This window comes from Amblyomma mixtum, chromosome 4 (genome assembly GCF_055824585.1).
Source record: "Amblyomma mixtum isolate Tamu chromosome 4, ASM5582458v1, whole genome shotgun sequence".
Taxonomy (NCBI): domain Eukaryota; kingdom Metazoa; phylum Arthropoda; class Arachnida; order Ixodida; family Ixodidae; genus Amblyomma; species Amblyomma mixtum.
The window spans coordinates 96,233,829-96,356,293 of NC_143015.1; the positions used below are offsets into that span (position 1 = coordinate 96,233,829).

General features: G+C 49.0%; 2 protein-coding genes, 1 non-coding gene and 1 pseudogene across 4 annotated transcripts; 1 reads left to right on the forward strand and 3 right to left on the reverse strand.

Moving 5' to 3' along the window:
• Window positions 1–12,822: 12,822 nt before the first annotated feature.
• LOC149347510 (U1 spliceosomal RNA) lies at window positions 12,823–12,974 on the reverse strand (annotated as a pseudogene).
• Window positions 12,975–19,249: 6,275 nt separating this feature from the next.
• LOC149347511 (etoposide-induced protein 2.4 homolog) lies at window positions 19,250–19,885 on the reverse strand. Its single transcript, XM_089541594.1, has one exon. The coding sequence runs from the start codon at window positions 19,883–19,885 to the stop codon at window positions 19,250–19,252; it is 636 nt and encodes a 211-aa protein (XP_089397720.1).
• Window positions 19,886–40,590: 20,705 nt separating this feature from the next.
• Window positions 40,591–71,163, forward strand: LOC149347512 (uncharacterized). 2 transcript variants are annotated; one of them, XM_089585595.1, is made up of 10 exons: window positions 40,591–40,773; window positions 42,274–42,431; window positions 43,953–44,036; window positions 46,461–46,577; window positions 49,743–49,823; window positions 56,037–56,119; window positions 57,151–57,267; window positions 64,569–64,825; window positions 68,472–68,631; window positions 70,953–71,163. In XM_089585595.1, exons 1-10 carry the CDS (start codon window positions 40,642–40,644, stop codon window positions 71,078–71,080), a joined length of 1,317 nt encoding a protein of 438 aa, XP_089441721.1. In that variant the 5' UTR covers window positions 40,591–40,641; the 3' UTR covers window positions 71,081–71,163. The 2 variants fall into 2 exon arrangements, with proteins under 2 accessions (XP_089441721.1, XP_089441722.1); XM_089585596.1 differs by lacking the exon at window positions 40,591–40,773 and adding an exon at window positions 41,129–41,243.
• A 43,182-nt stretch (window positions 71,164–114,345) lies between these two features.
• LOC149347513 (U1 spliceosomal RNA) lies at window positions 114,346–114,508 on the reverse strand. The gene has a single exon (XR_016282588.1). It is a non-coding gene; the product is annotated as a U1 spliceosomal RNA (small nuclear RNA).
• Window positions 114,509–122,465: the final 7,957 nt, after the last annotated feature.

The following is a 122,465-nucleotide window of genomic DNA, read 5'->3' on the forward strand; positions in this document are numbered from 1 at the left end:
TTATGCCATGCGAATGCCCCTTGTTCTTCTTCTTCTTCTCCACATGAAAATGGCACATACCCACGCGCGGGGATAGGCCAAGGTACGTACGCCCGCTGCTTCTTCCTTTAGACCTCTTCTTTCTCTCTTTAGTTAGAAGCGCAGGAAGAATCGGTCGTGCAGCACAAGATAATTTGGGGGAAACCATTACAAAGCGAATTTATATTTAAAAAACAAGCAGATCAGGAAGACCAGGCAAAGAAGGCAAACACACCGGACTACAGCTCTGAAGACCTAGAGAACGTTTTAGTCATCAAGAGCGCATATTCAGGCGAGATTGACAAAAATTAATCCATTATTTCCCAACCCCGTTCCCTCCATTATTTCAATGCCAACCGCAAAACTCCGCTCCATACAATAAAGTTTATGTCGTAGGGCGCCACCAAGACATGTTATAAAGCGCATTAAAAATAAAAAAAAAACAAATTCCCTGCCCGCCGCCACCAAGACAGTGCTCTCTCTGTCCTCTCCTTAGCCCGTTGTGCTTTAGGCGGTGCGGGCCGGGCACTATTATTCTTATTTCTTTTAATTGCCCACACTAATTTTTGTCCTCTCCCTGTCCTTTTATTCCCGCTAGCCGCAGCTTAGGTGCTTCAAGTTTCGATGGCAGATGCCGCAGCTAGCAACATCTGTTCCTTCCATTGCTTTTTTTTATTGCGAAAGCAATATTGCTAGCACTTTTCTGTCGTCGGCGGAGGTCGTTCCTTCGCTGTCACGTGCCACGACCACGTGACAGCGTGACGTCACGACCAGAGGAGAGCAGGGGCCCCAGCTCGTCTCTTCGGCCGTAGTTTACGCCGTTCCCTACCTCAAGCTAGGGCTGGCGGAACAGAACAAAATAGATGGGATCATAAGGCAGGCATATAAAGCAGCATTGGGGCTGCCCCACTGCACTCCTACGGAAAGACTTCTTAAACTGGGGATCTACAACACCACCACGGAACTATGCGAGGCACATATATTTGCGCAATTAAGGAGGCTAGCGACCTCACCCCCGGGGAGAAAGATCCTGAGCAACCTAGGATTACATGATAGAATTCCGGAAAGAAACGCGCAGGCAAAATTACAGACCAAAGTTAGAAAATTACTCACTATTAAACCACTTCCAAAAAACATGCACCCTTCTTTTCACGAAGGCAGGAGGAGAGCCAGAGCAAAGGCCCTTGAAGCCAAGCTCGAAGGCTCGGAATACACAACCTATGTAGACGCGGCGGAATACGAAGGAGGCGACTCCTTTGTGGTCGTCGCCGTGAACGACTCGGGTGAAACATTAACGGCCGGTTCGGTCAAAACAAAAAACTCGGGGACAGTGGAGGACGCGGCTATCGCCATGGCAATGGCCAGCACCAAAGCAGTCACCATAATTAGCGACTCCAAGGTGGCTATCAACAATTTTGCGCGGGGTATGATCTCCCAGGAGGCAGAACGAATCCTAAGAGATAAAGACTGGGACCAAAGAGAGGTGGAACTAATATGGGTGCCGGCACACTCGGGGAACAGGGGAAACGAGTTGGCTCACAGTATAGCTCGAGGTTATGTCAGCCGAGCAGTGAGCCGGGTTGAGTCCCCAAATTTCACGAGAGATGCATTCATATCATTTCACGAATACACCAATCAGTTTAAACTGGAAAGGAGGATCTATCCGCCACCAGACAAAAAGCTCGACAAAAGCCAGGAGGTAGCGTGGCGTCGGCTCCAGACGCGAGCCTTCTTTAGCCCGTCGAGACTAGCACACATGTATCCAACACAATATAACGCTACTTGCAAACATTGCGGCGAGATAGCCGGATATGACCACATTTTATGGAGCTGCAAAAAGGCGCCGCCACCGGCGGACCTACTACCAGTCTCTTCTCTAGAGCGGTGGGAGGCTATACTGGCCAGCTCAGACCCGTTGACGCAAGTCCGGGCCACTGAGTGGGCTCACAAGGTCGCCAAGAGCCATGGGCTCGAAGCCACCTAGTATAATGCCCACTAGGGCTCAGTGCTGACAATAAACGTTTTCCAATCCAATCCAATCGGCCGCAGTCGTTCCTTCGCTCGGCGCGGCGGCTACCACGTGACGGCCTCCTCGGCCCGCCGCGTGAGGGCGCTCGCTAGGAGAGGATAAATTAGGAGAGGATAAATTAGGAGGGTAAAAATTAAACGATGAACAAATAGCGCTAATATCAGCCGAAATAGAAGAAGTAATCGAGAAACGCCCCATGGAAAAGTGTTATTATAATCAGTTAGAACTGCTCATCGCTACAAAAATGAAACAAGTGAAAGGAGTAAACCGCTGAAGAGGAAAGAGGAAGCCACGAACCTGGTGGAATATGGAAATTAAGGAGGCCATCGAACAACGACGGGTGGCTTCAAGGGAACATAGAGAAGCAAAGAAGGCGCAGTTATCTGAAGAGGAAATAGTCGAAAAATGGGAATCTTATCGACAAAAGAAACAGCAAGTTCAGGTCCTAGTCCAGGCTAAAATGAAGCAGTCCTCTGATAAATGGCTGGCTGAAGTTCGCGAGGCAAATAAAGGGGGGCCAAGAAAATTCTGGAATCATATAAGCTGGTTGGGAAAAACAAATAAAAGAATGCAGGAACCGATTATAGATGCTGAGGGAAAATGTTTAGAGGGAGACGATGCTGTGAACTACATTACGTCATTTAACGCTGCGTCTTTTAGCAACGACAATGGAGTAATCCCCCCAAGTGAGGCGGCAACACAGGACAGCACAATAGAGAACAGCTTACTAGTCTTAACTGGGAAAAGGCGGAAGCGAATATTCCTAAAACCACATCAGCAGGGATAGACGAAATTCCAATTAAGCTGATTAATGAACTTGGCCCAAGAAGCAAGGAAGCGCTGATAAAAGCATTGGAGACAGTCATAACAAATCAGCCAATTCCGCACAGCTGGAGACAGAGTAAAATTAATTTGATTTATAAAGGGAAAGGAGATAAGATGAACATAAAATCCTACCGTCCGATTACGATAACGTCTTTTATGTACAGGCTGGCAATGCAGGCGGTGAAATTAAAAATGCAGGCATGGGTAGAAGGTAATCGGATACTCGGAGAACTTCAGAATGGGTTCAGAAGGGGTAGGCGTTTAGATGATAGCCTGTTCGTGCTTACCCAATGCATAGAAATAGCTAAGGCGGAAACAGACCTCTGTTTTTAGCCTTTCTGGACATAAGCGGTGCATACGATAACGTGAACAGGGAACTCCTGTGGAGCATATTGAAAGATTTAGGTATCGGTCATGAGGTAATTTATTTTCTACAGGAAATCTACCGAGATAATGAAGTTGAAATTACATGGGAAGGAAAAAAAAGTACCACAACTGTGGGGGTGCACAAAGGATTAAGGCAAGGTTGTCTTCTATCACCGCTGCTGTTCATTATTTACGTGATAAATATGGAAAGAAGGCTAGAAGAAAGTAATCTAGGTTATAATCTGTCGTACATATTAGGCGGAAATGTAGTTGAGCAGCGACTCCCGGGTTTAATGTATGCGGACGAAATTGTACTGTTAGCAGATAGCCAGGAAGATTTACAAACTTCGGTCAATTGCTGTGGAGACGAAGGAGACGCTCTAGGATTCAGTTTTAGCGCAACTAAATCAGGTGTGATGTTTTTTAACGATACAACTGACCACGAAATATCCAAAGTGGCCGAATACAAATACCCCGGGATATGGCTAAACGAAGGGCAGATATACACGGAAAGCCGCAGTCGCCTCCGCTGCACAACTTTCCTTGAAGACCAGTGCCGACATCACCCTTCAGGCCAGGCCAGCCCAAAGCCTTGTGTTTCTACAGACTCATTCTCCTCTCACCGCCCACCTCCTACTCTCTGTCACGCATCTTCAGCTTCATGGTAAGCCTGTCACCATCAAAACTTACACCCCCCATCCTCCCATCTCATGCCTCGGCGTCATCCATAACGTCGGGGGCCACTTCACTCCTGATGACCTCATGCATGACCTGGAATCTTTCAAAACAGATATTTTCGCTGCTCGCATGATGGGATCCACTCAATCAGTGCTCATAACGTTCGCTGGTACCATCATCCCCCACTTTGTTTATTTCAAACGCGTTGCCTTCCGGTGCCGTCCTCATATACCTAAGCCTCCCACCTGCACCCGTTGTCTCACTCTAGGCCATCGCGCCCACCAATGCCCCCATCACAGCGTTCCGGCCAAGTGCCGTCGCTGTGCTGCTCCTCTACCCGCTGACCCTTCCGCTCATGTGTGTGCCCAGCCCTGCTGCTTTCATTGCCAGGTGAACACCCACCCCTCCCTCGACCCCACTTGCCCCTTCATCCTTGCTAAGCAACGCGAGTGTGCTAAAGCTGTATACCTCCGACGCCTAGCTTTGCGCCGGGCCACTCAACCCACCACCCCTTCCTCCTCCCCCGCCTCCTCCTCCTCCTCTAATCATGAATCTCCATCATCTCCGATCACGTCACCACCAGGTTCCTATGCCGCCATAGTTAAAGGATCCTCGGTGCCAGCGTCCCTCTCTTCCACTACACCACCCTCTCCATCCTTGACTGACGAGAACCGCTCCTTCGACCTCCGGCTCGCAATGCTGGAACGCCAGCAGCGAGAGCAGCAGCGCATTTCCCACGATCTACAACAGCAGATACATGCCTTGACTCAAACCCTGCAGGCAACCACCTCCTCTCTTACCTCCCAGCTTAGCAAGCTAAATGAGCACCATGCCTCGTTCACCACTCCTTCCTCCAGCGCCCAGGTCGCCCCTTTGGCTGACCTTGTAGAAACCACCACACAGGCACATCACACTCGCTTGGTTCAGCTGTAAACTTCGGTTCTCCAGATCCTTACCACCCTCCAAGCACAATCAAAGCAATTGGAATCCTTCGCATCTATGCTCCAATCCGTCCATGAGTCACTGCCCCCGGCAAAAAAGAAGGAACGCGTACCATCGCGTTCCTCTCCACTATCATAATGGCGTTTGGCGAGGACCTCGAGATTGTGCAGTGGAACTGCCGAAATCTTTGCCGCAATAAGACCCCCCTCCACCAGTATCTACTCACCCGCCCCTCCCTACCTCATTTTCTCCTTCTCCAGGAGACCCGGACGGCCTGCAATGTCCCAGGCTACCGCGCCTACCATGCTACTACGGCCACACCACTTGCGTCTATTTATGTACGCAGTGACGTGCTCGTAGAGCAAATTGACATCCCCTCCACCCTCCTTAAATATTTAGTTGGTGTGGTTTATTACCACCCTTCTTCCCGCATCTCACTCGTCCTTTTGTCTTTTTACAACCCCCCTGTCACTTCCTCTTTATTCTCTGCTCTGGGCAAATTCCTTCACTCACTTTCTTCTACCTCCCATCTCCTCTTTGGTGGTGACTTTAATGCCCCTCACACACTCTGGGGCTACCCACAAACCCTCAAACCCGGCCGCCTCCTCCATTGTCTGGCCCAGGAACGCCACCTCACCCTTCTTAATACTCCTGGCTCTCCTACTCGAGCGGGCACTGCCTCACAACGCCCTACGACACCCGACCTTACTTTCTCTCGGGGTTCACTTTCCTTTCACTGGCAGGTGACAGCCGAAACTCTTCTAAGTGACCACTTTCTCATCCATATCACCACCTCTCTCTCCCACATCCCTCGCTGTCATCCGATTATTCACACTGATTGGCATGCTTTTCGCACTAATCTCGCCTCCGACTCCTTTCAATCCTACGACGACTGGACGTCGCGCATCTCTGCAGCGCTCACGTCCAGTAGCCGTCGCGTTCGCTCTCGTTACCCAATCCAAGACCCAGATCCTCACCTTCTCCGTTTATGGCGTCGCCGTAAACGTCTTCAACGCTCCTTTCGCTCCCAACCACACAATGCCCAACTTTCCTCCCGGATCACTGCTTTGCGGGCCGAGATCGTCGCCCACTGCGCCTCCCTCGAGCACTCTCGTTGGAGTGCTCTTTGTGATGGCCTTGATTCTGCATTGCACTCGCGATCCGCATGGTCTCTCTTTAAATCCCTCCTTGGCACTAAGCCGGCCCTTGCTCCCACTCTAGCTAAAGCCCTCACTCAGGGGACCCCCTCCGAAGTTTTTGATCAACTCGCCTCTCTCTACCTCCCGCCCCCTCTGGCACCCTCCTACCCGGTGTACTCGGGTGGACCTAACCCCGCTCTGGACCAATGCTTCACTCTCCGGGAGCTCGAATCTGCTCTGGCTGCTAATTCTACACGCTCGGCTCCCGGTGAGGATGCCATTACATACACCACACTTCGCAACCTTCCTGACTGCGCCAAAGAATTCCTCCTTCAAACCTACAATGATGCCTGGGAGAGCGGCTGCTTGCCGAGCTCCTGGACATCCTCCCTTATTTCTATGATTCCAAAACCGGGCAAACCTCCCTCTCTCTCTAACCTCCGCCCAATCTCCCTGACGTCGTGCGTTGGTAAGACCCTTGAGCGAATGGCTCTGACTCGCCTCTCTGATTTTCGTGAGGCACGGGAGTTCTTCCCCCATTCTCTCATTGGCTTCCGACGCCGCGTCTGTGCACAGGACATGTTTCTGATTCTCCAGCAAACGTTCCTGTCCCCTACACCTACTCAAATTTACGCACTTGTGACCGTCGATGTTCGCAAGGCCTTTGACGGTGTTTGCCACGATCACATCCTTTCTCAACTCGCCTCTTTGGATTGTGGCTCCCGCATGTACTCCTATATCCGCTCATTCCTCTGTAAACGTGTGCCTCGCTTTCGATTAGATACCCACTTGTCTAACCCACACCACCTCACCCGTGGCACTCCTCAAGGTGCTGTTCTCTCTCCTACCCTTTTCAATCTCGCTATGGCCCCTCTCGCCTCCCAGCTAGCTGAAATTCCCGACCTTCATCATATATTTTACGCCGATGACATCACTCTCTGGTGTTCATCTGGCTCTCCCGGTCACGTACAGGACACCCTGCAACGTGGCCTAGATCTCATCGACTCCTTTCTCACCACCGCTGGCCTCTCTCCTCCTCCTGAGAAATCCGAGCTTCTCCTTCTCAACCATTCCTCCTACCAGCGCTCACACAACCACTTCGTCTCTCTCCACCTTTCTGGCTCTCCCATTCCTGTCGTCACACAGTGCAAAGTTCTTGGCTTCCCTTTGCATGCGGCTAAGAATGTGCAATCCCTTCACCGCGCTGTCACCACCTGCCACTCTGTAACTCACCTCCTGCGGCGCGTGGTCACTCGACGCTCAGGTCTCCACGAGGCTCACGCGTGCCGAGTTGCCCACGCGCTGGCCCTCAACAAGGTCTTGTACTTTGCACCCTACGCTTCCTTCACTCAGACTCAACGCTCTCGAGACTGCCCTTGTGGGCCTCTACAAGGCAGCTCTCAACCTCCCTATCACTACCTCTACCACTAAGCTCTTTGCCACAGGCCTCTCCCATCCTCTTCGTTCTCTTCTCAGTCTCCATCGTGACTCGCAGCTTGCCCGGCTTTCCCTTACCCGTCAGGGTCAGTGGTTATTGACTCAAGCGGGTATCTCGCCCATTCCAATCTCCCCGTTTACCTCTCCTATTCCCACCCCCGCCCCCAATCTTCGTATCCTTCCCCTCCCGACCAACATGTCCCCCGTCCTGCACGCCGGACGTCGCCATGCGGCCGCACAGCACCATTCCCCTCTCTTTGATACCCAGGGTGTAGCTTACACGGATGCCTCCTTCGTGGCTCCTCGAGGTTCCTGCGGCTACGCCCTGTACCATCCACACCTCCCTGCTCCTGAAACCCACACCAGCGGGCCGTATCTACACCCTCCAGACGCATTGTCCCTCGAGGTCCTCGCCATTGCGCATGCCCTCCAGTCATTTTCCCTCCTTCCCTCTCTCCAAGAGTAAACAGTCTATTCGGACTCACAAGCCGCTATACACCACATACAGAAACGCACCCTGACCCCTTCTCTCCAACAGGAGGTCGAACGAGCGGTCTCCGCACTGCAGCCTTCCATCGTTTTCCTGCGCTGGGTCCCTGGGCATTCAGGGATTGACGGCAATGAGCTGGCCCATCAGCTCGCCCGCGACACACTTTTCCGGGCACCGTTGATCCCCTGGCCCAAGCCCTCGGAGGACGGTGGGAGACTCACCCTTCGCCGCACCATAAAAGAGGTCTACCTTGAGCTCCGCCTCGACAAACGCCTTTACCCTCCCCGTCATCCATCACTCACGGTGCCGGAGTCTCGCCTTCTTCGGCACATTCAGATGAATGCAGTTATCACCCCGTCCCGCCTCTTCCTCTATCGCTATCGATCGGACCCTTCCTGTCCCAACTGCCCCTGTATCAATGCGGACCTGGCCCATTGCCTCTTCTATTGCCCGGCTGCTCAGCAGTCGGGTTCCTTCCCCCCACCCTCTCTATCCATCACCACCTGGCTCGACTGGCTTGGCGCTGAAGGGGAAGAAGAACAGCGGCTTCTGGTCGCCCAGGCGGTCGAAATGCTCGGCCTGTAAATTATGGTCGATTAAAAGTCTTTATTACTACTACTACTACACGGAAAAGCACGAACAGGCTCTAGGGCAAAAGGACGAAGAGACGCTGGGATCATGAAACATAGGGCATTATGGGGGTACAACAAATATGAAGTACTAAGAGGTATTTGGAAAGGAATAATGGTGCCGGGACTTACTTTCGGCAATGCGGTTCTGTGCTTAAGGGCAGAAGTTCAGTCGAGATTAGATGTAAATCAGAGAGCTGTTGGAAGATTAGCACTAGGTGCCCACGGCAAAACCACAAACGAGACAGTACAAGGGGATATGGGCTGGGCATCGTTCGAAGCACGGGAAGCTAAGAGTAAAATACTATATGAAGAACGCCTCAGGAAATTGGACGATAACAGGTGGGCAGCTAAGGTATTTAAATATTTGTACAGAAAGAGCGTTGACTCACAGTGGCGGAAAAGAACTAGAAAACTAACCAGTAAGTATGCCGGTCATGAGGACGGAGTAAAAAAAGAGCATTACACGACAGGTTAAAAACGCGGAAGTTAATAATTGGACGAATTCAATGGGAAAGAAACATAGTGTAGAGCTAGATCGATACTGGAAAAGGCAGATCAGGAAATAATTTTGCTATGCTAACTCAAGAGGCAGTGCCCTACTTTTTGAAGCTAGGTCAGGGTGTCTTAGAACGCGCAGCTACAAAAGAAATTTAACGAAGAAGATGACACATGTGCCGTGTGTGGTAGATCTGTGGGAACAATTGAACACCTCATAATCAAATGTGATGGTATCCATCCGGATGTCGATGCAGGCGCAGTCACTCTTCCTGAGGCCCTAGGGTTTAAAGATAACAATGGTCATGTAAACAAATCTGCAGTGGAAGTTAGCAAAAAGCGATTGGAGGATTGGTGGCTGAAAAGCAGAGATGTGGCATAAAGTTAGAATTGTAGGAAACTGTAGGTAAAGATGATGGCGATTCTTAATGAGAATTGCCAACACAGTGAACAAAAAAAAAATGAAGAAAGAAAAGCTGAGCATGGTGGCAACTGACACCACCCCGTTTCAAAAGGGGGCGATCCTATCCATCCATCCATTAAACGGGGCGCCGCAGGCGCGCTCCGCTTATTCATGTCTGAGGAGTTGTACAAGGCGTCGCTGGAGCGACGTGCTGCGCTCAAACGCCGGCGCCGTGCCGAGGAGACTGATGAAGAAAGGCAAGAGCGGTTGGCTAAGCAACGCGCCTATGCCGCAGAATGGCGAGCCCGGCGGCGTTCTGCAAGTTCTCTTTCTTTCAGTCGCAACAACAAGGCATCGCGCCGAACGGGTGGTGGCGTTCCTCCCTTCCTTTACGGTGCGGTTCGGGTGTCCACCGAGATGACAGAGAAGTACTGCGCCATTTCCTTTCCTCAAAAAGCCGGTAGCCACGCGTGACCTGCAGACGCGACGCACTGTGTTCCTTCAGTTGTAGGCGCTGCGCGCTTTCGCAACCTACCAGGCTTAACCAAAGCTAAGCCCCCGCCAATTTTTTTTTTTCATTTTTCAAGCGCTGTCTGTAGCACCACTGCTCCTTGCTAATCATGGTACTTACTGAGAGAGAGAGAAAACTTTATTTACACAGGAATTCGGGGCACGCCCCAGGGTCCCCGCACGACCCCACTGCACTCAAGTGTTTATGTTCCGAAGGTCCTTAACACTGGCAGCACGGCCGGTGGCGATGGTCTGCACGGCCGGGTCCTCCGAGCGCAGCAGGGTCTCCCAGTCCTCCCAGGTCTTGAGGTTCTCTAGGTCCCGCGGGGGAGGGTCCGCCGGGCAGAGGGAAATGATGTGGAGGGAAGAGGCGAAGGGTTCTGGGCATAGAGTGCATGCCGGAGTGGGGAAGGAGGGATGATAATGGGCTAGGTTAAGGGGTGAAGGGAGCGTGTGTGTCTGTAGTCTGCGCCAGAGTGTTGCGTGTTTGTTATCTAGGGAGGGGTGGGGCGGGGGGTAGAGCTGGCGTAAGGCTCTGTGCGCCTGGGTCAGCTCACTGAATGAGTGCATGCGCTACTTCGTGAATCCCCGATCAGAGGCCACCTGAGCCCGGTTTAAAGAACCTAGGGCTAAAAGGTTGGCGGCCTCGTTTCCGGGATTCCCGGAGTGCGCGGGCACCCATATCAGCTCCACTTGGCGGGGCGGGGGGGCATCGGGCGAGTCCAGTATGCCAAAAGCAGGGACATGGACTCGGCCTCGAGCAAAATTTAGAATCGGAGTTTTAGAATCGCTTAAAATGTACCGGGCTTCCGTACGGGTGATAGCAAGTGCAATGGCGGCTTCCTCTGCAGCCTCTGGGGACGTGTCTGGGGGAAGAGGTAGTGTAAGGAGCGCGGAAAAAGAGGAGTCCACCACAGCTGCTGTCGCTTCATCACCCGTGCAGGCAGCGTCCACCCAAACGGCGTCCGGCTGAGGGCCGTACGCTCGATGGAGTGCCTTCGCACGGGCTCTGCGGCGCTGCTCATGGTGGGACGGGTGCATATCCCTCGGGAGCGGCCTGATGAGGAGCTCTCGGTGAAGGGATCGTGGGATGGCGAGGAGGGTTGGGTCGTTGGCCGGTATTTTGATTCCGAGGGTGTCCAGGATATACCGACCTGTGGAGGTTTGTGTGAGCCTGATGTATTGGGCCTGTCGGTGGGCCTCCACCAGTTCCCCGATCGTATTGTGGAGGCCCAGGCCTAGTAATCTGTCTGTGGGTGTGTTGAGGGGAAGGGGAAGTGCTACCTTGAATGCCTTGCGAATCAAAGCATCCAAAGCGTTTATGTCATGTTTGGATAGTTGTAAGTATGGGGTAGTGTACAGCACACGGCTGAGGACAAAGGCATGAATGAGGCGACATAGGTCGCGCTCCTTCATGCCTCTATGACGTCCCGAAACCCTGCGGATAAGGTGCGATATCGCGCCTACAACCTGCTTGAGTTTCTTGAGGGTGGTGGTGTTTTTGCCATCGTTCTGGATGTGCAGGCCCAATACACGGAGGGTTCCAACCTCAGGTACCGGGTTACCATTCAGTTCAATGGCAATGGGGGAGCGGGGGCAGCGGTGGTTCTTAGGCCGGATGAGGAAGAGTTCGGACTTCTCTGGGGAGCAAGACAGTCCGATGGTCCGTGCGTAATTTTGGGTGAGGGTGGCTGCTTCCTGTAAGGTGTTCTCTATGTCTCCGTCACTGCCGTGAGTGGTCCACAGGGTGATATCGTCGGCATAAAGAGTGTGCTTCAGGTGGGGAATAGTGGCCAATTTTCGGGCGAGGGGGATGAGGGTAATGTTAAAGAGAAAGGGGGAAAGGACGGACCCTTGAGGGGTGCCGATACTCTGAAGAGTGTAGGAGGGGGAAGACAAAGGTCCGAAGTGTATCTCAGCTGTGCGGTCAGGGAGGAATGCTTGAATGTAGGCATATTTGCGCGCACCCACATTCAAGGGGGATAGAGCAGTCATGATCGCCTGATGTTCAATGCGATCAAAAGCTTTGGAGAGATCCAAAGCTAAGAAGACTACCTTGGTGTGACCCGGAAGAAGCGGGTCGAAAATGTCGTGTGAGAGTTGCAGCATGGCGTCCTGTGCGGATAGATGGGGGCGAAATCCTACCATGCTATGCGGGTAAAGATTGTTGTCCGCCATGTGACTTGTGAGTCTCGCTAACACAACATTCTCTAGGAGCTTCCCAAGGCATGAGGTTAGCGAAATCGGGCAAAGGTTTTGAAGTTTAAGTGGTTTGTTGGGTTTAGGTATGAATATTACCTTCGCGTGGCGCCAGGACTGCGGGAGGTTACCCTCCCTCCAGCACTGGTTGAAGTATTTCGTAATGTGGGTGATCGATTGATCATCCAGATTACGGAGCATGGAGTTTGTGATTTGGTCTGCACCAGGTGCGGAGTTGGCGCGGAGAGTCAGGAGGGCCGCTCTGACTTCCGTCTCCGTGATGTCGGTGTCGAGTGTTGGATTTGCTTGTCCTGTGTAGTGCGGTAGAGGTATGGGGCCGCCTGGAGATGTGTACATGGTTTGAAGTGTGTCTAGAAGGGTGTCGGGATCGTCAATGTGTTCATGTGTGAGGCGTGTCACGTGGTACGGAACAACCTGCTGTTCCGAGGTGTCGCGTTCGACGATGCCGCTAGCGGCAATTCCAGGCTCGTGCCCAGCCTAAGCTTTAGGGGCTTCTCACACTAACGCTTACTGAACACTCCATACGACTTGCACTCATTAACATTTAAGCTAAATGTCGCGGGCATGGCTCCGGCAAGACTGTTTTGTCACTAAACGGGAAGTTTAGTAGCTGTTTCTAATTTTGGTGATTCAGTGGTTAGGGGGACGCGCGCACGCAGTCCCCCACTACCAAAAATTGCGTGCCCCATCTGCCCCTACTGAGGAAGTGGCAGGGGTCAACGCGGGCGCAGTGCAATGCGTCTCACGCTCCCCCATCCTGACCAAGGATGCCCCGGCACCAGGTAAGTATGGTGCTAATGTTGTTGTTGTTGTTGTGACTGAGAGAAGGACGAAATGAAAATTGCACGGGCCTGCTACTGGCTCGTGCCAAGCCACCACCGCTGCCACGTGCAGATAGAGGAGAGTTAAAAGATCAATCGCCAGGCCCTGCGAACCCATCTAATGCGACCGCCATATTGTTGCTGGGGAGAATTCGTAATAAATTAATTTTCTACCTAGAAACACGTAGATCAAGCTATAATTAAAAGATTTCAGCCATCACTGTTATTTTGCACTTAGAAGTCTAATTCCTGTGCGGCTTTTACCTGGACTGAAGCTGCGTAAACGCACATATAAGGCTCGATGTCCTTGTAATCTGTTAGCGACTGTGATGACACCTGTCAATAACTTTTTTCTCTTCACATCCTTTTCTGCGAAAAATCGCACCAATGGTAAAAAAAAATTAGAAGGGCACTTAAGTTTCGCCCAAAAAATAGACACGATTGCACCTTCTTTTCCTTTTGTTTTTCTCTTTCCCTTTTTTTTCTCTTTTTTCCACACACGTCGCCCGGCCTGCTCCCCCCGGGCGGTCGCCGCCAGAGCCTTTTCGAACTCAGAATTATCGATTACAAATCCCAAATTACAGACTTTTCGAAATCACAACTATCAGTTACCTATCATAAAGCGCAATTAATTACCAGGTACGAATCCAAAGTATCGATTACGATTATCGGTCATCAGTTAGCAATCACTGATCGCCGATTACTAATCACCATTACCGTCTACCAATCAACAATCATTTCACCGATCTGGGTCATCGATTACAGTCACAATTACCGATCATATTAGCGATTACCAGTTACCGTTACCAATCACTATCTAGGTTACACTTGGCAGGTGGTCGAAATTTCCGGAGCCCACCACTGCGGTGTCCCTCACAGCCTGAGTCACTTTGGGACGTTAAACACCCATAAAGCCAAAACAAGGTTACACTTCACGAGATAGTACGCCCTACATGATGATACATCTCAAACGCACGTTACTAAGTCATGCACACCTCAGAGCGTTCGCTAGGTACTCCTTAATACTCACGAACCAACGGCCCTTAGTGACCTATACGTTGCGTGCCTACCTGGTACGCAGAGGGCCTGTGTTCGATCCCTAATGCCGGCTAATATAGTCTACTGATTTACTTCTATATTCTAAAATAGCCCCATTACAGGAAGAGAGAGAAATTTTATTGGAAGAGGAATTCGGGGCACACCCCAGGGTCCCCGCACGACCCCACTGCACTCAAGTGTTTATGTTCCCAAGGTCGATAACACTGGCAGCCCGGCCGGTGGCGATGGTCTGCACGGCCGGGTCCTCCGAGCGCAGTAGCGTCTGCCAGTATTTCTCCCGCAATACGGCGCTTTATAGCCGCTATCGAACCCGCAAACATCGCCAACCTGTAGGGACGCCGGAAGGGGGAGCGCTGAGCGAGCCAGTCCCTTGATGTTTTCTTATGCAGGAGGTTTCAGGCCATGTGAACGGGCATTTGCATTTCGAAATGAAAGAATTCGAGGAAACAATTAAGCTCGCGGTCCTAAGGGTATGAGACCGTATGACACAATACCGTAATTCCCATATGTACAGAAGGTCATTCTCTACTTTACACTCATAGATCCCTTGGAAGTCGCCGTACCCTTCCTGGGGCAGTGGTGCAGTGGCTAAGCGATGCGCCACTGCCCTGTGATGGCAGGTGCTGCCACCGGTTGGGCCTTGTGTGGCCTAGGTTGATCTTCGCGAGCGACCAATCATTAATTTATCCTCCACCTGCCACGGGAGGCAGCTTTCTCACTATCCGGTGGGCAGGTTGTGACGATGTCGCAAGGTCACGTGACCTAGGTGGCCCACCTGCCTCCTAGATTGCTCCCTGGGCATCTCCTGCCATAGCCATGCTCGTGATTTTTCGCTCACAACGCCGATGCCGGATTTTCTACGCAACGGAGCCTTTAACGCTATCCGTTAAAAAGGTGCAGAAAGTGCAACGTTGGGCTCTGTTCCGCGCCCAGCAAACCCGGTTTCGGCGTTCCCGGCAACTTTTATGTCAATACATATTGCCCAAGGAGCCGCCGCAGTGGCTCAGTGGTTATGGCGCTCGGCTGCTGACCCGAAAGACGCGGGTGCGATCCCGGCCGCGGCGGTCGAATTTCGATGGCGGCGAAATTCTAAAGGCCCGTGTGCTGTGTGCTTTGGGACGTTGAACCTCCATAAACAAATTGCTCGAGGCAGCCATTTTTTTTCTGTTACATTAATTAAGCACAGAACAAAACATAGCGTTGTCGTACTGTGTGTGTGTGTGTCGTGAAATACAGCTGTAGATGCATACAGGCAATTGGACGAAATGTAAAACACATCTGTGCAAAGGCTCCTGCACCAGTTTAATTCCTCGTGTCATTTATACAGGCTATGAAGCAGATAGTTCTTCAAAGAGAAACTTTGCTAAGTTGCCAAAATTGCGAAGTCTGAAGGGCATTCATACGAACACGCGGACTGGAACTCAAGTTTTGCATTAATTAGAGCTATCGCTATAAAAAACGAATGCATGACGAAGCGCCTGGTCTAGCTCGTGTGACCGCCCAAGACATGGTGTTCATTCTTCCGTCAGCTTGAGACCGCCATGCGGTGTGAGAGGCTGGTTTATGGTTATGATTTATGTGGTTTACCGTCCCAAAGCGACTGAGGCTATGGGGGACGCCGTAGTGAAGGGCTCCGTAAATTTCCACCACCTGGGGTTCTTTCACGTGCACTGACATCGCACAGTACACGGGCCTCTAGAATTTCTCCATCTAAATTCAACCGCCGCGGCCGGGATCGAATTCCCCGCGTCTTTCGGGTCAGCAGCCGAGCACCATAACCACTGCGCCACCGCGGCGGCAGCATTGTGAGAGGTAACCAGAAGCGCTTTCGTTCGTTCAAAACCTTCCCTATATAACTGCCAATCACCTGGGTCGCATCGCAGCGAGCCGCCTTTGGTGTCGTCCCGATGTGACGAGCGCTGCCTTACGTCTTTCCGCCAGCTTCCCGGCGTAAAGAAAATAAAAAAGAAGTGCAAAACGCTGAGGCAGCGTATGAGTATCGAGCGTTAGCAATATCGAACGAATATTGCGTCATTGGTCATCTCGCTGTATACGCTACAAATTTTTCGTTATATCCGGATATCTACTTTTTTGAGGCCAACGTATACATCGGAAGAAGACAAATCGTTTGACACTACTTCGAACGTCCTACGTCAATTAGCTGGGCCGTAACGGACGTTTGAAGTTTCAAGAAGTCATCGTTTAAGGAACCAAAGGTCGTCAGTGCGAATCTCTAATACGCTACCCTTTGGTTCAACTAGTAATCTTATGTTCCGTAACGCGCTGAATCATTTGATACCACTCCGAACATTCTACGCCAATTAGGTGGTCCACAATCTGTACCAGTGGTACCAACCACTGGTCCCACTTGAACTCCTCACACACTGGAGTATTTATAGGGGATAGAAGGTATACTAGTATATGCGGGGTGCCGCGCTGTTGCTATGCGACCGATTGGGTTACGTGGTATGGTATAGTGGTATGGTGCCACTTGGTTGTCATCTATGGCACACAGTGAGGTGTGCGTGATGGTGGTGCACCACCTGTTTTTGTCAGGTGGTACGTATCCATGCACTGTTCCTATGCGCGAATGCCATTGCAGCCGCCGAATGACCTGGACCTTTGACGAATGATTATACTCGCATCACTTAAGGTCGCGTTAGTATAAAACACAAGGTCATTCGTCAAAGGTCAAGGTCATTGCGGCCGCCGAATGACCTTGACAATTGACGAATGACCTTTTGTTTTATACTAACGCGACCTTGAGTGATGCGAGTGCAAGGAAGACGATGGGCATACGCGCGAGCCGCATCGCCATCGCCTGGTGCACGCTCCTGGCTCGACTGGCTGACCTCAGATTAAACCTAACGCTCTAAAGAGTTCGCCCATTTCATGTGGTATGTCCTTAGTTAGGGTGATCACTCGCTGTAACTGCACGCACGAAGCAGTCACGAAGGCGACCGTATGGAACAGTGACGGCTGATGATGGGGCAGTGTCTGGCACTGAAATGGAAAAGGTGTTGCATCAGAGTTTTTCTGTCTGTCTGCTAAGCAGTAACGGACAGGTGAGGCGTTGTGGCCGCATTTAGGGTGGGTCTGCGAGCGCCCTTCACAGTCAATGAATAAAAACCTTTATTAGCCCAAAGACATGCTTAGTCCCCGTGCTGGTGGGGACGTGAAGGTAGGACCGCTGCCACGAGCCGGTGGATGGCGTCGGAAACCCAGATGGCCGGAGTAAACAATCTGAGAGGGTAGCTGAAAGCACAAGGAAGGTTAAGCATGAGACCACAAGGGATGAACGTCGTTAGCACTGCGGACTGCAAATTTCACTGAGCACAGGCAGAAAAGCACGCCCCTACACGGATGCCTAAACACTACCGTGTGCCAAAATGCTCCGACAATTCAAGGGCAAAACTAACAATGAAATAAGCGCTGAATTTTCAGCAAGTCGAGGAACCACTGCATAAATACCCGCAAGAAACGTCGATCAGGGGTATAATATCTAGATATATATATACACGTGGCGAGAGGGACGGCACAAGCAGTAGGGGAAGAACACCAAGAAATTAAGTAAATCAATACGCCACTACACCAATACACAGAGCAAACCGGGCCCACGCGCCATTAACAAATAGCAACACAGTGATACGTGGGCTAGGTTCAGGGTCTTATCGGTACAGGATCATTTTGTTCCATGTCATAGATTTTTGCTTTCGTCACCCCCTTTTACCGCGTGTTTGAATATCCCGTACCCTTCGTGGATGCTTTTGAGAGTAGATATTCCGTGGTTCGATCGGCGACTGAAATAAAGTTTAAGCTCAGCTCGTGTATTTCGTCGTGTTTTCGGTCATTCCTTGGCTACGAGCTGCTAGCACGACAGTTATTTGCTTACCTGAAAAGGCAAATACAAAACAAGACTAGAAAATGATTGTACTACTTGGATAAGCAGCGTACGCAACTCAACCATAACGGACTGCGTTGAAGCTTCTGAAATGCAAACTTTGGGCAAGATTATTCGACACAAGGCCGGCATAATGTATTCACGCAAAAAAAAAATTAGCACTTACCGCCTCATCATTGACCAGTACTCCAAGAGGAGATTACAGCGGATTGTTGTAGTCCGAACAAATTAGACAACGCATGAACTGATGGACGAGTTGGTTATGCATTGTATGACTGAAACAGCACAAGCCCGAAAGGCGCAGTTTCAATCATGTAAATTAGGCAACATGTGGTTAATTAAAAGCGAAAACTGTGCCTAGTCGCTTGAACAAGGCGTATGCTAAGGCGTGGCGCAACGTACCCAAAACGAGGTCGGGGAACGTCACTGGCACACAGAGCGAAAAATAACTCAAAACAAAATTGGCTGTGGCAACTCGCGCACGCACGCTAGTTGTGCGACTGGCCAGTTAAAGGCCCTCAAGCCTGCACGACCTTTTTTTCATCAGAATGGTCATACACAAGTGCTCCTAGCGGAAGAAAGCCTTCGTGCCGACCCCTCATGCACTCCGTCTGTAGAGCGGCCTACGTCGTTGTGTAACTCACTTAAAGCTGGAGAAACTAAACTAACTTGACGCCCAATCAGCGCAGATAATCGGCCCAATATTGAAAACGTATTGGCTGAAGCAAGTCCTACAAATGACCGGAGTGAAATCATCCATTCGCAATAGTGGGCTGGTTACCTGTACAGACGCCCACAGACTTAACACGAATGACGGAATGCGTGGCCTGGACTGCCGCCAGCGACATGAAGCGATAGTCATCGGGTGCGAGATAATGCTCCCGGAATGTTTGCGGTGTCTGACGGTAGGAGGTACTAACCGCGGCAGCTTAGCGGGCAATTCCTGGTTACCGCGATGAGAAAACTGAAAAGAGCGTTGCCGGGGCCGTGGAGGCCGAATCGGCGAGCAAAAAGCGCGTAAACGCCCCCGTGACGAGCGCGCTGTCCACGCGGCAATCAGGCACAAGCGGAAAAGCAGTAAAAGCGAGCTGCGCCAGCTGTCGTCAACCACCGCAAACATACCGAGAGCATTGTCTCGCACCAATGACTATCGCTTCGTGGCGCTGACGGCAGTCCAGGCCACGCGTTCCGTCATTCGTGTTAAGTCTCTGGGCGCCTGTACCTGTGCTGTTTGGGCGGTTGCGAGGCATGCACACTGACGTCCCGTATGCCATTGCTGTTCCCTTACATGAATGGGGCTCCGTAGGTGGGTGTCGCTGTGAGGCTGCTCATGAAGAGGAATGGAAAGGCGATCGAGAAGAGGACGCGTCTGATGCAGTACGAGGCTGAGAGCGACGTCACAAAGGCCAACGGCAGTCCGAAGCCCACGTAGTAGGTCCAGTGTGTTTCGATGAGGTACACTTGCGAGTGCGCTTCCCAGCCGAGACTGAACCACCTGTACTCGAACGCAGAGAAAGAGTACAGGAGGCTCAGATGCACGGTGCTGACGACGCCTCCGAGCCCACTGGGTGCAATCATGCTCAAGAAATGCGACTGAAGCAGGAATAGGGCCGGTACCGTCACGCTGAACCGAGCTTTGGCCAGCATATTGCTGAAAGTGGGCATCGTCAGGCGAGAAACGAGCGGGTCAGCGCGATGGACGATGTCGGCGAGTTTCTGGAAGGCCCAGCAGCTCATCACTTTGGTCAGCACCAACGCCGGCAGCAGCCACAGCGCCTCAGACGTATGCTCGAGCAGCGTCTTCAGCCATGGCCATTTGTCCGCCGAGCCTTGGTGACCTCTGAACAGCAAGAAGGTGGCAAGCGCCTTTGCTACTGGGAGGCAGATCCAATCGCATGCCACAGCGCACAGCACAATCATGAGGAAAACGGATATGCTCAACGGTAAGGCGTCATCATTCCAAATCGATTGCAGGACTCCCTGCCGCTGATTTTGTTGTGCAGCCGGTCGCTGCTCTGCAGGCAGTTGTTCTGGAGGCGCTTGTTCGGGAGGAAGATGCTCTTGGGGTACGTAGACGTCCACTGCCATATGTCCAGTGGCCAGAAATTCTTCATAGGATTCGAGCAGTGTATCAGGGTGGTGCAGGAGACCATCGAGAAACGACCACAAGGCATCCATCTCTGTAGAAGCCCGATCTTGCTCGAAAAGTTACTTGGTAATACAAAAGAGCTGCGGAGAGTTCTTTCCTCCGCAGCAGACTGTCCAGGAACCGGACCGGATGTGCGGATACGCTGCGAAGTTTCTGGGGTTGATCGTTTCTTCCTAGCGCGGGTGTTCACAGGCAAGCAGACACAAGCCACACGCTCACTGACAAGCGTTGAAACAAACTTGAGAGACGGTAGCGAACAGAACCGAGCACACAAGCACTATTCTAAGACACGCGCCATTTGTGCTCAGGGCATCAGCGATTGACTCTGGGTGCGCTGCCTTTTTTTATACCCGCAGCAGCTGCAATTCTCCGCTCCCTCTCCCGACTACTTTGCCTATTTTTGGTGTGTGTGTGTGTGTGTTTCTGCTGAGTCGCCCGCGATGTCATCATTTTTATGCCTCCGTGCAAAGTCAGTTGCGGCCGCGGGGCGCTCAGCCTTCAATCAGCAGCTCCAGTAGATAAAAAATTGCCGCGTAGCTACGCCAAATCTTCGTGCGTATTCGTTCGGCAATCATTTCTCTAAAATTGAAACTTGGGCACTGAGTGCCAGGGTTCTTTGCGCGTCACTGTACTGAAGTGAGGCGATAATGGGCGACTGAGTTACCAGGTGCGGCTACGCGTTAGCCTCGGTTAGTAGCATCGTTTTCCAACGTGAGTAATCTCAAAAGTGGTCTCGTCATCAAAGGGTGAGTGCGTGCACGGAACATCTGCATTTTTTTTTTCGCATCGTTTCTTCCTATCGGAAAGCAGAGTGGTGCAGCGCAGGAGCGTTCGGGGCATCACAGCGACAGTTTACGATAGCAGTTGCATATACATTCCAGAGAGCCCAACCGCCAGGGCATTTGTGCCCGTCATAGCGTTTTTTCGACCAACATATTTGGCTTATTTGAGTTTACACCCGGCGCGTAGCGCTAAAGAAATTGAATGAAAAAAATACCAGAAAACCTCCGCGCCTCATGGATAGCTTTTTAGCAGCACAAAACTTGTTATGTGGTTACTAGCTGACTCAAACTTAATGCAAGGTACGTATGGCATGGCATTGCTTGGCATGGCACGTGGCATGGCATGGGATGGGAAGCAAGGCGTGGCATGCGGGGTTTAGCATCCGCCCAGGCCACGAAAGGTCCCGAATGCTGAAAGCTCCGCATTAATTTCAACCACCTGAAGTTCCTAAAAACGTGCACTGAAATCACATCGAACGGTGTAGCAACATGGGCGGATTCCCCAGCTCAGTTCGCATTGTTTTTTTTTTAATTTCGGTGTTCCCTATAGGCACCCTGCACCCGCCAGGCACCGCCACCGTCGAGGCTGCGTTCAGCTCCCCCGCGCGGCCAGTTCCTCGTCCCTGTCAGGAAGGCTCGCCCCGCGACTGCGAAGGGGTGGCGTCTGCTAGCGGCTGCCGCTGTCGTAGAGGCGGGATTTTGACCTATTCATTCATGAGGCTGAAAAATTCTTTCGAGGAGCGAATGTCAGGAAAGCAACGAAGCTTTTTGAAGCAGGCCATGTACACAATGTGAAAGAGGTGGTGTCGTGCGACGGGAGCGAAGTAGCAGCCCGGTGCATTGCGCAGACAAGCATCACTGCGCCACCGAAAACGATCAAACTAACGCTAAGAAATAAGTCTATCTAATTCCTGTAAGCGCTGCTCTCTCTCTCTCAGTTTTTTTTTATGTAGCTATCTTCCAGTAGACAGCTTGTTGCCGTGGGCTGCAGTTGCAAGGCAGGCATCGCAGGCAAATGTCAACACGCGCTGCTGCCGTTGCTGTGTTTTTGGAGCGGCGTCAAACGCTCTCCAAAACGAGCCGCCCGCAAGCCTGGGGTGTTCCTGCATTTAAAAAGCCTTACCCTAAACTTTCAAAGACGGCCAGGCGCCATAACAATGAAGGTAATTAGGAAACTCCAGTTTTTGAGCGAACGACGCAAACCTGGCTTCATAACATTCTCTTTTTCCGCACCTTTGGTGTGCGCACTGAAAGTCATGCGAAAAACATCAAACTGTTTGATTCGGATTCTGCAAAAAAGTAGTATCCCAGCTAATTCATGCAGGATTCTTGCCGAACGCTTGTGCTCAAGAAGCGGAATTTCATTTCAAGCTTTGTTTAATTTGTACACATTTAGTACAAGTACCCTGAATCTTCGACATTTGAATATATGTTTATTGTAGCAACTTATCACCCAGTCCTTCAGATGTGGAGCAAAGATTTATCAGAAACATGTTGCCATTTCCCCTTAAAACGTGCCTTTACTGTCGAAAAAGACGCTGGACGACAAGGCGCAGTGGAAGCGAGCAAGGATTCCGCGCATAACTGGAACTAAGGTAAACAATTCTTTACTGCGCAAAATTTGGGCTTCTTCCTCGGGTGTGACCACGGGCGAGTTATGCGTGGCTTTTTGAGGCCACGTATACTGTTGACAGCCAAGTCAATGACCGGAAATCGTGGGTGCAAGAAGAGGGAAGGGTTCCCAGAGAGCCGTTAGCATTCCTCCGCGTCTGTTGAATGTGCCATGACTCAAAAACCTGTCTAGGAGGTGATGCATGAGTCAAGCAAGCGTCTTCCGCACGGGTTTGGCCATTGTTTGACCAGAAACCGCGCGCGTGTGTTGCCCGTCGCGAAGGGTGGGCCGTCTCCCAATGTCGCGTTGGAAATCCACAAAACCTTGTCCGAGGCGAATTAATATATGTATTATTGCATCCTACAACACAGCAATGTGTCCCGCTGTTGTTGTGTGCCATTTTATGCTCGGGGAGGACGCGCACAACTGCTTCACGACGGCGCGCGCAACACAGCGGGAGTGTCAGACTGCCCCCGCCTTCCTGACAGGGACGCGCGCGCCGCCGCCAGTGGCGCGCGCGTCGCGCTGGAGTTAGATGCGCAGGGAGCTGTGTCTCTGCCATTCGGCTGCTGATACTAAGGATGGGTGTCCGATTCCGGCTGCGGCAGCCGTATTTCGACGGAGGATAAATACGTAAACGACCGTGTGCTTTGCAATACCCGAAGTGAAAGTATCCTTGACGGTCTAAGCTATTCCGGACCTTTGCATTATGGCGTCCCTCACATTCCATGTGTTGCTCCTGGACGTTAAAAACTCTGTTTATAATTTACAATTCTTCAACAGTATCCAGCACTTACGGCTGGATTTGAGGGGCCGGTGGTGGCGTCCTGCTGCGGGCAAAAATACGAGAAAGGGGACTGTACCGCTGCGGGCTGTAGGTTGTGCGCAGGTACACCTCGACGAAATCTTTACCTTGTCGTGACAAGCTAAAGGCGGATATCGCCCTCAATAACGCTTGCAACGCATCCGAAGTGTACCAACTGAGGTTTCCATTTTATAGCCAATCAGTGCGTTAGCACAAACAGCAGTGCCAATTTGAGCAGACATTCAGTGTGGTGTGCTAATGCGTAAGCATTACTTGGCTCATGCGTGACGTTAACAGAAAGTGTTAATATAAAGTGTTAGCAGAAAGTGTGGAGAGAAAGTTTTTTACACATACCCGAGCTTATCTGAGCTACTCGGTAGTAACTCGGGTAAGTTCGGAGGAGCGTCGCGCCGGCTGCATTTCTCGGAAAGAGCCACATGGGTCGCACAATCCCTGCTAGGGGCTTTGAGAGGAACAGCCACCTGCCAATGCAGTGGCGCTGCGCCACTGCGCTGCTAGTTGTATATGAGGACTCGCCGCCATCTGTGAATGTAAAGTAGAGAATGACCAGTTCTGCATATATGAGCATGAACCCACCAAAGATATCCCGTCACACGCCAACCATTCCGCCTTTCGGGCCCACCGATAACTGTGGAATCCAGGATCCCATAGGACGCATTCGTGGAGGACGAAAACCCTTCCCGGAATTGGGACCGATGGCCAGACTTGGAAACATGAGTACCTGGAGGACCTTTTCGCCTGGTGCAGATAGGAACTAGGAGACTGGGAGGACCTTTGCACCTGGTGCGCACAGGATTGTGAACACTGCGAGAACTATATGCGTCTGGTGCAGATAGGAATGTTGGAGCTGCGAGGACCTCCGTGTCTGGTACACACCTGAGAACTGCGAGTACCTATAATTTAGTCATGGATAGGAACATAAGAACATCGAAATCGTTTGCCCCTCGCGCAGACAGGTAAACAGGAAGTGCGAGAACCATTGCACGAGGTCGACGGACAAACATGTTGCGAGAAAACTGTTGGAGCTGGTACGAAGACTTACGAACCTTTCTGCCTGTCTCCCAATAGAATGTTCGCCTTGATTGCACGTTCGGCAGTCGCGTGTCTTTTTCCGCAATTTGCGCAGCGGAACAGGAACCTATGGAAGTAAAAAAAAACTGACTAAACTAGGCAACGACCCGCTTGAACAGTCGGCGGGATCTAGCCGCCTGCGGGGCCTAGGCAGCGCCGGCAGCGTCACGCTGACGCTTCTGGCGCTATCGGTCCAACGCGACGCACGTAGCACGAACTTCCATCGAGACCGCAGTTCCAGAAGTTGAAGGTTCGCCTTCTACGCGTTGTAGACAGCCCCGTTCTTGCTCCTGAAACGTCTTCGTCACCGTTCCTATAGGTCTGGTTTTGCTGCCGATCGGCTTCTCGCTAAGCGATGAGCTCAACTTGGTCTTGTCGGCGCTAAGCCTCGTCCTCTGCATCACCGAATACAATGCGGCACGGTAGCTGCTGCACCATCAGTGAGAGCTGGTTTTTGCGCCGAACTACTACAACCCGGATGTGACGTATACAGAAGCCTCTCGGAATACAACCCCGCCCTACCCATCCTCCAAAACCGCCGCCTGGGACGGACTCTGTCCAGATTTCCTTCGATGACCCCAAGGCCCCCTTATGGGTCATGTACCGAGGCATCCCTTACTGAAAGCAAGAGAGCTCGATGAGCTGGAGGAGAATGAGATTGGAGGAACAAAACAAAATAATGGTCGATTTGCGTAGTTAGATGAAATGCGAATTATGTGCTATAGCAGTCCCGTTTTACCTTCGGTTCCGGTATTCAGGTCCAGTGTTCACGGACGGCAGTTGTGCGGATAGCGATAATGCGTTAATGTCCATAAATGCGGAATTGACTACCCTCTACATTCATCGATCCCTGGGAGTCTTCGTACCACTCTTGGCGCAGTGGTGCAGCGGTCCAGCGATGCGCCAATGCCCTTCTATGGCAGGTGCCGCCATCTGTGGGATTTGGGCAGCACACAATTGCTAAATGTGAATGGCCGCTGTAAGTGCTTAAGCACTAAAAACAAGGAAATGAATAGCTGCCTTGTGCGCGACATGTTAGTAGGCAGGATTAACTATCAGTACAAAACTATGGAAGACTGGAAAGAAAACAAAACTATTCGTTTGCTCCTTTGCGCGCGCCAAGACGATCATGGTGCGCTGTCGCCCTGTCGCGCTACTGCACGACGGCCTGAAAGCTGACGCGCTTTCAAGTGCGGTCGACTGCAGCGCCACCGCAGCTTTCTACAGCTCAAGGCCTCCAACGATGGAGACGATCGCGCCACTAGAAGCATTCTAGTCCACCGCTCCTTGCATTTTCACGCGAGCCGATTGATGAGAATCGGCCGACGCCATTGGTCCTTTGTCGGGGAAAAGCCGCTTCATTCTTGAGTTGTATCCTACTTTAAAGGGAGACTGAAGCACTTTTTTTTAAAATCAGGCTGGCAGCGTCGTCCTATAGTTTTTCATGTTGTATACTGGAATATCGCATCCAAATAAGGGAAAAACAAGCGCGAATTGCCTTTTTTAGCCGCGGGGCACGGCGTGCGGCGCGCCGCCGCCCGTGATTGGTCAAGAGAGGTCGTGACGTCACTTTGAGGACTGGAGAAGCTGCCGATGCGGGTCCAGCGCTGCGTTGAATGCAGATCGCAGCTTTCCGTGCTGTTGTAAAAGCGAATATGGCGACTATTTTTTTACTGACCTCCAAAGAAAAGGATACTACAGTTTGCTCATTCCACGTATCACCTGAAAACAAAAAAGACACTAGCAAAAAGTTCCACGCCTAGCACAAGCATACGCCAGCGTGAAAGACGCGTATGCAGACCATGCGTAAAGGGTGCCAGCACGACCTCGGCTCGTATTCTCGGAAAGAAAGGGATGCGAACAATACTCCAGTCAATTACCACCACCGGACGCCTCCTGGCTCGCCCGAAAGAGCGTCATCCTAAAGAAAAGGCCCATAGCACTGTGTACAAAAAATCCTGTTCTCAGTACCCGGCGTTGTAAGTTGGGCCAAGAAAGTATTTCAAGGAAACGATGAAGCAGCACAAAGTTGATGTCAAAATGAGCGAAGCGCAGTGGCCAAGCGCTGCGAGGAATGTGACCACAGGATAGTGACGTAATCATTGTGCGCTGGAAACCAAGCCAAATACGCGCACAAGGCTGCTGCTTCACTCGTGGCGCGTTCAGCAGACGCCAGAAAATTTAATCGCTGCCTCGGAAACGTTCGCCCTTCCTAGATTTGCAGTTTAGGTTCAGTGAAGTAGTGGCCAACTACATGTGTGTTTAAAAGCCAAGCTAGCTGCAACTCGCCCGCTGCCACAACTTGATGAAGAAACCGAGTAAGGTTGCGAAACATGTTTTTTTTTTTTTTTGGCAAAAACTTGGTTGGCATTCATTTCTCTTAAATTTGCATCAGAAATCACAACGTAGAACGCTTTCATTTTAATCGCTTAGCTACGATTAAACGTGATGCCGCATATGAAGAACTTCGATGCTTGCTTGCTTTGCTTTATTGTGCTTTTCATTGCTTGCTTGCTTGCTTGGACACCGAACCGAATATAAAATCACTAACCAGGCCTTGCTGAGCACGCCTCAGGTGGTCTGGCCGCACCTAAGCTGAGGAGAGCGACACATGCTTGAGCCTCTATAAGGTTTCTGCAGGGGCTAAGTGAGCATGTTTTTAGAAGAGGCGCTTCTTGGGAATGGTGACACGCCTCTCATGCGCGAGAAAATCGAAGGAACTGTGTCATGGTTCAGCCGCGCCTTTTCGACAGAAATCTCCAGAGATCACATCAGGGACAAGCTCTGCATGTAGCCGCTCTTACGAAAGTGCTTCGAGCAGAGTAGGCTTGCTTTGGTCGGCTTGAATTCATCGTCGCAGCAGCGAGCGCTTGCGCTGCGAGCTTATGATCTTGCGGAAAACAGTGGAAGACGACACAGTCGCGGCCGTAATTCGTGGACACGACCGCAGAGTAGTACCTCGTGTTGAATCTGATTTTCAAGGTCGGCTGACATGCTTTGTACGTCACAACGCACGCAGTACGAGGAACAACGCATGCAGCACGAGAAACAACGCGCGCTGAAAGCTTGCTCGGGTGCGCCGAAGTATCCCCGGCTCCTCAACGTGACGTCACGTTGGCCGACATGGACGATGTTTCCCTCTCCGCTGTTCTCCTCCCCAGCGCTCGCGCGGGGCGCGGGAGATTTAAACATCGCGTTTTTAATTAGTGATTGCAGCACTGTTTTAGCCAACATCGAAAAAATAATTTCATAGACGTGATCAGCAATGACACTACTTCAAAATCCTAAAATATTAGCTGATTCGAAAACCGCCTGAGTATCCCTTTAAGTGGATCACGTCCTGGAAATCAGCCTTGGGCAGTGCGCGGAATTTTTCGTCTGCACGGTTTTCAGTTTCAGTTTTCGTTTTCCCCTTGGCATTTCGTCTTTTCGTCTTTTTTCACGATATGTCGCGCCTGTTGTGCCGTCAACTTCATGATGAGGCCAGAAAAGTCTTCGGAAAAGATGTTTCAAACGGAAGGGTCATTTGCCTCTCAATGAGACGATACCGGCATAAGCAGACGACAGGCTGTCGCTACACACAACACGTATGGCACCTTAATTGCCTGCTCAGTGTCGTCCCGTTGCTCTAGCGTCGCCTACACTGTGCTTTGTTGTGATGCACGTTTCCGCAGTCAGGGTCCAAGCAAGTTATATCACCAATGAGGGATAAATTTAAGCAAGGATAGCTGGAAACTTTGCAGTGAACACTTTACCGAGTTATATCGTTCGAACTTTAGCAAGGGCGTGGCTACTACCTGATAGGGTGTCGACGGTGTTCTTAGTTCACATGAGCGTCTCTCAAACGTATGGTACTGCTTATCCAACGGAGTGTATCAAGTACTGTTTCTTCGTATTGTACCAAACTATACCTGAGTGGGCTTTTGTTCGTTATGCTGGGCGCAGTTCATTTCAAACAACGCTTGACCTCCGTTCTTTTTTTTTTCGTCGACCGTTTCTCTCGCACTGTACTCATCGAAAAAGGCAAGCGCTGCACCACTCGTCTTTCTTGTCAGTCATTTCTTTCGCGCTCTGCATCTACTATGCTTATAACTAGCCCGGAAATTATTTTGAGTGATTTTTATATGTCTAGCTTTACAAACGTGGCTATGCAATACAGTTAAGTTAAAAGCAAGTTTGGTCGGTAAATGATGTTCTAAAGCAACAAGCATCCTCACCCACCATCGCCGAGACATCGGCTGCCTGAAACCCGTAACTGAAACTAGGAGTGTCCGGATTTCCAACATCGTTCGCCATTTCTTTGCTCACGAAAATTTGCTTTTAAGATGGTTTTAGCATTGATCTCCACTAGGTGGCAGGATGCCGCAATCCGCTTTCCGGTGGTGGTGGTGGTTGAAACATTTATTGCCAAGCAATGCAGAGTGGGCAAACCCTGCCTCCCCTTACGTGGCACGAGGCAACCCTTAGGGGGTTGTCCTTAAAGGGCAAAGGACAGTCCTTGGAGGGCTATCCGCTTCAAGGCGTCGGTAATTATCCGGCGCTGGTCAGCAGCCGCGGAGCTGCCCTGGAGAGTCTCCCAGTATGACTCCGCCGTGGTTGGGGATGGAGGGTGTGGGAAGGTGGGGCATGTGAGCAGGATACGACTCAAAATCCGCCCTGTCCAATTTCGCTAAAGGCTTGATATCCCACACCTCGGCTCGGCTTCTACGCTTCTGGCACCCCACCGCCCTGTAACCCTTATCTGGACCCCCGCACACGCAGGCCTCCCGGATAACGAGGAGGTCCACTCCCTCGCCCGAGGTCTCACTTTCCGGGCTGGAGATGGACGCCCCTCCGCCATCCCGGAAGCGTCTACTTACCTTCACAGATATCATTATCCACTACCGTGATACCCGGCGCGTTTACGCACCACGGGCTCCCTCTCTAACCCTAACCCAGGCCTCCCACTGGCGCCGACTCCAGACCCGTACTGCTCCTTACGCTATTCTTCTTCATGCCCGCTACCCCGATCAGTTCCTTTCCTCATGTAAGCTCTGCGGGAAACCGGGAGACTTTATCCGCTTTCCGAAGCGGGCGCTAGTCAAGCCACCGGAAGTTGGATGGCATGTCCCAAAAGTGCGGTGTCTGCTGTGCTGCCTGTGAGGCCCTCGCTATCCGAGCTGCACGCCAAAAATTGCGCCGGAAGTGACGCGCTTTCGCAAAGACTGCTGGGAGTCGTTGGCCAATGGCGCAGCCAATAGTAACGCTGGGTGCAGCGGCATCGTCTGCTGCATTGTCTGCTACGCATGCGCAAGCGTGCCGAGACGGCAGCCAAGTAGGAGGGGAGGCAGGGAGGAGCGGTCTTAAAAAATGTGACGTAACCGTCTCTCCTGATTTGTTTCCTTCCTCCATGCTGCTGTGTATTTCAATGCAAAAAGCCGCCTTTTGCCCCCTTCGTACTGTTTTTTTTTTTTTGCGTTGTTCTCGTGTAATGTCTGCTGTTATATCAAAGGAATAAGGAAGCTGAAGGCGAGAAATGTGAGCATTGTTCTGGAGAACCCTGTCATTTCAGAGAAACCAAAGAAAACAGGTATGCAGGTCTCACCTTACCACGGCAAAGGGGTACGCGCGTAAAACACTGCGTTCTTATCTCGTTCTTGTCTTGCGAGCGTAAAGGGGCAATAGTGGAATGACGATGACGCTGAGGTCGAGGAGAAATTGAAGTTGGCTTGTATCGACAGAATACCAGCTCCTGATTACAAAAACTCCACTCATACTGACAACAAAGCTCTTGTAACGTAGAAAAGAGCTAGAATCAAAATACAGGTATCGCCGCCACAGGCCAAACTCGCAAATACAAGCGTGATGACGTAACAGTGCATTGGTTCTAGCAACACTAGAACACGACAAGCCACAAATCACTGCCAATGCATGCGCAAATCTTCTTGACGTCGCCAGATGGCGCCACGTACCCGGCAGCTACTAGGGTGCCTCGATGCGCTCGTGCATCGAGGCGCCCTAATGCACCCTAGGCAGCTACGCGCGCGCCTGCAGTATAGGGGACCGCAGCTTCGCAGGGGGGCGCTGCGGACGCCAGTGAAAAGCGCCCTCTCCGGCCGACACCGTATTTTTGTCCGGGCAAACCGGTCACCCCTCCCATTGAGTAGCTGCGCGAGCAGCGCGCTTTCCCCTGAAAAAAAGACAGTTCTGCGCGTACTTTTCACGTGTTGGCCAGCCTGCAAATCTCTTTGTGCAGTCCCGAGCCTTTTCCCTCGTGCTTGAACGCTGACGAGCTTCGGAGGATTAGCACAATGTACAGGGGCGCTAGAAAAAAATGCGAACAGCACGGCGCCCACGCGCTGCGCAGTCGGAATTGATCTTCAATGCGTTTTTATCTCGGTAGTAACAAAAAGATGCTAGAGTGGTACATTATTGTATCACGGATGTCTCTAGCGTATTTGTGTTGCGAGCCAAGCATAAGCGTGACGAAAATAAATTCCAACAGCGGAGCGCCTAGGCACTTCGCTGTTCGCATTTCTTTCGGTCGCGGCAGTACGCTCTGGGATGTAGGTTAAAAGAAATAAAGGACAGTGAATTTTTTTTTTTCGCTGCGCACTTGAAAAAAGAACTGCTAGCTGGATCAGGCCCACTACGTGAAGCAGATTGTTGACGAAAAAGCCGGTACCGTAACGGCGAAATGTGTATCGCAAGTAAATGACGAGATCATTTAAGACGTGGAATTCGAGGTAAATACCATTTTTTTTTTTGGCGCGGCCATCTTCGCAAGATGCTTAATTTCGTTGGGCGACTGAGCACTTCGGTGCATGCAGGTTTGTTGGCCAAATAATAAGGATTTTGTTACGTGTTTCGATGAATAATGATGGAAATAATTTTTATTTTAACTTAAAATAAAGTGGCCTTAAGGCGACACGCGAGGCTAAGGAGAAAAACGAAAACACGCACGAAATGCGCCTACCAGCTGCTTGCTATATACGGCTAAGAGAAAAAATGCTCTAGTTTGTCAGTTGCTACAACGGAGATAAGCGGTTGGTATATTTAATTTAATTCCGATTACAGCGCACGCGCATCCCCAAAACAATTTATTTGCAGAGCCATCGCTCATATGCAAGCGCTCATTCATGTGCAAGCAAACACTTTGATTATTTTTATTTTTTGAAATTTTTTACATGTAAAGCAACTTCGAAAATTGAGCCCGGCGTCACAAGTCGGAACATTGAGGCGATCTCTGACCTTGCCTCACACGCGTCTGCATAATGCCGCTAGCTGTAGTCAGTTCCAAAATAAAAAACGGCAAAAAAAATGAGTTTCGTTAGCGCGAGCTTTACTAAACACTACATGCTTAGTGAATTACAGCAAAAACTGCTCAGAAATAATATTACGCGTGCAACATACCAAACGTGTCTAGTAACAGGAAAAAGCTTACTTCACCCTGCCCATAGCAGTTATCGAGGCTTGCCGTTTCTCGTTATCATCCATTTCGTACCCAACCATTCCGGACAAAAACATTTTTGAATAGTAAAAAATGTATGACCGCATTTTTTTTTCATATACTGGAAGATTTCACTATAGCAATCTCCCATCGATAGGCTTGCATTTTTTTTCGTATAAACGTTTTTCCTATCGTTAACTGCTCGATACGAGCGATGAAAAATATTAAGATTTTGCTGCATATAGAACCTTCAATATTTTCGTTACTGTACGTTACAATTTTCCAATATTAATTTTTTTTTGCCCAAGAATGTAGGACATCACCAGTAAATCTGTAGAATTACACGGGCAGTCCTTGGCCGTTGATGTTCAGAGAACTGTTGTGACAGCCCCACACACAACCAGTTTCTCCACTCTTAGAACGTCGCGGAATTCACAGCGAGCGGCAACACCACTTTTGAGCGCCCGCGAGCAGGACGGCACGTGCTCACAATGAAAGAGAGAGTGCCAGCTGCGCGAGCAGCACGCGCGTACCAGCCGACAGGCTGCTGGCTCAATGCGCTCCGCCGGCGACGTGCCCGGACGGAAACGCCAAAATGACCGGCAGGGGAGAAGTGGCGCTGGTGCAGTGGGAGCAAACTTCAGGTGCGCTTCCCTATCGGGACCAATCAGCGCCTGCTCATCGGCGGTAGGCGGGCTCCCTGTATTCCGCTAACGGTAACAAGGTACACGGTATGCTAAAGGTGTCTATTTGCGAGGACTTCGTTGAGGACTTCGAGAGCGGGATCCATCGTAACGCTGACAAAACGCCGGTACAAACGTAAACGAAGCGAAGGTATCAACGGCCGCAATAGCCGATAGATGCCTTCAACGTGCGGCCGGCGGTTAGCCGGCGGTAGCTTTCTTTTCGGCTGCTGCTAGGCCGCACTGCTGGCCGCCAGAAATCACGGAGTCTGCGTTACGTCATGTGCACGTCATGTTGACGTCACTTAGTCCTGTGTCGTCATACGAGAATCCCAAGTTTGAATCAGAGCGGCGGGAAAAGCTTTTTCAACTTCGAATCCAAATTTCTTATAAATAAATGCATCTTTCGCTGCCGGCCAAGTGGCAACAAAGCCATAAAATGCCAGCTATCGGATTTTGCTTTTAAAAAAATATTAATAGAGATCTCTTCACTGTCCCTTAAAAACCGAATTTTCGCGTAGCAAAGAAAAGGCGAACGATGGCGCGGAAATCCTGACACTCGATCGTCTCTCGAAGAGTCGCCCTTTATACAACTGCTGCAGTTTCAGTTTCGGGTTGCAGGCGGCCGATGCAGCCAATGTCTCGTCTCATCGATGGCGGCTGATGTTTATCACTTTAGGGCGTCAATTACCTTTCAGGCGTGTATTAACCTAACTTCATAGCACATCCACGTTTCAGCTGCACACCGCGAGAAAAGAGGGACGCGATAGACGAATGCTGCAGTGCGCGTGAGAAGCGCTGTTGGAGTCAACTGCACAAAGCATCACGAATAAAAGCCCATTCAGGCACAATTTTGGCACGGTACGAAACAGTGCTAGATGCACTACGTCGAAAAAGCCGTAGCATACCTTTTGGAGGCTCTAATGTGAACTAGCAGAACATCGTCGGCAGCTCTTCTAGGTTCCACCTATTCTTTCTTAAATTTATCCCACATTGATGGTACAACTTAGGCTTAGAGCGCGGGAACATGCATCACAATAAAGTACAGAGTTGGCGGCGCTAACGCAACGGGACGACACAGAGTTGAGTAGACGAGGCTCCATACTTGCTGTGTGTATACTGTTGCGACGCAAGGTAGCAGATCCCACCGCTGCCACCAGCTGTTGCGACGCAAGGTAGTAGATCCCACCGCTGCCACCAGTTGTTACGGCTCGAGGTAGCGCGGCCAGTTGTTGCGTCACCAAGGGGGCTCGTCCGGGATGAAGGAACTGTCTGAACTTCAGATGGTTGGAGATTACAAAAACAAGCAGATTTAATGGCAAGAAACTGTGACACTTATTTACAAAAATTTACAAAGGAAGAACAAGGAATCAAAATTTAAGAGTTCAAAGCGTCGAGCGTCTGGATGAGCCTGATACTCAAGGCTTAGAGCCACTGGATGAACCTATTACCGAAGGTCCAGAGCGTTCGTGCCCACTTTGGTCGCAGTTTATATAGCCCAAGGCTCCGCCCTTTCACCAGGCGACATTCCATCGTGACACAAAAGTTCGGCACCAGCACCGCCATCGAAGACCTGTTGAGCCCCCTCACTAGGCGGTAACTCATCGTGGCACAAAAGATCGCCACCACACGTCACAGACGCAGCTGGCCCAGACACCTGTTGAGAGCCCGCACGTGGGAACTGGCAAGGAAGATGCTAAGTCCGCATTCCTAAGTCCGCAGTCCGCATTCCTATAGCATTGTGTCGTGTTGAGGTCACAGCCGCAGCTGCGCAGGCTTCCTCTGATTCGTTCCGGGTTTTTTTTTTTTCAAGACGAGGGACACCCTTTCTTCTCCTGTCGTCGGTTGCTTCTCGAAGGGAGGTCGTTTTCGCCGAGCCGAGTGTGGGAAGAGCCTCGTCGGCCACTTCCCAGAAAGCCACCCTTTTTCGTGAGGTCGTCGTGGGGTCAAGTTGAAGTCAAACGACCCGTCAAAATTGCCGCTACGTTGAATCTCCCTCCGTTTCATCTCAGGTCTCAAGATGGGTCGTAACAGCTACCTCCCCCGCCAGGCGAGTCTCGGCGAGTAGCAGTCATCGCTGCTGCACGAAGAGACGACTTGCAGAAGCGTGCCAGAAGTATGCCAGAAGCCCTCTGCCGCTCGCAACGTGGTCTTCTATTACGCCGGCCAAATTCTTTGAGGCGTCTCTGAAACTCCAACCACATGCGCAAGCAAGCACTCAACTTTCCTCCGAGCAAACCAGTTCCAAAAGAGGGTGCTATAATCCGGTTAGTATAGCCGTTGTGAATAGCCCACACTGAAAACTCCCAGGACCCACGCAAGCTGAGAAAAACCGAACCTGCTACTGTACACCCTCACTTTCAAAAACGCACGAATAAAACTATTAGTAGCAATTTTGGTTCATAAAGAGCATTCCGGACTGATTAAAAAGAACAGCTAAGAATTCCGCGTCCCTTCCGGCATGTACTTAAAAAAAAGTAAACAGCTCCAAAAGCTGCATAACTGAGTGAAAATCCTGTAGTCCACTAACACCACTCAGCATTACCACTAAACTTGGGAACTCGTTTGCCTTCACCCCTGTCTCGTTTTTTTACAGTGAGTCAATGCACCAAAAAAAAAAAAGAGGCAAACACTTATTCCCCGAATTGGACATTCTTTAGCCGCGCCCTGCGCGGTCGTGGTCGGATGGCCGGTCTACAAGCAGGTGCTTCAAGAAACCTGCGAAGTTGATTGGTTCCGCCTCCGCTCGACCTACTGAGGAAAGGGTGCCTCCTACATTTCTTTGTCCCTGCCTGCCGCGACTCCCTCCGACTCACGCGCTCTCTGCGGCGACCCTTTGTGTGGCTGTCGAGCCCTATTCTTCGTAATGCAAAGCATGCGTCTCGTGTCCAATGACCACGCCGTCTGTCGCTCTTTCGGCCCGCAAGGGCAGTCACCTGGGCTTTCATCGTGCCCATACGCCTTCGGGAAAATGACACTGTGGGTTTTCCCTTTCCCTGAATAGTTCTCGCGGTGCTGTCCCGCGTTAATTTGCCGGCCCTCGCATCAGCATTAACCTCTGCCGTATCATTTCTCGAAGGCTTGTCGCGTTCGCGATGTTTCTTGGGTAGCGACGCTACTCGTGCTTTACTCTGAGTGCTAGGCGACGGTTTAACTGACGAATCGTCTACTCCGATGGTTTCGTCTGAGCTGCAAAGCTCATTATCCTGCTGTTTTACTATCGGAGCAGCATCCTCCTTATTCTGGGCAACAGAAACAACCTCGTCTGTACGGCACTTTACGGCGAACGTTGCGCTCTTCCCTGGCGCTTCGCGGCTGCCGTCGGGCGGTACCCGTTCACTCTTTGTGCTGCTTAGTACCGGCGCCTCAACTTCCTGACTGCCAGTGCTCGCCAGCTGCACCAGCGGTGTCCCTTCTCTGGCTCTGTCATTCCGTTCACACCGAACCTCACTGTATTCTTTCTGGCGCGGGACCTCTGCTTTATCTGCCAACGCGCCATCTGTCTCAGGGCTAACAGTAAGCGTTTCTCCCATCTCATCTTCCTTGCATGGCTTCCCGTTCACTACCAGGTCATGCATGTAAGGTTTCAGCAGCTTCATGTTTTCATCGCAGTCACTGACATACGAGAACGCCACCTTTTCTTTTCGGCAGTTCACTGCCATGTGACCCGGCTCATTGCATCTGTAACAAGTGAGCGACCTCCTAGCCTCAAACGCGGCCTTTTCTTTCCGTGCCTTGGCCACTTTTGCACCCTTCTCACTGTCCTCCTGTTTTTGAAGTTTCTCGTAAGGAACCTTCCTTTCTTTCTTCACGACTATAGAGCTCGCAAAGTGCCTCTCGGGACGATAATTCGCACTTCTTCCGAAATTACGGGGCCTATCAACTCTACTGGTGTTGCTAAACTGCCGGCGCGAAGCGTACTCCTCAACGAGTTCGGCAGCTTTCGTCGCCGACGCTACGTTGTCCCGGTCCCTTAGCCAATTTCTCTCCTGTTCAGGGAGGCAGTTGTAAAACTGTTCCAACAAAATTCTCTCAACTACAGCGTCCCGGTCATTATATGACTCCGTACTCTTTAGCCACTCAATCAAGTTCACTTTCAAATTGTATAAGAAATCGGGATAGCTCTCGTCCCTCGATTTCTTAGCTCCCCGAAATCTTTGCCTGAACGCCTCGGCGCTAAGTCTATACTTTCGTAGAAGGCAACCCTTGACCTTCTCGTAGTTGTCCGCGTCCTCCCTACTGAGCCGCGCGACAACCTCCGCTGCCTCGCAGGGCAGAACCGTCAGTAACCTTTGAGACCAAGTTTCTTGACTGTAGGCGAGGTTCTCGCAGGTTCGTTCAAAATTTACAAGATACAGACCGATATCCCTTGATACCACATATGGCTGCATGTGCTTAGACATCTTGAACCCTGTCTCCTTGCTGAGAAGAGGTACCACTTGCTGGGGACAACTTCCCAACCTCTTGCTCAACTCTTCTTCTAATTTTCTGAGCTCAGCCTTTTTCTTCAGTAATTTTGCTTCCCTCTCACGTTCGCGCTGACGCCACTTTTCCTCTCTTTCTCGCTCTTCCTGCTGTCTGAGCTGCTCTTCTTCTCGCTCTTTCTTTTTTTGTTCGATGAGACTCCACTCTTCAATGAGCTCCTCATCATCTGCCCCCAAATCAGTAATGGCCTGAATTATCATGGGTTTTCGTGCCAAACCCCTTGTCTCAATCCCCAATTCCTCACACAACAGCAACAGGTCCGACTCCTGCAGTCTCTGTAGGTCCATGATAGTTCTGAGTCTGAGCTCTTTCCAAAACAACTATGCAAAAATACCAAGCCTGTAAGATTTAAGCACAGGTGTCTACCAGTTCTAAATTTTAACCCTCTTTTAGAACCTGGTCCACATCAAAGGAAAAGCCAAGCACTCATCCACACACGTGATCATGTCCAAGACAGCTGCACTCTCGCTGGCCGACCGTTGTTGTCGCTTGTGGCTTCAGATTCTCATCGCTGATCCACAGTTGTTGGGTCTTCGTATCTCACCAGTCTCTTCGGATCCCAGGCTTCGGATCCCAGGCTTCGGATCCCACCGCTGTTCACCAGTTGTTGCGACGCAAGGTAGCAGATCCCACCGCTGCCACCAGTTGTTACGGCTCGAGGTAGCGTGGCCAGTTGTTGCGTCACCAAGGGGGCTCGTCCGGGATGAAGGAACTGTCTGAACTTCAGATGGTTGGAGATTACAAAAACAAGCAGATTTAATGGCAAGAAACTGTGACACTTATTTACAAAAATTTACAAAGGAAGAACAAGGAATCAAAATTTAAGAGTTCAAAGCGTCGAGCGTCTGGATGAGCCTGATACTCAAGGCTCAGAGCCACTGGATGAACCTATTACCGAAGGTCCAGAGCGTTCGTGCCCACTTTGGTCGCAGTTTATATAGCCCAAGGCTCCGCCCTTTCACCAGGCGACATTCCATCGTGACACAAAAGTTCGGCACCAGCACCGCCATCGAAGACCTGTTGAGCCCCCTCACTAGGCGGTAACTCATCGTGGCACAAAAGATCGCCACCACACGTCACAGACGCAGCTGGCCCAGACACCTGTTGAGAGCCCGCACGTGGGAACTGGCAAGGAAGATGCTAAGTCCGCATTCCTAAGTCCGCAGTCCGCATTCCTATAGCATTGTGTCGTGTTGACGTCACAGCCGCAGCTGCGCAGGCTTCCTCTGATTCGTTCCGGGTTTTTTTTTTCAAGACGAGGGACACCCTTTCTTCTCCTGTCGTCGGTTGCTTCTCGAAGGGAGGTCGTTTTCGCCGAGCCGAGTGTGGGAAGAGCCTCGTCGGCCACTTCCCAGAAAGCCACCCTTTTTCGTGAGGTCATCGTGGGGTCAAGTTGAAGTCAAACGACCCGTCAAAATTGCCGCTACGTTGAATCTCCCTCCGTTTCATCTCAGGTCTCAAGATGGGTCGTAACAATACCGACGTCCTGTCGTCTGCTAGTGTCGTCCCATTGCAGTGGAATGGACCTGTTTCTTCGAAACTCTTTCCCGAAGACTTTGCTGGCCTCGTCATGCATTTGAGGGCGACACAGGTAGGCGTTAACGTGGGAAAAGACGAGAAGGGCAAAAAAAATCGAAATACCGAGAGGAAAACAAAAACTGAAACTGAAAAAGCGTGTGAGGTCCGACTTCATGCGCTACTTCTGGTACTTGTGGGTTGAGGTAGCTTACTTCCGGTGCCTTCCTTTTAGGCCACCCGATGCGCCATCTCGGCCCTTAGTGGAGATCAGTGGATTTTTGCCTCATTGTCATTCCTCTTTCACTCTCGAAAGGCAATTGAGCCACACAATAACGTAATGCATTATGCCAGTACCCCTTTATAGTGGCAGGGTGAAACCTTCATGCCTGTTTTTATTTTTTATTTTTTTTTATTTTACATACCCCTAAAGGCCTTTCTTTGAGGGTAATAGAAAAAAGGGGGGGGGGGGGGGGGGGGGTCAGTGTAAAAAACATGTACCGCCTGTTCCGTATTTATCTGTCCGTGTTAGAAAAAATTCTGCGCAAACTACTGGACTGTATGGGCTGAAACGCCGACTACAAGGTAGCTTATGATAGTCTTCATCTTTCGATATGTAATTTAACATCTAAACTTGCCTACATTTTCAGGAATCGTCGATAAACTGCATTCGGCTGCGGCAGAACTTTTCGTCCAGGCGAGCAAAGAAGCCAGTCTGACAGACTGCGCCATCTGGCGAGCGGTGTTAATTTCAAGGAGCAGACGACACGCACATCCCAAGAAACCGCGCGAGGTGCGCATTCCAGCCCCAAGCCGTGACATCGGTTGCCTCACCGCTCGCCAGATGGCGCAACCTGTCAAAGTGGCTTCTTTGCTCGCTTGGACGAAAAGTTCTGCCGCAGCTGAATGCAGTTTTTCGCCGATTCCCGAAAATGCAGGCAATTTTAGATGTTAAATTACTTATCGAAAGACGAAGACCATCATAAGGTACCTTGTAGTCGGCGTTTTAAGCCCATATAGTTGAGTAGATTGCGCAGCAGAATTTTTCGTAACAGGGACAGATATACGGAACACGCGCGGTATAAGGAACATCATTAACAAGCAAAGGGACAATAAATTGGCTAGGTATATCACGGAAAAATAATTGAGCACCAGAGCAAATAAAAAAGCAGGCGATAGAAAGCAATATAATACAAATTATAGGCTTAAAGAAAACGGTAAGGCACAGCGGAAATGAAAAATACTAAAATGTACGTATAAGGTACGAAAAGAACAGCAGTAAACGCAGAAGTAGATTTCTCGGTTTCTCTGAAATTACTGGGCTCTCCTAACGATGCTCGCATTTCTCGCGTTCAGCTTGCTTATTCATTTCATATAGCAGCATATATCACACAAGAACAACACAAAAAATTACTGCCGGCTTAGCATTGCTAACCACGGAATATTGATCGAACGCAGGCTTTTTTTTTCCTTTTTTGGTGCCGCGGTGGCTCAGTGGATATGGCGTTTGACTGCTAACCCCAAAGACGCGGGTTCGATCCCGGCCGCGACGGTTGAATTTCGATGGAGGAGAAATTCTAGAGGCCCGTGTGTTGTGCGACGTTAATGCACATTAAAAAAAACCCACGTGGTTGAAATTTCCGGAGCCCTTCACTACGGCGTCCCTCATAGCCGCTTTGGGGCGTTAAATCCCATATTACTAGAGCACTGTACCCATACACCAAACCACGACTACAAACCAAACCAAAAATGCGGACGCCGTTTCAAACGATGTCACTGCGGACACCGGTTTCGATTTTGCTACTGCGTCTGGTAGTGCCGTAAGTAGCACATCGTTACATTTACGTTAATTTTGTAAGTCGTGCAGAGAATTCACTGCGTATTTTTTTTACATCAAGTGGTCCACCGGCTATCTTAGAAGTTTTAAAGAATATTTAGCCGGTTTTTCACAATTTTTCTTCCTGTGTTGGCAAAACTCAGAACCGAGGTGGCAACACTGATCTCAGGTCCTTTTCCCGCGAGTAGTTAGTTTGCATTTGCAGCCAGAACTGGCCAGAACAACAGGTGTTGTGGTGCGCGCAGAGTTTACGTCTGAAAATTGTGGGTCGGGCCCTTTTCGCGACAATGGCAGACATATTTTGTCTCATCATACTACAAAATGGCAGAAGACGGAAGCTCAAGCTTCGTACTGGAACTTACGACGAACTACTGGCAGGCTTGGCTGATATGATCGAAGTCGACTCCGAGAACACCCTGGTAATCACCTTTGCACTCATTTTATTTGCATGTGCAATGTCAGGGCGCGTTAAAGAACCCCAAGGGGTCAAAATAATCCAGAGCCCTCCACTGCGGTGTCCCTCATAGCCTGTGTCGCTTCGATGTGAAACCTCGTAGCCATCCTTTTGTTTGTTGTCCCCGTGCACGTGGTGTTGATACTGAGCAGGGACTTCGGAACTTTTTTTAAGTGGTGGGCAAAGCATCAAGTTTTTGTTATTTATTTATTTATTCAGCGTATACACTTGTTTTTGTGCGTAGTGAATGATGTTCTTGTACATATTTTTTCCTATAACAAATTTTGTGTATCTTTTTGTTTGCTTTTGGGTAAAAATTTGCGTGACGATGTAGGTTCGTAGCCAGGACTACCCGACGTGGGTCGGTTTGCTGGTCGGCGTCGTTGTTTTTTGTGTTTTCTCACTTCGACTGCTCGACGCACGCGCTATGCCTGGGTGTGTTTAATGCGTTTCCAGTTTTATCTGGAGGGTTTTCTTAGTTTGCCGCAGTACACTGAGCCAAAACAATCCACTACGGGAAATTTTTTTATCCGTTGGATGCCATCTTGTCAGTTGCCCGTTCAACTGGGACCCCCGATCTCAGTCGAACTCAACTGCCGTTGAGATTTGAACGGCAGTTGGCGCTGCCCTGCTAACTGCCGTTCAGTTCAACTGGCGGTCAACTGAACTGCCGTAGAAAACGCCCGTGTAACAGGGGCATAAAACTGCTTAATTCAGCCTCGTGACCTTGAAAGGCGCATGTGCGGTGCCACACACGGTCTTCGATAGGCTCGAACGATACTTTGTTCAAGCCCAAGTTAGTCCCTCTTTTTTTTCTGGGTACAGCACGAAAAGAAAAAGATAGAAGCCATATCTTTATCTTTTAAGTGTGGATATAGTAGTGTTGTTAGGCAACTGATTTGTTATTCACCTCGCTTGTTAAGCAAACAATGAAAGGGGAATGAGGGGCTCGTTATAAATATGAGAGAAGCCAACAGCCACAGAAACCAAAGGACACAGGGGATTTTTAATTGTTTTATTTATTTTGTGCTGTTGTTTGATTTAGAATATTACTGAATATGTTATCGCTTAAAGCTAATTGATTAGAAAAGCAGAAGAAAAAACAACCACATGCGGCCGGTGGGATCCGAACCCACGACCTCCGAATTACAAAAAGTGATACGAGAGATTGCTTGTTGGCAGACAGTGATACCGCATGCGCAGGAAAGTATAAAGGGACACTCATTTTTATAGCATATTCAACAAAATGTTCTGTATGTGATGGGCTTAATATTACTTTTAAAGTGATGTATATTCTGTGGGACGTGAGGAGATAGCTGCGCACAGCAGACTCCAGCATTTATATATCCTAAACATACATGAGCCCTGCGTAACACTCCACTTATGTCCCCTGAATGCTCTGCCATGCATACTTGGCATACTGAGTAAAGTCTGTGGTAATAGTCTTGTATTCTTTCTGTCACAGGTTCAAATGTTTGACACTGACTTGGATGACCTCGTGGACCTTCTTCCCGGCGACGTGGTGCCAAACAAGGCAAAGATACATGTCACTCAGATAGCTGCCCCAGATTTGAGCGCTCCAGGTGATAGTGCTGGGCTGTTTAGTCCACCGCCTCAGTCTACGTAAGTAAAGATCTAACACAGGTTGCCTCAATGCATGTTTTTGTATTGAAGGAGGTCATACTGGTTGAGGTTTGTTCATGGGTGTTGTCTCCAGGGTGAAAAGTTTTGATGTTATATACATGCAGCTTTCGAATGATCTTTCACATGCATCGGGCGTCAGTAAACTTGTGAGAGTACTCATTCAAGACCGTGTAAAGCTCACAGGCAAATTTACAGTTGTCAAGCTGTTTTCCTCTCATGCCATGAGAGGCCATGATACTTCCTCTCAAAAGTGTTTTCATTAGCATCTTTCCTCTAGTGCAATATTTTCTTTTACCTGGTAGTTCACGAGTAATTTAATAATAGTTTTGCTTCTGACTTTAATTATGCAAAGTGACTCTCTTGATGTCAGCCAGACAGAGGGACCATTGCTTCTAGTGTCCCAATGCCAATGAATAATAGTGGTTTTTTGCTGAGACGTCTGTCCATGAAGAAACTGATTTTGTTTTTCAGCTCTTCCTTTCAAAAGTGCAGTAATGCAGGAGCTCCATTGGTGGCCAGGAGCCGATTTTTGGGAAAATTGGATTTAAAAATCTTCCCGCCAGTCTGTTCGAACTCTGGCGTCCTTACCAAAAAAAGGGGAAGAGGGCGTCTTGTTTTCGCTGTGTATAGCTTGATTTTTCTTGGTCAAAGAAATTTGAACAGATGTGGTTTTCCTGCAGAATATTTCTCACCCAAGGCCAGGGGCTCCCTCCCCCTTTAATTCACCCCTGTGTGTGGTACAAGAATTGAAGAAAAAACTAACTGCTTCTCTTGCCATGTGACTGCTCACTTCCTCACCTCTCGTGCCATTTCTTTTGAGTTTCATGCATCATCTGTCACAGAAGTTCCTCAAAGTTTGCAGTTTTAGTGAGTGCGTGGTCTATGATGATGCAGTGATCAGTATCAGCTTTGCTTGCTATGTATGAAATGGAGCATAGCCTCTGAGATTTGCACCCAAGATACTGTGTTGACGCAGAGCACATCATTTGCGGTATTAGCCAATAATGGCACCACATGTATTTCATTTTTCGGCGGCCTTCTCTAACTCTAAAAAGTGTCCATTTTTGATGAAAGTAGAGTCTTCATTGATATAATGCAGTAGTTTATCAATACAGGCCAGCTTCAGTCGTGTCTGTTGAGTAAAGACTACAACGCTTCATGCACCTGTTGTCAGGTGACAGCAGTGGCATGTTTGTATGCAACAGTAAAGAATGAGGAAGAAAACCTTGGTGTAATAAAGAAAAGAAGGAACTTAGTCTTTCGTGCATTGCAGTAGAGTTGGCGTTTTCACGTGTCTCTGTTAATGGAATCCTATTCAAGGCCATGAGAGACTGCACAGAAATTGCATCACATGCCATGCTACGACAGCACTGCCCCATCTTTAATGTGCTTCACGAATAGTGAAGTTGGCGCTGCTTTCATATGCATTTTATTTTGGCAAAGGTGTCCATACATTGTTGTCGTGGCATTGGTGAAATGTTTTCCTCTATACTTTTCCAGGCTTAAATTTGTCGGTGTGTCACCCATGGCGGTCCTTGAGCTTGTCAAGCCTGAAAGCGAGCAGCCTAATGCCTTTCCATCCAGGTAAGCTTTTGTGAAGTACCTGTACTGAGATACAATTCAAGAACGTAGCGGCGAACTTCCCTAAAAGGAGACACTCCCAGCCAGTGGCGTCGAGTGGTTGTCATAATTCAATTCAATTTATTTTTGCAGAAAAATACATCCTGCAGAGGTTACAGGGCTAAAAGATGTTAGTAAAACAGCTTGACTGTGCCCAGGAACCTCTATAATGGCAGTGCCGCCGCGGTGGCTCAGTGGTTATGGTGTTCGGCTGCTGACCCGAAAGATGCGGGTTCGATCCCGGCCGCGGCGGTTGAATTTCTTTGGAAGAGAAATTCTAGAGGCCCGTGTACTGTGCGATGTCAGTGCACGTTAAAGAACCCCAGGTGGTCGAAATTTCCGAACCCCTTTCACTACGGCGTCCCTCATAGCCTTAGTCGCTTTGGGACGTTAAACCCCATAAACTAAACCAATCTATAATGGCAGTAGACGATGAGACGCACATAACTGGATCATTGTGATTTGACAATAATATTTAAGCAACATGAAATTGTGAAGAGATACATATTAGTAACCAGTTTAACATGAGTTCATAAGTCAATTTCTGCAGCCACACCAGGTACAAACTTGAACACAAGCCGCAAATTGAACACTCAGTATGCTTAAATGATAACAGTTTACAGAGGTACGTACAACCTAACAATAAACAAAGTATGTTTTAAGCTCATTTAGGGTAACATTAGCTAAAGAAAGAATAGACGGTAAGTTATGTTCAAGTGCTTGTAGTTTATAATTATATGTCGCAGCTAATCCCATTTTACGGAGGCATCTGCCAGGCCTTCAGTGTCATGCTAGGGGATTAGCCGCAACATCGTGATAAACGGTCGGCCCCATCGACAAAAGGGCCTCCTTTGAAAGGGGTCTTTGTCGCATTCCTGAATTCTATCCGAGTATAGTGAGACCTGTGCACTAGAATTGTGGCAAGACTTGTCTGTTGTGGCCATTCACCTTGGTTAACTTTTTCTCTTTCTCACTTATTGAGTGACATTAAGGGCCCTGAAAAGGTTTTTGTCATATTGGACTGGGTTTGTATAGGCAAGGAGGCCAATATTGGAAGAACATTTTCTCATGAAAATTACTTTTTCGTGTGCTCTATTAAGAGAGCTATAATAAGAATTGAGGTCTTCTCATACAGTGGCTTTCCTTATCTCATGCACCCTTGCGACTGTGGCTGTTTTCTGTTGTGCCGCGACTTCAGTGTTGTCAACTAATGGCTTTGCAAGGACAAATACTGCATCACCTAAATGGCAAAGTGGCTCTTGTCGACTGCTGCTGTGTCCTAGCTTGCTGTGAACCAAGAATTTTAAGAGCAAGTGTGGCATGCAGGGCGCAGAAGTGGGCCTTCAGCCATTCAGAGACATGCATGTTACTGCAACTTACATTTCCACTTTGTACTAGAAAGGCACAGTTGACCTGACTAGGCCTTTGTATCAACTCTGCAGCCAATGATACTGCTAGGGTGACTCACTGTGTGCCAGAAAACTTGCCGTGGCAACAGAAGGGTTAACTGATGGGCTAGTGTGTTTTCAGCCATTATTCTAGTTAAATCCGACCTTCTTCAATGGGCCAATAAAAAGTGTTGCAGGGCGAGTTATCCCAAAACGAACACCGAAACACTGCAACCTCAGATTGGCCATCGAAACGCGCATTCTCCACAACGGAGATAGAGAAACTGCTCCAGATTGGCCAGTAGCAAATGCCATTCATTTCTGTCGCTTGCCATATCGTGATGCAGTGCTGGAAATAGTAAGAGAATATGTCTACTTAGGGCAGGGAGTGACCACTGATCTGGACCATGAGAGGGAGATTACTAGAAGAATAAGAATGGGGTGGAGCACATATGGCAGGTTCTCTCCTGTCGTGAATGGCAGTTTACCAGTATCCCTCAAGAGAAAAGTATACAACAGGTGTATCTTACCGGTACTCACCTATGGGGCAGAAACGTGGAGGCTAACAAAGAGTGTTCAGCTTAAGTTGAGAACAACGCAGCGAGCTATGGAAAGGAAAATGATAGGTGTAACGTTAAGTGATCGGAAGCGGGCGGAGTGGGTGAGAGAACAAACGCGCGTTAATGACATCCTAGTCGAAATCAGGAGGAAAAAGTGGGCTTGGGCAGGGCATGTAATGGCAAGATAACCGCTGGTCCTTAAGGGAAATGGAGTGGATTCCGAAAGAAAGCAAGCGTAGCAGGGGTGCGGCAGAAAGTTAGGTGGGCAGATGAGATTAAGAAGTTTGGGGGAATACGGTGGCCGCAACTGGCAAAGGACAGGGTTAATTGGAGAGACATGGGAGAGGCCTTTGCCCTGCAGTGGGTTTAGTGAGGCTGATGATGATGATGCGATATGTCGAGATTTGCCAATGAACAAACATTCTTCTCCCTACCTGCAGCGGCTCGAGCTCGGCAGTTTCAGTGGACTCATCACGTGGCGAAGCTTCAATGGACACACTTGATGCAGGAGACCAGACAAACATTGACGAGACTTTGGAAGCTTCAGACCAGACATTGTGAGCTATTGCTTTGGCTTGTGGCCTCATTGATTTGCTTTCTAAAATCTTGGTAACAATATGCTGTGTTAGTATTTTGTTGTTGTGGATATAAAGGGACACTAAGGAACAAACCAGTCAAATTAGAATCAAAGCTTGGGTCGATAAAATGCTGTCTGCCCTCTCAAGTACTCTTTCGGGAGAAATCAAACTCTAGAAAATTCAGGCTGCGTTAAGTGGCCCCTGAAGAAGTGCACTTTCAAAGTTGTTAAATCATGTACCCAGTATAAATGGGTTACCAAAATGTGAAAGTCAGTTTCCCTGCAAAGCAAGAGCCCATTGTTTTTGGGTTATGCAGTGCTGGCGACTTCTACTGCAAACCTCATGCCCTGCGCAGTGCTTAATCCCATAAGGGGGGGGGGGGGGGGGGGAACAAGATCTAATTTTATAAAACACTACATTTGGTATAGGGTGCTTTAATCACACCCAGAAAAATGTCTCCCCTAAAATAGCCTAGAAGTGACGTTAAAAGGTGTTTTTGTGACAACAGACGTCAAAAAACTGGCTGAGATCTTCGTGAAAATGCCAGTTTTCTCTGAAGTGAAGCGGTTTATCATTTTTTCATCAGAAAGCTCTGTCACGGTATAGTGATTGTTCTGCATTTTGTAGTATGATTTTTTTGCAGTCCAATATTTTTTCTTCAAGTTTTTTGTGCCTCTCAGTGCGAAGCTTTTTAGTTGAACATAAAGAAGTTATTAAAAGTGTCAAGCACACTTTAAAACCATTTGAAACATCAGGAGTTTTAATCAGTCTGCAGTCAGAGATTGCTAATGGTTGCATTTATATGTGTTGTCACGTCCTCTGGTGTTTTACTTTTTTTTTATTAAAGTTGTCTTAGTGAATTTTCGTAGCAGCAATAAATGGATTAAACTCCAGAATCAAGCAGCAAATTCCTCTCCAAGGAAGCCCTCCATCCAGTGGAGTCGAGCAATTCTTCTGATGTCGCGATTAATCTCCTTGCACCTGTCAGTCACATTCAGTGTCACACTAGCAGGTAAAGGGATTAAACCTCTGTGTCATGACTAGAGGCCGGATTTTCAGGCACTAAAAAACACGTTTTAGGCGCCATAAATAGGCGGCTAAAACTGCATTTTAGGCACCTAACGGAGAAAAACAGGCACCATAAACGTTATCAAAAGTGCACACAGTTCCGAACTTCAGCGCACAATATCTGCCGTAAAATAAAACAAAAACACAGCAGGAATTATTTGGGACCTTAAGCAAGGTGCTAACATTAGAAGCCGTTTTTTTTTTTAGTCATTTGCTCTGTGGTCTGAGTGCTCCATCCGTTTTCGTATGCAAGCACGACTGCCAGCTGTCTAGTGTGGCCTGCTCCAACACGATTACCGCCAAATGCCATTTGGTGAAGATGGCATGCGGCTGGGGCACAAGGAACGAAAATAAGGCAGGTTACCCAGGTGGAAATTTTAATCGGTTAAACTGTTTCCAGCAGGTTTATGGAGCATTTTACAGTTGGTTTCAATTGGAACCAATGGGAATTATTTGGACGAACCTATAACTTACTCCGTATATACTTTCCGAAATGTGGTGCCATCTGGTCAACTACCACTTTAACAGCCAATTTTTGGCTGACGTGGTTGGTATTGTGTACACAGCCGGCGTAGGTGCAGTGTTCACCACAGCCAACTGATGAGGTCATCTAATGTTGCCACGTGTGTGTTCTACTCAAAACCGAAATGGATTCGAAAGAAAACAGAATCTGAAAACAAAACCACACCGTATTTCAGGCCCCTTTTCTGTAAAATAGGGCATTTTTAGGCACCGACGTCGGAAATAAGCATTTATAGGCACTGACACCCAAACTAGGCATTTATAGGCACTATAAAGAGAGTTTTAAACATATTGTCAACAGCTAATTCGTGCTCATATGTAAAAATGGTGCGCCTAAGAAGCGTTGAAAAAAATAGGCATTTGCCTAAAATCCGATATCTAGTCATGACAGCCAGTCAACACTGTTGGTTGGACAGCCTCCTCCGAGAGACATTTGCCACTTCATTCTTAAGTTGTGTTCATTTATAGTATCCCATATGCTTCACTTAAGGTGGTCTGCAATTTTCAAAAACGTTTTTTTTTAGTTAGAAGAGCTCATTTTTCTGCTGCATAGCATTGTCAGGGGTGTTGTGCATCCCAATATAGCTAAGACATGCTAACTAGTAGGCTGGTTAATTAATATTATTTAATTATTGTTTAACTATTACTGTTAGTCTCACTATTTATGAAGAGGCGTGTAGCTCACCATAGAACATCGAAAACGCAGTAACTCTCAACCCTGGGGCCCAACAAATTTTGGCTATTTCAAAGAGTTGCGTGCACTGAACGGTTGCTTTGTCTGCAAGCTTTTCAAAAGTGCATGTATTTTTGGCGCCTTTACGTCAAATGTCTTTTGCACGTAAGAATCTCCAGTGCCTGCCATAACTAGGGCTGCTTAAGGGGAGAAGCTAGTCTTAGAAAAAAAATTTTTGTTAATGAAGTCATAATAATGGAATCTTCAAGAAACATGTACTAGTTTTGCGTGCTGATTCCAAATATGTAATTTAATTTGATGTACAACAAGTCATTGAGTACTTATATAATATGTTATGTAACATTTTGCCAAGAGCCTTCAATAAATTTTGCTGCAGGAAACTTGCTAGGACACATGCCATTGGCTTGTCTTGACATCAAGCTATGCAATAAGGGCAAAATTATTATCCTGCCTATCATAGAAGTTGAGTTACAGGGTTTTGAATTTGCCGCTTTACCAATGGGAAGAAACTGATGATTTTAAAATCCTACAACTCACCTTCTATAACCGGCAGGATGACAATTTTACCCTTATTGCATTGCTTGATGTCAAGAGAAACCAATGGCATGCACTCTAACAAGTACCCTGCAGTAGAATCTTTCAAACTCTCAGCAAAAGTTACCTAACATATTGCGTAAGTGCACAAGGACTTGTTGTACATAAAATTAAATTGCATATTTAGAATCAGCACGGAAAAATGCATGTTCTCTGCACATTCCATAGTTGTGACTTCATTAATAAAAATTTATTTCTGAGACTCTCTTCCCCCCTTAACGATATTCCCCGCTTAGCCATGCTAAACCATGTGCTATTTTTTCCAGTGAAGATGAACAGCAAGGGGATGTATCTACAGGCACAGTGGTTGCCAAGAGTGAGCCTGGTGGAAGCGAAAATCCAGTCACGTAAGTGTGCTGAAGCCACTATGTGTGAAATTTGCCAGTAGTACATAATCCGTTCTTTTCCTACTTGGGTCAATGTTATTATGACCCTTCTTATCCAATGTACTGCCAATGTTAGCTCCACCATTTAAAAAGTTGGCACTCATGGGCCGGGTTATTCATGTTGCCCCATATTGGCAGCATTTGTCTGCTTGATGGACTAGTTTTGCTATTAGTCCTGCAACTTTGGAGGTGTACTGGCATACAGACAACCTCTTGTCAGTTACAGTGGTTTGCCAACATTAGTTACACTGACATACACTGGCTGACATCGTCCAATCAGTTACTGTAGCTGACCAATATTGGCCAGTATTAGATAATGTTGGCGTGCCATTACACAGCCACTGCATGATTGCTGTGATGTTATAGCATTTATGAGCAGCTATCACAGATGTAGCTTGGTGGTGGGTAGGCTGAGTCGTTAGCCACTGAAAATTATTGATATGAGAGAGAGAGAGAAAATTTTATTGTGGTGTGCTTCTGCCTGGAGTTTTATAATCTTCAGACGGGTGGAACCTGCATAGCAGTTGAGCTCTGTGAAAGCTGTGTAGGTCTGCCTCTTTCAGTTATACCCTTGTCTCACAGTGGGTTTCAATGGCCATCGAGTCGAGAGCCTTTGAGATTCTCAGTCGCTATCGAACTCGAAAGAGTTGTGTCGCTGCTACATAGCAAATCTCAATGGCCATTGATATGGCTTTCACATCTTACACTAAGCTTGTGTGGTGCACAATCACTGCTTTCGCTCTTGTGCAACTAACAAAAATATTTGTATAAATCTAAACTGAACACCGAATTACACTGAGGCAGGACGTCCTGGGCACATCCAGTCGTGTAGAACAAAGTACTCGCCTCGGGGAGGAGAGGGAGGCATGTCTGCTTTTCTTTTCTTTGGTGTTCACTGTCCATCACGACCATGTTCAAGATTATATGCATTGCTACTCTCTTGCCTTACACTGGATGCATCATTCCAGGGTGACTCGAAGCTTTTGTGTTGCTCCACGCAGCTGTTACATCTCTCTCGCATCACACATCGTCCGTCAGTTCAGCTGTTTCAGTGGCTTCCTGGAAGTCCCCAGCAGCTTTATGGCTCTCCCTAGACAACTTACAAACGCTGCCTAAAGGGCCATGGTCCAGGCGTTGCTCTGCCAAGTGTGCATGTTGCTTCACTCCATAGAGTTTGCTTAATTGCTGTACAGAGTGACCTAGCAGGTGCCATGCGAACTCGTTTCGGGACACATGATGCTGCGGTAAAACGAGCATCCGAAGAACCAACTTGAGGCACCAGGAAATGCTTCTCGTGCAGTTCTTTGGCCATTGTGGATTTCACTATCACTGGGCTCGGGCACAGCAGAAATGTCCAGAACTCTGTCACTTTCCGCTGATCATGTTCTTCTATTCTCCTTAGCTTCTGCCGAAAGGAGCTCAAAAAACTCATAGCTGCTTCTTGTAGCCTATGTACAGTCGACGACTGATTTTTCGGACGCCTAATTTTTCGGACATGCTTGATTTTTCGGACTTTTTCCCGGCACCTGGACATACTTCATAAAGTCAATGTATTACGGGGCTCAAAATTTCGGACACTCTAGGGGGGGCTGTTCGATTTTTCGGACTTTCCAAGCGTCAGCCCGGCCAACTGCCGCGCAATTCGAGCTGTATCGCCGCCATCTTGTTTGTTTACATTTTCCTCCTGTAGCCTCGAAACCGGTGGCGGTCTTGCATGGCTGTTCCTCAGCTAACCGGACGCTGGATTGAGGCTATAATATGCTCGCAACTTCCGCTTCCCCAACGTCACTGCCGTAACGCCGTGCTATTTTTTTTCTTCTTCCTTCGACTGCCTGTTTGTGTTAGACGTGCGTTGACAAGCTCAGCGAGTAGGCCTAGCCGTAGTCGTGCTGCGGAGACGCGAAAACCACGTTCTATCGCTACTGTGGCTCGCATTTGATTAAGTCGGCTTCGGTTCTTCAAGACGCTGTTTCCGGAACTTTTATTTTTTGCGTGCAATGTGGCAGCGAGGAGGCACTCAACGAACTTGGTGTGACAACTTCCCGACGACGGCTGCTCAGCCAAGCGTGCCGATTCGCAATGGAGAACAAATCGATGTCGTCGGCCTCGAGAGTTCCGATGAAGCGAGGCAAGTACGCCACAATGTCGATGGCGAAGAAAGCGGCAATCATCAAGCTCGTCGAAGGTGGCCGATCACAGGCAGACGTCGCGAAAGAGTTTAAAATTTCCAAACAGACTCTTTCGGACTACATGAAAAACAAGCAGAAGATTTTGGAGGCGGCGGAAAAGTCTACTGGCTGTCATCAGAAAAATGTGAGCCAAGGAACCTATCCAAAGCTCGAGGAGGCCCTCCTTGTATGGCTGAAGTCAACAGTGGCCAGCAAGGTTCCCGTCTCCGGTCCCCTCCTCAAGCAGAAAGCCGAGACGATGGCGCTTCAAATGAACATTGAAGGGTGTAAGGTCAGCGATGGCTGGCTAAGGAATTTCAAAAAGCGTGCTGATCTCGGTTTTAAGAAACTGTGCGGCGAGAGTGCAGCCGTTGACCTGAGCGTCGTTGCGGACTACCGCTGTGAAAAGCTGCAGTCGCTCTTACGGGAGTACTCGCCGGACGACGTTTTCAATTGCGACGAGACCGGACTTTTTTTTAAGCTTATGCCAGAGAAGACTCTCGCCTTTGCTGGTGACCCTTGCCATGGTGGGAAACACAGTAAGGAGCGAGTGACTGTTATGGTCGGCAGCAATATGTCGGGGACAGAAAAACTGCCGATGCTCGTCATCGGCAAGTCAAAATCTCCGAGATGCTTCAAAGGCGTAAAGTCCCTGCCTGTCTTGTACGAGGCGAACAAGAAGGCATGGATTACACAGCAGTTTTTTGAAAGCTATGTGAGGAAACTAGATCGCAAATTTGATCTAGAAGGCCGCAAAGTTTTGTTGTTCGTCGACAACTGCGCTGCACACGGGCACATAAACAACCTGAAGTCTGTGCGAGTCGAGTTCTTGCCACCGAACACGACAAGCATCCTACAGCCGATGGACCAAGGCGTGATACGCAACCTGAAAGTGAACTATCGGTCACGCTTGCTTTCGCGCGTGGTGTTGTGCCTCGACAGTGGAAAAGCGTACTGTGTCGATTTGCTTGGAGCAATTAGCATGCTCGCCGATGCGTGGAAGTCAGTGGCACCCACAACGCTGCGCAACTGCTTCCGCCACGCGGGATTTGTCTTGAATGGCGAATCGGCCGTCTTGGACGAGGATAGTGTCGTCGAGCAGCTGTCTGGCAGTGAGTACCTCATCGACGACCTTCGCACTGCAGGCGTCGAAATTCCCTCGGCCGTCTCGTTTTCGGAGTTTACAGACGTGGACAGGGAGTTGGAACTGTGTGCCAGGCTAACGGATGAAGAAATCATTCGCCAGGTACTTGCTGAGTCCGAGAGCGACGACGATGACGACTCGCCTGCAGCGGCGCAGCCGACGCAAGTTGAATTGATGCAAGCGGTCGCAACTCTTTCGTCGGCTTACGGCGACACGACGACTCTCGCCGAAATTCAGGCGGACCTGCTGGCACGCAAGCGAAGCATGGTTCAGAAGACCATCAATGACTTTTTCCGGCCTCTAACTCTATAATAACCAATAATTTTCGTTTTTTTGGGGCACATTTGTTTTTTCGGACTGCCTGATTTTTCGGACTTTTTCGCGGTCCCTTGAGGGTCCGAAAAATCGGTCGTCGACTGTATGTGTTCAAGCCCAGTTCCTGAGACGCTGCTGCATCACACCCATGCAAACAAGGTGCAGGCAAACAAGGGGAGGAGGACACAAGTTTGCGGGACGCTAGTTCTTTGGGAAACGTTTATTGTAGCTCCACCTCGCTACCCAGATGCCTGATATTGTATGAAGGTGTTAAAGGCCTAAATGCTCCTTTTTCTGGCAACAGTGTCAGGCGACTGTGTGGCAAGGTGGATCTACAATAAACGTTTTTCCAAGAACTGACGTCCCGGAAACTTTTGTCCTCAATAGTACATCCATGCAGTCAGAAAACATGTCCAGGGATGCAAATGATGAAGCACCAGCATGGGACCACCTGTCAGCCTAGGAATGAAATCAAGCATTTGTGCGCTGTGATGGGTGCAGCTCAGTCCTGCCTTCTTTTTGTGCCGCATGTCCATGCTCAGGTGCTTGCTCAGGCGCTTTGTACACAATTGTGTAAGTGGCAAACTTACAGCTTTTTCTGAGAAACAGGAGCACTTAACAGTGATTTCTTTATTTCAGTCAAACTGAGCACCCTTCTTGTTGCAAATGAGTTGCTTTTTTTGCACCATGTAGCATAGCGAATGCAGTAATATTTCCCATAGGAGTGAGCTAGGTCGCACTTTGTCTGCCGTTTTTGTGCCGACAGATTTCGCCGCGAGTGAAAACATCGATAGTTTTTGCTCAGTTTCGAGCGTAATGTGAATCTTCGAAACGCAAAGTGATTCCACGATCCCTAGAGTGTTTACCTGACACACGAGAACATTTCGATGTTATCATTTCTTACAAATCTGACACATTGTATGGAATTCTCCACATCGTTGTAAGAACGACCTGCTGGTCTTTCACATTCGAAAACTAACAAATTCCCTTTCTTGAGGCCTTAATATACTACTTAGGTGAAAAAGTAATGCATTTCAGTCAAAACAAAAAACGGCGCTTTAAAGGGTTAATCCCCCCACGAGACCAGAATGTGCAAAACAATTCACTGTGCTTCGGCGGATTTCAACGTGATAGCTTTAAGGAGCTCGTGTCACAGAAAATCCAGTGTCGTTGGCATCATTGACTGCAGGCCAAAAATCCACGAAAAGTCCCCAGAGAAGCAATCGAGGAGGCGGGTGATCCCTCTTGGTCACGTGACCTTGTGTTGTCATCACAGCCTGTCCATCAGAGAGTGAGCAAACTGCCCATCATCATGCCCATCATGATTGGTTGCTCGGGAAGAGCAACCTTAGTCGCACAAGGCCCACTGGTGTGCAACGCCTGGCACCCCAGTGCAGTGGCGCAACGCTTAACTCTTTCCCTACCGCGTCCATTGTGCATCGTTAGCCCGCTAACGATGATTTCATGCTCCGATTTCAGAACCTTCTGCGTTGCTAATCACCACGCTGCAGATACAGCTTGTAGGCATGGATTCAAAGTTCTTTTTTCGATGTAGTTTTCTGTTGTCCCGCGAGGGGGCACTTTCTAACTCGCTGCGAAGAAATGAGGACGTGGACCTGCGCTCATTGCCCGCCATGTTGCCCGCAGATGACGCCTTCGCCGCTCGACTTCAGAGCCTTCCGCGTTGCTTACAGGCACGATGCGAATCTGGCTTGTAGCCGGATAACTGAAGTTTTGTTTCCGATATAGTTTTTTTCCCCCTATAAAAAGGGCATTTCTTGAACGCGCTCCGAAGATTCGGTACCATCAAAGTCGCTTGGCAGTCTTCACATGCCCACCACACGCACTAAAACATAGCAAATCTAAGGACTCCGTTTAGTCTGCGAGTGATTTAATCGACGACCTGTGCAACAATGAGCCTGAAAATGGTGCAAGGCGCTGAAGATGATTGAGTTTTCACATCGGTGATGATGGAAACCAGCCTGAAACACGGCCGGTCGCACTCCGATGCACAACTGTAGGGTTTCCAGTTATTGTTTTGTAGCGTGAATACTATTCAAGATAGAAATTATTTTTTTTTTTAGATAGTGGCCAATAGAGTAACAAGCATTTTGAATATTTCAGGAAATTTTTTACATTTTTTTTCATGTTAAATACAAGCGTGTTTTTGCAAGTTTTGTTCAATTTTTTCCTAAAATCTTGTTTTTAGCAAATAAATTTTTTTGTTGCAACATGCAATTTGTTGTTTAAACTTATATGAATAGAAAGCGCCTTTATTGAGCTCGGTTTTGGGGTATTGCAATAAATATTGAATGCAAAAGTTTTAACAGAAAAAAATATGTTCTTAAACCTTCAGAAAATGGCCATTTCCCCCATGGTACGGAAAGAGTTAACAGCTGCACCACTGTGCTAGGAGGGGTATGAGGACCCTCTATGAGTGATCTATGAATGTGAAGTAGAGAATGACCAATTCTACATGTATGGGAGTTAATCCATTACGCTATTGTGTCGTGGAGCTGAAGTGTCTCCTCCATTTTTTTCTTTCAGTTCCCAAAATGGTCCTTCCATCGTCTTTCAGAAGACGCTCAGCCCTTCAGAGGCAACGAAGATGCCAGACCTTCTTGATGGAGGTGAGTGTGAGGCTATGTTTACTCATGACGCTGTTCTAAGCAAATATCTGGATGGCAGGTAATTCAAGTTGTAGGTGCTTGAGTCACTTGTGAGAGGGTCAGAGAATAGAAGTATTGTAGTTGGGTCATATTACTTCTTACAAGGCTAAAATGCTTGTTGCAGTTAATGGGGATCCATTGTAGAAGGAGGGGCACAATCATTTTTCAAAGTGGGAACCTTAATGATGGAAGAAATGAGAGCCTAGGTTCACCTACCAATGTTGTGACAAGTCCTCACCTGGACATTTATAACGACAAATCCCGTTGTCAAACTGCCAAGCAGTAAACAGTGGGCCACGGTGTTTCCTTGCATTGTTTAACCCTGATATGTCCGGCCTATCACCCGCAATATGAAGCGTAAAAATGCGAATAATTTTTGTTTCTGCTTAATTGCTGGCAGACATGACCTTTTCCAGTATAATTATCAAAGTAATGCCAAACTCTCAGGAGCCTGAGATGCAGAAGGCATGGTGAAAGAGATATTCATGCAAAACCTGACCCTAATAGCAAAAACAGGTTAAATTATCTGGTATTAAAATGCTGCATTGGCAGTTGACGGTGCAGTTTTGGATTTTTCTCTCAACGTATATTGTATGTGTCGACGTCTTAATGCATAGTTTTATTATTGTCCTTAGGCATTCAGAGATCGTCAATATTACCTGAATTTGTTTATACTGTGATCATCTATTTCTTAATAACTTGTGTATGGTAATGAGTGATTGCTTCCTTATTATAAATAGTTAAATATTTGTTTTCATTACTCTAGTCAAGGGACCCTAAGGAATGAAAAGCATGGAAGTTGACGACTTTCATGCAAAGTTTTGAATGCCTTGGCACCCCAGGGTAAAGTTTGCACTTTCTTCTGTTCAGTTCTGCCGAAGGAATCAAGTCTGGGTAGCTCTCCGTACCCATCATCAGCACTGTTGTGATTAGCAGTGTTTCGGATGTCTCTTGCATCACCCCTAATGCTGCGTTTGTTGCTTTGGCTTCAGCCCCACTGAGCAGCACCTTGAGACACGAGCAAGAGGAAGACAGGGCAGAATCCAGTGTGTGCCCGGAGGAGTCAGCGGACAATCCTTTTTCTATTCTAGACATTGAAGGGGCCACTCGTGAGTCATTTCACTTTCTTTACTGATGTACAAGGGGGCCTTTTTCAAGTCCTGAAGCATGCTTTACTGACTTTCAAAGCGTGCACAATATAAAGGGCCACCTCTAGTATAAACACACATTGAGTCAATTTTTTACTTATTTATTGATTTTTACAGAAAGAGCTGTTTAAGGCGCACTTGCAAATCACATGTAGCTCTGTTGCACTGTGAGGGTGCGAGTTGAAAGAAGAGAGGAACTTGCAGTGCGATGTAAGATGGGAAGGGAGGGCGGAGATGGCACGTGTCCTGATCATGTGCACCAATGACCAGCAAGCTGGCGTGTGGTTGGAAGGACAGTGCATGAGACCTACGTCAGTTCCGGCCGGCGGACGTCCGTCGGCCGTCCTATAGACGTCCAAAGGGACATGTTTGTCTGGCCAACGGACATACACCAGTACATACTCCACAGTATACAGTCGAACCTCGTTATAACGAACACGGATACAACGAATTATCGGATATAACGAAGTGAAAGAAAAGTTTGGTGGGACATGCTCTATTTCTAAGGGAGTTCTATCTGTATAACGAAACGAAAAATTCAAAATTTGACACTGTATCGGTTATAACGAAGCAGTTTTTGTATTCACGGGGCTCAAAATGCGCAAACAAGAAGGAAAAAATCTTAAAACACGCTAAATTTTGATCTTTTGAAGCGCGCGCACCTAAAATGTGTTTGAATCACCCGCGCTTCCGCACGCTACGCCATCTAGGGAGAGCGAATGAATCTAGCATCAACGGCTGCCTAGCACGCGACTGGCACGTGATCGAACCGACGCCCGCTCCTTGGCCACCCCCGCCGTCGCAATTTCCGACCCGCGCCCCGCGCGCGCTATCTGTGCAGTTCAATCTGTAGACGCCGTAGCGGAACGCGTCTTAACAAACAGCAGTTTCGCTTGAAACGAAGATAAAGATATTCAGGGCAGTTGACAGCGGGCGCAAGGAAAAGTCATTGCCGCGGACTTCGGTGTTGCGCCTAGCACTCTTATCTATCTAGATAAGATGGTTGTCCTGAGCGCGAGGCAGATTTCAAACGCCCACTCTGCAGGCGCTGTGAAGAATGACAGCAAGACAGGATGTTGAAGATGCCTTGTTTGCATGGTTCAAGGACGTTATAGCGCGTAACCTGCCTGTGTCTGGTGCCGTCCTTCAAATGAAGGCGAGAAGTCTCACTTCCGTCTGAGGCCACAATGACTTTCATGCAAGCAGTGGCTGGCTGCAGCGATTTAATGACCGCCATCGGATTGTTTGCCACGTCTTGTCTGGCGAAGAAGCAGCCGCTGGCGCCGAGAACTGCGAGAAGTAGGCAGAAAGCTTCCGCATGCAACTGGGAGGCAAGCGGACAATTTCGGCGAGACGACATGGCGTCAGCTGGCGGTTCCGAACGTTACGTTCGAGGAATTCATCTGTGCAGATGACAACTTGGCTGTGGCGCCCGAACTGACCGACCAAGAAATTGCTGATCAGGTGGTTTCCGCAAATGATGCTAGAAACAGCGATGCATGTGAAGATGGCGAAGTGCGAGCTCTCAGCAGCTCCGAGGCCGCTGACATGGCCAGGAAGTTCAGGGGGTACTTCGGGAACCTACCTGTGGCCAAATCAGCTGACATTGGGAAAGCGCTGCTCTGTGTTGATTTCGTCGAGAAATATAACCTGTCAAACAGTGTGAAGTGCCGCCAAACGAAGATTACGTCGTTTTTTAAATAAATTAGTTTTTGCACCTGGCCAGCAGCCCGATTTGTGAGTTTCCTCTTGCTTTCAAGTACGAAATGCAAGGCGAGGTTTCATATGCTTATACCACACGTTAAATTAAAAAATAGTGCATTTTTTCAACCCTGTGCTGTCCATCTTAAAGTACTCTTTACCTGGGCTTATTAGCAACCTTTTCTGTGGGAATTTGAGTGCATACTTTTTTAACGAATATTGGATATAACGAACGAATTTCCGCGCAAAATGCGACTTCGTTATAACGAGGTTGGACTGTACATACTGAAATGGTGCGAATTTTCGTATGAAAAATTAGAAAAAAGCTGTATACTCATATCCTGGGGATATACTCAGCCGTCTATCCCTCGGACGTACACCTCGCCTCTCATGCGGATATACAAAAGCGCATACTGTCTATACGTCCGACGGATGTACGAATATGGATATCTGAAGTCGGATTGTGTTCGTTTGTGTGACCTCGGCAAAGGACGTTCGGATCTAGCTCGTACGTCCGACGGTAATCTGTGGTTGCTTGGGTTCTTTAACCTCACAACACAGATGAAAATGGGACCCAGGGCGATGCCATGGAGTGTCGTGCTCGGGAGCTGGAGCATCAGCGTCAGCCAGGTTCTGTATGTGCACACTGTAAACAACAAATGAAGTGTGAAGTCAAAAATAAAAAAAAATTAAAAATCTACTCACCGCTCACATGCAGCCCAGCTCTTGCTGAGCTTAGTGCATGATGCAGCTTAGTATAAACATTGTCAGTTTTTTTCTGTCTTTGGACCTACCGCTAATCAAACATGTCACCGTTTCTGAGTCTTTGACGGTCTTTTCTTCATTCTCACTGCTCCCGAGACAATGTCCTCGCTGGCAGTTAAGGGAGGAAGAGGGTCTTAGAAATAAATTTTTTCTAATGAAATTACAGCTATGAAATCTTCAGGGAACATATTTTTCATGCTGATTACAAATATGTAATTTAATTTTATGTAGAACATGTCCTTGTGCACTTATGCAATATGTTAGGTAACTTTTGCCGAGAGTTTCAAATAAATTCTACTGCAGGGAACTAGTTAGATTGCATGCCATTGGTTTCTCTTCACATCAAGCTATGCAACAAGGGTGAAATTATCATCCTGCCTGTTATTGAAGGTGAGTTATAGGATTTTAAAATCATCAGTTTCTTCCCGTTCGTGAATTAGCAAATTCAAAACCGTGTAACTCAACTTCTACAATAGGACGATAATAATTTTGCCCTTATTGCATAGTTTGATGTCAAGACAAGCCAATGGCATATGTCCCAGCAAGTTTTCTGCAGCAAAATTTGTTGAAAGCTTTCGGCATAAAGTTACAGAACATATTATATAAGTGCACAAGGACTTGTTTTACATAAAATTAAATTACATTTTGGAATCAGCACGCAGAAATAGATGTTTCTTAGTGATTCCATTATTGTGGCTTTATTAACAAAAATTTTTCCTAAGACCAGTTTCCCCCCTTAACAGTGTTTGCGATGCTGTGCCCAGTAACTGCCCTTTTCTTTTTTCTTCTTTCTCGCCAGCACGACTGCCAGCTAAGGCGTGCAATTTCACCAGGCTTGCTCATCCTGCTTTCTCTGCCTTTACGCTACCACCGGCGCTTGTCTTATTTTGCGACGCTGTTGGAATTTACCTGCAGGTAACATCTGCCACCTCTCTATTGTAACATGACATGAGTGGGAATGGCGTTACTGCAGGGTGAAAGAAAAGGGTTCAGAATTTAAGACACATAGTGTAGAAGGCAATGTTTGTTGAGCACGGGTCTTGGCCCACGATGTGTTGCAGAAATCTGGAAGTCAGCTTCCCTGCATAGAAAAAACCCTTATTGTGGCTGCTGGTCCAGTTTTTAGGGCAGAAATTAGGCGCAGCACTGGAGACTTCTGCAGTCAGCGATATTCCTTGAGCCTTCCCTGCGCGTTTCCACTTTGTGCTGCCATTGTGAATGAAGGGGAGTACGGGATGAAGGCGAAATTTTCTATTTTTGATGTAGTGCATTGAAATTTGGCAAGTTTGTTCAGAAATCCACTGAATGCTTATATACAATGTTTCACTCAAATACGGTAAGTAGTATTGGAATTATAAATTTTTACATGCATCATTGCCATACTAAACTTGCAGAAAATCTGACATGACAACGAAATGGGATAGGAGCCTGCAGTCACTCTTAAGTTTTACCCAAATGAATGGTTAATGCAATCACATCTCCAAATATTTTTGCCAGCCCGATTTTTTTTACTCAGAATGTTAGATCTGTGCTTCTATAATATACCCATTGTCATCATATCTAATTAGTGGCAGTGAGAAAATGAGAAAATTTTTCAGAAATACAGGAACATCTCTGCATAAAGCCTCAATTAAGGAACGCAATGCAACAATCTGCATGAAAATCCATAGAGCCATTGTCATCCTATGTTTTCTGCAGGCAGGGCAATCGGGTCATAAACCTCTTTAGAGAAAACTGGCATTTTCTTGGAGATTTCAGCCAGTACTTTGCTCATCATCATCATCAGCCTGACTACACCCACTGCAGGGTGAAGGCCTCTCCCATGTCTCTCCAATAAACCCTGTCCTCTGCCACTTGCGGCCACTGTACCCCCCAAACTTCTTAATCTCATCCGCCCACCTAACTTTCTGCTGCCCCCTGCTACGCTTGCCTTCTCTTGGAATCCACTCCGTTACCCTTAAGGACCAGCGGTTATCTTGCCTTCGCATTGCATGCCCTGCCCAAGCCCATTTCTTCCTCTTGATTTGAACTAGGATGTCACTAGCCTGCGTTTGTTCTCTCATCCACTCCACCCGCTTCCGATCTCTTCAACGTTATGCCTGTCATATTTTTTTTCCATAGCTCGCTGCTTTGTCCTAAACTTAAGCTGAGCCCTGACCCAAAAGACGCGGGTTCGATCCCGGCCGCAGCGGTTGAATTTCTTTGGAGGAGAAATTCCAGAGGCCCGTGTACTGTGCGATGTCAGTGCACGTTAAAGAACCCCAGGTGGTCGAAATTTCCGGAGCCCTCCACTACGGTGTCTCTCATAGCCTTAGTCGCTTTGGGACGTTAAACCCGATAAAACCAAACCTAAAACCAAACCATTTTTCTGGATATGATTAAAAAGACCTTACTCTCATGTTTTATAAAATTGAATTTTTTTTTTTTTTAGAAATTTTCTCAATCTGAACCTCACGTCCTTCCTTTATGGGATTAAGCGCAGCTATCCTACGCCACAGCTTGACAAGTGCAACGCATGTGTAATGCGTAGGTGCTTTGACAGGGAGAAGAATGGCAGCTGTGCCAAGCTGCTTCCCACCAGGCACATGCAGAGTATTAGGCTTGCAATAGAAGTATCCAGTGCAGCATGACCCAAAAACAAAAGGTTTTTGCTTTGCAGGGAGGGTGACTTCCACATTTCTGTAACCTATCTGTTCTATACATCACTCACCTCATTTCTCACTTCGTGCAGCCATTGTCAAGCAGCTGAAGCTGAAACTACAGAAAAAAGAATTCAATTACTAATTGTGTATTGAATGATGCTGGAAAATTCCTCTTTCAAATTATTTCGCTTTCAAATTATGCGTCATACATCAGTAAACACGAATCGCTATGTGAAACGCGCCAATGCTCAGTACCTAACTTTCAATTGAATTTATTTTTCCATGCAGTTTCGGTTTCAGCAGTCAAAAGATGTCGCGAGTGAGTGCCAGATCCTGTGAGGCATACAAAAGTGCAGTATAATAGCTCCTTGTTCGCTTGCTGCCCTTGTGCCTTCTGGAAGTGTAAGAGCTTGAATGAATTAAAACAACAAAGCAGCAGTTATGTTTCAGTTTTTGCATGCCTTGCGGGATCTCATTCTTACTTGCGGCATCGCAGCCATCGTCTACAAACTGAAACTATAGAAAAAATAATTTGCTAATTGTGTAATGAATGCTGACAAATTCAACATGGTGATCAATATTTACTTATGTCGTACTCACCATTCCAAAGCAACAACACTCCCAAAAATTTGGTGTCACGACTGCTGATGTCTTAGTTGCTGTCTTCCGTAAGGCGTGGCAAAATGGAGTGCGCCGCACAAGTCGGTTGCAAGCCATGATTGTTGTGTGTACTCATAAGCGCAGCTGACAATGAAAGCATAGTGGGCAGATGTCAGACCCATCGTTCAGAACTGGTTGACACGACGTCCTCCATCGGCCTGTCGGCCAGAGCATATTTGTTTCTTTGGTCCAATAGAATCTGGCCACTCTGTGGCAGAATCAGTCACCATGGTGTGAATTTTTCACTACACTCCAAATCGACTGGTAGAATTCAGCTCGACACTGCTATGAATGCTTGGTTTAGTTTTGGCAAGGTGATGAATTGAAGTCTTCGTGTTTATGCAAAAGTTTGCAGTGCAGTGAGAAAGAATTTTTAGAAAGGTAGGAAAATTTGGGGAGTTAAGCTTATCGGCTTAGTGCATTAATCAGCGAAAGCTGTTGTAGCTTTGGTTTAGCCATTCAACCTGGCATTTGGTCGTGGCATCTACATCGGCAGCCGTAAAGGAAAGCCGAGTCGTCCTAATACGAATGCGAATCAACAAAATCTGATCCTCCCACCCTCCTTCTCTCTCTCTCTCTCTCTCTCTCTCTCTCTCTCTCTTTTTCGTCTCACTTTCATTCTCCCCCCTGGCCCCAAAATGTGCAGGGGGTATTTCCCTCTCCACTTTTCCACCTGCCACCCATAGTAGGTGGTGTGTGTTTCATTGAATTTTCACTTAAATGCAACTGATTAAATTCAATCGAATTAATTCACTGTGTATGTAATTAAGAGTTTACGACTTGCTGCAAATTCCAGAGTAGAATGCAGGGCTGTATGGCTAAAGAAAGTTAAGACACCTTTTGCTTAAAGAATTTTAAGGCTTGAAGTTGAATTCAAGACATTGCAGCGAGCAGTAGGAAAGCAAAGGGTTGGATTAGTTTTGGGAGGATGGATAAAAATTAACAGGACGGTTACCACTGTGTAAAGCAAGATTCAGCAAAGTTGATAACTGCTGCACCACTGTGCCAGGAGAGTTATGAGGACTCCCAGGGATATATGAATGTTAAGTAGAGAATGACCTTGTGTATATATGGCAATTAAACCATTACGCTATAGCATCATACCCTTAAGGCAGAGTTTAAGAGTCGCCTCCAATTTTTTTAGCAATGCACGCATCTCAGATTCTGGGAAAGTCCTTGTGGTTGTTAATCTAAAATCTCAACTCTGAGTGACATTTGTGTCAAATCTGCAGGAGGAAGAAAGCAGCTTTGCATCAGAAATTACCTTCAGTGTGTTTAGCAGTGCTTTAATGCAATGGCATTAGCAGTAGTTTAGAAGCTTAATGCTGAGCAGCATGTGATGTGTTAGTCATTATCATCAGTCTTTTATTGCTTATATAAGTGCTGTGAGGATACAACAACATAGGTGATGGCTGCAACGTCAATGAACTAAACATGTGCGTCCACTGTCTGGTGTGCAAAGCCCGCACTCACCAAAATGCTTGCGTGTTTCAGCGTTCGAACAAACGGTCATCAGTCTCTTGTTAGAGATCCGACAACAGCAACGGGATTGTTTGCGTCAGCTGCAGCAGCTGAGAGATCGTATGATGCTGCCTTTGGAGAGAACACCACCTACGGACGCTGCAGATGCTCTGGCTTCAACTTCTTCGGCGGCAGCGAACACGGTCCTTCCCCCTCTCCCGGCACATTCCATAGACGAGCTCGAGGCAGCTGAAGCTGCTGTGGCAGATCGCAACGTGGCTACTGCTTTGGTAAATTTTATTATTTTTTGTGTGTGTTGCAACGACTGCAGCAACGATGAATGCGTGTAAAAAATTCAGGGGGCACTTTGATGATCTAAAGTATGCGACACGAAAGCCTTTCCACACAACTTTGGCTGCTACTGTGACTTGGATTGTCTAGTCATGACTAGTTAATAGTAGTTAGTCATGACTGGTTAGTCATGGGTCATGGCTAATTAGTCATGACTAATTAGTTGATGAGTAACTAGTCACAACTGATTAATGAGTAGCTAGTCATGACTAATTAGTTTATGACTAGTTAATGACTAGCTAGCCATGGCTAACTAGTTAATGACTAGTTAGTTGATGACTGGCTAATGACTAGTTTGTCACGACTACTTAGTTGATGACTGGTTAATGACTAGTTAGTGATGACTTGTGACTAGTAATGACTTTCACTTCAGATGTAACGGACGGGCTGACAGTCATGGCCGCGAGTATGAGCCATTAAAGGTTTTTGCGTACTGCATACTTGGCGTAGTTCATGTTTTAGCAGATAAGTGTTAGGGCTAAGGGCAGTGGCATGTCATGGTTAGGAAGGATGCACTTGATATCCAGGGTTACTGCTAAAAGGGGTGTGTGAATGTAAAAGTCATGAATGAATGAAACCTGGTAAGCGAAGGTATATTAACGGTCTACGTCGAGTAAAGCCTGTTGATAGTAAGCGCTCGTCCCTGTCTACTTCTCTGTCCGTGTCTCTTTTTTTTTTACGCCCCTGTGTCCTCCTGAAAAGTTATGAACCAACATACCCAAATACAAGTACTTCTGAAACCTGGAAAGTCAGCTTTTAAGGTGGTACAGTGACATTTTGTTAGTGCAACGTTTTACCGAAAGGGAGGAGGAGGAAAAAATGTTTAATGACCAAAAATAAGGTGTTGACAGAGCTGGTGGGTGGAGTCCTCAGTCCAGCACCCCAGTAGCCTTGGCCGACGAGCGCACCAGTTGGATGAGCGCTCGCTGGCTGTCCAAAGTGGCACTGGTCAAATTGTTTCTCCCAGTGTTCGGGTAACGTGTCTGGTGTATGTATTGTGGATCTTCCCTTTTGGCATAGCCTGGGGTGCCAGGCTGTACCAAAGGGAAGATCCCTGATACAGGCTCTTTTCGAACGATGAAGGGCTGAATGCAGAGCGAGCACTTTTAAAATACGTTAATGGTTGGAAGCTGCAACAAGAGATAAAATGCACTTGTTGGGAAAGCGACTGCTTTTCTGCTGTCCTCACTGCTGTTAATAACGCTTCTGAAGAGATTTGATGGTGGCGTTTAATTGTAGTTAATGATGAAGCTCTCTGATCTATTACTAGTTTCTATCATGTATTGAGCCTTGTCCTACGAGAAGCTAATACCATAAAGACCATGGTAATGCAATTTTATGCTTTGGCTTGCAGCCGACTGAAAGTTTTGTTAGAAGAGTCTTTTATTTTCTTTTGAAGCTTGGCTGTTTAGCTCACATGTAGTGAAAGCTTCTCTCTTGCCAGGGTGCGTGAATGCATTAATGGCTTGCAATGAAGACTGACAGTTTACAATTCCTTGGCACTCATTCTGTGCTGAGTGCCATTTTGTTCAGATGAACCCAGGTTTATCCCGTTTTTGTCTGGGTGTTGCTCATTTTATGTCTTTCTTTTTGTGAACTTGACACGGCCAATTACAAGTGTATGGGATTCTGACTACCCAGTATTGTCTTAGGATGCAGAGAAGAGGCCATCCTTTCAAGGTTCAAGTGTGCAAAATTATTAGTGACGGATCTGGGACAGTATAATGTAACGACTCTGAAACTGATTCCCTTCCATTTTTGTGTTTCCTTTCCTTCATTATTGGTTGGGGCAGAAACGTGGAGGCTAACAAAGAGGGTTCAGCTTAAGTTAACGACAACGCAGCGAGCTATGGAAAGGAAAATGATAGGTGTAACGATAAGAGACCGGAAGAGGGCAGAGTGGGGGAGGGAACAAATGCGGGTTAGTGACCTCCTAGTCGAAATCAAGAGGAAGAAATGGGTTTGGGCAGGGCATGTAATGCGAAGGCAGGATAACCGCTGGTCCTTAAGGGTAACGCAGTGGATTCCAAGAGAAGGCAAAAATAGCAGGGGGCGGCAGAAAATTAGGTGGGCGGATGAGATTAAGATGTTTGCGGGCATACAGTGGCCGCAACTGGCAAAGGACAGGGTTAATTGGAGAGATATGGGAGAGGCCTTTTCCCTGCAGTGGGCGTAGTCAGGCTGGTGATGATGATGATTATTATTGGTTGAACCTGCACCACACTCTTTGTTATTGACTTGAGCCTTGTAATGGTGAGGGCATGGAGTCACTTCAGACAGTGACAAGAAGGCAGAAAATATGGGAATTGAATGCAGTCAGTGCAGCATCATTTACAGCGTTCAGCACAGGTGTCTTTTCAAGAAAACTGTGCTTAATATCTGAAAAGGACATGCATTTGTGTGGCCCAAATATCATGTAAAAGAGATGTTTTGCCCAACTTTGATAAAGGGGACTAATTCTCCTTTAATATTCGTATGCGTCAAAAAAGATTAGGTATGCAAAACTGCAACAAACATGAGAAACCCAACAACGTGGAGCCTTCCTTCTAAGGCCCTTGTTAGCTCGTAAACATTATTGCGTCACGGAAGAACTGCGTGACAACTGCGGGTGTTTTGTTTTAGTCAACTGTTGACATGTAGTCGCTGTGGTCTTGATTATGACGGTTGAAGACGTGCTTTTTTACCTGATAAGTATTTTTTTAAAGGAGAAAAGAATGCCAACCAAGAATGAGATAACACGACATTTCGGACATCTCTCGTATCATCAACCGCTGGGTCGCTGAACGTAAACTGTGGATGTAAGAGGGGGATGGGTTCCGAGGGAATGCTTAACATTCCCCTGCAACTGTTGAAGCCCATTGACCCCGCTTAGTGACCCGGTGGCTGCCTGTAGGAGAGTTTAAAAAGCCAAGCCACACCTCGCCCACAGTCACGCCTGATGAAGGAACTGAGTAGGTTCGGAAACATAAATAAATTGGTTTTTGAGGAAAGGAAATGGCGCAGTATCTGTCTCACATATCTCCGCGGACACCTGAACCATGCCATAAGGGAAGGGAGGAAGGTAGGAGTGAAAGAAGAGCCGTAAGGGAAGGGAGGAAGGTAAGAGTGAAAGAAGAAGCATCATGGTAAATTGGTTTTTGAGGAAAGGAAATGGCATAGTATCTGTCTCACATATCTCCATGGACACCTGAACCAAGCCATAAGGGAAGGGAGGAAGGTGGGAGTGAAAGAAGAGAGAGAGAAAGAGGTGCTGTAGTGGAGGTCTCTGGACCACCTGGGGATCTTCTTTAACGTGTGCACTGACATTGCACAGCACATGGGCGCCTTGTGCGTTTCGCCTCCATCGAAACGCGGCCGCCGCGGTCGGGTTCAAACCGGGGTACTCTGGCTCGGTAGACGGGCGCCTTACCACTGAGCCACCATGGCGGGTAGAAACATCGTGCTATCTCATTTTTCGCTGGATTTCTTTTCTTCTTACTTAAATCAAATTTCTTTTCCAACCAGACCGACAGACATCTCTAAGATATCTTGTTTTGAGTATAAGGAGAATTGAATGATCATTGTACATTTCTTGCTTGTTTTCAGCGAAACCGTCTTCTCCGCCTGGATGGAACGACCCTGAAGAAATTTGGTGGTGGCGTCATGACGGCCATAATGGGTATCAGAGTGCAACAGCTGTTTAGCTTGCACGGCAAGAAAGGGAAAAGGGCATTCATCAACATGAGGCTGTGCTCTGTGGCGACAGGTATGTTTAATTTTCAACTGTAGTGCCTCATTATGCTTGCCTGCAGGTGTTGCTGCTCTGCTGTAGTAAACATTTTTTCTGCACTTGTATCCACTGCGGTGCACAAAATGCAAAGGCATGGACTGAGGAAAAGACAGCGCACCTGTGTTGACTGCATATAGTTTACAGTAAGCCCTTGTTAATTTGAAGTCATTGGTGCCACGAAAAAAATATTTGAATTACCCAGGTTTCCGAGTTAGCTGAGCACAGCAAAAAGCAAATCGGACACGGGCAAAAAAATTTTGCTATGAAAACGCGCTATCTTTATTAGTCGTACTTTTGCAGTTACCGTATGTTGCTGCGTAAAAGTCGACCCCCCAACTGGTAGCCCTTGCTTGCCAAAAAAAGGCTGACTCCAGATATACTGTATAAACGCGTGTAAGGGTCGCACCCGTGTACGGGCAGCACCCTTTTTTGCAGAAGGAAATATTAAAAAGAAAGATCCGTGTAGGGGCCCCACCCAAACTTCCCACGACCCACGCGGGAATAGCTTTCAAAATTCACGCCGTGGCCTCCGTGGTCAGCTCCAGCCGCAAGCAACTATGCGCTTGATCGCAGAGCCCACGCATGCACACAAGAGCTTCCAGGTGCCGCCCACAGATGGCGCCCAAGGCCGCAGGTCATCATCATCATCATCAACTTTTTCCTCCACCGCGAGGTCCCGCTATCCATATCGGTATCACCAGCTGGAAAGAACTTTTCCTTCCTCCATGTTGTGGCTTTTAAAGGCACGGGAGTTGTGGTAGCGTGTTAGTTCACCGTAGCTATGGCTTTCGTGTGCTGCTGCCGAGCGCTGCAATTTTAGCACAATGGGCAAACACTTTAATAGCTATACGGCAAGCGTGCGGCGGGCAGGAAATTCGACGTGGCCAAGAAGTGCGTCCGACGATGGTGCAACCAAAAGGACACATTGAGGAACACAAGCTGCAAAAAGCACGCTTTTTGAGGCAAGCCGTGCGAGTTTCCTGAACTGGAAGAGCTGCTCTGCTATGTGATGGAAGCGCGGAACAATGGCTATGCGTTGACCATGGACATGCTGCGCGACTTCTTGTGGGATGAGCAAGCACCAGAGCTATAATGAACTAGACTATCAGAGCACAGCACCAGCTCAGAGTCGGAAGACTCAGCGAGTGACGACTGAACGCACAATAAATGCCGCTCATTCCCTGATAATGTGTTTTTACTTTTAAAAAAAACATTCTTTTTTCGTATATCGCGTATATGGGCTGCACCCCAAAAATTGGCCCTTGAATCTGGAAAAAGAAAGTGCGGCCATTGCGCGCGCTTATACGGTAACTCGATCCCCCCAGTCCCTGCTTTGTCCCGCCGCCACAGTACTGTACTGTAGACTGCTTTTTGTACTGACAGTAGTGGCAGCAGGGCTGTGTAGGCTGACGCTTCGAATTATCTGGGATTTCGAGTCAGCCAAGTTAACTGCCGATGTTTTACTGTATTTCCACACTCTGTGCCACATATGCATACACAAATAAGCCCACTAGCGGATGCAAGGAAAACAAGAGGCAGAAACAATGTGTCATGTCCCCCTATGCAGTAAAGCGTGTGAAAAAGCCTGTCACAATTAAATCACCAGCACAACCCTGCTAAAATATGAACAGGCCTTAACACCACATGAAAAGCCTGAGACGCTGTTTCCAGATCTCATTGCCTAAGAAGTGGTACTCTTTGCCATTTTATAGCAGACCATTGCAGTTTTGTAATCCAATAGATAACACTGGAGGTGAATAGATAACACTGGATGTTTGAGTGCCCTAGACTCATTCTTTATTCCGAAATAAGCTAGTGAAATTGAGACTGCAAAGGACCTCGATGACGCCATTTAGGCTTTACCACTCTTCCACGGTTTTATCTGGTTCCATCTTCTGTCCCCGTTTAGGACGTGTGCAGCCTTAAGCTATGCGGAGGTGCTTTTTGGGGGGAGGGGGCACGTGTTGTGCCCGAAGCCGCCCAGACGTGGCCGCGCGTAGTTCGAATTATCCGTAGAGGAACCGACTCGCTTTCGAATTAACGGGCTTTTTTATACACAGATATCAAGTAGGGTAGTACGAATTATCGAGGTTCGAATTAACAAGTTTTCACTGTGTATAGGTGTGGTGCAGCGCACGGCAGTTGCAGTCAGCAGAGTTGTGATGCCTTTCTGGTTGTCTGTGCCTTCATTTTATTTTTTGTGCTGTGTGGTGGATACAAGCATGTGGAACCGAGTAACCTATTAATTCGTCCTGTTTCTTCGAATGCGTTCTTTAATGTACACTTCTTTTGTGCAGATGTGATTTGCGAGAAGGTGGGAGTGGACCTCAGCGATGCGCAGGGCTTTATTCGGAGGTGGCTGCCGGGGTCGACTGATCGAGGGGGCGGCAGGAAAAGGAGATTTGCCGAGTCGTTGCTGTTTTGAGAGCCCCTGCAGCCAGCCGCCTGCACAACTATCCCGAATCGCAGCACTGGCTCATCCCCCTGCGTGGAGCCCTGCACAGAGCCCTACACGGGCATAGTGCTTTCAGTGTTTTAATTTGCAGCAGTGATTAAAGAATAGTGTTTTTAGTGTTTTAGTGCATAGCAGTGAATAAAGAATTATTCACAGCGCAGCTGTTAGTGCCTTGTTTTTGGGTTGGAGTGGTGTCGGTGGTGGCGTAGTAGACCGAGTGATCACCCCATGCACATGCCTTGCCGTCTTCAGCTGGTGTCAGTGCCCACCTGTAATCACGTGATTACAGGTGGGCACTGAGGACACGCTAGCTCTTCTCCAGGATCAGGTGACCACTCCGTCCGTACATGCTGTGCGTCACGCAACCTTTGTTGTCATAGGGCGGGTGGCACATGTCATAAGACGCCGCCATACGCCTCTTGGACACTGCGTGTATGTGCATAAGTTAGGTAAAGGAAGGCAGTAGCAAGCAGCGGTGTGACACCAAGTCAGTACCATGAAACTCAATGAGGGATTATGATACTCAGTGACCGTAACAGTAAAAGCGCTGAGAAGATGCAACTGGGAAAGCCACACTGACATTCTAAACACTGCGTGGAAAATAACCGGGGAAAAAAAAATCTCAATATTTACAATGAAGGAGCATATTTTTTCCATGTTCCATTTTTGGAACATTGGCATTTCCCATATACAGAATTCTGTAATCTTGTCTGACACAGCTCATCTCTTTTCACTGTGAATTTGTCATTCAGTTCTGAAGACAACCTAATTGCTGCCTGCGGTGCTTTCACAGCATATAGCGAAAACTATTACGTTGGAATCATGTTTTCTGTCGCTATGCGAGCTGTATCGCGCACTGTACTTCTGAAGCCATGGTAGGCAGGAATGCATTTCCTGAGTAATGGCTTTTACATCATAGCTATGATACACACGTCCCACAATGATCCACGCTTAGCCCGGTTCCGTGATCTTGTGACAACCTCTGCTTGTGCCTTGCGCTGCCTTCGCCGTCTTCAGGTGAGGTGTGTGACCACACCTTGCATGCACAGGGTCTCTCGCTTGGAGCTGTCTTTGCCATCTTTGGGTGGTACACTTAGTGGTGAAACACTTCTAAACACCTCTGGGAGTACGCATGTAGCTGTGAGGTGAGAGCCCGAAAATGTGTGGTGGGCTCAATATACACATATTTGATAGACAGAATGGGACTGCACTTGCACCAATTGATGTAACAGAGGAGACTGTAAGACAGTATTGCCTATCTTTGAATTTTGCTCCTGGCACATGTCAATGTTCCACAAATGGAACATTTGCCAGTGGAACTGCTGCCAGTGAGACCGTTTTTTTTTTATTTTTTAGTGCAAAAGCCTTGCACTATTGGCCTCATGACCTGGAAAATGCCGGTGTGTGGTGTGGCCTCTGAACTACAGTCACCCGCTGCGGTGGCTCAGTGGTTACGGCGTTCGTCTACTGAGCCGGAGTACCCGGGTTCGAACCAGACTACAGCGGCCGCGTTTCGATGGAGGAGAAACGCAAAAAAGGCGCCCGTGTGCTGTGCAATGTAGGTGCACTCAGCCCTCCACTTCGGCACCTCTTTCCTCCTTTCTTATTTCATTCCCTCCTTTATCCCATCCCTTATGGCGTGGTTCGCCCACCGCTATCTACGAGCCATTTTCCTTTCCTCAAAACCAATTTTCATTCTTGTGAACTTAGTCACGTGATGCGGGAAATAACTGAGAATGAATGAGGGTTATCTTGGCCAATCTGGAGAGATAAAATAAATATTGCACAGACTGGGTCTCGAACCCGCGGCGGCCCGAACAGAACAGCTTCACACATTTACAGACTTTAGGCAAAAATATTTTTCTTTTACTCCATTGGACAAAAAAAATGAGTCAGCGATCGAATATCGAGCGTTAGCCTTGGAATTCTACAGTCGAGCTCGCTTCCGTTCTCGATCGGCATGCAAAGTATTCTCGTGAAGCAATCATTGGTCTGGATCATCGGATGCTGCCCGGCAGCGGCGATATAACGTTGACGCACACGGCCTGGTGCCCCCCTGGAATTTCGAATATTTTTATGCACAAGCAGGAAATAACTACACAGCTTGATTAACACGCTTAGGTGATAGTAAGTTTTCGCATTTTGCTTATGAAGTTTAATTATTTGTTTATTATTAAAATCCAATGTATGTTATCCAAACCTAGGACTAATTTGCTGTTTATAATTTTTTGTTTCATGTGGGTAGTTTATACCATAAATAGTGTTAACCTACCGCCTCTCCCATCCCCGGCCATCAGGTCCCCCCCCCCCCCTGCAAGTGGTTCAGCGGAGGCCCTTGGCGTTAACTGCTATGCGGCTACCACTCTGGTTTACCATTTTGAAACTATGGCTCCAATGACCTTGGATTGCGGAAAACATGACCTTGAGAAACGCGACTATAGGAGTTCTAAAATATCTTGCCCTAGAAACAAATTTCAAGGCAATGCGTGGTATATATGCGTTGCTATGCAGCGGCCACGCTGGCTTGCCATTTCGAAACTATGGCTGCCATGACCTTGAGAAGTGTGACTAGTAGAGCTAACGCTCTAAAATATCTTGCCCTATAAACAAAATTTAAGGCACTACTGCGATTTTAATCTAAGCAGTTTGACAGCGAATTATGTGGTCACAAAGAGCATTAGGCAGTGAAATGATTTCACATAACGCCCAGACGGCTGAACGCGGTTTGTTGACACATTCTAACCGATGCGACGAGTAGATTAGATGGTTTAAAGGCACCCTGATATGATTTCGATGGGCATATTATGCCGCAATATATCTGTAGAGGTGGTCTTTGTGGGTATTCAAGTCAAATTTGAAACCTCTGCGCGGACCCTATCAATTAGAATGAGTATTTAAAAATTGCGGCTCGAAGTAGCTCGCTACCGATTAGGGCGACCCTGCGTCCCCTTCCGCGATGACGTCAGTGGGCAGAAGAACAAGCCTTCAAGCTCGCCCTGTCTGTCCACTGACGTCATCGGGGAAGGGGAGCCAGCGTTGAGGTGTGTCGCCCTAATCGGTAGCGAGCTACTGCGAGCCGCAATTTTTAAAAATTATTTCTAAATTATATAGTCCACGCAGAGCTTTTGAAACCTGACTTGAACGCCCACAAAGACCACCTGTACTGATCTGTTGCCCTAGCGCCATAACCACAGAGCCACCGCGGACATTTTTCAACACGAACACATACTCCGAGAGCTCGTTATCCACAGCGAGAGCCGGAAAAACCTCTTGATCGCGCTGGCAGCCGTCGAAGACAGTAATTGGTCGAAACGAGAAGGCCAGCGATGGCGGAGTAGTCACGTGACCAAGTATGGCGGCGCCCATGCTTCTGCGCTGTAAAGCGTCTATACCGTCAACCGCCTTCAACTCCGTTTCACACAAGGTTTCACACTTCTGGTGTGCAACATTGCGGAGGCTACGCAAGTATTGGACCCGTAAAAGCATATCACTCCGCTGCGTATCACTTGTCCTTTTCATAGCCTCGATGAGAGTTTTGACGAAAGCATGGAACTGTATAAGACGACGTGCTTGGCATTGCTAATCACGGGCAAGGTGGGCAGGCGTTCAGTTATGACGTTTTAGTAGGGCTTTTTGACGGGCTAGTTGGTACATAATTATATTGTTACATTAGGCGGTGCTACATTAGGCAGTGTTACATTAGGCGGAATATTTTAAAGGCTGTGCGCTATAAAGACGTTCACAGGAAAAAGGATAGACACGACCTGCCTTTCCTCATAGAGTCCTGACAGAGACGACCTGATAGAGTCTTTCCTGTCGTCTCTATCCTTTTTCCTGTGAACGTTTTTCTAGCGCACAGACTTTCAAAGACTGTTTTAGCGTACCTTCTCTACCGTAACAAGTTATACGTAACTTGTTACGGTAGAGACATACGGTACGGCACGGCGAAAACGAGTAGTGATGTTGGCAGATGCCTTAACATTTATTGCAAACAAAAATACGCATGCGTTGCTAGCATTTATATGCAGTGAGATGTGTTTACGGTGCTCGGCACCTGACCCGAAAGACGCGGGTTCGATCCCGGCCGCGGCGGATGAATTTCGATGGTGGCGAAATTCTAGAGCGCACTGTTCGACGTCAGTGCACGTTAAAGAACCCCAGGTGGTTCGAAATTTCCGGAGCCCTCCACTGCGGCGTCCCTCATAGCCTGAGTATCTTTGGGACGTTATAGTTAGTTAGTGGGTATTTGTTATTAACAGAAATAAAAATGGAAGGAAAGGTGTCGCTAGCCGCGGCATCTGCCATTGCCTTGACAGATGCCGCGGCTAGCAAACCCCCACAAACGTTCGCCGCGGTGGCTCAGTCGTTATGGCGCTCGGCTGCTGACCCGCAAAACGCGAGTTCAGTCCGGGCCGCGGCGGCTGAATTTCGATGGTGGCGAAATTCTGGAGGCCCGTGCACTGAGCGGTGTCAGTGCACGTTAAAGAGCCCCAGGTGGTCTGTATTTCCGGAGCCCTCCATTACGGCTTCTCTCATAGCCTGAGTCGCTTTGGGACGTTAAACCCCCATAAACCAAACCTTCCCCATGGTTTCGGGAACCCTTTACGTCGGTACTTTCCAAAGGTAAACGACCGCGTGAGCTCAAGAACTTGCATTTTATCCCTTTGTAGGGCAGAGGGACAAAATTGTCCCGCTGGTTTCAAGTGCCGACAAGAGAATAACGGTGCATTTGCGGCGAATATTTTCGCATGCTGAATATCACTGAACTGTGACGCAAACCATTCAGCGTGTTTTCATCCTTCGCTAATAGGCATCCTTGGTGTGCTCTGCGTGTTTTTACACGCGCAGGTGTGCAGTTCAACGTGGACCATTTTGCCAGGAAAAAAGCGTTTTTGAAAAATTGTTGATCTTTTGAGCCTTCATAATTCTGTCTCGTAATGCTCAACGATTTTCAGTGCTAATGCGAGTTTTTTTTATACGGGGAAAAGACTCAAGTACGAATACATACCTGATGTGAGGTGTTTACGAAGTAACTGGCGCAAGTATGTACACTCTCGCGCTCAATTATGACTTGCAACACACGAGCGTGGGGCCGCAACTCTGGTGGTGCCAACAAGCGGCATGCTTGAAAGCAAAGTGGAAGGATTCTGCTGTTACACCAGTCATCCGCATCTCCCGCGTCGTCTGACCTACGCAATCTGAGATCAGTTGCGACATGCGCCTTGCATTGTCACACAATTGTCGCCGCGCAAGCTTTGACGATGCGATAACGCTATGCTCCTCTCAAGACTAGACGGCAGAGGGGAGAAAGGTCTCTGCTATAGAAGAGCAAAATCATTGCCCTTTGATTTGCAAGCGCGCCGTTCGCCAGCCCCACCATGCTTCCGGTAAGCGCTGCGGCCACGCTTCCCGGCGTTGCAAGTCATATTGAGCGCGATAGTACGTACCCCATTATTCTACAAAACCAGTGGTCGAAACGGCTTGAAAGTGATGTAATTCGATTTTTATAGACATCCTGAGTGCACTTTTACTATTTTATGCATACGACAGATGCACACAGCTTGCTTTTTACCATGCTCTTTACAAGGGTTACTCTAGAGTGTTATGTCTACGCTCCAGTGCATTCGGCAGCAGGAACCAGTGATAGCAAACTGCAGACGAAAGACCATTGCTATGTGTTTTTCAATGCGATGCTCCGAGGCGGCCTGCTCAAGTTGCCGCGCTCTCAAGGTCACGAACGGAATCAAGACATGAATCGGCAACTTTCCGCGCTCTGCACCGTTGCTAGGGGCTCGTTGCTACGTGCGACTTCACCGCGAGTGATAGATACCGCTCCGCAAGTCAGTGCGGCTGTGGCAGTCGTCCGGTGGCCGAAGTTGTGTTCGGTAGCGCGAGTTCGCGTTTCTGCTGCAGTGCTGTGGCCGGAAGTAGGCGGCTGTGTGCGTACCTGGGTACCTATTGCATGGTGCGAATCAAACAGACGTTAGTATGAAAGCGTCGGCTGGGAGTGACGACCGGGGGGCGTCGCTTACACGGTGGATGCGCCGGACTTCTCGACAGCGAAGTGAGTTGTCCCTTTTCCCGCTCCATGAAGCCGTTGCAGCACTTGTTGCTAGGCTAGGAGGTTGTGTCTCGTTTCGGCTGCTCGGGGTCAAGTATTCGGCGCTTGCATTTGAGCTCCGTGTTTCAGATATGATTGTGGAAATCAACTTTGCCGAAGGAGGGTTAGCAACGGAAGGCTAGGAGCTGCGCTTGTGGTTCTTCAGAAGCGTGAATTCCTGGGCGAGTTGGTTCAAGTTTTAGTAGCAAAGAACCAGCGAACAACTAGACGCAGGAGCTGAAGAAACGCACACACACACATGCACTGTCTCGCCTTTTTTCTCGACTTTCGTGGAAAGTTCAGGTCTTTAACTGCGATAGTACTGGCGTTGTTAACTTTTACACATTTTAATTACGCATTACTGACGTTGGCATTTGGTTGCTCTGTTGGTAACCCGATTTCATTTCACTCGAGAGCTGCCGCGTGAAGTAATAAACATAAGTAATAAGCATATAGACCTGCATATTTGCAAACAAACGAGGTGGCGCTGCAGTTTCTAGCGGGCTGGCGGTAGGCAAAAGGCTAGGGAGCGCCTTTGTCAGCGCCTTCGTCAGTCTGATTTCGTCTTCATCATGTGGCTAAGCTAAGAAATTCCATTTTATGTATGCACAGTCGTGCGCAAAAGTGGAGAGAGAGAGAGAGAAAGAGAGCTTTATTTCAACAGGAATTCGGGGCACGCCCCAGGGTCCCCGCACGACCCCACTGCACTCAAGTGTTTATGTTCCTGAGGTCCATAACACTGGCAGCACGGCCGGTGGCGATGGTCTGCACGGCCGGGTCCTCCGAGCGCAGCAGGGTCTCCCAGTCCTCCCAAGTATTGAGGTTCTCTAGGTCCCACGGGGGAGGGTCGGCCGGGCAGAGGGAAAGGATGTGGAGGGAAGAAGCGAAGGGTTCTGGGCATAGGGCACATGCGGGAGTGGGAAAGGAAAGATGATAGACCACGGTTTCGCCGGCAGGAGCGGCTGCGGGGCTGCACCGCTGCACTGCTATCTCGCGCTGCGCGCTCGCTGCCGGATTGCCTCGTGTGACGCAATTTTCCCTCGCTCTCGGGCTGGTGCTTATCATGACTGACAAAGTTCTAGTGCGACGTTCGGCTCTGCTGCTGCTGACGATCGCGTCGAAGGGGAGCGCGCATCGCAAGGAATTCAGGAATAGCGCAGTGGCGCTTTAGTGAAGCAAGCGAGCGGTGGCATAGCGTCCACTCCACTCCGCAGCGGCAAAGGCCATTCTAATTATAGTTGCAGCTACGTTTCGTATTTTCTCCCCAAAGAAAGAAGAGTATTGCGTTTTTATGTTGATTTACGAACACGACTGCACGATATTTTCCCCTTCTAATCGAGCTGTTATCTTAGTCAAATCGGCGATGTGGAACAAGCTTTTTCTCCATGAACCGGAAAGCGCATTTCAAAAGATGATTTCTGTTAGCGGCTTCAGTCATGAATGGCTACCGTAGGCAGTGTTGCATTTTGCGCTGTGTCATTCGGTGGGTGAGTTCCTCAGATCGGAAGTGCGGAAAAGTGGAGATCCCACGCGCTGTGATCAGGTCTTTTTCAGCGCCTTAGGACGCCGGGTGCCTGAATGTGCAATACGACAGTCCTGAACTTGCTGGCCTGTTCACCAAAGCACGGAGCTTTGTATACGAATGATGCAGAATGCCGCTCTTTGCTTTTGCGCTGACCGCTGCCAGGGCGAGCGAGTTAGAGCATGCGAGCTGTTTCATCAACCGACCTGTAGCATGAGCCGCTATCGCGTCGAAGCTGTCCAACGTGCCACGAATAAACGAGGAATATTTGTTTTCTTTTTAATGAGCGTTTGTTTGCCTAATGGCTTGGAATTCTGTCGGAGGCAGCGCGCGGTTCCCACTCCACTCCTCAATACATTGGTAGGGACGCATCCAGGCAGAAAATGCAGAGCACTGTGGCTCCCTGCTTGGAACGCTCCCCTACAGTAAACGTGAACAAAATGTGAGGCACTTACAGAATCGTTACTGTCATTAAAACAATAAAAGAAACAATAGTCATAATAACCTAATACTTGGTGAAATTTCCTTCAACAGCAATTACGCCAGCTGCACGGCGTGGCTTACACTCGTAGAGCGATGTCACGAAGTCGTGATGAGCGCGTAGTGTCTCCCACCCTTCTCGTACAGCGGTCCAGAGTTCATCGGGCGTAGCCGTGTGGAGATTCCGCCGTGCCAGCTGCGCCGTGATGCGTCCCCACACATTTTCGATCGGGTTAAGATCGGCGCCTACTGGTGGCCGCTCAAGCGCTTGGATTCCTAGGTCTTCCATCAATGTGCTCACGACACGTGCTGTGTGAACTGGACTCCGATCGTGCTGGAGGTAGAAATATCCATCCCCGAATGGATCATCAATCACGTAGGGGACCAGCTCTTCCTGTAGGATCGCACATACATGTACCCTGCGAGGCGCCTTAGTCTTTGCGCAGAACTTTTGTGCATTGCAACCTGCTAAATTGAAGAGTCCCCGAAACTGTTGGACTGCGCTTTCCGTGCTTTGCTGCGACCGATTTCACTGCACGGCCAGTCACTCGCTATATAGCCACGAGTACCTGCACGGCGACCACAATCTCTCCTTTCCCTAATAGGGTATAGGAAGCGGCGCTTGAGTGGACACCTGATCACGAAAGTGACTGACATGGTATTTTTAATGCCTTTAACGAAGCATTGCTTCTAGCTTGTGGGAATCCTGGCTTTCCGCCGTTGCCTTTGCGCGGCTGTTGCCGCCTACCGCTTTGTTTCTCCTCTTTCCCTTGCTCCCGCCTCAGGCGGCGGAAGGCGGCTAAGTGACTAATCACTGTCATTTGGCCACAGCTCCGCCCCGGCTCCCCAACGGCCTTTGCCATTGGTGCCTTTTGGCGGGATATCGGGACCCGCTTGGGCGGCCGCGCACGGCGCGACCGTCCGAGCGGAGCCCAGAGAGAGATCCCTCCGAGACAGCGTAAGGTGCGTACGCTACTGTTTGTCCGAGCCGGCCTTTGCCGTTCGGACCAGTGCATACTCGAGCTCGCCCGCACGTGTCCTCTGACCTGCAGCGGCTCGAGCCTGTCCAGCGGGGTCCAGCGACCTCCGACAGGCGTACCTGGCGTTGATTGCCCACTCTCTCTCGCAACCGGCCCAACGGTCGACACGAGAGAGAGATCACAGCACTGCCGCGGGGACATTCTCCTGCAGCGGCGTGCTAGCGGCGCGCATTGCTCTAGTCGCTTCGTGCGCGCAGCGGAGCCTTGCTCCTCGCGCGCCCCCGGGACGGGGTGACTATTGAGTGTTTGTGTACCTGCTGCAGGACGACGTGAATAAACATCTCCTTTGTGAACTTGGAGGCATATTTCTTTGCGGCGACTCGCTCTCCTCTCTGCGGAGGTTGAGGGCGCCCCAGCGGTGCCCCTCGGGATGTGTGTGGTGACGGCTGATCGGGGCCCTTGGATCGCGCGAAGCCCGAACCCGCGGTGGTTGGTGGCCTGTGCCCATTGAGAAACCCTCAAGCTACATTTCACTCAAGCAAGAAAACGCCTTTAGATGCGTTAGAAACTGACACGGAGTCGGTCTTGCTGCAGCGTCGGGGTGACACCTTCAGGCCGGTGACATCTGCGTCCAATGCGAACAGTGGTCTCAAATAGAAAAGATTGCTGTCGTGTTCTTGTTCACGAAAAATTTCTTTGGTTTGTGTACAGGCGCCCGGAGGCTAGTCGAAAACTGACCATCGGCCGCTGATGGATATCTTGTCGAAAGGAAAGAGGACCATGACACGGTTGTCGCCAAGTTCGATTCGTATACTGCTTTGAGCTTGGCAACTATAATCTAGTGGACTGGAATAAATTCTGCCATAAAATCAAAGTGATACACAACACCATGGGCTTGGCGGCACTATAGGAATGTAGTTTAGCGGATACGGGACGCGAATAAGGAATATTGGGGCTTACCTGCGGCACGAAAATGCGAGACAGGTTGGTGTCATGTTCATTTTTGAAACAGCGCAACAAAGACGGGACGTGGAAACTGAGGGGTAAAGACAAACAGGCGCTGACTAACAACTGGGTTTATTGAAAAAAACACAAATATATAGACAGAGTTAGGAAAGATTAATCGCCACCATAGTCAACTCATGCCACATGTGACGCCAGATACCCAATCTCCCCTTCGGAAAGGGCGACCGATGGGCAACTAATGCACGTTCCGCTTCAATAACTTCTCGCGTCATCTTATCACAATGGCGGAACACGATGTTGGTGTTCTTATAGTCGGGGGAACATTTGCATTTCTTGCAACGGAATGCACATTTAGCGAGAGGGTCTCCTTCTGGTTTTCTTTTTTCGTAATCTTTTTCATGCTTACATTTGCACTTTCTGCAGTGGACCGCCACGTGTGACAGGGGCCTTTTTTTCTGGTGTTCTCATGTTCCATGAGTCGCTTGTTGATGCATCTTCCTGTTTGGCCAATATATGTGGCGCCACACGAGAAGAGAATTTGGTATACTACCCCTACCTCGCAATGTACATAAGGGGAAACATGGCGCACCTGACAAGCCCTTTTGTTTCCCTCCTGCCTCTGCCTTACCTGTTTGCACATCCTGCCTAATTTCTTCGGGGCAGAAAACACGACGTCAATGCCATATCTGCCTGCCACTTTTTTGAGCCCATGGGACATGCTTTGCGCATATAAAAACAAAATACCGGCAGTGGTTCCATATGCGCACAGCATGTCCCATGGGCTCAAAAAAGTGTCACACTACACAGGCGCAGTAGCGATGGCGGAGTCGATGGTTCATGTGACGGTGCTACCTGCTGAAGCGGTGGAGTAGTGGCCCCCCGTGTTCTGGACGCTATACACGTAGCAGCATGTGACACTGCGCGAGTAAACACTATGGTGTCTCAGGTTACCACTGGTTACCGGTTACCGCAAAAGCAGGCATCCGCAGGATTCCGAGGCATCTGCATATATCGAGTCGAAAGCGGAATCTCTCCTGGCCGTATACGAGCTCCGTGATAATCGTCGACCCAGTCTTTTCGTCTTCACGCCTTTAATCCTAACCTTGCATCCAAGGGTATGCAAACCTCCTACTGGCTTTTCCGTAGTCGTATACGCATTCAATCTCTCCTTTCACGAAGACTGACGCTGGTTACTGTCGACGTACCGAGAGAGTAAGCAACGCATATTTGTCAAGCTGAAAACCTACCTGGGGTTTCTTGTGTGAAGTAGGATCCGTACGTAACGACGGTCTTCCGTTCGCCGAGAATAAGCGCTTGCGGAAGTTTCTACGATTTGCTGAACATCCTGATCGCTTTATCATTGGAGCCTGGCACTTCTGCTACGTGGCGTCAGCTTGAGCTGCTGGCGGCGGGCATTAGACGCCTGGCTTCCTAGTGGCGGTAAGGTTGCTTTTAAAATGACTTCAAATCTCAATTGTCACGCACGTGTCACACATTGAGGGTTGACCCTTTGTATAGTGTGGTGCAGTGAGGAATATACGAGCCACGTATAAAGGCTACAATATCTGCATGGCATTCATAGTAAATCAAGTCTTAAAGGATCCACAAGTATTATCGAGTTATACATGTGAACATTGTACCAATATCTGCTCTGGTACTGGTCTTCAAAGGCGAGCAAAAAGTACAAACAAACGGCCGCTCCTTGTTTTCCACAAAATTACACGGCGTTTAGTTGCACCCATAATGCAGCAAAAGCGCTTTCTGCATCCTTTTTCTTTCGGGTCTTCGAACTTAGCTTTCCTGGAGTGTGCCATTTCTTTCGCTCGTAAGCTGTGCCCGAGGTATGAAACATTTCTTTCTGAGTGGTTCCTTCCTGGACATAGCTATGTCCTGATGCACATGTCCTGACTGGCAGCTAGTTAATGCAATGCGACCAGATTCCTTCAATGCTAGTTTTAGATAGAGACTGACAAACTAGACTGGACATTTGAGGGATTATACTCGAGGTAATAAGGCTGGGGAAGCAGCTTCTACACCTATCGGCGGGTTTGACGATGCATTTTTTTCCCCCGCAGTCGTGCGCTGCCAGAATTCTGGACGATGCATATACAGGGTGTCCCAGCTAGCTTGGACCAAGGTTTTGAAAAACCTAAGCGTTCTTCAGAACTAAAATCCCATGATTGATGTTAGGGTTTATCTAAAGTTACATTACCACTTTTTTCGCTCGTCATATTTGAATAATGAGTCGAGATAAATAAACTTTTTAAACATAGCTTGAAACATTCACGCGTCAAAAGGAAAGTTGTGGAGTTCCACAAATATTGTCCAACCCGGGCACTTCTAACGAGATAGACTTAGCGTGGCCGTTTTTATTCGGGAAAAACGAAAGTTCAAAAGGGTTGAGAATTGGGCGAGTTGGTACGAATTCATACTGCTGTTGTCACTCTGTCCCTGTCCTTGTGGTGCCACAGCAGTATAAAAACGAAAGCCCGCGGAGATTAAAAAAATACCACGTGAGAGCGCGCTTTGTGTGCCCGGATGCGCCGCGATTACAGCGCTCTCATCCGTTCATTGTAAAAATCACTCGCTTCGCGCCTTTCGTGCTGCCCAAGACAGAGCTTCGCGTTGGGCTTGGTTCCAAGATAAGCGCCTGTGGGTTCAGGCGACAGTTGAAAGAAAGCGCAGCTCCCGTTTCTCATCGTAATTCACACGACGTTATCAGGCTTGTTATAAGTCTATCTCGTTGGAAGTGCCTGGGTTGGACAATATTTGTGGAGCTCCACAACTTTCCTATTGGTGCCTGAACGTTTCAAGCTATGCTTAAAAAGGCATTTTATTTATCTCGACTAATTATTCAAATAGGACGAGCGAAAAAAATGGTACTGTAAAATTATATAAACCCTAACAATAACCACGCGATTTCAGTTCTGAAGAATGCTTAGGTTTTTTTTTTTAAATCTTGGTTCAAGTTAGCTTGGACACCCTGTATATTTAGGTATTTATACAGTGGTTAAAACTGAAGGCACAGCGCACGAAAGACAGGACTAAGATAGGGACAAACACAGCGCTGACTTGCGACTAAAATGCTTTATTGCTCGCACGAAATAAATAGGCGAAAAAGGAGCACAATCAACAGATACAGCATCAGTGATGATTGTCAAGAAGCTGCAGCGCTTGTGTAAGACCGTCAACCGCGAAGGACCTCCACCTGCCGAATGTGAAAAAAATCATGAATCACCATATGTGCAGTGCCGTAAAAATATTGTGTATAAGATTGAGCTATCCTGTGGGCGGTGTTATATTGGCCAGACAGGGCGCTGCCTAAATGATCGCCTAAGTGAGCATAAACGCTCCCTAAAACCACCCCCCAAAAGCAGTTTGGCTCTACATTGGCTTTCTTGTAAATGCACCCCTTTTTTCAACCGTACTACAATAGTGTATAAACATAAGGACCAACGTACGCGGGAAATAGTTGAAGCTCTTTTAATTCACCGGGGTCTTGACAATTGCGTCAGCAAGCCTTCCACCACGCTAACACATAAAGAAATTGACTATCTTAGCAGTTAAGTACGCTAGTGTAGGATGCGATTGTGTGCTTTTGTTTGTTGTGTTCCTTGACAATCATCACTGATGCTGTATCTGTTGATTGTGCTCCTTTTTCGCCTATTTATTGCGTGTGAGCAATAAAGCATTTTAGTCGCAAGTCAGCGCTGTGTTTGTCCCTATCTTAGTCCTGTCTTTCGTGCGCTGTGCCTTCAGTTTTAACAATGTACCGACTAGCCCAAACAAATACCTTAGTGCAATACAGTGGTTATACAATACAGTTCTTTAAAGGGCCTCCAGTCGTGCAGATTGCAGGGCGTCCAGTTGAGCTATATTACACTAGATGAAACTCGGGGTGGCCTGAACAATTCCACTCCAAGACACATAATAGGCTCATTGCGAACCTTAGGTATGATCGCCGCACCTTCTAACACGAGCTTGATTCGACCAGATTAATTAAGCTCGTTCAACAAAGTGTCAAGCACAAGCAGGGGACGGGGGAGAGCGGGTCTCCCTGCTTGATATCTCGCTGCGTGGATGCGAACCCAGCCCGAAGATCCAGCTCCGAAGATCCAGCTCCGAAGATCCAGCTCGAGAAGATCCAGCTCGAGAAGATCCAGCTCGAGAAGATCCAGCTCGAGAAGATCCAGCTCGAGAAGATCCAGCTCGAGAAGATCCAGCTCGAGAAGATCCAGCTCGAGAAGATCCAGCTCGAGAAGATCCAGCTCGAGAAGATCCAGCTCGAGAAGATCCAGCTCGAGAAGATCCAGCTCGAGAAGATCCAGCTCGAGAAGATCCAGCTCGAGAAGATCCAGCTCGAGAAGATCCAGCTCGAGAAGATCCAGCTCGAGAAGATCCAGCTCGAGAAGATCCAGCTCGAGAAGATCCAGCTCGAGAAGATCCAGCTCGAGAAGATCCAGCTCGAGAAGATCCAGCTCGAGAAGATCCAGCTCGAGAAGATCCAGCTCGAGAAGATCCAGCTCGAGAAGATCCAGCTCAAGAAGATCAAGCTCAAAATGTGGTGCGCAGAGGCAATGGCAGCGGGTTCGCAGCCGAGAGGCGACGCTACGGTCTCCGACGCTGGCCGCTGCTCCCCGGATGTGAATGTAAGCTGACGTAAGGCCGTGTTGTCGCCCTCCTGCCTTGGTATGCGTGGCAAGCCATAGTATGGTGTTTAGAATTGAGCCACACTGTAGCCGTATAGCTCTTTCCTAAAATACAACAATCGGGACATTGATCTGACGCAATCCACTTCTGAAAAGTGCGGATATGAACGCACCACTCTCAACCATGACTCTCATGTTTATCAAGTAGATGATTATAGTTCGTGTAACCGCGTACATTTTAAAATTTTCTTTTGCGCCTTACGCCCGGCCTTGTTCCCAAATGCAGCCGCAGCATCCGTGTTTCCGTCCATCTTTGTGACTGTGTCAACATCAACAACGAACATGTGCACGTTATCAGACTCCGTCATTGTACTTCTCGTTACGTTGCGTGCAGTGCACAGGGATTTCACATTAAAATAGCGAACGCGTTCCACGCATTTGTCGACTGCATACGCCACTTTGTTAATGTTCACACTGTGACGCAAGTGGAAGCCCCGAAAAGAACTGTGCCAATGATTTCAAGTTAGTTGCGCTTGTGCACGACCTGTCGCTCACGGCAGCAGATAATGTATTGATATGAGTCTTCATGCTGTCGAAACACAACTGATCCGGCCTTCACGGCCAAACTGTGGAGATTGTTGTTTTTGCTCAGGAGTGGCGTGCATTGCAACGGCACTTCCAATCCATAAATCTGATTATTAGCCAACATATCAGCCAGCATTTCTATATACATAGCCCTTCACAGACTGGTCCATAATTCTCAAAGCATCCGTTCTCTAGGCAGGTGCGACGTCGAAGCTCGTTTTATGCTGGCGCGTAGTGCTATTATATTTGCGGACAAAGGCGGTAACCTTTTTTAGCAACACTTTGGCCATGCACGGGCAATTGTCTTTACAGATGCAGACGCACTCAAGTAACTACCCAATTGAGTCTTCAGTTTATGTTGTCGGTCACAAACGTGACGTTTTCGATGCCTTCCATGGCTTGCATACACGTCTTCGTTTATAAAGTGCGAGTCTTGGTTGTCTTTGAAACAACAGTGAATGTCTAGCGTCTTTACAGACGGATACACATGTTGCTTGAAAGCCACACTTCACAGTAACTCCTTTAAGCACGTTGGTGCCACCACATGGCTGTTGAACATGGTTTTCACATTGTGTCAGCTGCTCCTAATATCTGACAATGGACGCTCAAAGATAACAGGATCGTTGGCGACCATGTTACAGTTCCACAGTCCGGTGTGGAGAATGACTTTCTCTGGCAGGGCAACGGATGACTCCGCAAATCACTTGCCGAGTGGCCACCGAAAGTTCCTGCCTAAGCTTCCGCTCACCCTGTTTCTGTCGCGCGTTACCGACATCCTATCTTAAATTCTGCGCTACCATGGTTAGTACACTCCTGCAAAAATATTTCAAGCCTTCTAGGCCCTTTCAAAGCATTAGAGCGGGATGGCTTCTAATAGAATTCATTCTGAATAGTATAGACCAGCAGGTGACGACAGTGGGGACGAATACATAAATATCTTAGGAGGCAGTCCTTTAAAGGCAAAATGAATCTTTTCAAACTGCATTGCTGCATATTGCACCCAAATTTTCTTTTGCTCGACCTCAGGCCGCTCAAGCCAAATACAACTGAGTGCCGAAAATACGAGATTGTTGCTCTGAGAGCAGCATGTTGCGTACGCGTCTGTTACACTGGTGCTGACTTTCTCTTTCCTCCAAAAAGAAATCGTCACAGGATGATTTTATTACATTCACGGTTGTGTACATGACGATATGCAAGGTCTCTAGAAAGGATGTTTCCATAAACGAGTCCTTTTCCAACACATTACACACCAAAACAATCTTGTGACGTTAACACTACCCATTTTAAGTATAAATATTTTAAAGGAAGAATACAGTGACAAAGAATATAGAGCACCAATATGTCCCCCACTCCCTTAGGGCCAAATCAGTTTTGCATCGTTATATGGACTGGGGTATTTGTAAAAAAACCCGAGAAACCGATAGCTTCCTGTAGAGAATTCACAAATGTGATATCATGAAACTGCTTACTCGAAATTGTTTCTTTTATTGGCGTGGAAAGTATCCTATGGAGTCGAGGGTTGGACAGAAACCCGTCTGGTCGGGGGTGTACGTGAAAAAGGCAGAACATCGACCGAAATAAAAATGAACACTTGAACGACATTTCGGGTCCCACACAGGAGTCTTGTTCACTAATAGGCACAGACGTGAAAAGGCTGACTATTTAAGCTTGAAAATGTGCCCTAGGCAGCGGGCATATGCACTAGGAAGTGCCCCGTCAGTGCGATAAAGAGTGTGCTCGGTTGTCTGAATGGTTAAGGATTCTAGATATACACGGCTTTGGAGATTCTTTTCCGTTTTTAAAATGCGCGCGTTGCACCAATCTATATCATGCTGCCTGCTCTCAGAATGTTTGGCTAGTGCATTTGACGACGCTTTCTTGTTTGCAACATCATGCTGGTGTTGTTTCAACCTTTTAACAAAGTTTCCACTTTCACCCACATACACATGGTTAGTCTCTGCACGGTAAACTACGCCCGGAAACTTTTCCTTTGGCAGGCAGTCTTTTACGTTGACGAGAGCTTGCCGCAACTTTTTCGCCGGCACGTGCGACACCTCAACTTCGTAAGATATCACGATGCGCGCCAAGGTGTCGCTGATACCGGTCACGTATGGCACAGGTGCACGTTTTTTGTCGGCTGGGCCGCTGTCAGGTCGTGGGGGTCGCAACAGTTTGCGTTCCACAGCGTTGACGAAAGGCAACGGGTAGCCACATTCGGAGAGGTCCTTGCGAACTCTTTGACGGTCGGCCTTCACTTCCTCTGGCTCTGTGCAGATGCGGTCTGCTCGACGAAAAAGCGAGGCAACCACTGATCTCTTGTGAGAGGCTGGGTGAATGGAGTTAAAGTGAAGGTAGCGGAAAGTATGTGGGCTTTTCCTGTACACTTTCAATGAGAGCGCGGGTTGGCTTCATTTCACTAAGACGTCCAAAAATGGCAGCTGTCCATTCTCTTCTTTTTCGACTGTGTTTTGTGAACTTTGTGAACGTGTATGATCATCTGTGTGTCCTGCAGGGAAGGAGAGACCGTGCCCTCCATGGAATATCCTGTAGTCGCTCCATGGAGTGCGCCACCTCCCATACCACGCGCTCGACGCAGATTCGGTTATGGGACTCATTTCTGCCACTCTGGACAGCCTCTCGCTTTGTCCGAACTCCTCTGTCGTGAAACAGTTCAAAAAAGAAATGTCACTTGAGCCAGAATTGTGTTGCATTACAAAGACAAGTGACCTCGAGTGGCGTTCATGGTTCATCTAGACATAAACCATCTCAAAGCTCATAATCCTCCCAAGCTGACACTCGCCGGAGGAAATTGGAGGCAAACAGGCATTTCCACAACGCATCTGCATGGGACAGTGCAGGACAGTGAATGCTCAGCAAAAATACCATTCGACCATACTATGTAGTGCTTAAATGCCACTGAAATATTGGGTACAATTTGTTTTCGTCGGGGTAGCTTGCTCCATGGAGGTTTCCCTTGGCACGGCCAAGAGGGCGCCGTTGCCATGCACGGTGGGAGGGAACTCCCCGCCCGCTTGACTCGTGGCAAGGGCCGGCAGTTAGCTTTACGTTTATACGGCGTTTATTTTTACTCCAACTTATTAGAGCGCAGTTATAGTTGGTTACGTCTACATGCCGTAGTTCTGTAGAGGCTTGGTATTGTGGAATTTCGGTTCCCTTAATCACTCATAATGCGCCGCATTTTACACTTTTCCATTCCATTTGACCTAATAAGGAGCAACCCGATTTAAATGACGCGTCGTTCTAACTTCGCTGCACCACATCTCTGCAGGAAGGCCCAGTCCGCTTAGCACGCGAGTGGTGGTGGTGCTTACCACAGCTAACAAATCAGTGCGGCGGTAGGCTGCTCTGATACTAGTCGAGTTTCTCACGACTTGAACAATAAACACAGTCATGACGCCGCAGGATCTGAATCGAGTGGTCCTGAAGGCATAATTTTGGCCCACCTGATCAAGATATTTACTTGTCAGCATTTTTTTTTACGACAAAGTGTTCAACGAAGTTGGCCAGCACCGGTCGGTGCATATCAATACGAGTACTTTGAGTCTGATTCACATGAACTCTAGCGTCTTGCTCTGCTATAACCCTTATGATTATGATTGTTTTACTGTCGTTACGGCGTCATTGCAGCTTGCCTGCATGTAAAGTTAGTAGTGCAGCTGGAGTCGTCGCTTGGCGGATTCGGAGTGCTCGGGCTTCACCTGAATTCGTGTTCTGTGCGGCCAGAAATACGCGGTGAACTTGCAGCGATGGGAGGTTCACAACGCAGTCTTGTTAAGAGTCGCATGACGTACGCTGTGTCTCCCAGGGAGCCATGCACGGCCAAGTGATGTCACGGGCAGTGTTGTCGGTACCGCGTTACAAGTAACGGCGTTACCGGTAATGTGTTACTTTTTTCGGTAACTTAGTAACGTACTCGTTACCATTTCGCAACTGTAACGGGTAACGTACTTGCGTTAACATTTTCCGGTAACGTGAGGTGTCACGTTACTAGTTACTTTTTATTTCAGTTGTCCCCCTCCGCCTCTCTCTCAGAAAAAAAAAACGCCGAAAATTATGTTGCAAATAAACAAAACCTACGGGTGCTCTCGACGAACCTTGTTGCGGCTCGCATGCATGCCAGAAAACACGTGCCCTTGACGACGCACTTAAATAAAGAAAAAAAGCACGAACACGCATTCACACACTTGTCTTCACCCCCAGACCACACACATACACAAATCTCTGAAGAGTGGACGCTTGCCGAGCCACCAATGGACCATTTGCAGAAATCTGTGAGTCAGTTTCTCCGTAAGCTTGTTTTCCAGCCAAAAGGTCTCGTTCCCAAGCGACACTCTCGCATTCTTTGTGGAAGCAGTTCCCTCTTCTGAGTAAACTCAGGAATGCCGGCACTTCACTTCAAGACGGCGCTAAGAGAGCCGTCCAAAGAGTACAATGGTACAGCACAGAAAAGGGGATTGCGGTCAACTGGCTGTAGCACCGAAGTAAAGGAAAAAAGGAAATGGGCCTTTGTTTAACAAATTCCTGCGCCGGCAGAAGTGAGCTACCTCACACTAAACTTTCTAAAATTTTTCTGCTGAAACACACTGTCGCTCCAACTTTCTCCCGTCATAGTCATATCAACCCCCCCCCCCCCCCCCCCCCGTTCTCCCCTAGCCAGAACAAGGAACAACGCACTCCCCACAGCACTGTGACTAAGGACGTCCTCCCTCCTTTTCCTGCCTAGACTTCGTTGCAAGCAGAGTGCGACCATCCGGAGTTTCCATTCGCTTGAAGAATATGAGCGTGTCGTCAGGGTTGGAGACCTTTCCGAAGAGTTATAGGTTACAGTTACAGCGAAGACTCACTGATTAAAATTTATGGACATGGAGTAACGGCAAAGTAACGTACGATACTTTTTTTGGTAACGGTAACGCGTTACCTTTTTTTGTAGGTAACGTAGGGCGGTAACGCGTTCTTTTTTCTTAGCGTAACGAGTAACGTATTTAGTTACTTTTTTTCGGTAACGCCTACAACACTGGTCACGGGGTGGCTCGCCGAAAATTTCTCCACGACGTTTATGGCACAAGGAAGCTCGAACGCGTTCGGTACAGCACTGGGATTGCTATATATCCTATGCAATACAGTTTTCAGGCAAGTTCTGTTTCGTGGCGGATGTTGCCCGATAGACTGTAACGTTGTACAGTCGCTGTGGCCACATGTCTGCTTTTTCCCGTTTGGTTGAACATTGTACTGTGGCACTTTTGTTACGAGAGTGGCATCCACAGCGTGCAGTTTTTTCACATTCCGGTATATTAGGCGTATGTGGATGGAGAGGCTGTAGATCGGTTCCGGCATAAATGTCTGTACGCCCGCACATTGAGTGGTCGATCTCGCTTCGCCGGTATTGAATTTGAACCGTGCCACTTTTACTGGTGCAATTAAAAATTCATGAAAGTATCGGAATTTTTTTAAATTCCAATATTGAGCCGCCCAGAAAGAGCTTTCTCACACCGAGCTACAAACAGATCACTTGAAATGGGCGCTGTACGCGACCCTATGCAAACTGCCTGCATGTAAAAAAGCAGACGCCAAACAGGACAACAAGAGCTCTAAAAAACAGCCGTACTTGCACAAAAGCCCTTCTTAAAATCGACAGCATCGTACTCTTCAATTTCAGCCTCAACGCAGGTCAGAAGACTTTCATTAAAATACGACATTTATGGGAACAGAAAATGCTGTAATATTGTCACGTTGGTGATGAGCGGCCGAGGGTCAACAGCGGCATAGCCCAGACGTGCGCTTCCAGATGATGATTATGTCCTCAGGCTTAATCATCATCTGGAAGATCACTTTTCACGCACACACTTCCTCCTCTTCTTGAAAGGCGCTTTCGTCTGCACGAGCGCTGGCGTCAATATTATGTCATCACTTGATGTAATGCAAATAACACAAGCACCATCTTTAGTCAAGATTGGATCGGCCACGTTAAACATTCTTATTATTTGCAGTTCGCGACACCCTTCTGTCATGTACAGGCGCCCAAATCTTTAACTGGCGTGCGCGAGCGGAGACTTTTCTGTGCGTCAGCGCCATATGACGGGGCGAAGTTGGAAACTGGATGAGGCTAAGCGCATGCTCACAAAGCACGCTCGGCTGGGCCCGTCGTCTGCCAGGCTGTTCCTTCTTAAGGACGTCACCCCTTATTATCGCGTTTCGACGAGCAGGCAGCGTGAGTAGGCGAATGATTTTGCTCGCATTTAACGTTCCGAAGAACAGCGCTTTAGCAACCAAGCGAGGAAATAAAAGTGAAAGATATGCCGAACACTCCCAATCATGCGATAAGCCGGATAACATGGATCGTTCATGTGTTACTTGCTGACGCGAAAGCTTTTTTTCATCTGCACGAAGGGCGCTTATCAACACTCTGCGTGCTTTATGCTTCAGCGTGCCGACGAAACTAAAAGGCCGCTGAGAAACTGAAGTGAAGCTGCTCTGCAGCCGTGCTCGCAGCAGTCCGGAACAGTTATCATGATGCCACTACGTGTATGTCAAGCGACAAGGCTCCGAATTATAGGGATATCATTGGGCGGCTCATCGCAGAAGGAGATGCTAAAGCAACTGGAGTGGCTTGGGCTTCAGTGGGCAGAATCATACGTGCCTACTGGGACAAAGGTCGGATCGAAGATGCTCCTCGCTACCTCACAAGGAAAACAAAAAGACTTGCAGATTGTTGCCTGAGCTAGTGATAACCTTTTCATAACGATAATGACCCATGTTCTCCATTCATAATGATAACGACCCATGCTCTCCGGCTTATTGCATGATTTGGCGTGTTCGGCATATCTTCCAGTTTTATTTCCTCGCTTGGTTGCTACAACGCTGTTCTTCGGAACGTAAAATGCGAGCAAAACCATTGGCCTACTCACGCTTCCTGCTCATCGAAACGCGATAAGAAGGGGTGAGGTCCTTAAGAAGGAACAGCCTAGCAGAGGACGGCCCCAGCTGAGCGGGCTTTGTGAGCATGCGCTTAGCCTCATCCTGTTTCCAACTTCGCTCCGTCATATGGCGCTGACAGACAGAAAAGTCGCCGCTCGCGCACGCCAGCTAAAGATTTGGGCGCCTGTACCTGACTGAAATACGTTCACGAGGAAGGGCCATTCTGTAAGTCTTGGCCGAGGAAATCATTTCCAAGCAGTCTTTATCGCTGCAGTTTTGCCTAATAGTGCTTGGCAATTGCTTGATAATGTTTATCAATTTGAGCAGTTCTGACAGTTCTTGGCTGGCGAGCTTAGAAAGATGTATTACAAACAAGGAGATCAGTTTTGAGAATTTCGAAAAACTGATTACCTTCGGTACTGTTGCTCAACAGATTTTGGCAGTTTCAGGCGCGATTCAAAAATCGCGCGCCGCCGGTGAGCTCATGGCGGCGCCGGCCACTGACCCTCACTTCTGGCACACGTCGCCGCAGTTCTCTGCATATGTGGTGGTCCCAGCAAGCCAAAAACGTCTCAGAGACGTCTGAGACGTCTAACTAGACGTCTCTGAGACGTTTTTGGTTTGCTGGGGTGGTTAACAACTTTCTTATTGGCGGAGCCCGTATGGTCATAATTGTTTGTGTGCCATAAAGAGGAACCCACGAACTGGTATCGTCGCTGCTTCATTCGCTGTTAGTCACCTTCTTGAGGAAGACAGTCTGAAGCGTCGTAATAAATTAAAACTGCTAAGCAGCCAATACATCAACTTTTGATCCCTCACGTAACCTGTACTGAACTTCAACATCAAGGTCATCATTCGACACTTAGCGGAGTCCATGAAGCGCCCGTTTACAGCTGCTTATAGCGGGAATAATACAATCTCAAGAGTAAAGTCTTTGTAAAAAGTAACCAGGCTGCATGGTTTGCTTCTAGCTTGTACAGTGCAGCCCTTATAGCTTCCCTGAAGCTGAAATGGTCGTTAAAGGTAAGAACTGGTGTCTTCTTACCTTCCAACACCTTTCGATCTTTAGGAAAGCCACAAGGGATCCACTATACAAGCTAAAAGCAAACCATGCAGCCTGGTTACTTTTTACAAAGACGGTACCTACTAGTCTGTGCAGATGCCTTTCGAGAATACGGACCAGCGCTGGCCAAAATGAGCCTGTTGTTGTCTGGCTATCAAAAGTGCCCTCCAGTGAGCCCTGCAGCAGCGTCCGGCTTCCCACGATGTTGGCAGAGATGCCACGGACGAAGCCGCTTCCTTGCGTGTTCAGATAAGCATTGACAGTCACGCTGCGCACACTTCGGCTACGGCCTCCAGCAGCGTCCGGTTTCCATCGATGTTGGCAGAGAGGCCACGGACGAAGCCGCTTCCTTACATGTTCACATAAGCCTTAACAGTCACGATGCGCACACTTCGGCTACGGCCTCCAGCAGCGTCCGGTTTCCCACGATGTTGGCAGAGAGGCCACGGACGAAGCCGCTTCCTTGCATGTTCACATATGGCTTAAGTCACGATGCGCACACTTCGGCTACGGCCTCCAGCGGCGTCCGGTTTCCATCGATGTTGGCAGAGAGGCCACGGACGAAGCCGCTTCCTTGCATGTTCTGATATGCCTTGACAGTCTCGCTGCGCACACTTCGGCTACGGCCTCCAGCAGCGTCCTGTTCCCCACGATGTTGGCGGAGAGGCCCAGGAAGAAGCCGCTTCCTTGCATGTTCAGATATGCCTTGACAGTCACGCTGCGCACACTTCGGCTATGGCCTCCGGCAGCGTCCGGTTTCCATCGATGTTGGCAGAGAGGCCACGGACGAAGCCGCTTCCTTGCACGTTCACATAAGCCTTAACAGTCACGATGCGCACACTTCGGCTACGGCCTCCAGCAGCGTCCGGTTTCCCACGATGTTGACGGAGAGGCCCAGGAAGAAGCCGCTTCCTTGCATGTTCAGATATGCCTTGACAGTCTCGCTGCGAACACTTAGGCTACGGCCTCCAGCAGCGTCCTGTTCCCCACGATGTTGGCGGAGAGGCCCAGGAAGAAGCCGCTTCATTGCATGTTCAGATATGCCTTGACAGTCACGATGCGCACACTTCGGCTACGGCCTCCAGCAGCGTCCGGTTTCCATCGATGTTGGCAGAGAGGCCACGGACGACGCCGCTTCCTTGCATGTTCACATAACTCTTGACAGTCACGATGCGCACACTTCGGCTACGGCCTCCAGCGGCGTCCGGTTTCCATCGATGTTGGCAGAGAGGCCACGGACGAAGCCGCTTCCTTGCATGTTCACATAAGCTTTAACAGTCACGATGCGCACACTTCGGCTACGGCCTCCAGCAGCGTCCGGTTTCCCACGATGTTGGCAGAGAGGCCACGGACGAAGCCGCTTCCTTGCATGTTCTGATAAGCCTTAACAGTCACGCTGCGCACACTTAGGCTACGGCCTCCAGCAGCGTCCGGTTTCCATCGATGTTGGCAGAGAGGCCACGGACGAAGCAGCTTCCTTGCATGTTCACATAAGCCTTAACAGTCACGATGCGGCCACTTCGGCTACGGCTTCCAGCAGCGTCCGGTTTCCATCGATGTTGACGGAGAGGCCCAGGAAGAAGCCGCTTCCTTGCATGTTCAGATATGCCTTGACAGTCTCGCTGCGAACACTTAGGCTACGGCCTCCAGCAGCGTCCTGTTCCCCACGATGTTGGCGGAGAGGCCCAGGAAGAAGCCGCTTCCTTGCATGTTCAGATATGCCTTTGAGAGTCACGATGCGCACACTTCGGCTACGGCCTCCAGCAGCGTCCGGTTTCCATCGATGTTGGCAGAGAGGCCACGGACGAAGCCGCTTCCTTGCATGTTCACATAACCCTTGACAGTCACGATGCGCACACTTCGGCTACGGCCTCCAGCGGCGTCCGGTTTCCATCGATGTTGGCAGAGAGGCCACGGACGAAGCCGCTTCCTTACATGTTCACATAAGCCTTAACAGTCACGATGCGCACACTTCGGCTACGGCCTCCAGCAGCGTCCGGTTTCCCACGATGTTGGCAGAGAGGCCACGGACGAAGCCGCTTCCTTGCATGTTCACATATGGCTTAACAGTCACGATGCGCACACTTCGGCTACGGCCTCCAGCGGCGTCCGGTTTCCATCGATGTTGGCAGAGAGGCCACGGACGAAGCGGCTTCCTTGCATGTTCACATAAGCTTTAACAGTCACGATGCGCACACTTCGGCTACGGCCTCCAGCAGTGTCCGGTTTCCCACGATGTTGGCAGACAGGCCACGGACGAAGCCGCTTCCTTGCATGTTCTGATAAGCCTTAATCGTCACGCTGCGGCCACTTCGGCTACGGCCTCCAGCAGCGTCCGGTTTCCCAGGATGTTGACGGAGAGTCCCAGGAAGAAGCCGCTTCCTTGCATGTTCAGATAAGCCTTGACAGTCACGCTGCGCACACTTCGGCTATGGCCTCCAGCAGCGTCCGGTTTCCATCGATGTTGGCAGAGAGGCCACGGACGAAGCAGCTTCCTTGCATGTTCACATAAGCCTTAACAGTCACGATGCGGCCACTTCGGCTACGGCTTCCAGCAGCGTCCGGTTTCCATCGATGTTGGCAGAGAGGCCACGGACGAAGCCGCTTCCTTGCATGTTCACATAAGGCTTAACAGTCACGATGCGCACACTTCGGCTACGGCCTCCAGCAGCGTCCGGTTTCCCACGATGTTGACGGAGAGGCCCAGGAAGAAGCCGCTTCCTTGCATGTTCAGATATGACTTGACAGTCACGATGCGCACACTTCGGCTACGGCCTCCAGCAGCGTCCGGTTTCCATCGATGTTGGCAGAGAGGCCACGGACGAAGCCGCTTCCTTGCATGTTCACATAACCCTTGACAGTCACGATGCGCACACTTCGGCTACGGCCTCCAGCAGCGTCCGGTTTCCATCGATGTTGGCAGAGAGGCCACGGACGAAGCCGCTTCCTTGCATTTTCACATAACCCTTGACAGTCACGATGCGCACACTTCGGCTACGGCCTCCAGCAGCGTCCGGTTTCCATCGATGTTGGCAGAGAGGCCACGGACGAAGCTGCTTCCTTGCATGTTCACATAACCCTTGACAGTCACGATGCGCACACTTCGGCTACGGGCTCCAGCAGCGTCCGGTTTCCATCGATGTTGGCAGAGAGGCCACGGACGAAGCCGCTTCCTTGCATGTTCACATAAACCTTGACAGTCACGATGCGCACACTTCGGCTACGGCCTCCAGCAGCGTCCGGTTCCCCACGATGTTGGCTGAGAGGCCCCGGAAGAAGCCGCTTCCTTGCATGTTCAGATAAGCCTTAATCGTCACGCTGCGGCCACTTCGGCTACGGCCTCCAGCAGCGTCCGGTTTCCCAGGATGTTGACGGAGAGTCCCAGGAAGAAGCCGCTTCCTTGCATGTTCAGATAAGCCTTGACAGTCACGCTGCGCACACTTCGGCTACGGCCTCCAGCAGCGTCCGGTTTCCCACGATGTTGACGGAGAGGCCCAGGAAGAAGCCGCTTCCTTGCATGTTCAGATAAGCCTTGACAGTCACGCTGCGCACACTTCGGCTACGGCCTCCAGCAGCTCCCGGTTTCCCACGATGTTGACGGAGAGGCCCAGGAAGAAGCCGCTTCCTTGCATGTTCAGATAAGCCTTGACAGGCACGCTGCGCACACTTCGGCACGGCCTCCAGCAGCGTCCGGTTTCCCACGATGTTGACGGAGAGGCCCAGGAAGAAGCCGCTTCCTTGCATGTTCAGATAAGCCTTGACAGTCACGCTGCGCACACTTCGGCTACGGCCTCCAGCAGCGTCCGGTTTCCCACGATGTTGACGGAGAGGCCCAGGAAGAAGCCGCTTCCTTGCATGTTCATATAAGCCTTGACAGTCACGCTGCGCACACTTCGGCTACGGCCTCCAGCAGCGTCCGGTTTCCCACGATGTTGACGGAGAGGCCCAGGAAGAAGCCGCTTCCTTGCATGTTCAGATAAGCCTTGACAGTCACGCTGCGCACACTTCGGCTACGGCCTCCAGCAGCGTCCGGTTTCCCACGATGTTGACGGAGAGGCCCAGGAAGAAGCCGCTTCCTTGCATGTTCACATAACCCTTGACAGTCACGATGCGCACACTTCGGCTACGGCCTCCAGCAGCGTCCGGTTTCCATCGATGTTGGCAGAGAGGCCACGGACGAAGCCGCTTCCTTGCATGTTCACATATGGCTTAACAGTCACGATGCGCACACTTCGGCTACGGCCTCCAGCGGCGTCCGGTTTCCATCGATGTTGGCAGAGAGGCCACGGACGAAGCCGCTTCCTTGCATGTTCACATAAGCTTTAACAGTCACGATGCGCACACTTCGGCTACGGCCTCCAGCAGCGTCCGGTTTCCCACGGTGTTGGCAGAGGCCACGGACGAAGCCGCTTCCTTGCATGTTCTGATATGCCTTGACAGTCTCGCTGCGCACACTTCGGCTACGGCCTCCAGCAGCGTCCTGTTCCCCACGATGTTGGCGGAGAGGCCCAGGAAGAAGCCGCTTCCTTGCATGTTCAGATATGCCTTGACAGTCACGCTGCGCACACTTCGGCTATGGCCTCCGGCAGCGTCCGGTTTCCATCGATGTTGGCAGAGAGGCCACGGACGAAGCCGCTTCCTTGCATGTTCAGATAAGCCTTGACAGGCACGCTGCGCACACTTCGGCACGGCCTCCAGCAGCGTCCGGTTTCCCACGATGTTGACGAAGAGGCCCAGGAAGAAGCCGCTTCCTTGCATGTTCAAATAAGCCTTAACAGTCACGCTGCGCACACTTCGGCTACGGCCGACCACAGCGTCCAGGCACTCGGCGTGCATCTCAGTGGAGTACGGCGAAGCGATGTGCAGCTCTCTAATATCTAGTTCCTCTAACCACTATACCGCCGCATACCACTCTTCAAAGTGGCACAGCCACACATCTCTACGCCACGTTGAAAGAGTTCGGACTCGGAGGGCAGGCGACGTCTCGATGAACTGCGCGAGTATCGCCGTCTTCGCCGCAGACATCTGCGCCTTGATAGAGTGGGATATTCCGTTGTATTTAATTTCCATGCTCTCGCAATATGTTGCATGTGATGAGTCGTACACCATTTGGGATTTTGACCCAACCGTGTAGGCAGCTGGCTCCATGGCCGCGGTAAGGTGTGTTGCCAACCAGGAGATCCTGTTGCGTCAGCTGTTTGATAAAAGTGGGGAAAAAGATAGTGAGCGAGAGTTAAATATATGATGAAAGATGGCCGTAACAGCAAGCAGTACGAATCAGCAGTTGTGATCTATCATTTAACGATAGGTCATCTTCCTAGCTATCCCTCCATCTCGTTCTACATCGGTCTACATGGGTTAACTATCGTAACGCGAAAGCATTTCTTGGTTCATGAGTGGCGTCAGCGAGATGTGTCCCCAGGTTGCGTGAACAAAAAGTGTCCACACAATTAACCCTCACTAATCAGTCTCTAATTAAGAATCACTAGTCAGTAATTGAAAACCGATATTAATATTGTCAGCATTCACATATCTTACGAGCCACGCGGCCCCAACACGCCAGCACACGACATTTAACGCTCCTGCTCAGCGACCACGAGGCGCCCCGCATCCTAACTTTCTCCTACGAGCGTCCCCCTTTACAAGCCACGATGCTGCGCCTTACGGCAGCGGAGTCGTAAGGAGAAGTATCTTCAACCAACACGCCTAGACTTGTCACAAGAGGCCAGACAGCGAGGCGCCGTTTCCTCCTCCCCCGGACGCCAGCGCGCGGCAAGATTTGAAGCGGTTGGCCGCGCGGTCGCTGGTTGGTCCTTTCGGAGTGCCGCCTTTGGATTGGCCAGTTCGGAGGGGCCACCGTTCCTCAGGCTATAAAAGCCCCACCGCTGCAGCATGAGAGAGAGACGATCGGGAGGCGCCGACGATACGAGACGCGTCGGCAAGGCCCTCCCAACTCTGCAGATCCGCCGAACCTCCTATCAATAATCCAGTTATCTCATTCTTGTATCCTTAAGTTTTAAAATAAACCTGTTTCCATAATTCGAAAAGAATCCGGCCACTTCTTGCTAACATGGCGCAGCCGACAGGATCTGCAGAGGCGTCACCCGTGAACGAAGACCGAGTCGACAACGTGGAGCCCAGCAGAACGCCGACGGTGAGCTTGGAGTTCCTGTCCCTTCTGGCATCGGCAGCACGCAACGCACTGACCACCTTGAAGAAACGGCAACTGGTGGAAGAGCTCCGATGCCGAGGACTTTCGTGCAGCGGCCGCAAGGACGACCTCGCGACGCGGATCATGGACGACAACGCTCGCCGCCAAGCCGAGAGGGCGGAATTCGAAAGACTGCTGGCCGAGAGAGACCATCTGCGGAGGCTTCTTGCTCAACGACAAGTGTCACACGATACGAGTGACAGCACGGACCAGCAGCCACTGTCGACACGGGTCGGCAACGGAACGGGCTCCCTACGACACGACGGACCCCGCGCCCCTGCCACGGACACTACGGTGCAGCACACGGTGTCGCCGCAAGCGGGCCACGAAAAGGGCTCCCAACGACACGACGGACCCCGCGCCCCTGCCACGGACACTACGGTGCAGCACACGGTGTCGCCGCAAGCGGGCCACGAAAAGGGCTCCCAACGACACGACGGAACCCGCGCCCCTGCCACGGACACTACGGTGCAGCACACGGTGTCGCCGCAAGCGGGCCACGAAAAGGTCTCCCAACGACACGACGGACCCCGAGCCCTTGCCACGGACACTACGGTGCAGCACACGATGTCGCCGCAAGCGGGCCACGAAAAGGGCTCCCAACGACACGACGGACCCCGCGCCCTTTCCACGGACACTACGGTGCAGCACACGGTGTCGCCGCAAGCGGGCCACGAAACGGGCTCCCTACGACACGACGGACCCCGCGCCCCTGCCACGGACACTACGGTGCAGCACACGGTGTCGCCGCAAGCGGGCCACGAAACGGGCTCCCTACGACACGACGGACCCCGCGCCCCTGCCACGGACACTACGGTGCAGCACACGGTGTCGCCGCAAGCGGGCCACGAAACGGGCTCCCAACGGCACGACGGACCCCGCGCCCCAGCCACGGACACTACGGTGCAACACACGGTGTCGCCGCAAGCGGGCCACGAAACGGGCTCCCTACGACACGACGGACCCCGCGCCCCTGCCACGGACACTACAGTGCAGCACACGGTGTCGCCGCAAGCGGGCCACGAAACGGGCTCCCAACGACACGACGGACCCCGCGCCCCTGCCACGGACACTACGGTGCAGCACACGGTGTCGCCGCAAGCGTGCCACGAAAAGGGCTCTCTACGACACGACGGGCCCCGCGCCCCAGCCACGGGTATTACGGTGCAGCAGCCACTACCGACACGAGTTGGCCACGAGACGTGCCTCCAACGACACGGCGCACCTTTCGCATCTGCTACAGTTACTACTACAATGCAGAAGCCATTGCCAAGACGAGCTGGCTCATCCATAAAGCCAGCGCCGCGACGAAAGCGCGGCAGGATGCGGAACGATCCAACAAGCCCGACTCCCTGGACCACGAAACGTTACGAAAGAGACAAACACGGCATTCCGCATAAGTCGTATCGCGTCCCCAGGTGGAAACGACGACGCAGTCGTATCGGTGAGCATCACGGTACAAGCCCGACTCCCTGTACCAAGAAACGAAACGAACGAGACAAACACGGCACTTCGCGCAAGTCGCATCGTCTCCCTAGATGGAAGCGAAGGCGTATTAGAACGGGCTGGACGCAAGCCACAAGGTACGCGGCGGAGAACGCCCAGCTCGCCGAAGAATTGCTGTCGACAACGTGCGCCTGAGGACAGGCGCAAATTTTGGAAAGGCCGTGTCAGCATTCACATATCTTACGAGCCACGCGGCCCCAACACGCCAGCACACGACATTTAACGCTCCTGCTCAGCGACCACGAGGCGCCCCGCATCCTAACTTTCTCCTACGAGCGTCCCCCTTTACAAGCCACGATGCTGCGCCTTACGGCAGCGGAGTCGTAAGGAGAAGTATCTTCAACCAACACGCCTAGACTTGTCACAAGAGGCCAGACAGCGAGGCGCCGTTTCCTCCTCCCCCGGATGCCAGCGCGCGGCAAGATTTGAAGCGGTTGGCCGCGCGGTCGCTGGTTGGTCCTTTCGGAGTGCCGCCTTTGGATTGGCCAGTTCGGAGGGGCCACCGTTCCTCAGGCTATAAAAGCCCCACCGCTGCAGCATGAGAGAGAGACGATCGGGAGGCGCCGACGATACGAGACGCGTCGGCAAGGCCCTCCCAACTCTGCAGATCCGCCGAACCTCCTATCAATAATCCAGTTATCTCATTCTTGTATCCTTAAGTTTTAAAATAAACCTGTTTCCATAATTCGAAAAGAATCCGGCCACTTCTTCCTAACAATATAAAAACAGAATAGAACAAGGAAAATAAATAAAAATAAACAAGGGACAAAATCAAAAATAGACATTAATGCAAATAAAAACAAACGAAAACCAACAACAAAAAATAAACATTACAATAACAGAAATAATGACCCAAAATAAAAAGAATCCTTCCTGTAATTTTTCTTCCCACCTTACATCTCTTCATTCTGCGCTTCTATATATTCTCGGAGCCAGTAGTGCCCTTCCGTCACCGTGGAGCTGAGTCAATTCATTCAAGGGATACAAAGGCATTACTACGTCGTCCATGACAGCTGTGCGTACAGTCTTTGTCAAAAGTAGCCGGGCTGCATGGTTTGAGTCTCATTCGTATAGTAGAGCCCTCATGGCTTCCCTAAAGATCAAAAAGTTCTTAAAAGGTGAGAACAGGGGTTGTCCTTACCATACAGAAATTTAGAGCTTGAAGGCTGGCATAATAGGTTTACTATACGACTAAGAGGTACGACTAGGTTTACTATACGACTAAGGGGGCAATGTCGTAGGGGTTAAAAGGGGAGAGCTCGCGGCGGGAAGCTCTCTCTTGCCGCGGCGTTACTGCCCGACTGCCCCGCCGACCCCGCTTCCTGCCCGCGCCTCCCGGACTATCCAACGCCGGTCGACGATAACTTGGTAAGCTACTGAACCTTATATTATCGGATAGAACATTCTTCCGCAGTGTGCTTTGCCTTGCGCTAGGTAAATGAACTGTTTCCCAGCGTACCCTGTCGTTGCCTATTTCGTCCGAACCCGCCGTGGCTGTGACTCTGCGCCACGGGTTGGGGACACGAGTCTCGCGTACGAGAAACACCCGCGCATAGCCGGCACGGAAGCTCGCCTTCCCGGCCGGCTGGACGCGGAGTGACCCCATAACCCATAGAGTACGGGCCGTATTCCTCGTCCTCGATCCGGAGGAGTGCCTGACGCGCAGAGAGAAAGTCTCTGACATAGGCGAAGACCTTCGCCCCGCAGTTAGTGGTGTTCAAGTTAGAGAGTATGGTACCATGTTTAACATTGTCAAACGCCCCCTTAAGATCTAGGGCGAGAATGGCCTTGTCGTTTCGTTGCATGGCTGTGGGTCGTATTATGTCCCTGTGTAGTTTGTGTAGGACATCCTGTGTAGACATATGTGGGCGGAACCCGAACATAATGTCTGCAAAGAGGCCCTTACCCTCCATGTATGGAGAGAGGCGATCCCGAACCATCTTCTCCATGAGCTTTCCCACACACGAGGTAAATGAGATCTCAAGTTGTCCGTTGTCACGGCTTTACCTGCTTTGGGGATGAACGCTACAAGCGATGTTTTCCATTCGAGTGGGAGTGGACACCGATCCCAGTTCTGATTTATGTATTGTAGCAAATGGAGGTATCCAGAATCGGAGAGGTTCGCCAACAGTTTCACTGTTATGCGATCCCAACCCGGTGCCCCACCTCGGCGCATTTTAGCCAGGGCCGCCTTTAGGTCATGCAACTCAAAACGGGCGTCTAAATCCTGATTTGGCTTTCCGGAGTACGTGTACTCGATCTCTGCCGCACAAATGAAACGTGGTGGTATGATACGCGGTTGGTAGGGCGAATCGCTTGTACTAAATCCGTGCCCAAAAAGTAGTTCACACTCCGTTGAAATTATGGTTAGAGAGCCCGAACAATGAGCGCCTCACAGCTTCTACCATCATTTGCCATGCTACTGCATCGTTTTATGCCGCTCTTTGTATTCGTCCAAACAATGAGCGGAGTTTCGAGAAGAACGAATGATACATGGCGGAGTAATATAGTTTCGTCGATGCACTACTTCAGCAACCTCCGCAGCGTTCCCTGCTATGTATGAAACTGAGTATAATGGCGTCGGCTGATTCTCATGACCCTGCTAGCGTGACAATGCAGGGAATGCTAGATGAGGTGATAATCTATTCTCTCTATAGTTGGGGAAAGACCCCTCTCTCCATTATGGCGCCGTTCTCAGCATTGCCACGCTAGCAGGTTCATGAGAATCTGCCGACGCCATTGGCTGGAAGGGGGCCTTTGAACGGGGAAAAAGCCGCTGCGTTCTTGGGTTGTTTTCGACTGTAGCATACCTTGCATCATCGCGCTGCTGCGGTGTCTCTCGACCTCTTGTAGTCAACAGATCTCTTTCGTGCTCGGTAGGCGGTAGACGAAAACCGCAGCTCTGCAACGCCGCTGCAGTCGCACTCTACCCGAGAAAACGAAATTGCTGTGGTTCTGTCGTATACCGGAAGCTTGAAAGCTATGTGAGCAGAAAGCCCCAAGCGGGAGCGGGAGGTTGACGCTACTTAACCTGGTCGACAGAATACGCTGAGGAGGGCTGTAGTCTGTGGAATTATGTGTCCTAATTGCTCGATGGCTTTCTCAATCCAATTTATGATCCCGCCTACTTTCCACAAAGAGAATGGCTGCACTGTTTTAGAACTAGAGTTCCGCTGCCACAATTGTGTGACGGTTCGATACTGTCAGCAGTGTTAATGTGAAAGCACTAATACATGCGTACGTTCGAGTTTGTGGTGCCGTTGCCTAGCAACCCGAGTTACCCAGGTAAGCTAGGGTAGTGACTCGGATAGTGACTCGGAAAAGTTCGGAGGAGTGTCGTGTCGGCTGCGCGAGAGGTTGCTCGGGAAGAGCAGAATGGGTGGCGCCATCCCGTGGCTGTGAGACGAACAGCCACCTGCCAGTGCGCCATTGCGCTGGTAGTGGTGTGAGGACTCGCCGCCAGCTATGATTGTTAAGTAAAGAATTACCTATTCTGCATATATGGGTACTAACCCATAAAAGATATCCCGCAGGGGCACCTTTTGAAACGAGGTGTTGGTGCTTGGCGCCACCACGGACCCTTAGCCCCCATACCGAAGCTGTCATCCGTACCGTGGCGATAGGTTGAAAGGTGGAGGGGAGAAACCGTGAACGGTGGCGGTCGAAGAAGTGGTCAATCCTCGGCCGATGGGCTCCTCGTTTGTCTACCAGACGGGGAGTCCCGGGACCTTTCTCTGTGTATAAGGGTGAATCAGAGGCGACAGAGTATTAGGAACCCTTAGCCAGTACATGCCGTATGGAAAAATTTGCAAAAAAAAATCGGATCGGCCCCCAAAAAGGGGTCGCACCGATTCGAAAAAATTGATACCACAGAAACCAGAAAGAGAGAGAGAGAGAAAAACTTTATTTAAAGAGGAATTCGGGGCACGCCCCAGGGTCCCCGCAAGACCCCACTGCACTCAAGTGTTTATGTTCCTAAGGTCCATAACACTGGCAGCCCGGCCGGTGGCGATGGTCTGCACGGCCGGGTCCTCCGAGCGCAGCAGGGTCTCCCAGTCCTCCCAGGTCTTGAGGTTCTCTAGGTCCCGCGGGGGAGGGTCCGCCGGGCAGAGGGAAACGTTTCCGAAGTTTTTCATGGTTCACTCAAATACAGATGAACCTGTAGCAAACTTGTCTGCATTTGTGATCGCCAACACTCTAAAGAGCTTTGTAGGCAGAAACTACAAAGCAAAAAAGCAGCGAACTGGAGATCTCCTTGTAGAAATAGACACAAAAGAACAGAACTCAAATACAGATGAACCTGTAGCAAACTTGTCTGCATTTGTCATCGCCAACACCCTAAAAAGCTGTGTAGGCAAAGACTACAAAGCAAAAAAGCAGCCAACCAGAGATCTCCTTGTAGAAGTAAACACAAAAGAACAAAGTATCAAACTGATGTCATTACAGAATCTTGGAGAAATGAGCGTACAGGTAACCCCGCACCGCACCCTGAACAACTCAACGGGCGTCATATCCGAAGATGAACTCCTGCAGAGTACCGATGCTGAAATGGAAGAACTAGCTGAACAAGGAGTAATAGCAGCCCGACGAATAACCATCCGGAGAACCAATGCTGAAATCAAGATAAAACACATTGTCCTAACTTTCAATAGCACAACTCTGCCTGATTCCATCCACGCCGCATACGTCCATTGTAAAGTCCGCCCTTACATACCGAATCCGAGACGATGTTTCAAGTGCCAGCGCTTTGGGCATAGCATGTTGGTTTGCCAAGGTAAACCCACTTGTTTCACATGCGCAGAAGACGCACGTACAGAGGAAAGATGCGAACGTACACCAAAATGCATCAGCCGCCGCGGTGGCTCAGTGGCTATGGTGCTCGGCTGCTGACCCAAAAGACGCGGGTTCGATCCCGGCCGCGGCGGCCGGATTTTCTTTGGAGGAGAAATTCTAGAGGCCCGTGTACTGTGCAATGTCAGTGCACGTTAAAGAACCCCAGGTGGTCGAAATTTCCGGAGCCCTCCACTACGGCGTCTCTCATAGCCTTAGTCGCTTTGGGACGTTAAACCCCTTAAAACCAAACCAACCAAAATGCATCAACTGCAATGGCGCACATGGCGCGTACTCCAGGTCGTGCGCAGTCTGGAAAACAGAAAAACAAATCATAACTTTGAAGACGACAGAAAACCTGTCCTACCTTGAGGCAAAAAAACGCGTCTCTTTGCAACAGACGCGTTTGCAAAGGGACATACTCTGAAGCGGTGACGCGGGGACCGCCGCCGCCTTCAGGTTCTGTCGGCACACAGGTCGATCCAGTGGACCTGGCGTCGACAACCAAGTCCCCACCACAGAAGTCGGTGGTACAGTTCACAGGGCTGAAAATTTCGCGAGAAGACCACGCGATGCTCGCCGGAGGCCCTCAGGCCCCACTTTCAGCAGCGGCATCATCGGCGACAGACACCCAGAACAGCTCTGCTGAACTGGACATGTCGCACCACCCCTCTAAGAAGGCACCTGCTGGCCCAAAATACTCTGCCGCTGGAGCAGGGCCTGGTTCAGCGGTGCCAACAAAAAAGACGAATGCGAAGGCCACGGGCCATCGCAACCAAGTAGCGTCCCCCACGTCCACCGTGGAGGATATGAATGTCGGCGAAAGTCCGCCGACATCTAAAACTCTCACATCCGCGGCGTCTCCGCGGAAATCCGGCGCCACGACGGATTCAACTCCTGGTTCGCCACCGCTGCAGCGGCGGCGAGACTCCCTAGAGAAAAAAGGGAAACCACGAATCACTGCTCCTGAAAATAAGTAACTTTCCCCAATCCCCAGCTTATCACAATGCCCAGCTTATCACAATGGCATATCTAATACAATGGAACTGTAGAGGTCTACACAGAAACTACACAGACATAACCGATATGCTCAAAACAATGGCACCTACAGCTGTGTGCCTGCAGAAAACGAACCTTGGGCCACAGCACACAAACATCATTATTCCGGAGAGACCGAGTGCAAGCTAGCCGACTCTCGGGAGGCGTCGCTATCATTACGCAAAGCGATGTCCCTGCAAGAGAGGTATAATTAAAGACAAACTTAGAAGCGGTCGCAGTAAACATCATTAGCCATAAAACAATAACAGTATGCTCTGTGTACATACCACCACACAACACAATTACCATGCAGGACCTAGAAGAACTTCTGGGACAGTTGCCCGAGCCATATGTGATAATTGGAAATTTTAACGCACACTCCTCATTCTGGGGAAGTGAGCATACTGATTCCAGGGGTCAGATCATCGAGGATTTTATTCTTTCAGATAGCATATGTTTAATGAACACAGGAAAAGCCAAGTACTGCTGCCCCAGCTCCGGAAAAACGACCTGCCTCGATTTAGCGTTTGCATCTCCATCGGTTTTTAATTATTTTATTTGGGATGTTTTGATGACCCTCGGGGAAGTGATCACTTACCTACGGTTTTAAAGCTAACATCAGCTACATTCCTCCTCCCTACGAAGCCACGGCGATGGAAAATTCACCTCGCCGATTGGGCACTTTTCAGAACGAAGGCCACACTGGAAAAAGAATATGCCGAAACCCTTACGATAGAAGAAATAAATGAAAAATTTTTGACATGCTTAACATATGCAACAATAGAAGCAATCCCACAAACATCTGAAATTGCAAAAGTTTGGTGGTCAAATGAATGCACATTGGCTAAAAAGCAGCAAAACAAGGCTTGGGGCAACCTTCGCAGGTATCCCACTTCAGGGAACTTGCTCACCTTCAAAAGGGCTAGAGCCAAAGCACGATACATTAGACGCAACGCAGAAAGGGCATCATGACAACAGTACGTATTCTCGATAAACAGCTCAATGTCATCAAAGAAAATGTGGGAGCAGGTGCGGAAATTCACAGGAAATTTTACTCCTTTTACATTTCCAATGCTAACAACACCCGGGACTCAAACATTAGAAGAGCAGGCCAACATATTGGGTGAGCATTTTTCCACAGTTTCAAGCTCATCCAACTACACACACACATTTCAAAAGCACAAAACAATAGTAGAAAAACAAAAACTTCCCTTCAGAACATGCATACATGAAGACTACAATCAGCTTATTACAATGCAGGAACTAAACACAGTACTAACATCCGGTAAAAAGACAGCACCAGGCCCAGACAATATACATTATGCCATGCTTGCTCACCTCTCTGAGACTGCCATAGAGGCTCTCTAAAATTTTTCAATAAAATATAGATGAGTGGAGAAATCCCCCATGCATGGAAAGAAGCAATCATAGTACCCTTCCTAAAACCTGGCAAACCACCAACTAGTCCCACCAGTTACAGGCCAATAGCACTCACTAGCTGCGTAGCAAAATCATTCGAAAGCATTCTAAACATCAGACTAACCTTCATACTTCAGTCTCGGCAACTTTTAGATATACACCAATACGGGTTTAAAAAGACATGTTCCACAACCGATCACCTTGTCCGCTTCGAGAACACAGTCCGGGAAGCGTTCATCCACAACCAACACTGTTCGGGGTCTTCTTCGACCTGGAGAAGGCTTACGATACCACGTGGAGGTTCGGTATCCTCCGTGACCTAGCGAACCTAGGTATCCGCGGTAGGATGTTGAGCTATTTGAGCGACTTTCTGACCAATCGCACGTTCAGAGTCCGCCTAGGCGCAACCTTCTCCAAGACTTTTTTCCAAGAAACTGGTGTACCCCAAGGGTGCATCCTCAGCACGACCTTATTCATCACCAAAATGAACTCCATTGGAAAAGTAATCCCAAAATCCATAATGTACTCAGTTTACGTAGACGACCTCCAAATAGCATGCACGTCTTCCAGCATACCTACCTGTGAGCGGCAAATACAAATAATAAATAACATTGAGTAAAGCAGAAATTTGGGGAAGTTGGTACGTATTCATTTTTGAAACAGCGCAACAATGACGGGACGTGGAAACTGAAGGGTAAAGACAAACAGGCGCTGACTAACAACTGGGTTTATTGAAAAAAAAAACACAAATATATAGACAGAGTTAGGAAAGATTAATCGCCACCATAGTCAACTCATGCCACATGTGAAGCCAGATACCCAATCTCCCCTTCAGAAAGGGCGACCGATGGGCAACTAATGCACGTTGCGCCTTTCTCACGTATAAGAAAAGCTTTAATCACTTCTCGCGTCATCTTATCACAATGGCGGAACACGATATTGGTGTTCTTATAGTCGGGGGTACATTTGCATTTCTTGCAACGGAATGCACCTTTAGCGAGAGGGTCTCCTTCAGATTTTCTTTTTTCGTAATCTTTTTCGTGTTGACATTTGCACTTTCTGCAGTGGACCGCCACGTGTGACAGGGGGTCTTTTTTTCTGGTGTTCTCATATTCCATGAGTCGCTTGTTGATGCATCTTCCTGTTTGGCCAATATATGTGGCGCCACACGAGAAGGGAATTTTGTATACTACCCCTACCTCGCAAGGTACATAAGGGGAAACATGGCGCACCTGACAAGCCCTTTTGTTTCCCTCCTGCCTCTGCCTTACCTGTTTGCACATCCTGCCTAATTTCTTCGGGGCAGAAAACACGACGTCAACGCCATATCTGCCTGCCACTCTTTTGAGCCCATGGGACATACTGTGCGCATATGGAACCACTGCCGGCCTTTTATTTTTATTTTCATTTCTTGCACTCGGCCGAGCCCCATACTTCACCTGCCTAAGCAAGCGCCTGTTTGTATTTACCCCTCAGTTTCCACGTCCCGTCTTTGTTGCGCTGTTTCAAAAATGAACAATAAATAAACTGGCTACCTGGGCAGATAGAAACGGATTTAGATTTTCCCCTCAGAAAACAGTAGCGGTTTTCTTCTCTTTGAGACGAGGCCTACAGGCCGACCCCACACTATATTTAAACCAAACCCCATTACCTGTCAAACAAGAGCATAAATTTCTAGGGATAACTTTCGATAAAAAACTCACTTTCTTGCCACATATAAACAGCTTAAAGAAAAAATCTTCCCAGGCCCTCAATGTGCTGAATATACTATCAAGAAAACGCTGGGGGTCTGATAGGGCTTCATTGTTACATATATATCGTTCTCTGGTTCGCTCTAAGTTAGACTATGGGTCCATAGTATATGGCTCAGCAAGATCGTCCTACATAAAAAAGACTCGATCCTGTTCAAAATCTTGGTTTAAGGGTGTCTTCCGGTGCTTACAGAACTTCCGCAATAGCAAGTCTGTATGTGGAAACTAATGAACCTTCCTTAGAAGATCGAGCAACTGCACTAACTTGTACATACATCCTCAAAATCCTTTCTCAGCCCAAACATCTCTGTTACCCAATTGTCACGAAATGCCCATTCCGAATACTCTTCAACAACAAGGCTCAAGCGCTTCGAAGAAAAATTCCAAGCTCTGAACATACTAAATGAAATTAAAAATATTGCCCCAAGACACGAAGCACTACCACCGTGGTACACTCGCCCCACAGTGTGTGACGTCACACTAACACGCCTCAGGAAAACCTGTACGCCACACGACCATATAATACAAGAATATCTAGCACTACAAGAAAAATACAGAAATTATACTGCATTTTATACTGCTGGGTCAAAAACTCATGCTCATGTAGGAAGCGCAGTAATACAAGGAAAAAATAAAAATACAGTGCGACTGCCCTCATGTGCTACAGTTTTCACCGCTGAGTTTTATGCCATTTGTGTTGCGGTACAGAAAATAACAAATGAAAACATCAAAAACAGCATCATTTATACAGATTCACTGAGCGTCCTTACAGCATTAAACTCCAAAAATGCCACGGAGCCACTGATAGGAAGCATCATACACAATATAGTAAAGGTCCGAGCACAAAAACATGTTATAAAATTCTGCTGGGTTCCCAGCCACGTTGACATTAGGGACAATGAGAGAGCCGCCTTGTGTGCTGCACAGAACAGAACCATGGAAATAAAACATGTGAATTTGTCTCCTAGGGATTAAATGAAGTTAGTACATAGCAAACTAAAAGCCAAGTGGCAAGCTTCTTGGGAAAATGAAGGTAACAACAAGCTGCATACCATAAAGCCCATTTTAAAAGAACGGAAATTATGCCGCCATAAAGAGCGTTTTATCGAAGTACTTTTATGTCGTTTACGCATAGGTCAAACACACATCACCCATAACTTCTTATTAACAAAAAAAGACAAACCTGTGTGTGAAATGTGTGGTGAGGAGCTCACAGTAAATCACATGTTAATTTCTTGTTCGCACCTCGAAGAACTTATAAAAATTTTTTTTTACGGTATTTTACAATGAACACATTCCATTTCATCCCACATTGCTTTTAGGCGAGCAAACACTTGCCGAGTTTTCACTTGTTTGTAAATTTCTAAAGAAAGCCAATGTTTTAAATCTATTATAATGTAACCTCTATACACTCAACATAACATCATCTAACCTTGTGTTTGGCGCATGATAGCCATAGTTGCTTATGCGCCATAAAACCCCATATAACTAACTGTCATGTTACGCACTGCGTTCAAGACGGCCCTACACCTGCCAGTTAGCACTTCCACAGAACGCCTTCTACACCTGGGCCTCCACACCACAGTTGAGGAGCTTGTGGAAGCCATTCGCCAGGCGCAATACTGGCGACTCACCCAAACATCCACTGGTCGCCATATCCTGGAATCTCTAGACATTCATATCCCAGCGAATGACCCTACCCTCCTTCCCATCCCTCGGCCCCTCCACCGAGAACTTCTCGTAAAACCTCTCCCTCGTAACATGCACCCCCAGCATCATGAGTCGCGCCGCCGAGCCCGAGCAAAGGCGCTCCACAAATACTACGGCTCGGAATCGGACGCCGCATGCACGGGTGAGGAAGCGGCGGTGGCCGTCGCGAACTGCTCTCTACAGCCTCTTGCTACTGTCCCCCTCCCCTCGGTCACCTCCTCGAAGGCGGCCGAGGAAGCAGCCATCGCCTACGCGCTTGAACACACGGAAGCACGCTACATAATATCGGAATCCTAAACCGCGACACTAAATTTCGCGCGCGGCCGAGTTCACGTCCCTGCGTTTAGCATACTGAGCTCGCCTGCAGCCCACCAGCCCCGCCATGTGGAGCTGATATAGGTGCCTGCGCACTACGGGAATCCCGGTAACGAGACCGCCAATGCGTTAGCCCGAGGTTCTTTAAACCGGGCGCCGTCGGCCTCAGATCTGGGATTCACGCGGGATCGCATGCACTCCTTCAGCGATCTGACAAAGGCCTTTCGGGCCGCGCGCCTGCTCTACCCCCCACCCCACCCCTCCCTAGACTGCCACCAGACGCTCTGGCGACGCCTCCAGACGCGCACCCTCCCGTCCCCGTATCTGCAATCCCGATATCACTGTCCCCGTATCTGCAATCCCGATATCACTCCACTAGCCCTTCCTGTACCCTCTGCCAGCATCCCTCCGCTACCCTTTCCCACATCCTTTTCCTCTGCCCGGCGAACCCTCCATCGCGGGGCCTGGATCACCTCACCACTTGGAGGCATGGGAGACCCTGCTGCGCTCCGAGGACCCGGCCAAACAAGCCATCGCAACCAGCCGGGCTGCCGACGTCATGGTCCGCAGGAACATGAACGTTTGAGTGCAATGGGGCCGTGCGGGGGCCCAAGGGTCTGTGAGCCCCAAACTCCTCTGCTTAAAATAATTTTTTATGATGATGATGATCTAATGTCGAGTATCCTTTACGAAAGCCTGCCTGATCATTCGGTTGTCCTGATTCTATTACCGGTTACCTTAATTAATCCCTTGTAGGCAGCGGACAGTAAACTGACCGGTGTGTAATTCAAGTCCTTGACGTCTCCTTAATTCATAAGATGTTAGTGTTCTTCCTAGCTTCTGTTACGCTCGAGGTCACAAGCCATTGTATATACAGGGTGTCTTGTGCTAGAAAAGCTGAACTCCACTCCCTCCTTCAACCTGACGTTGCCTAATCCTTAGCAGCTGCTGTTCCCCTTGGCGCATTGCTCCTAAGGCTTTCCTTACTTCCTCTTTTTTACCTGGGCCGGGATGTCCCAGTGATGGAATTATGATGAAATGAATGAATGCTGGAAATAAATGGAACTTCCCGCTTTAAATATTACCTTTATTAAGCGAACAGACAGAACTAGTTGTACTCAGTTCCACAGTTAACATAGCAGTGTCAGTCTAGTTTTTGAATTTGGTTATAGTTATGGGGGATGCGCGCACGCAGTCCCCCACTACCAAAAATTGCATGCCCCATCTGCCTCCATTGAGGAAGTGGCAGGGGTCAACGCGGGCGCAGTGCAATGCCCGTGTCTCGCCCTGGAGGCTCCTCCATCCTGACCAAGGACGCCCCGGCACCAGGTAAGTATGCCGAACAATTGCTCAGCCACAAGATCCCACTCACGGGGGCCTTCGCAATGTTGCCAGTGAGAGTTGCATTAAAAATAAGCAGCGAAGTTTATTTACGCGCAAATAAAGCGTAATGTCGCGTTAGTTAATTACGGTGAGCCTTTTACCACTGAAGCGTTAATTACTCCACCGCTTTATATAAAAAGTATAAATCGTATGACCGTAATTCCAAAGAGATAACATCTCATTTTTAGAATCATTGTTCGAATGGTTGTTTTTTTTTTGTTTACGATTGCAATGCGGAGTGTTCTAGCCCAGTGAAACCACGGTGTAAGAATTACACCGTGAGTGAAACACCTGTCGAGAGAGAGAGAGAGAAAACTTTATTTACAGTGGAATTCGGGGCACGCCCCAGGGTCCCCGCACGACCCCACTGCACTCAAGTGTTTATGTTCCGAAGGTCCATAACACTGGCAGCACGGCCGGTGGCGATGGTCTGCACGGCCGGGTCCTCCGAGCGCAGCAGGGTCTCCCAGTCCTCCCAGGTCTTGAGGTTCTCTAGGTCCCGCGGGGGAGGGTCCGCCGGGCAGAGGGAAAGGATGTGGAGGGAGGAAGCGAAGGGTTCTGGGCATAGGGCGCAAGCAGGAGTGGGGAAGGAGGGATGATAGTGGGTTAGGGTAAGGGGCGAGGGGAGAGTATGTGTTTGTAATCTGCGCCAGAGTGTTGCGTGTCTGTTATCTAGGGAGGGGTGGGGCGGGGGGTAGAGCTGGCGAGAGGCTCTGTATGCCTGGGTCAGCTCACTGAATGAGTGCATGCGATCCTTCGTGAATCCCTGATCCGAGGCCACCTGAGCCCGGTTTAAAGAACCTCGGGCTAAAAGGTTGGCGGCCTCGTTTCCGGGATTCCCGGAGTGCGCGGGCACCCATATCAGCTCCACTTGGCGGGGCGGGGGGGCATCGGGCGAGTCCAGTATGCCAACAGCAGGGACATGGACTCGGCCTCGAGCAAAATTTAGAATCGCAGTTTTAGAATCGCTTAAAATGTACCGGGCTTCCGTGCGGGTTATAGCAAGGGCAATGGCGGCTTCCTCTGCAGCCTCTGGGGACGTGTCTGGAGGGAGAGGTAGTGTGAGGAGGGCGGATAAAGAGTCGCCTGTCGAGAGTCGCCTGGCCCGGGTACTCTGGCTCAGACTACAGACACACTCTCTCCCCTCACCCCTTACCCTAGGCCACTATCATCCCTCCTTCCCCACTCCGGCATGCGCCCTATGCCCAGAACCCTTCGCTTCTTCCCTCCACATCCCACATCCTTTCCCTCTGCCCGGCGGACCCTCCGCCGCGGGACCTAGAGAACCTCAAGACCTGGGAGGACTGGGAGACCCTGCTGCGCTCGGAGGACCCGGCCGTGCAGACCATCGCCACCGGCCGGGCTGCCAGTGTTACGGACCTTAGGAGCATAAACACTTGAGTGCAGTGGGGTCGTGCGGGGAGCCTGGGGCGTGCCCCGAATTCCTCTTCAAATAAAGTTTTCTCTCTCTAGAGGCCCGTGTGCTGTGCGATGTCAGTGCACGTTAAAGAACCCCAGGTGGTCCAAATTTCCGGAGCCCTTCACTACGGCGTCCCTCATAGCCTGAGTTGCTTTGGGACGGTAAACCCCAATAAACCAAACCATATATAAAAAAATTAGATCCAGTTCATAATCTAGGTGTCCGCCTTTCTTGTGAAGCATACAGAACGTCTGGGTCTCCCCGCTCCCTCGTAACATGGACACCGACATGCACGTAAACAGGCGACAAGCGCGGGCTCGGGCTCTTGAGAGACAACACGGCTCCCGACCCGGTGTATATTATGTAGACGTAGCAGGCCCATCGCCCACGGGATTTTACACGGCCGCTGTCGTTCACCAGGAAATGCACGTTGATGGACTCTCTTTTCGAGCCCCGAATTCAATGCGAGCCGAGGAGGTCGATAGCGCTTGCTGCCGCCCACGCCAATTCGAGAATCATCATTACGGACTCCCGAAAAGCATGTGATCATTACTTGGCAGGGGAGATCTCCCCCTTAGCTGCTTGCATTCTAAGACGGACTGCCACTGATCCAACACCCAAAAGAATCATTTGGGCTCCTGGTCACCAAGGCTTACGAGGTAATGAGGCCGCTGACGCGGCTGCCCGAGCGCTTACTCACCGGGCTCCTCATCCCAGCTCTTCTGGCTCGGAGACTAACCAGCCGCTGCTGCGATTCAAGGAAATTATAACGCATTATAGCGACATCCACCGCCTTTTCCCGGCCCCTGCAAAGGGGCTGAGTAAGACGGAGGAGCGAACTTTAAGGCGCCTGCAGACAGGTACTCTACTCTGTCCTGCAATCTTAAAGCATTACGATCCTAACACGGATGGGCGATGCCCACACTGTGGGGAGACCTGTGATATCTTCCACATGGTGTGGGCATGTACTGAAAATCCCCACCTCCCCCCTTCCCCTACCCCTTCCAGAGAGGCATGGGAGACTGCCCTTCTCAACTGCTCCTGGCTTGAGTCCCAAAGGGCTCTGGTGAAACGGGCTAGAGACGGGGCATTGTCATGCGGTGTCCCGGACTAGGGACGCCGACCATGTAGCGTGGCCAGTCTGTGGCTCCCAAACTCTATTTCAGAAATTAAACGTTTTCACCACCACCACCACAGAACGTCTCCGGTAATGAGCCTTCATGTTGAAGCAAATGAGCCATCACTTGAAGATAGAAGAAAAGCACTTACATGTTCCTACATTCTTAGAATTAGGTCGCGAACAAATCACTTGTGTTGTTATTCGGTCGTCACAACATGCACTTCTCGAATAATATTTACAAATAAGCCCCAAGCAACCAGGCCTTTGCTAATGCGGTTTGAGAAGATCTGCCGAGAACTTGACTTATCAGTAACATTACCAAATGTTGCAGAACGTTGCGACGCATTTGCCCCTTGGTACAGTTTGCCATCGGTCTGTGATATGTCTTACACAGTTCAACAAGAGACAAACTCCAGCAGAACACATCATACAAGATTTCCTTACACTAAAGAAAAAATATGATAGCTACAACGAGTTCTACACAGACGGATCGAAAACTACAGGTTATGTTGGAAGTGCAGTAGTGGAAGGGAACTGGGAAAAAATAGTAAGGCTTCCTCAGTGTGCATCAGTTTTTACAGCCGAGTGTTATGCTGTGTTTCTTGCTACGGAGAAAATAATAAGCAAGAACATCGAAAACAGTATTATCTACACAGACTCCCTCAGTGTACTGAAAGCACTACAGTCCAGAAATGCAGTCATGCCATCAATAGGTAAGGTCTTGCATAACATAACAAGGATCGTAACACAAGGGCATAACATAAAATTATGTTGGGTTCCAAGCCATGTTGGAATCGAAGGTAACGAGAGAGCGGACGCATACGCTGCTGAAGCCCACAACAAGGAAATACAGAAAATAAGCATGCCACATAATGATTGTATGAAGCTAGTTCAGAGCAGACTGCGAAACAAATGGCAGAGCATATGGAATAACCAGATAAATAACAAGCTACACTTAATAAAACCAATATTAGGAGAATGGAAATCATGCACTCATCGGGAACGCTTTTTTGAAGTTATTTTATGTCGTTTACGTATTGGACACACACACCTTACCCACAACTTTCTACTAACAAAACAAGACAAACCTACCTGTGAAAAATGCGGCGATGAACTCACAGTAACTCACATCTTAATCTCGTGCAGAGAACTTGAAACATTGCGAAACAAGTTTTTTACCCCGTTTTACAACCAACACATCCCTTTTCATCCGTCATAGAATTTAGTTGAAGAAGCTCTTATTGATAAGTCAAGCGTTTTTAACTTTTTAAAAGAAGCCAATGTACTTCAAAAACTCTGAATTCCTACCCCGTGCTTTACAATTTATTGACACACCTCATCCACCTTCTCCGTCGTGAGAAGACAGCTCAGGTCCCTATTCCATCGGGTGGGAACCTCGAGCTCCTTGCCCAGCCAAGGATGGATGCTGAGGTTGCCGACCCTCTTAAAAGTTTAGAAGTGACTTATGGTAAAAACTTGTTCTACGTTTTTACTAGGTTGCATGAATTAACTTTTTAGGCCCTTTACACAGCCGTTCATTTCGACTTTTGTATAACATCTATATAAAACAATTTTTATACCCTGAGTTTGGCGCATGATAGCCTTAGTTGCTTATGCACTCAACTCAACTCAAATACAATTTTCAGTTTCTTCATTACGGCCTCCCTTTCTTCTTTCACTCCCACTTCCTCCCTTCCTGTACGGTGCAGTTAAGGTGTCCACCGAGATGACAGAGAATACTGCGCCATTTTCTGTCCTCCAAAACCGTTGCGTTCAAAGGGCAAGGCATCGCGCCGAACGGGTGGTGGCGTTCCGTGGACCGCAGCGCCACTCCTAAAGGGGAGCTTAAGCGTCATTAATTAGCAGTCAATTAGTACTTGGTTATTACTCAGTTAATTACTGATTTTTTATTGCGAAAGCAATACTACTTGCACTTTCACGCCTTTGCACTGCCGCGGCGGTGACCACCATTGACCTTCATTTGACCTTGATTGCATTAGATTAGATTAGATTGGACTGGACGACTGGATTGGATTAGATTAGATTAGATTACATTGGAGTGGATTGGATTGGAATGGATTGGAATGGATTGTATAACCGATGCATCACCAAAGTCTAACCACAAGCACCACCACCAGCTACACTACCAGCTGTACCATGGCGTAGGTACGGATATTGCTTTCGCAATTACCGGGCTTACCCAAGCTAAGCCACAGCGAATTTTTTTTCATTACTTTGTCATCAGTTATGTGTGACGTCATCCAGTGGTGACGTCACCGGTGTCACATAGGCAAAGTGGTGAGGAAAACGCTTTCGCCTCTACGCACTTTAGACAGTCAAAGTGCGCCCTGAATTTTTTCTCAGTCAGCGGAAGAAAAATTAGTTCTCCGTCTCTTGGGGAACGAAAATGGCGCCATAATCGGAATTGTATCACATCGCGGCGGACACCCGAACTATAGTGCCTAGAATATATTCTAGGCACTATACTTGAACAATAGTTCGTGCCTAGAATATATTGGCCCCGAATCACGCCGTAAGGGAGTGGAAGAAGGTGGGAGTCAAAGAAGACAAAGAGGTGCCGTAGTGTAGGGCTCCAGAATAATACGTGCACTGACATTACACCGCACACGGGTACCTTCTGCTATAGTGCCCAGTATATTCTAGGCACTATACTTCTGCGTTTCGGAGGGCTTCGAAATAATTTCCACCACTGGGACCGGCCACCGCGGCCGGGTTCGAAGCCGCGGGTACGTCGGATTAAAACCGCGTCGCGGTGGCTCAATTGTTAGCACGCTCGGCTACTAAGCTGGAATACCCAAATTTAATAGGCAATTTATTGCAAACGAAGCAAGGGGGTCTCACAAGCATAACACGGTGACCAACTGGTTGGTTGGTTGCGACTGGGAGAAGGATGAAAAGGAAAGGTTCACGGGCCTGCCAACTGGCTCAAGGCGAGCCATCGCCACTGCCACGTGCAGATAGAAGAGAGTTGAAAGATAAGAAGACAGAGTAAAAGACAGAGTAAAGACGCGCGTCGCAACAACCGCGTCCGCCGGAACGGACGCTGGCTGAAAAAACAGATACACGGCTGCAGCCCGACGGCTGCAAACCGAATGCCTCCCCACCTCCTATCACCTGACCAACTCAGCCTTTCCTGATAGCTTAAATACCTTAAATAAATAAACAGTGATAAATAACAAAAAATACAGATGAATGAAATAAAAAGAAATGGCGGACGGTTTATCATCGCTAAGCATAAAATGTGTGAAAGCACGTTTTTTGCAGGTGGACACCGCAGCCGCGTACCTGAAAGCACGATTGAGGTGTCCACTGACTCAGCCTTTGTGCCTTTTCTTTCCTCAAAATCAATGGAGTTTTCGTTGTCACCGCCAACACACATTTGTTATTGTGACTGAGAGAAGGATGAAAAGGAAATTGCACGGGCCTGCTATACTGGCTCGAGCCGAGCTACCACCGCTGCCGCGTGCAGATAGAGAATTATGAAAAGATAAGAGGAAAGCGAAAAAGAAAAGAAAAGACGCGCGTCGCAGCAACAACCGCGTCCGCCGAAGCGGACGCTGCTGAAAAAGATAAGCGGCCGAAGCCGCGATCTCTCTACCACCTCCCCTCGCTCCCAACACACAAGCAGTGCACATCTCTATTACTACCGCCACATAGCTTAAAGCGCGACTGAGGTGTCCACCGTGCTTTCGCATTGGAAGTATAATTGGAAGTCTCGCGGGACAGCTCAGCGCCATCTTGGACAGCTACCAAACCGGTCGGAGTGAACTCTCCTAAATTTAAAATAGCAGGTCAATGTCATGGAGTTTCAGAAGTCCATTGTAAGAGCGTAGCTTGTTGGGCCAGTTGGTGCATGGGCAGAGAAACCAGCAGGACCCGACGCGTACACAAGAGAAGGAATTCACACGGACGACGCTGGAGACAAAACTGAAAATTTTACTTGTCAAAGAATCGAGCAGAGCAGCTAGGGCGTCAATGCGTGTGAGCAGGCATCGTCGTCTGTGTGAATCCCTTCTCTTGTGTACGCGTCGTGTTCTGCTGGTTTCTCTACCCTGCTGAGAAGGGCAGTTTTGACATCAGCCTTCAATTTGTTTTACTGAGAAACTGGTGGAACTTTCTGGAACCTTATTTTTTGACATCTGCCTTGCTGCCAGCAATCATCAGAAAGCCGTATGCGCTACATTTATTTTAAAGAACACCTGATTTTAGTTGCGTGTTTTCTTGGTTTACTGGGGTTTAACGTCCCAAAGCGACTCGGGCTAGGAAGGACGCCATAGTGAAGGGCTCCGGAAATTTCGACCATCGGGGGTTCTTTAACGTGCACTGACATCGCACAGCACACGGGCCTCTAGAATTTTGCTTCCATCGAAATTCGACTGCCGCGGCCGGGATCGAACCCGCGTCTTTCGGGTCAGCAGCCGAGCGCCATAACCACTCTTTCATATGATGCGTTATACATTAGAATGCATGGAACACCTCGTGGTTCTAAATAATTGGGAGTGCTAAATAATTAATCACGGAATTTCTCACTTTATGCTATTTCGGTTTCAACAACTGAATGGTGGCTGTGACGTGTAGTTAGATTTTAAGTAACGTGATGAACTGAAAAACTACAATCTAAACGCTGATAGGTAGTTTTAATCCACTACAACGCTTCAAACAGCGTGCTTCAAGAGCTGGAATGACAAGAAACGACGCATCAGCAACTATTTTGCTCCACATCCTATCCCTCTGCCCGGCGGACCCTCCCCCGCGGGATCTAGAGAACCTCAAGACCTGGGTGGACTGGGAGAACCTGCTGCGCTCGGACGACCCGGCCGTGCAGACCATCGCCACCGGCCGTGCTGCCAGTGTTATCGACCTTGGGAACATAAACACTTGAGTGCAGTGGGGTCGTGCGGGGACCCTGGGGCGTGCCCCGAATTCCTGTTACAATAAAGTTTTTTATCTCGCTCTCTCTGCCGTTTTTTCTTGCCTCACATGATCCTAAGCCCAACTAACGGTGTATGAAATATTCCTACTCCGGGGCCCAACTACAAATCACAGTCATCATTCTGTTGATGAAACCGAAACAACGTCCAGAAGCGATTCAAGTATAAGTTATTCAGCGGTCGTAGGGGAGTATTACCCGATGATCGATGTATACTAATGCCTAAGACACCATTTGAAATAAGAAAACACGCAAGCAAAAATTTGGTGTCTGCAGTCCCTTAAGACATTTCATCAGCAACGACACCTTCAAATTCACTTGACACCATAGAGCTTAACACCATAAAGCTTGCAGAAATTTGAAGATTTGTACGGAGCTATCTTTATGCACTGTCCACCAGTTTTAACAAATAAACATTGA

Bases quoted from the DNA above. Each gene is read 5' to 3' on its own strand.
- LOC149347511 (XM_089541594.1), bottom strand. From the start codon at position 19,885: ATGATTGTGCTGTGCGCTGTGGCATGCGATTGGATCTGCCTCCCAGTA.
- LOC149347512 (XM_089585595.1), top strand. From the start codon at position 40,642: ATGGCAGACATATTTTGTCTCATCATACTACAAAATGGCAGAAGACGG. The intron at 40,774-42,273 runs GTAATCACCTTT...TTTCTGTCACAG, and splicing joins TCGACTCCGAGAACACCCTG to GTTCAAATGTTTGACACTGA. The intron at 44,037-46,460 runs GTAAGCTTTTGT...CCCTACCTGCAG, and splicing joins CCTAATGCCTTTCCATCCAG to CGGCTCGAGCTCGGCAGTTT.